Here is a 144,179-nt window from a genome sequence, read left to right as displayed (position 1 = left end):
GAGGTTGCAGAAAGGTTCCTGTTGAACTCCACAAGTTAGTATCCAGTCAGTAATATGTCTAAGCTAGAAAGAAGCTTCTGTCATAGATGATGAATATGCTGATGTAATGGGGACATGCTTGCATTAGTGGTAACTAACTTATGCCATGTTTTTCAAATGCTGGTGACATGTACATTGTGTAGGTGATTTTGCACTTTGCAGTTTCTATTAGCCACTGCTTTGGAAGCCTGCTTTGAAAAAGCAAGGTGCAGCCAATCTGAAAAAAATTAGACTGAGACCAAAACAAGTGGTCCCAAGCAGGTTTTTTTAAGATTTTTGCTTGGCTTTTATAATCTTCAAAGGCAAACCGGGCATCTGTGAAAAAAAGTTGGAACTGCCTCTTCATAGCAAAGATGTATCCTCAGCTCTGCCAGCGCTCACGTTTGGAGCAGCAGAAGCAGGTCGGAGAAATGTGTGCCTGGAGTTCTGATACACCAGTGAGGTTTCTAAAACCATGAGCAGGAGAAACCTGCCGTCTCCTCCATATGCATGAATAAAACCAAAAGCCCAACACCACTCACCTCCCCTGGGAATTTCACCTATTTGCACAGACTTTTAGGTCATCTCACTTACAAAGGTGCACATCTCACCACGGGAAACAAAATAAGCAGCTAGTTTTCAAAGAGACCAATTGGAAGTAAAACTTGTTAACCAGGGTGATGATTTCTCATCCACTTAGAGTATTTTTGACAAGAGGAAAAGACCCATCTTCCCTGGGTCCTGGGTGCTGCTTCCTTAGAAATCTGCCCTGGCAGTCTCAATCTGCCTCTCAAACACTCGGTGTTTTGAATCCAAGCAAAGCTTTGGCAGCTGTAAACTTAGCACGGTCTCATTTTAAATGATGAGAGGAAACAGGCTGACAGTGAGCTGATTAGAAAGCTCTTAGAGCTCTCTCGGCTGAGTGGGGAAAACAGGACAACTTTCTTCATCTGTTGCCAGAGAGGGCCAGAGGGGCTGCCAGAGCCTGGCTTGCTGTCCGCACAAGATGGTGAGGATGTGGGAAAAGTCCGTTTTGGGGAGGCTGAGCTGCCCTCGCCAGCCTGCCCCTTCCTGACAGACTCTGCTCTGGAGATAACGAGGGAGGAAAGAGCAAAACACTGTGGTGGAGACTAGATGAATTTGCAGAGACAACTGCAAGCTGTTTCCTGGCCCCAGCCTTATCTGAAGTCCCAGAAAATAACCCTTTCTCTGTGGCCAATAAATAACCCATTATGATTGGGGTGAAGTATCTGGTTAAATTTCTGCTGCTGAGGACAGCAGAATGTGCTTTCCAGAAAGAGCAGGGCCAACTCTATTTGTAGCCATGCTCTGGAGCAGAGAGGGAAGACTGCAGAATTCTCTCCCCAGGGGCATGTGGGTTAAGTCAATGCTGTTTAAAATTGTAAATTTAAAAAATTTACATTGTAAAAATTAAAATTGTAAAAAATGAAGACACAGAGACTAGATGGGAAGAATGGGTTAAAATAATGCACTTGAAAAGCAATGCAGAGGTTACTGAATGGACAAAGCAGCAAGCATTAAAATAATTCAGCCAAAAAATAAAAATAAATACAGAAGGAAATTACTTCATCACAGCACACACTGTGTTATCAGTACGAAAGCTCTGAGAGCTGCTTTTCAAAATGGCAGCTGACAGCTGATCTAAACATAAAGTCATGAGGACAGGGAGAGGACAGGAGGGAGGCTCAGGAAGGGGATGGACAGAAAATGCACCAGACCAACAAGGGTTTAAGGCCCACAGGCAAGCACAGGCAGCAGCAAACACATGGACAGGTAGCCCTTTTCAGCACTCTGCCATGAGCTCCTAATATCTATCTGAGCTGAAGAAGATGTATTCTAGCTCAAAACATCTCTGTCCTGTTGTCCTACAGTGCCTCTGCTCATCACATGTCCAACTTCAGGGCCTAGCCCCTATATTTCACCAGAAAACTGCCACTGGCTGTTCTGCTCCAACAGCCCCACCACAGGGCGAGGGCAGCAGTTCCCCATGATAGTTCCCCAAGGCTGTGTTCGCACAAACAGGTCAGCAGAGGCTTGGTTCTCACTGAAAATTTCACACAATTTGGGTTGTTTCTTTCATTTTCATTACAATTTTTATCTAGCTGTAAGAATACAGTGCAATTTGTGTGAGTGTCCACCATGCTAAATCCATACCTGCCTTAAAGGACCACCCCTAGGAATATCCTCAAATTTACTAGCTACAGCTCCACTCTGCCTTTGCAAGAAAATGACCTATGTGAAGCAATCAAATTTTTGCTGGTCCCCTGAGCAGACAAGAAGGCAATTTACGCTGCAGTTCATTCCTGCTACCTTCAGAAAGAAATGGAAAAAAATAAAAAAAAATTTAAAAAATTTTAAAAATAATTAAAAAAAAAAAAAACAACCACTGCTCAGTGAGGCAAAATGCAGTTCAGCCATATGGTGGTGCCTATAAAACCAACCATCTTAGACGTAAATTTGGTTTGGGGTTGAGATTTTTTTCCTTTATAGTAAAATAACTGGGAATAATAGTCATAAATTCTTTCATTGAATTTCCTGGGGTCTGAAAGACGTCTGGGAGGATTAAGGGAGGAATACATTGTGCTGTAGCTGTGCTTGAGGCAGCCTCGGTTTATGGCTCCGTCTGTAACTGCTGCAGCTCCCCTGAAGCAGACACTGAAACTCTCCCTGGAACTGGGCACTGGGACAGGCCATGGTCTGATTTATCTTTCCCTCCCTTTGAACAAGCCCACTTTATCATCCCCTAACGCAGTGGGATGCCAGCCCCCATGCCCTCTGTCACCTCCGTGGGACCTGTGGCTCAGTCACACTCAGAAGCAAAGGTGCTGCTAGCAGAGCAGTGGGCTGCCCTTTCCAAGACAAGAAGAAGCACCACCAGTCCCTGCTGGAAACTGTGACAGGGAGGGCGAGTAAAGAGGACACAGCAACACAGCTGTGCCTTTTAGCAGTGATGGGCTTTCTTATCCCTTCTCCTAATTTGGGTCTTTCCATGTTGCAGCCTTATGATGCTATCAGAGAAATCTTATCAGAATTTTGTTGAAAAAACAGTCCTAAATCAAGAAGAGATCCTTGAAAAATTGAAGAGAAGGATTCATCAGCACAGACAGACACATTTTTGCAGAGGCAGATGGCCTGTTCTCCACAAAGTGTCCAGAGCTTTCACAGTATTCCAAACCAGCCTACGTGCCTCCAGCTGACTTCCCATAAAAATGCTGAAGGGTCTTTGATCTCAGGATACATGTCCTTATGAGAAGGGGAGGGGTAAAATCACAGGGGTCAGGCAAACACTTGACAGTAGTTACTGCAACTCCTCAGACCCCAGCCAGCCTTTGTGGTCTGTGCCAGAGATTGCAGATTTGGTTTGATCAGTCACGAGTTGAAAAGGCAGAGCAAAGCTGCTCAGGTCAAATCAGATGCTTAACTCTGCTTGCTTTAGTGATGGGTGGGGAAGTTCAGGAAAAATTAGTATGATAAGAAAGAGCAACAGCAAAAAAACAGGCTAATGGCAAATGACATACTGAAAGCATCAACCTCCCTGCAACACATCATCTCAGTTTGGATATCAATTAATGGCTCAGCCAGTTTCCCAACTCAGCCTCCTCAAATTCTCCAGAAGCAGCAAAATATTTAGAAGTTAAGTGTTTCTTTGGAACACACTGTATCCCCAACTTTGTAGCCAACACATATAGCACAGATTTCATATGTTACAATCTATTATTTTTTCTGATGCTAGAACAGAGCTCTGACCCTGGAGGGGATAAAATTAGTCCAAAGGATAGCAGCTTAAATTTCACTAAAAATAAAAAAAATAGTCTTTACTTACGTCTCTGACAGAAATTCCTCTGTGAGGAAAGAATTTCAGGCTGTAACAGAGCAGTTAGATCTTTACTTGTTCCTGTCTTCCCACTGATTCAATGCTTATGGAGTACACATATAATGGTTTTTCCCCTGAGAAATCAAATTTATCCTTAAATGCCATGGAATTAAAGGGATGGACTCCCCTCCTGCTTACCTCTGCCAGAACACCCTTCACATTAACAGCTTTGTACAGCAAAAGTTAAACAGGCTGTCCACTATCATCCTGACTGTATGAAAGAGAAAGGGTTCTTATGTGCATTGGGTCTTGTTGCTATCTAAAGCACCGCAGTTATTCTGGAAAAAGAAATCAGCCATTGAGAATCTAAGCTAAGGCCTGAATAAATAATTTGAGGCTGATATAAAGGCAGGGCATGTAAACTGAGAAATGTAAAGCTGAAAAAGCAGTGGTTTGGTTCCCCTCCACCAACCCACCCCTTGGGAAGTGATACATGCCAAAATACTGACACCAGGTACTTAGGAGCAAAAGGAGCACGCTGCAAATGGAAACCCGTAGGCAGCAGACAGTTCACAGTAGACCTTATTGTCTATTAGCCAGGAGCCAGAAGAATAAAATGTATAAACAGAAGCAATAACCTGGTGATGGGCAACACCCCAGAAGTTCAGTCTAGAGAAAATATCCCAGGTTATTTGAAAAATCTTCCCTAAACCTGGGGTGATAATATCTTCTAAGGAACCATTTCTAGTAAACACACACCTTCCTGGGCTAGATCCACAGGAGCCCTGCCAGGGAGAGCACTCCTGTGTGTCTCAGTGTATCTCCTTCCATAAGGAGTGAGGTCCAGGGACTGATGTTCAGCTCTCTGCAGAGCCCACCCCACGTGAAGATGATCCACTGACTCGATCTTCTCGAGTGTGGCCCGGCTAGCTCAGTGATGAGGTTTCTCTTCACTCGAGTTTCGAGCCAGCATATGTTTGTGGGGTTCACTGATTTTCTTCAAGAATCCAAGTCTATAGAGCGAGTAAAGAAATCAGGGGGGGACTCTCTCTCTGGTTTGCATTCCACAGTTTATTTCTGTGAAGGGGAATCCAAAGGACGAGAGACAAAGGATTTGGGGTCTGGGGGGGTCTCTTTTAACAGGGTTTCTCGGAGGGAGGGAACATCAGAGAGGGAACCAATTATTTTTCTCAGTTAGTACATCTTACAAACTTTCTACAAATCAAGGTTACACACGCCAAGATAAAAAATAACAGACACCAACTTCTTCAAATGCCCACAAAGGTGTGGGAGTATTCTATACAGAGGGGCAGAGGGGAGAGAGGGGGGGCCTGGTTTCCTGGCAACACAGGGGGGAAAGAAAGGGAAGGCAAGGTAAGCATGCCCTCTCAGCTTCCATAGCTCAGAGGCATTCTGGGACAGGAAAAAGTTACAAACTTCCGTGTTGGAAAGAAGAGTTCTCTTCTCCCAACCCCGTGCTTTCCTGGGCTAAAGAAACTTCAAGCAGCTGGAAATGCCAGCGGGGTCCTCTCTTTACTCTATCCGGCCTCTCGCCGTGGGGCTGAGGAGAGAAACTTCAGTAACCATGGTAACTTGACGCCAGGTAAACAGGAGAAAGAGAAGCTGGGGGTGGGGGGAGAATCACAACTAAAAGATGGGAAAAGATGCATTTCAGGCTATCAATTACAACAATCCACTGTGTGACTAACTGGTAGTTCAGATGAATATGGAAGACAGAGAAATTATACTGAATCCCAGTAAATCGACTGATCTGCAGAAAGGACAAGTAACTACTGGCCCCTTTGCTTGAAAGAGGAAAATAAGTGGAAAACTGAAGTAGCTGGGGGCTGCGATGAAGGGGTGCAACAGAAAATTGCTAAATATTATATTCCCAGGTGTCTCTGGTTTATGTGTCCCTGTGCTGTGAGTGTGGAAATCCTGGGGCCATTTGCATGGCAGGAGGAAGAAGAGGCAAATAGAAAGCTGCCAAGTTTACTAGATGTGTCTCAAAACCAGTTTGTCAAATAAGCTTCACATATACATTTAGTCACCGAATAAAGGAAGTAATTCATTCACCAGTTCCTGTGGTGAAAATTACTTCAAGATTTATTCCATGCCCATGTGCCAACACTACTGATACAAGCCCTACAGCTGCACACCCATACACATTCATGGGCAGACATGCCCCCCACAGGTGGAGGCATCCCATCAGTGGCACTAAATAACTATGAAAATGGTTAATTATGTTTTATCTGGAGCAAAACTAAATCTGGATGTGAAAAGACAATCAAAACATCCATAATGTTGAGACTCCAGAAATAGGAAACATCTGTCTGGGGCAGGGGTGTGGCCTGCTCTGACTCTGAGCCGTGGTGTGAAGAGGTGTGTGCCCAAACTGTGATTCTCTGCAGAGGGATGGGGACACATGATGCCACTTGACTTTTTATTTCCTCATGCTTATCACCCCAGAATATTATACATGCATGGCTATTTGCACAGTGCTATGCATACTCCACCAGGACTGTCATGCCCAACAGAATCAGAAAGACAGCTGAAATGAAAAGGCTCAAGGCAGTTATTTTGGAGCTCCGAGAATAAAATCATTATTCAGCAGGGGAAGTGGTTATGGTGTTTGGCTGTGGTGACACAATTGAGCTGGTGAGACCTGGGGCTTTCAGGTAGGCTTCAAAGAAATCTGGTCAACAATTAATGTATCTTCAGTTTTTCATAGAGAATGGGAGAAATTATTCATCTGAAATCTATAAGGTTTGGAAGGCCTCCAGCTGAAACCAAGGCTTGTCAGAGTCTATTTTTCAGAGGTCCAAAGAACATAAGACAAACAAGCAAACAAGCAAAAACACATACGGAATAAGCAAAGGAACAAGAACATGATAGAGAGGAGGGGGGAAAGCTTGTGCTGCAGAAAAGGGGCAAGTTGTGTTTTTGGCTATATGTTTCATGGTAGAAATCAAACACAGCATGATGGACACACTAGTGCTCCAAAAACCACATCTCAGAGATACCATTAGCTCAAGCTTTCACAGCATATATAAGCTGAAAAAGACAAATATATACTTTGTGTAATCACGGTCCAAGTAAAGACTGCAGAGACCATTACCACACCAGAAGGATAACCCAGCCAACCACAGTCTCATAGGTTATAAAAAACTGCATTCAAGAAAGTCAAATAGGCTCCACAGAGCTCTTGAAATGACAGGAATGGCAGGAAAGCAAAAGCATTTCTGAACTGAAGGGACAAACCCTGCCCCACCAGTCACACAGCACAGTGTGAGTGTGCATAATTATCTGAGGACAGAGACATAAAGAAAAAGAAAATAATTCTCTTTAAAGCCAATAATTGTTTCCTATGGTTTCACAAAGCTGTGCTGAATAAAATGCATTTGTTATATTGTGACCGTGGGTCACGGAAACCACAGTGAGGGAGGAAAATGCAGGAAGATTATATGTTGCAAGGAGACATAGCTGCACTAAAGATGAACATAAAAAGCAAAACTGAATAGAGATCTAGAATTTCTAAATTACCCTTGGCCCAAATATCTGGCTTACCACTGAAATAGTATAATTATAAAGCTGGCATAAAAAACAGGACATGGATCTAGTTACTAATTTCTTACTAGCAATAGCAGCAAAACAGTTTCTGCCAGTAGCGGGTCTCTTGACAAAAACCTTGTGTCTTCTACATGATACGACCTATAGGGAAAACTGTTTTTAATCAGGCAAATCTATAAATGGTATGCAGTTGTGGTTGGTCCTCTCAGATGTCAAAAGGAACAGAGGAGAAAGTGGGGGAAAGGGAGGGGGGATATTCACTATAAATTCTGTTTTAACACTTCACTTTCTCCAAAATACACACTGGTATTTTGTAGGTTTAGGAGGCTGCCTTTGTCATGCAGGCCAGTGATGGCAAGACTGTCACCTCAAAAGCTAGGTGAAAAAAGTAGATTAAATAAAAACCCAGCCTCTTCCTAGTAGTATTGTTTTAGCCCAGTGTTCCACTTCAGCTTTGACTGCAAATACAGGGGGCTTTTCATTGTTGCAGTTCTGAACTCAGTGACTCTAATCTCTTGTTTTCCAGCACACACTTAAGCCTAAGCACATGAGCTACACCACTAAAGTCAATGGCATTGCTCCAGTGCCAAGAAGTTAAGCATGTGTTCAGGTGTCTCGCTGGGCCTGTCCAAAGAGCTTGGACAGAAAGTAATTCTAAATAGTTTTCTTTATGTGTGGTAGGTGTTCATGAAACAGCAATCAGTAGAGTGGTGTCAGTGAAATAGTAACATTTAAGTATCTTACACCATATCATAGCCCATACATAGTGTATGTTGTGTGGAGATTTTTGTCTAGCCTTTTTACTAATGAAAAATTGTTTTCAACAAAACTGGACTTTTTTTGCCATGTTTCTGCTTTTTGCTGAGGTGTTTGAGGCCTTGACAAAAACCTGAACTCATGAAAACCTAATAGCTTGGCTGCACTGAAAAATGCAGAGTTTATGGCTAAGAAAACCTTTTAATCTTCTGATGGAAAGACAAAATTTTGTGCAGAGCCAAATCCAAGTAATTCAGCTATTGAGCTGAACATTTTTGCTCAGGCAACACATGGCAATTAGATTAATATTAGGCATAGCCCCTTTCACATCAACCATCTGAGTTCTAACCCCAGCTTTGCAAACCTGTGATCCATACTTGGTACTTAAAATGTTGCTTATTTATGTGTGTGTGCGTATTTTATATATATATATAATTCCCTGTTATTTTGCCTTGAGTATGTTGGGGGCCTCCCAATGCCCAGGAGCTGCCAGGGTGCTTAAGCATTTATGACCTGTGAATCAGAGTGGGTCTGAAGGTCATTAAAGGCTGGGTGAGGAAGCGGGTTCATGCGACAGCCAGTTTACCATGGTTGATTCCTGTGCTGTAAAATATTATTAAACCTCCCCATTAGCTCTTTTTCCCTGCAGAGGGCCTACAAGCCCTGGTGAAATCCATGAGGAGCAGCTGTGTCAGAGTACGGGCACAGGCAGCACTTGTCCCCTCGGCTCTTCCGAATGGTTTTCTGAGTAACGCCACAACTCTGCTGCAATGCTGAAAAACAGGTCACCAAGGCTGGCAAATAATGATTTTCAAAAGCAAACAAAACCCATGAGTTGAATAAATGCTTTTGCTCTTAAAAAAAGTCCACATGCACCTCCCCAGCCAGGCAATAAAAGGGTTCATTGAACTGTGCTATGCTAGATGATGTTATCTTGCCAGGCTCATGGACAAAGGTGATCCAGGAGTTCCTCCTTCCTCCTGCAGGGAACAAAACAGACACAACAGCATTGCAGGGGTTTAACAATGATCACCCATGCTGCATGTCTCATCCCACTCTGGATAATAATTTTCTTAGGACAGATTTATTAATTCCTTCCAGGTATTATTAGCAGAGCCTTGTTGCAGTGCTGTCCATGTGCCTTCAGCCTGGGATTGTCCTTTTATGCTGCAGCAAGGCCACAGCCCACTCCATATCATCCTTTCTTCCAAAAACCCTGAGCCTGTAATAGACATGCATCAAACAGCAAAACCAAAAAGCAGGTATCTCCCTGCACTCAATACGTGTGAGAGAGAGCCCCTTGCTTCCATGCCTCAGCACATGTCCAGACACAGTGTCCCCAGCAACAGGACTTCACACATAACCTATTGCTGATGCATATTCTAACCATAAGAGCAGATGTGCACTGTATTGGTGACATGGTAAACACAGCTGTTTGCATGACCAGGGCATGAAAAAGGGCTCTGGAATAAGTCTTTTCCAAAAGAGAAAACCCTGATCAGCTGTTCCTCTCTCACATCTACCCCAAAACAGAAAAATAAGCAACTTCACATTAACTCCCAAACTGGAGCACAAACAACAGATCAAGTACTTGTTTTCCTTAGATGTCATTGATCCCTTAGCTCTTACTAATGTTCTGTCACTAAACCCTGCCACACACCTGCAGGAGCAGCAGCCTAACACTGGCGTGTTCCCACTGCAGTTTACAGTCCACTATCAGGCACAGGCCCAAAGAAATCAGCAGGATCACCCAAAGAACAGGACCGTTTGTGAATAAAAGCAGCAGAATCCAATCTTTAATACAAAACCCCCAGATGTCATCTGCTCCCTCTCTTGTTCTCAGTTCTCAAGTTTGCAGTCTGTAGAAAAAAAGTGTCTTGTTTGCCCAGAGATGTCATTCACATCATCTCAAAGATCGGGCTTGGAGTCTTCAAAGGAAAAGGTTTGTTTAAGCAAAAAGACATCTTTTTTTTGTCCCATGCTTTCAGATAAGGTGATTGATATTTTTGGCTTCTGCTTAAAGCGGAACTTCAAATCAGGGGAAAAATATTATAGAAAACAAACTCCAAACAGTCAGTTTTTAAAAGGTCATCTTTTTATTTATAAAACAAAAGTAACTTTTTACTTTTACCCAAACCTAGTATGGAATCATTCTGTGCACCAGTAAAACCAATCAGAAAAAAACTTTCTCTGACAGAGCTAGAAAGTAAATTCAGCTCAACAAGAAATGTTTGTTTCCACAGGCTTTGAGCCTTTTATAAGTTACATTTAACCATCCCTCTCCAATTATTATAGACATAAATTACAAGGTGAGCTAAAACATGTAGTCCTTTTTTTAGAGCAAAATTCTGGGGTTAGTTCTCTTGGTTTCTCTGAAGAATAAATTGTGTCATTATAGCCTTCTTCTGGGTCTTGTTATTCTGACTTTTTGACTCTCACTAGCTGCAGTCTATACAATGCACAACTGTATTTGTTCACAAGGAATGCTTTCGTTCCTTTTGACTTTTTCTTTTCCACTTCCTAATGGTTTACATGTAGCAGCAGAGCTTTTGAAAAATTGCCTAACACATACTATGTTTAATGAGTACATTTAAACATACTTTAGCTACAAATCTTATCAGCTGATTATTTAACCTTTGTGAATAGGCTAAATATTTTCTTCAACGCTTAAATAAATATGATACATGGTTCCCGTGGAAAGCCTAATGAGAAGGAAGTTGTTTTTAAACTTAAGTCAAGACTTCTCCTTTAATTTATTTTATCAGTATTTTTTTCCAAGTGATCAAAGCAAGCAGTTTGTATGGCAGACCTAAATTGCTAAAAGAAAAATTAAGTACTAAAATATTAATGCTGCTGGACTTTTTTGGGGGGATAGGAGTTGCATGCCATCTGGAAGGACAGTCAAGAGTTTTCTGCACACTATGAAGCACATGGTAGGAGGTGAGAAGTCAAAATCCTGCTGTCTGTCAAGGTGAATTTAAAGAATTAAAATCAAGATGTCTGCTAGTGTTTCACATTTCAATAAAGCTTGTCTATAAAATGCCTGGCTCTACCAAATGCCTTATGAACCAAGGCTCTCTCAAGAGCATGAGTCTCCCTGCAGCAGCCCAAGTGACTGGGACTGGGCACCCATAAGTGAAGCTGTGGTCACTCAGGAGACATGGGCTGCGGCCCTTTCAGACCCCTCAGGCACAGCAGGATCCAGAGCATCCTTCCTGGTCTTCTGCCCCAGCCTGGAGCAGGGCACCGGTGCTCCACAGACCCCTGAGATGCAGCTGCTGCAAGGTGAGGGGCTGGCTCAGAGCTTTCCCTGTCCCACATCTGAGACCTGTGTGTATGACAGCTGTGCTCACACGTGTACAACACCACATACCTCCACACAGTGCATATGGGATGGCACTCACTGCTGCAGGAGAGTGGTGGCCCAGGGCTAACCAGAGCAGGAGGCTCCTTTGGGGCACTGGCCCTGCGATGGGGACTCCCAGCCCTGCTCCCCAGTGCATCTGCATGAACTATTAAAACCATCCATGACATGGATCTCCTTTCCTTCTTGAAACCAAAACAGGACACACACACACATACACACACACAGGAAATCACTCAGAAAACATGCAGGAGAACTTGGGCTTTATTCTGAGACAGACTGAAGGAGAATGTTAAAATGCACTGGCACTGACGTCATGAAAGAAAGAAGTTGAATAGGTCAAGAAGCAGAGATGTGAGCTTAAGGAAATGGCAAGGCACACAAGAAAAGATAAGGGAGATTGTATAAATAAATAAGCACACAGAAAGGAGCTGAGAGCTCTGTGAACAAAGCCTTACTCTTGAGCTAGAGTTCACAGTCCCTTTTCAGCCTGAGAGCCCCTAGAAGGTTTTAGGGGAGGAGCAGAACCTTTCAGAAATTTCACATAGGGACATCACTGTGTAGCACCCACAAACTTGTTTTCCTTTGTAGCCCTTTTAGATCGAGCAGGAGGGACCTGCAGGCATCCCCACTCTCTCCCCAGGTTCAGAGAGCCTAGGCTGGAAGGAATCTTACTTTCATAATTAAAAATGAAAAGAAGCAAGACAGCAAAGGGAAAATAAACACTACAAGGGAAACTGACTTAGCACGCCTTTTGTACGCTGATCTCTTCAGAAGAGAGAAAACAGAGAGGTAACTGAAGTAGTATTAGTTTAGTCATTATTGGCAGCACATATCTCCTCAGCTCAGAAACTGAAAAATAATGAGCATACTTACAGAGTTTTAATTAGTGTTCTTAACTCCTGAGTGTAAACTTCATCTACCCACAGGGAATCCTCTCTTCATTGCTGGAGATAGCTGTTAGAGGCATGTAATAATCATGGAATGGGTTTGCATCTTTTCCACTGTGGTTGCTTTAATTTGCAGTGACATTTGTTAGATCACGTTTTTTGAACCACAATAATTTTTACACCCTTCATGCCAAAAGCAGATAGATACATTGTCTCTGAAATTAGGATAGTGGTGCAGGCAGACATATCCCACCAAACCCATGTACTCCCTGTGCTTTGTCATTAAACTGAACTTGATCCAAAGAAATAAATTGGAAGCCAGTTCATGGTTACTTCTGCTGATCATCTGAAAGATGTGGCCATAGAAAGTGTGGCACAGGTTCTAGAAACTCACCAGTGTCAGGTTGTGCTGGTGGCTTGCTGGCACATGTGTGCCTCCCCATCTCCCTGAATTAGCTGAGGTCTGCTCCACGGACAGGCCAAGAGAAAATACAAATACTGACAGTCTAATTTGCTCTGCCTAACTTAGAAAGTCTAATGAGGTGCAGAAGTGATTAGTGGGTTGTATTCTGGGCCTCCCACCACTAGTTCTTGATGTTCACTCAGGACAACAAGCTCTTCATATGTCCCTGGGAAGAATTGTCAAGCTAGAAACACAGACCAAAATTCATTCTGTAATGAGCTTGCAAGTTGAATAGAAGTAATGAGATATATTTCAGGTATATGGAAATCAATATCCTGGCCTTAGCAGTGCTGAGGTGGGACTTGAGCAGCAGATTTTCATTGCCTCCAATTCAAGACAACCTGTGTTGAAAAGCTGTCCTCTTGCAGGCCAAAAAAAACAGGTTATGTGTGCTATAAATATATTCTAGCCTCTATGGAGTAAATCCCTGGTTTAGAAATTTTTCGAGGGAAGGAACTTAAAACATAAAAACAAACTAGAACTGGAAGAAAATGCAACATAACCCTTACAAAGGCAGCTTCTGCCTGCCTACCATAATGCTCTTATCTGATTTTACAGACAAAGGAACTATGGGAAGATGTCATTTATATGGACTAGAACAAAACATTTGGTACACTGCCAGATGGAAACTATTAGTCCAGTAGAAAAAGTGAGGATTAAGATAAGAATTTGCAAAGTAGTTAAGGAATTGGCTAAAAGCGAGGTGACAATGGGTTGAACTGAAAGGAAGAAAATCACTAGCAGAGTTTCAAAAGAGTCAGTATCAATGCTTTTTCTATCTTTAACAATTTCGACACAAAAGAGTGCCTAATGAAACTTTCTGGTACTGAGGTTGGGCATCCTTGTCTATAGTGACAAGCAGCAGAATTTTACCTAACAAGAGCCAAGTAGTCTTCAGAAACAATAGAGTTGGAGGGAAATTTTACTATTCAAGGTAAAACGGTGTGCACTTAAGAAATCATGAGTAGGAACTTGTGTTAGCCATACATCCAGCAGTGTGGCTTGACCACTTGAAAGGTAAATGTCACCTAGAATTAAGTATTTCCACTACAAGATGGAAAGTATTCCTGACATCAATAAATGCCAGGCACTGGCTGGACCTCATCAAAGAAGACCCTGACCAGTTTTGGCCACCAAGGCTCTGTGTGTGCTACTAAAAGAAAACATGCTGGGGGTTATTCCCTCCTGGCTTGTAGGCCATGCAGCACAGCACAGAGCTTGTCTAAACCTCTAAACTCTTCCACCTTGTCAAAAGAGCCAAGCTCAAACAGCCTTTTAGGAATGGTCCTCAGCCTTTACTGGTTCCAAAACCAAGTCCAAATATTGCTTGGGAGAGTGATAATTAATACAGGCAAAAGCCACGAGGACAGTAAATCATGTGTGGATATCTTTGGCATAATCCCTTGCTCTGTTTAGTCTTCTGGGGTAGCCATAGCCCAGTGTAGCCAGGACCTGTGCTGGATTACTGGAGGAATCCAGTAATCTAAAACTGGAGGAAGTAATCTAAAACTGGAGGAGGAGGACTACTAGAATGAGAGGAAAATTAGAATATCTTTCAAGAGGGGATGAGAAGCACTTGTACCATTTAGCAAAGGCTGAGAAAGAAGATGAGTGGCATAAGTAAGAACTAGGGAAGAAATACTTTAATTAAAAGACAGCACTTGTCATGAGGAGATTAAGAGACAAGTACCTCCATTTATCCAGCAGAGTTTATATCCCAAATGTGTTCTCTCTCTTCAGACCTCTTCTCTGATGAGAAACTATGTATATAAATCCAGCATGGAATGGAAACACTTTTTGGTTTTGGTTTTTTTTTCAGAAGAATCACTGAACACAGTATATTCTCATTAAAGTAAAATGGTTTAAAAAAAAAAAATTAAACCAAAAAACATCATCTAGCTGCCGGGTTCTTTTTTTTTTTTCCATTGACCTATAAAACCCATTAGGAAAAAGAAGTTGCTATTTGACATTTAAGTAAGAACTCTTTCCTTGTGATGCACTGTGGCACAGTACAAGGGCGTAGTCAGACATTTGCTAAGCACACTGTAGTTCTAATTTTTAATTTCCTAGAGGCAACATTCCCCTTCACCTCCCCCAAACCCAAGTCTCCTATATGGCAATATCATGGGCTTGTTGCCATGCCACCAGCCAGCCACTGATCTTTTTTGAGAACAAATGTGTACTTATTATGAAGATTAAACTGGTGACACAATTTACCCACATGCACTGAGGGTATAGCATCCCCTTGCTGCTTTTGCATGACATTAATCTGACCTCGCCTGACCACACTCTTCACAACGGCACAGTTTCTCCTTGGCCAGAACCAAAGCTCAAATGAATTGCACTTTATTCTCTATAAAGCCCTGACCCTTCATCTCTCTGCACAGAACTTTCTGAATATTTCCTCTAAGTTTACTAAACATTTCTTTGTTTTCAAGGCACAGAGAAGTTACTGGGGAGTGAGAAAGGGTATGAGGGAAGCCCTGTGGCAGCAGCTTTCATCACTCTTGTAAGGATGATTTCTCACACTCCATAAATCTTACCAAAAATGTTTTCAGTCTGGGAGGTCTTCCTCAAGACAATGGATTTTGTACCTGCACCTCAGAATGTTAACTGTGGAAGAGGAAAACACTGATTGACTAACAGAAATAAGTGAAGCACCGAAAGTGCTCTAACATCAGAAAAACATCACCCATATGAGACCTCAGGAGCAGTCTGTGTGATGGAGCAGAGCAATGGTTTTGAGCACGATGAAGTTTTGGGGGTGGGGAGAAAACTGTGTTTGGAAGGGAGAAAGGACAACAAATCTGATGACTTTCAGTAGCCCTTCTTGTATGTGTTCAGCCCTGTTGTCAGGTGTGCCGGTTCTCTGCTCCAGAAGGGTAAGCACAAAATCAGAAGTGATGTTTTGCTCTCTTCCCCGCCTTCCTGCTGGCTACTGTCCTTCCCCTCCCCAGAATCCAATATATTTCACTTTGCTGGCACAGATTTTGCTAGCACCAGAACACAACCTGCACTGGCCTTAGTGACCTTTTCCTCCTTTGTTAGAAGAATTCCCAGTCATGCCATCTCTTTCTCACCCGCTTTTACTGCAACCCATGGGAGATGGAGCAACAGGAAAAGGGAAGAGGTGACAAGCCAAGTTTTTGTAACGCTTAGATGCTGTTTCACATCCAGGAAATGTGAGATCCTCCAGCTACAGGGCTGACAGCATTACAGCAGAAGCCACTCATCCTAATACAAATGTTAAACAATGTGGTTCTCTGACCTAACTTTCCTTCAGTCTTCCCACAAAACCACAAAAAGTAGGAGGGGAAGAGTTAACACATTCTCTTCTAGGTTTTATTTAACAAATGTGACAGCCTGTCACCAAAGGATAGGCAATTAAAAGTGTGATGGATTGCTTCAAGAAAGGCAAGTCCTGCATCTGTCCTGTCTCTCTAGGTCTGACAGGGTCTCTCCCATACTAAAAGCTGTATGGAGAGGCATTTATCTGCCACAGCATCAGTCAGGATCCGGCTGGGTGAATTGGACCTAAAAGCAGCAACAGCGTCCCCAAACCTGATACTATGTCTGCACAAGAAATCACGGGCTGGTCCTCCTGCACCAGAGTGGAAAGGAGAGGAGATGTCTATCAAAGCCCTGCAGAGAGGAACAATGCCCTCCCCTGGCTGCCCTCCGCTGCCCGTGTCTCTCTGGGGAAGCACGCTCGCTGCTGTCCGCACCAGTCACTGAGGGAAGGGACAAGCCAGCCCATGAGGTCCAGCCTTGCGTGCAGTATCAACCCCAAGAGTTATTTATTGTCTCTTGGGAAGTGGCAGGGGATGTGGATGTGAATGGGAGAGAGATTCAGACCAGATGTCCACGGGCCCTTTCCAAGGAAGCCCAATGTGCGGCACAGCTCGCCATCGGAGCTGCGTTGTGTCAAACCGCTGTGGTTACCCAAGGACCAGTGTGATAGCGCCGAGCCGGCACTGGAGCAGGGGAAAGGATTCTTGCTCACTAATTGAATAGAGTCCTCCACCAAGGAGAACAATGCGTGTCGCTGGGGCGGCGGGGCTGCATTGTGAGATCCTCTGCGAGGAGCGGCCGCCGCTGCCAGTCGCATTGTTCGGCGCTATCTCCGTCTGCTCGTGGGCCAGAGCTCCTCGCCCTCGCCCGGGCCAGACACATGTCTGCATCCCACAGCTCCACCACCCACCCACGAGGGCAAGGAGTCCTCACCAGCAGCTCTGCTGGACCTGGGTGCTGATGGAGATAGAGAGCTCCTTGGAGCACAGGATGTGCTTCTTGTGCTTTCAATATTGCCAGTGACCCCCAAGCTCTCACCACAGCCTTATTGTTGCTGTTACTATGAGACCAAATCCACAATAACCGCATTTTTCCGATGATGGTTCAACAGATGCACTTTGCCAGGAAGGGGTTTTGTTTAAAAAAAAAAAAAAGAAGGAAACCAGCTTTGCATGTGTTAGCTTTTGCTCAATGGAATTAGAGGGAGGTCCTCAGATGTTGAAATCAGAGAAATGCCACTGAAGTCAACAGAGTTCACACTCTATGCAGCTGAACCCTGGACTATAGTTTCACCAATGGGTGGCTGATGACTATACTATTAAACCAATCCTAAACTTAAAACCAGGAAATAGTTCCTTCTTTACTAAAGGAAAAGGAGCAGCAAAAATTAAAACAGGGAAAGTGGAGGGAGCCAAAGGAGGGAAAAGGAGAAGCCTGCTGAAATAGGAGAGCCTGAAATGACTTTCCCAAAACAACCCACAAACAGTGCTAAAGAAACTCTCCTGACATTCACCTCTGTCACTAAACTCCCTGGATTTTTCAGTAAATCCTTATCCCTGAGCAGTTTCAGCTGCTGAGCATGGGCTCCTTGGCTGTCTGGGACGGCATGAGGTGAGGCACAGGGTGAAGAGCAATTGTTCATCTGAGCTGGCTCAAGACGATGAAGGACTTTCCACACCATTCAGTAACTCAAAGCCAGGATCCTGGAGCCTTTCTGAAGACACGGCATTTTGCCCATCTGTCACAGTTTCACGACCTACTGGAAAGCACAGGACCATAATGAGAGACTCTTAAGATAAAATAAAACATTTAGAAAAAAAACCATGGCGTTCAGAAAAACTTAACTGAAAATTCAATAGAATAGGAAATGTTGCAGAGGTTTGGAAAGTTTCATCTGCTTCATGGTCTTTTCATGCAGCTCTGCATTGCCCCATTAGCCAGATTTAGAAGCAGAAAAACTTCCCTAAAAAGGATGGTTATTCACCTTCCAAAGAAATCTGTTATTTACCAGCCAGTTTCAGGTAGTAAAATTTAATTTCTAAATTTAGTTAGAAATTCATCTAAATTTATTGAGAGCTAAGCCTAGTTTTGCTTCCCCTTAGAGCAAAATTATTTCCTTCCTCTAGAGTAGGCCTTGCCTGTACCCAGGATGGGACAGATAGTCCTTTTTCCTGACTGCCTGTTACAGCAGCTGCAAACCTAACTTGGGAAGGAGCACTCTCCACTGAGCTTCAGCCTAAAGCAGAGATGTCACAGACCTGGATCTTTGCTCCAGCCAGCTTTTGCAGCCTCCTGGGGAACAAGGCTGAAGTGAATGGAGGGCTGGGGCAGAATGGCCCATTCCACACCAGCTTTTCATTTGGGGACAGCTGGTTGAGATGAGCAAGCACTATACATTTAAAAATGCTGTAAGGGGAACATTTCATCCCAGAGTCCTGTTTACCCGTGGTTTGCTTCAATCTTTTTCCAGCATGATCTCTCCTTTACCCAGCAAATCAAATAATAAATGGATCTTTCCTGTGTGTAGACCCATCAGCTCAGTACACAGCATATTGCCCAGTTATGTTTATCCAACTTTTTGTTCCGGTCCCATTTGTACTGATACTTTCGTTCTTGGAATAACAATTATTAAACCACTTGGTGCCTTTCATGGTTAATTATTTCCTTTCCTTAACATTGTCTGCCTCCAACTGTAGGCTAGGTCTTGAACACACCTCAGCATTCCCATTTTCACTTCCTATGAGAAATCATGTTGTAAAATCCTTGTTAGTGAACTATGGAATTTTGTCACATACATTTCTTCCTAAAGTTTCATCATCTAGCAATTTTTAATGAACACTATAAGAATACTTTGTCTTTTGAACCTGATGAAGATAAATTTCCTTGGTTTTAGTATGTTTCTCACATACAAAAGTAGCAGGTCACTGGACTGACTTTCCTGTCATATGACCAATGCAGTAATAATAATATTAAATAAATAACTGCTATGAAACATACAAAATTTGAATGTGTTCTTTGGCCTATATTTCATTATTTTTATATATCTAGTACCATTAAAATCTAACTTGGATTTACTATTCCTGCAAGAAAACCCCATATGACTCTTTCAAAAATTTTATAGAGTCTTTTTCTACTTCAGCTCTAAATGTTACAAAGAAAGAACCAAATCCTGTCTTAAATTATCTCTGTGTGATACATGGCAGAAGCACATGCCTTAATTTAATAGAATAATATTGGTAAGTACTGAGATGATGTACCTGTTTTGCAAAATTATGCCTTGGGCTTTGTTCCTTTTTAGTTAAAGTGTGTCACATTAATGTGCTTAAACCAACAGACCCTGTTCACATTTCCAAGCTGTTGGCAGTAGTGCAGAGCATATTGCTACAGCTGCAGTCTTACAGAGGTACACATAATAATTGAACTAATTCAGAAACTTGTGCAGATGTGACCCACATTATCACTACTACACAAATTAGGTGTTCCTTAATTGTGATGGGAATAACAGGCCAGTCTCCTGGGCAATGAGAGGCTGGAGAGCAGTGGCACAGGAAGGGACCTGGGGGTCCTGCTCCATGGCAAGTTGCACATGAGCCAGCAGTGCCCTGGCAGCCAGGAGGGCCAGCCCTGTCCTGGGGGCATCCGGCACAGCCGGGCAAGGGAGGGGATTGTCCTGCTCTGCTCTGAGCTGGGACAGCCTCACCTCGAGTGCTGGGGCACTTCTGGGTGCCACAGTGTAGGGAGGATGTAAAGCTGTGAGAGAGCATCCAAAGGAGGACAGCAAAGATGGTGAAGGGATGGGAGAAGAAGCCATGTGAGGAGAGGCCGAAGTAATTTGGTCTGTTCAGTCTGGAGGAGCCTGAGGGAAGATCTCATTGCAGCCAACATCTTCCTTATGAGGGGAAGCCTGATCTCTTCTCTGTGGTGCCCAGTGACAGAACCCAAGGGAATGGCCTGTAGTTGTGTTAGTGGAGGTTTAGGCCGGATATCAGGGAAAGGTTTTTCACCCAGACTGTGGCTGGACACTGTAACAGGCTCTCCAGGGAAGTGGTCACAGCACCAAACCCGACAGAATTCAGGAAGAATTTGACAGTGCTCTCAGGCACATGGTGTGACTCTTGGGGTTGTCCTGTGCAGGGCTAAAAGATGGACTTGATGATCAGTATGGGTCCCTTCCAATATAGAACATTCTGTGATTCTGTGATTATCCACTGGCCAATGTGTAGTCTACAATGAGAAATGAAGACACACTTGACAACCCATTATAGTGCAAATGTCACTATAGAAAAGGAAAATTTGGGATGAGTTTTCCAGCATTTGGTAATAACTCTAGATTCTGCCCTAAATTGGCAAGAATTATGTGTATATGTTTGCTTGCTGCTCTTCATCTGTTACCTCTTCCCCTACTAAATGCCAATATTAGACTTTCTTCTGTAGGAGTTTCATTTATCTCATAAATCAACATGTAATAAGAGAAGAAAAAAAATACATGTCAATAGGTTTTACAGCCTTTTCTGCAAGATTTCAAGAGCCGCTACTCTGCATTACCTTTACAAAGAGGAACTTAATGGTATGCTTTATCCTTCCCAGGGTACAATCCCATGCCAAGGGCAAAGCTGAAGGCCACAGAACATCACACCCACCTCTGTTTCTCTGAGCAGCAACCACTGTCTACTAGTACTTTTCAAAAGGAACTGCCTGATAAATGCACTTATCACCATTGAATTTCTACAGCTTCCTCATATCAGAACTTCCATACAAACATCAGCTAAATACTTTCCCAATTGGCTTCATCACTTGTCCATCACTTGGCTTCAGGCATTCATTTAGAAGGTGCTTGGCACCTTTTGGACACAGAATCTTTCTGACAATAGAGTCTTTTCAATTTTATTTTAAAGACCTTCTCATCAAAATCATTGGGAAAAGCTCAAAATGGGGAAAATCAACACAGAAAATTTAGCTTTTTTTTTTTTTTTCTGAGAGCAGCCATCTCAAAGAGGTGCCACGTTTTGGAGAGGTCACAGAAAAGGAAGGATAAATTCGATTGCCAGGGCTTGCAGTTACTCTTCACAGGCAAGGGGATGTCTGCCCTTCAAAGGAGGGAGTTGTTTGTAAAGAATCCTGCTAATGACACCTAGGATAATCAGTGCAAACAGGTCTTTCTGCTTCTGGGCTCCATGCCATCTACTCATTCAAAGGTCGGATAGCTGAAGGCAGGGCACTCGAGGGCTTTGCTGCTTTGGGAAGTTCAGGTGGGAATATACCTCGGGGATGGGAGGGATTACGATTAGAGAAAGTGATACAACCTTTCATTTGAAAAGTGTGAATGTAGTAAACCTGGTCTCTTTGTGGTGCTGTATGTTAAGTAATTATTGACTCCAACCCTGAATTTCTTAGGAAGTTTCCCTTCATATCTCTCTATATGAGAGTTTGCCTGAGTGATAACGAGGTGCAAACTGGATGATGGTCCACTTCTACTGCTGAGTTGGTAAAGGCTCAGTGCAATGGGGTCCTGACCGGCTTGGTTGGTGTTTCCACCTTTCTGTATGTTCCCAAAAGCAGACTCCCTTGTCCATGTCCAGTGAGCTTGGTGCTCTAGGGACTGGTCACACCGCGCTCAGCAGCACTGCACACCCTGTTTCCAGGACAGTATCTCCTAGGGATGTTCCGAGCCAGGGACTGCTCTCCTCTGTCCCTTCATTGCCACTCATTTGGCACTGTTTGCTGTTAAATGGCGAGCCTGTGCTGCTGAATTCAAGTGCTGTGGGTGATCTCACATCAAAGAACTGTATCTGCACACCCAAATAATGCCTTAGAAGACTGACCAGGAACACAGGTTGTGGGACTCTTGAATCCTTGATTTCATGCTCTTAAGGCCAAAGAAATTTCTTTAAAAGTCAGCAAATAACTTTTGAGCAAACAGAAGATGGAGAAAATTCCCAATAGTGGAGTATAAAGCATCCAAGATACAGTGATGTCCAGAAAGACAGAAGAATAACTTGCTAACATTGGGGTTTAAGGTCGGAATACCAAAACCCATGGTGGAAAAAAAATTAAAGTAAAAAAAATAAAAAGCAGCATAGATGCTCTTTGGCCCTTCTGGAAGTGTTTTACTGGTAAGAGCAATTCCAGACTCCAGGCTACACCAGAAAATCCTGGCCCTTCACCTAAACTAATTGACTTAGTATTTTGGCAGCGTGTTTACTCCCCACTGCCCCTCCTTCTTTTACTACCTTTTCTATTTTAATGCTGTAAAATTCAACTTCTAAAAAAAATTCACTTTTTTTTTCCAGCGTTTGTTAAACCTTCTCTACCTAGTTAATGACTGGCTGGAACAGCAGCAAGGCCAGGAATGCTTCATGCTCTGGGCACTCACTAATTGGGTTGTTAGCAGACTAGAGAGACAGGAGGAGATGAGGAAAAGCACTGCTATTATAAGCCACTGAGTGTAAAGAAAAAGAAAGTGAAATAAATATGGAATTGTTGTGTTAGGGAAATTACGGTACTTAACGCCCTATTTTTCTAAAAAAAATAGCTCCCTCAGGACATCTCGCAAGCACTAAAAACAAAATAGACCAGAAATATAACTGGCTTTATTTTTTTATAGCAAACTCAGGGGGGAAAAAAAAAGAAAGAAAAAAGGTATATTTCCTTTTCTAAAACAAACCATCAGCCCCAACCCTCCCTCTGCTTGGCGATGGCTGAGGCTGTGAAGAACCACTGGCAGCATCCAGGCTCCTTGTGGGTTAGCTGGGAATGAGGAGTCCTGACAGACACAGCACCAACACCGTGCTGCTTGTACACTCTCACCTGTAGTTCTTGCAGGCTGAGTGACACCATGCAGGGTCCAGCCTGTTATTTTTGTATTCCTAAGGCTCAGTGACCTCTTCGATCAAGCAGCTATGCCCCTGCACATCACCCACGGTGACGGCAGCACCTGCACGTCCCATTGCAGCAGCAGAGGGTTAAGCTCTTGGGAGAAGGGGCCACAAAAGGCTGCAGTGCAGGGGATGGGTGAGATGGGTGAAGATCTGCTCACAAGCTGCCTGCAGTCACTGTGAAAGTGCTGCAGCCACGAGCAGGTGCTATGGGTTCCCCACTGGCACTGACACCAGACAGGACACACGTAAAACTTCAGGAGCATGACAGAGTAACAGATTGGTTCATGCCACAAGAAGCTCACACAGCACCACGGTGCTGCAAGGTGCAGCCAGAGCCACTAAATCCCTTTGCCCACTGCATGCTGGAGCTGTGGTCATAGAATCCTAAAATGGTTTGGATTGGAAGGGACCTTAAAGATCATCTAGCTCCAAACCCCCTGCAATGAGCAGAGAGCCTTCCACTACACAAAGTTGCTCATAGCCCCTTGGAACACCTTCAGGATGGGGAGTCCACAGTCTCCAGCCCTTCACAGCAAGAGAGCCAGCCCTGGGACAAGCCACACATGGCCAGCCAAGCAAAGCCCCATCCACTCCCCATCCTTCCTCATCACCCAGCAGCAGGAGGGCAGCAGGAGTCGGGGCTCACCCAGTCTTATTCTTTCACCCCAGACTTCCCAAAATTGCTGCACACTGGGCTTTGTGCATGGGTGTCCGTGGGGTTGTGTGTCTATAGGTGTGTCTATAGGAGTGTTTCCATAGGCTCCTGTGTCTATAGGGTGTGTGTAAAGGCACTCGTGTTTACTGCCAGCCCTCCCTGGCCCCCTCTACAAGGTGTGAATTTCACCTCAGGTGAATTATTTCTCCGGGGATTACATAACAAAGTGATTGTGAAAATACCATCATCTGTGTTATAGAAACTTAACAGAGCCCCTGGAGTCTTTAAATTAAAACATTGCACTCAAGTGCTTTTTTGCCATGTATCTCCTCCTACACACGGCTCATTCGAGTCTGAAAAATAAAAAGGCAGGACAGCTTCCTACAGGCTTTCAAAGAGAAGATCCTACCCTAATTAACTATAATCTTGTTCAGACGGCATTTTCCTTCAAGATTCAAAGACTAGCAGGGGGCTGGGGCAAGGCAGAAAAGGAGATTATTAAAACTTTAATAACATGAGCCTTTGAACCTTTCAAATTCTTTACAATTTTCTCACATCTCTAACCCAGATGTCTGCATTTAAAAACTGTGCCAACAAACATGAACTTTTTGTTTATGCTTTTATATCTTTCAATGAACAGCCTCTTTTAAAATGATAGGAAACATCACGCCTGCAGTTCACAAAGCTGGATGACAGGGCTGAAGATTAAAAAAAAAAAGAAGAAGAAAAAGGAGGGTTCCACAGGCACTGTTTCCAGAAGGTGAACTTGTTCCAGGAGGCACAAGCAATGCCTCCACAGAGCTCCAGGCAGAGTTGGAACTGGGTAAGAAATGGTTTTCCTGTTCAGTAAACAATTCTAAGAGCTCAATAATGTTCTCATGGAGCATCAGAGCATAGCTGAGACCTTGGGAATTCTTTTTAAAGGGAAGAAACCAAACTAAAACAAAACAACAACAACAACAACAAACAAAAAAAACCCCAAAAAAACCCAAAAAACAAAAAAAAGACAACAGAAACCAAACTTCTATGCATGCCTGTAAAAAAGGTGCTCATAGAAGTTAGCCCAGTACAACAAGAGCTGCAGTGACTGAGATGTTTCTCCAGAGTCATGATAAGCTCTGAGATGTGATATGAGCAAGTGTCCTTTCCTGGGAGACTTTTATTGCCCGCCAAGGGAAGAGCAGCCTCAATAGCAAAGCCATGGAAAGGCACCTCCAGCAGCCCTGGCAAGAAGGACCAGGGCTGCAGCCCTGTCCCACCAGGATATCAGAGCCACCCCATCAGCAGCATTTCTGTAGCATGACTTTTGGCATGCTACCATCCAAAAGCCTATGATAAAAGGAATAAAAAGGCTCTTCTGTCCAATGCTCCCTGACAGCTCCAATTGCAGTTCAAGGAAAGCTCACTAGCTATAAGTTCCTAAACCTGACCTAACCCTGCAAGATCTCACCAAACCTTATAATAGGAGAATAAAAATGGCAGCTATCCTGACACGCACTGCCAGCTTTTCCAGAAGCCTAAAAGGGAAAAAAAACCCCTTTCCTTTCTACAATGACTGCCCTGGGATCCGCTAGTCAACAACTTCAAATCATCACAATTGCTCCAGCTTTTGAAAATGAGTGGTTGTTCAAACACAGGTATTTGTTATGACTTGCTTCCTGATCCCTCAGAAAGAGCAAGGGAATGAGCTATTCACCAGACAAAAACTCAAGTAAGCCTCTTAACACTGCTAGAGCCCTGCTGTTAGTACCAGCTGCTGGGCTGGCTCCAGGAGGCCAGGGTCTGCTGAGGGCTTTGCTGAAAATGTAACCAACAACCTCAGACCCAGAAAGTGCCTTTTCTTTGGGCCAGGGATGGGACATTCAAGTGAGGGTCCTGAAACAGGCTCTTAGAGCGCATCAGGCTGTAAATCCATCCTGCTTCTCCAGGTCTGCAATGGGTGGGGCACAGACAGGCACCCTCCAAACTCCCAACTGGTCACCATGCTGTTTCTGGCAGAAACATTTATTACTTCACATTTGACTGCTGTTTCTTGTTGTTTAAGGAACAATCTTTTTAAAATTCAACTGGTCCTTCAGAAAAGGGCTCCTTGGCCAAGCACACAGGCCTGTAATCACAGGACAATTTGGAAACTGCCGGGGAGAGATGGAAATGGCAGAAGTCACCAATGTTCCAAAGGAAAAAAATCTCCAAATAGGCTTCAAAAATACACTGTCCACATCCAGACAAACTGTTCATGTGTCTCCAGTTTGATGGTATTTAATCTTTCCTCCCTAGAGATCATTTTCCAGTTGTGTCTCTAAGCTTAAACAGAAAAGTAAAGATTATTTATTTAACTGTTTCTTCCAGAATATGATTGGTAAAATATATTGGCCAGTTATGTGGAAAAAATACTCTTTAGTGGTTTCTGTGCAGATAAACCAAACATGCTCAGGTTAACCAATGAACACAAGCAGACTGAAATGGGGCTGAGGCGTGTGCTCTTTCAGAGCTTCCTAAGCAAGTGCTCTTAAAGTTCACAAATACCAGCATCCAGCACTGCAGCAGGGTTTGAAAAAAATGTGTTGTGACTTATATCTCTATGTTTGGAGTGTTCTGAGGTTGGATCCCAACATGCAATGCAGTATCACCCACTCCACAGCTCCACCAAAGCCAAAGGGAGGAGAAAATACCTCTTTGCCTGGATCAGGGATTCCTGGTCCTGCTGTCAATGAGAGAGGTGAAGGGCAGGGAAAGTCACAAGAAGATGTGACTGAGAGCTGGAGCAGAGTGATGCAGCAGCCCCTTATGAAACCCATCTGGAGACACTTCATGGCTGACCCAGCAGCCCAGGAACCTGGGAGCACCCTCCAGACCCTCATCCCACAGGGCAGGACAGACAGAACTGGGAAAAACCCTGCAGAGGAGTAAGGGCTTCTCATGCACCCATTCAGACTGCAGAAGCACTGACAGGCCTTGAAGTATGTGGATTTTATTCTGGATTTACTGAAAACAAGCAGCTGCCCAGAAAGCATTGCTCAGAACATGTGACTTGGCTCCTGAGCCAGGTTCTTCACCCAGAGGGTGGCCAAATGCTGGAACAGGCTCCCCAGGGAAGTGTTCAAAGCACCAAGCCTGACAGCATTCACGAAGTCTTTGGACAGTGCTCTCAGGCACAAGGTGTGATTCTTGGGGTTGTCCTGTGCCAGGCCAGGAGCTGGACTTGGCAGTCCTTGTGGGTCTCTTCCAACTCGGGATATTCATGGCTGATGGAGAAAGAAAAGCAGGGAGGAGTTGGAGGTTTCTTGGTGTTTTTTTAATATGTTGCTATTGGATATTACATATCTCGGTCTTGAATTCCTTACCTCAGGCTTTCACTTTAAGTGTCTCTTTCAGCAACCTCCCAGAAAAAGGAAAGCTCATTTCTCAGATAAAATGCATGACACGCTCACACCAGCCTACCCCATTTCGTACCATAACCCCCTTAGTGCGAGACATTAAGGCAGGGACAGGCAATCCAGTCCAAGATTTATTCTGCTCTAATCAGCTCAGGCTTTGAGAATCTCCTTGTGGATTTGAGCCTGTGTTCAGTAGCTCGTTGACTGCTGTTTTAATACTGAAGCCTTTCCAAGCCAGCTGCAGTAATTACCCCCACGGAGAATGAGGAATCTCAGTTATAAACTAGCTGGCAATCTTGCAAGAATATGTCTCCGAGAGGACTTCAGGATATTTCTCTCCAAAGTTAACCCTGTTAAATCATTCGTAAGCTGTCTTCAAATAAAGAATGAACCTTCAGAATACCCCTTGCTTTGATTTTAAATACTCTTCTTTAAATACTTTTCCCTTTGTAAGTCAGCTGATCTTCAGAGCCTTCAAATCCATCAAGGCTATTTCAGTTAAATAATCCCTATTTCTTCTGAAACGGTGCAAACATTCAACAGGAAAGCTTAGGAGAGACATTAAGAGATGTTAGACTCTTAAGTCAAAGCTTAACACAGCTTGTGCAGAGAACATAGCCAGTTAGCCAGACAGGATACTTTCAGTCAGTTTATATCAGAGGAGTTTTTTTGCAGAGCAAAGATTACATCAAAGCCTTGGCCAGGAGATCCAAATTCAGCTCTTGGCATTCATGTTCAGCTAAACTTTGTGCAGATCTGAGTAGAAATGGCACTGAGCTGTGGAGCTTCTCTGCTTCACCCGCATAACTCCAGTCTGGCTGAGAAGTGACTGTGACCCATTTGATGACACTGCCAAAGTAGCCATGGAAAAGTGTGATGCCTGAAGAGCAAGCAGCCAAGGGACTAAAGCCATGGTAATGCTAAAGCATTTCTTGCCGCTCAGAGCGGAGAAGAGACGGGTGAGGAGCACAGACCTGTGATAATCTGAGTCCTGCTGTCCTAGAGGCAGCTCTGTTCAAGTAAGCACTGAAGCCTCCCTGGCTAGCAAGAGGTGATGCCACCCAAATCCATATTGTGCTTGCTCTGCAGAAGCAGGGCTCTTGGAGGCAGACATTATGCAGAAATGTTCACCTGGCCAACTTGCTGGGGAGATGCAGGCCATAAAAGCCAGCTGGTGCAGGCATTCCTTCTGCATACCTACTAATAACTTTTTAAAGCCTTTTTTGTTTTGAACAAGTAACTGAAAGTTAAACTGTGTGTCACCTAATCCCCTTGCTGGGTCCTTGCGTATATAAACTTGACTAGGCTGGGAAAGACCCCTAAACACTCTGGGCAGCCTTCACCTGGAGACAGTGGGAGCTCCAGAGATACCCAAGGAGAGGGAGGCTGCAAGGCGGAGGGTTTCACTACCACAGACCCCCGTTAAGAAAGAACTGGAGATAAAACGCCTTCTTATTACTCAGGCTGCTTTTAAATCCAGTCATGGTGAGTTTGATCATTGATGTTTTCAGATTGCCATACAAAGAAATAGAAGCAATTTTAAATTTCCCTTTTCATATTTCTCTGAGTGAAAAAAACCAACTTTCAAAACATATAATTTAGTCACTGCTAGAGCAAATTCACTAATATTTAGGGCAATATTTATTTTAATTTTACTGTGTAATGGGGAGGTAATGTTATTGTCTTTCCCAATTTACTTTGTCAAACTCAGTCCCACAGCATCCTCCACAGCTGCCCTCTCTGAATTTGGGCACTCTTGTATAGACTAGTTTGTTTTTCCCACTGGTGGACTCCAGGGAGGCAATGATGGGATGAGCAAGCAATTGGGGCATTAGCACCACTTGTGGGGCAGCTGAGGGATGAGGGGCCTCAGGGCCACCCATGCTTCTCATAGACCAAATTCAGACCTGTCAGGAAGTCTGAAGACTTTTCCAAAGCAACAGAACTTATCAAACTGCAGAGAAGTAGTTGATAGAAAAGCTTCCTGGAAGACAATTAAACTGTTGCTCTGTGGGGTGTCCAGCAGCAGTTATCAAAGCTCTGTTGCAGGCAGTGCTGCTGAGGCTGAACCAGGTAGATAAGTCACCAAATCAGCCCGTTAATTATCTTGGCCCTGCAGTCACTCTTTGCCAAAGTCAAGAAGGTTAAATTCAACATACCAAAAAACCCCTTCTATGTCAAACAACATCTATCTTGACCTGAAGGGGTGGTGGGAAAAGAAAGATATTCTTCAGTTTAAAAATAGTGATAATAAAAAAGATTCATATACACAAAGCAAAACGCCTTCTGTATGAATTAAGCAGTTCCTAAGAGACATCTTGGAGCTGCAAAGGAGCTGGTCAAACTTTAATAAGGGAATTCTTCAGAGACTTTGCTTTAGTTGCTGGCTGCCTCCTGAGGAGAGAAAACACCATGGAAATGAAATATGACCTTGCACTATTGTGGCAGAGCATTTCCAGTTCTTTCCCTTGCCCATGTGAGTAACCCTTCCTTGTGTAAGGAGTTGCATTTAATGGCTACCTGCATGGCAGTGCTTCACCACAGGTGACATTGCTGCACTCTTATGTGGCACACCACCACAAACTCTAACCAAACTACTCACTTTTACCTAAGATTTGAAGGATGTAAATAACTTGTAGCACTTGCTCATGGCATTAGAATTTTCATGTAAGCCTGAATTTTGAGATGAGGCTCTGCACCCTCTCCCTGCTCACACATGTGCTTTGCAGCCACTCCTGCATGGCATGTCCTCCCAGAGCCAGCATGCAGCAGGAGAAGAGTGTCACCCCAGCCAGCCCATGCCCATGCAGAGCTCCTCCACCAGTGCAGCCTGTTCCTGTCTGTCCCCTGCCAGGGAAGAGCTGGGACCAAAGCACTCAGCCCCAAGGAACAGCTCGGTTCACTTCTATCTGTGGATAGAAATCCCCACCAGCCCATCTCCCCCAGCCTTCCTCCTGATACAGTAATCTCCAGCAACCTGGCTTTCTTTTTTACTTTTTTAATCATTTTGTCTAAAATAATTAAAAGAGAAAAGAATTCTCCAAATAAAAATATTGACATCCCCACTTTAATCTGCACTCCTCTGACAGCTGAGACCCTCCTATTAGCACTGTGCCAGTGTGTGATTTCGTTACCTGAGTAGCTGATTATAGAGTAATTACAACCTTCCCTGGGCTGATGATTCTTTCTGTTTGTTTCAATTTCAGCTTCCACAAATGGTGGGAAGTCCCTTCTTTGTTCCTGCCGTACTCTGCTGTAGTCTGTATGTTCCCAATTCTGGATTTTTTCCCCCTGGTGAAAGGAGGGCTGGATAACACTTAGGCGTAGTTCCTGCCCCTGTCACGTGTAATTTTGTACTGAATGAGTAAATGTTCCTGTAATTTCACCGAGCAGCTGTCTCCCGTCTGGATGGCGGCACCGTGATACCGTTACCTGTTTATCTCCTGGAGGTAGAAGCACTGCTGGCAAGCCCCTGCCCATCGCTGTTTATGTGCAAGGAGTTAATACCCCAGCATTACAGTGCCCCTTGGTGAAACTATAATTAGGCAACGGTTTTATTTTACTGCCTGTGAACACTCCCTGACAGCACAGCCACTGGGTGCTTTCCAAACTGCTGCAGTTTCAGGTCCCAACCTGAAATTCTCATTTAGAGGAGGACTTTACTGCAGCTAATCCCTCAAGTACCTCTCTGAGGCCCTAAATTGCATGGGGGTGCTGGGGCATGGGGCTGGCTGGCGGCAGGATGAGCCTGCCTGCTCTGTGCCGTGTGATGGCAGATCAAAGCCCTGGAGGGACAAGGTGATGCTGCTGGGCTGAGCAGGCAGGGCAGGGGCTGCAGTGCCCCAGCAGCAGAGGTGTGAGCAGGCTGCTGGCCTGGGAGCCAAAGGCTGCTCGTGAGTGTTGATATGGGCACAGCAGCCCCACGACTGGCAGTGCTGGTGCCCACTGGAGGAAAGGAGGAGCGGCTGAGCAGCAATGCTCTTTTTGTCAGGGGAGCTATTTTAAATCACTGCTTTGTGGGTAGCCCTGTTGGCTCCCAAGTCTGTCTGAGGTAGAGGTGCAGAACATGTTAGAGGGCAGAACATCAGAGTAGCACTACAGGAGGACAAAGACAGTCTGTCTGCTGGAGCACAGGCTTGCACAGGACTGAGAGGAACACTTGCTCATCTGGGACTAAGGGAACATACCCAAAGCTTCTGTAGTCATCTCAGAGCTACTGTTATTAAGGCATCTATTTGGGGTTTTCTTATCCTTCCAACACCAAATACCCTCTTCTTCCACTACAGTCTCCATGCCAACCACAGAAACATGCATGGCCTGGGAGGACACCAGCTCACAAGAACCTAATAAAACAAAAACTTCTTCAAACCACTGCTTTTAGGACTACTCAGACGGTAGACAAAGGGGCAGAGTATAAGCAACTGGGGCAAAGATTTATTGGCAAGAAGAGTCACTAAATCTTTTGTCTACAGTGATAGGGAAGAGGAAAGCCAAGGCAGGGACAGACCGTGGAACTGCAGGCAGCCCTGTAGTCACAAGGGTTGCCTAACCTTGTTGAAGTAGCTCTGCCTCCCTGGTGGGACTCTTCACCAGCTGGGTACCTACCAGCACCTGGCCAGGGCCTGGAAATCTCTTATGGTAAGGAACAAGGGCTGGGAAGTTTGAGGGGAAGGGCAGACCTGAGCCCTTGAGTGCTGGATGGCTGCCATGCCACAACACTGCTGGAGGAGCCCCGTACCCCTCTGCCGGGGGACACCCACGCTGTGGGACATCTGCTTTCTCTGGCTCACTGGGCACTGTAAGCCCTGGCACAGAACTAGATGATCCTTAAAGTCCTTTCCCAAACCATTCTACAATTCTGTTGCAGTCCAGCTTCAGATACATTAAGCAATTAGAGAGTGCAAAGGAGGGAACAAGGATGGTGAAGGGCCTTGAGGGGAAGCCGTGTGAGGAGAGCCTGAAGTCACTTGGTCTGTTCCATTTGGAGGAGACTAAGCAGACACCTCATTGCAGTCTACAACTTCTTTGTGAGGGGAAGAGGAGGGGCAGCCACCGATCTCTTTCTGGTGACCAGTGACAGGACATGAGGGAATGGCCTGAAGTTGTGTCAGAGAAGATTTAGGCTGGATATTAGGAAAAGGACCTTCACCAGTTAGAGGGTGATTGGTAACTCTAACAGGTTCTCCAGGGAGGAGGTCACAGCACCAAACCTGAGTTTGGCAAAAACTGACGGAGTTTAAGAAGCTTTTGGACAATGCACTCAGGCACAGGGTGTGACTCCTGGGGCTGTCCCATGCAGGGCCAGGATTTGAACTCGATAATCATTGTGGGTCCCTTATAACTCAGCTTATTCTGTGATTCTGTGGCCTCATACTAAGCCAATTCCCAGCTTTCAAAAGCCTGACAGATTGTATTTCCTTCACACATTCACTCATAGCAGTGACTTACATTTCTGACATATGGACAACATGCTTGGCTGTCCCAGTAAAGTATGTCTATGCCTTCCCATCTTCAGCAGAGACTGCAGGCACTTCCAGTGCAAGGCAGAGCTGCAGCAACTTCTGCCTAAAGTAACATTTCATTTCCTTGCTACAGCTCACATCTATTGTCATCACTTTCATGCCTCTAATTAACTTGCATCTGTTTCATGTTTGAAGTTTGTAACACTTGCCCACTTTGGCTACAGTAGTTTATAACCCAACACTAAACATATGTTTATGTTTACTGCGCACTAGCTCTGAATCCTTTGACTTAGCATTGTATCAGTTCATTATACCACTAATGGAGAACCTCTGAGACAGGGCTGAAGCCTAAGTGGCAATAAATTGGGGAATCATGTGGAGGTGGTTGGAGAGAGGTGGCCAGTAAGGACACGCCTGGCCTGACATTCAGAAATGCTGAGCATTTGCCACCCACCCTGTAACCACTGGGATTTTTAGCACCTCTAAACATGAAACCACAACAGCTTTCAGCAAAACTGTCATCTGGATCTTAAAGAAAGGACAAAAATCCTTTTCCATCTTTGTTCCAGAGGCCTTCAGCACATCTCACCTACCTATAATCTAAGTGCCCATTGTCCTTGTAATAGGGCTAATGAGATCTTCAAAAGGATTCCAGGAGGCCAGAGGGAGAAGGGGCTGTATAATGTACCATATTGCACATATAATATATAGCATATTGCTAAGTAGTACTTAACACCTGCCCTAGCTGTTAGGTGACAGGCTGGTGTTCTGGCACCAGCTGAAGTGCATATTAAGGTCCAGTTGTCCATTCAGACCAGTTTTACATCCATTAGCATCAGTGAAGCTTCTTCTGTTTTCCACCAGACATGATAATGATGCCAACATCTGGGTGAAGTAAGCACACTGCCTCTTCATAGCCAGAGCCATTAAGGTGGTGCCTAGATAAATGTGTTTATTTTTCATACAGATAACAGGATGCTTCTTAGAGCTAATAAGTATTTGCTTTCCCTTGCATTGCTATTATCTCCCTCATTGAGAACTGTAATTAACATCATTGATCATTTGTGTAGTTTGCCTTCTAATCTCTTTTGTGCTATGGTGGACTGAAACTGCAATGTGCATTATGTCAATACAGGAAAAGTCACATTTGATCTCTGCCTTTACACTGGTCTGATCTACCCTGAGCTGCACTACTGGGAGTTCCTGTGACACACCACCTTCAATTTAAAAGGGACTGCCATATATTTTCCATGCAGCTAAAGTATCCTTGCTCATAACACCATCACCAAACACTTGAATTAGTTGTTTCCACTTTTCTCATCGCTTCTTGATGGGGATAGACAGCCAAACCCTGAGGTTCTTCTTGGAGCAAGTTTCTATTGCCAAAATGTAGGGCACATGGCATGCAAATAGTGCTGGGGACCCAGAGGGCAAAGGACCTTCCCCTCTCTCTCTGCACAGGCACCACTCTCAAGAGGTTGTTTCAGACAGGACATTTTCCACAAGAATGTGATCCCCATCTGACAATTGAAAATGTCAAGAGTCTTCCTGTTATTGACAGCATACAGTGAGGAATAAATAAAGCCATGGCCATGATGTATCAGGACACGCTCTCTCATAGAACCTGAGATGCAGAAATCAGTGCTGTCTTGCTGGTCAATGCCACAAAGCTGGTTTGCAGCAACAGATACCTGCCCAAGCATCTCCAGGGCTGCTGTTCTTCCTGTTCAGGAGAAAGCATCAGTTGACAGCCAACTATGGTCATTTGTTTTATTCAGACAGCAAAAGCTACACAAGTAATAGATTAACAATAATAAAATTTGCATAGTAAATTGGCCTGGAAAGTAAAATCTTCTGCATGGCTTTTCTTTTCTGACTTATACTATTATACCATTTCTATACTTATATACTCACATAAGTGTGAGCACACACTGAAAGGCACACTGTGAAGAACCTCTGCTTTCCAAAGAGTCTCTGAGGAGAAAAGCCATGCCTGGCATGAGAGCCATTGCAGGACCCCAGCAACCTGGAAGAGTGGCTGGAAGGAGTGTCAGCTCCCTCAACATCCCCCTGGAGAAAGGGCCATCATTAGAGTCCAGCCAAGCCAGTCACAGCATCACCTAATCAAGGACAATCCATTCCAAGGCCACTAAGCCTTGCTTCCCTCTGCACCTGGCAGCATGTGCCTTACACCTGGGCTATTTTCCAGTAAGAAGCAAGCTGGAAGAGAGTCACCTCAGTTTCTGTTACATCTACCTGCATTGCTTCCTAACCTATTAGAAATCTGGAATAGGAAAAACTTTTTTTTTGTTTTGTTTGCTTTTCTCTGGTCTTGTTAGCTAGGAAATGCTCCGACTCTTCCCTAATTTGGCATGAATTCAATGCACCTATTCTCAAACCTTAAGAGCAGTGAAGAATCCATTAAGCTTATTTCCATTTGTTCCAGCAACAAATCAGTATATGGAGACATGAAGAAAATAATTTTGAACTACTTTTTCCATTATCTAGTTCTCACTTCCTGCCATTTCCCTTTTGCCTAGCCTGGCTTCTTTATTCTCCTTGCATCTAGCCCATAGCAATAATCTCAATATCTAGGAAAAAGCATTAGGTTTTAAGATCTCAGGCTCCCTTTTGACAAAGGCTTTGCAATCCCGAGACACTAAGGGGAGAGGATTAAACTTCCATCTGTTTGCCTTGAGGGGGCAAAGCAGAGAAATCAGAGAGAGGTTTCAAGAGATGCATGTGTGATAACATTGCACACTCACTAGGCAGGAAAGTCTCAGGTAAAAGGTGTTTGCTTGGGAGTCATCCCAGTCACCAACTGGAACAGGTTCTTAAAAATTTGCTTTATGCACAGCAGACTAGAAGGATTCCTTCAGGTCCCTTTCTCCAGAGTATCTGATTGCCTCTCTAAATCTGTGCCATCCCTGCAATTTTTCGGACAGCAGGGAGGAAGTGGCTCAATCCTGCACTCTGCTGAAGCTGGAACAGAAACAGCAGTGTGGCTACACCCAGAGGGAGCAGAGAAATCCCACAGAGGAGCAGTCCTGTCCCTTTGCAGGTGTGATCATCCCTGGCACAGACAGGGCAGCAGGTCGTAGGACCAACACCTGCCCCTGCAGCACCCCAACCCTGGGGTCACTGTCCCCAAGGAGAGGGGGTGCAGGAGCCATTGCAGTCTGGCTCCTCCACCCTGAGCTGGCACTGAACTTTCTGGGGCCAGAGCTGAATGTGGCTGTGATTCAGCAGCCTCCTCTCCCTCACCAGTGGCTGGTGACTAATTGTATTTAGTCCCATTCTTCATTCTTGTTTTGGGGAGAACAAACATAAACAGACTCAGCAGTAATTGTTTCTACGTCTCTACTGTTTCCTCCTCTGACCAAGTAGGGGTTTTCCCACACACTCATCATTTTAGAGCAGCATTTTAAGTACTTTTTTCTTATTTTTAAGAAATAACGTTAGCATTTCTTGACTGGTGGGAAAAGCAGGAAGGAAACCTCAAAGAATAATTTCTGATTTTGTGCAGACTCTTGGGGAGAAGTTTCTCTAACCTGTCTATAGAAGAGGGCTGGTCTGCTCTGGACAGAGTTTTGCCACAACACAAATCAGATGGCTTACCAGCACCCTGGAGAAGTCCACATCAGCCCTGGAAAGATCAGTTGTAAGGATGACTTCTCAAAGGACATGGCCCAGAAACATGTCCCTGGAAACAGGTCTCCTGGGAGGAACATCGATCATCTCAAAGGCTGATCTGGAGACCTGTGGCTGCTGCCACACATCCTGGCCAGGGAAGTACATACCTACAGACCTATAGCTTCTCACACATGCTTGTGCATATACAGGTATCACTGCACATAGTGATCCTCTATTACGGATCCCATTCCCACATCCATGTTTACTGAGAATCTGCAGCTCATATCTAGAATGGACCTGAAAAGTTCTTGAGAGTTGAAGTCTTCTTCCTAGCTGGAGAACATATAGATTGGCCAGAGGAAGAAGAGAGAGGAGCAAAGAATGAGTGTGTGGTCAGCTGGACAGGGCACTCCACTCAGGTTCTATTTGATATGTTGTTAATTATACAAAAACTTTAAACAATTATAAAATAATTTATTTACTACCAATATAAAAATTAATTACATAATCCTCACCCTCAGCCAGAAGGCTAAGACAATTTTATTTATAAATTTTATAAACACATATTTTTAATGTATTTTAGAATATGTTTAACCCAAAGCTCGCCAAGTCAGATGCTTTCCTGAGAGACAGGAGACTTTTGATCCAGCTTTCACTTATGCAATACCAAGAGGACTGTTTAGAGGACAGCAGTGGCAGTGACAGTGATGGTGCCCCTGCAAGGCAATCTAGCCCCAAGAACAGTCTGCCAGCCTTTGCACCCCACAGTTAGGTGTAAAATTCAAGGTACGGGGTTACCTCTCTGCTCTCACTGCAAGCTGATACCCGCTGCCAGACACCTGCCTCTGCTGTGCACCCAGCAGCTCCCACTGCTGCTGGCTCTGGTGAAGGAATTGCCCCTCTCTGGGAGTTGTGAGCTTTAGGGGTGATGCCTGGTGCAGAGCCCATGAAACACAGCACCACAAGGCCCAAACTCACCTGACCCACGTGCTGTGTAATACAGCATCAGCAAAGAGCTGCATGCAATTGGGTTCAGCCCCATATGCTTCCTCCTGCTGGCTGCAGCCATCCCATCAGATCCTTGCCCAGTGCTGTCATCCACAGGCTGCAACAAAAGCCTCCATATGCTGTGGAAGCACCGAAGGCTAAAAGACAACTCATCTACATTGTATTACAGTGCAGGGATAAGTCCATCTGTTGCTATTTCTGTGAATTTTGTATAGCGTACAAAATGGATATTTTCAGGGGAGAAAATAGATTTTTGCATGATCTGATCTTCCCTTTGTGCCAAATTCTTCCACCTTGATCTGGGAAAAAACTCCCAGTGACTTCTTCTGTCTGTACTCCACTATCCTGCTCCAAAACTCCATATTTCACTGCTGCTACTGCTGTTCAACAAACAGACTTTTAGAAAGCTCTTGGCAAAACACAAGCAAAAATAAAGGAAAAATGGATTTAGTATCTATGAGTCCAGGTGGGCAACTGAAGAAAATGTCTGGCTGTGGAGGAAACCAGTGAGATAAGATACTCAAGTGAAGACTGGAAATTACTCCTGTATATTGTATTTCTGATTTATTTTCACTCAATAACATATGTAGCAGATCCCTGTAATCTTGCTATTGGGTGTTTTTATCCACTGTGACAAAAAAAATATCATCCCCAGCTGTGATCAAGCAGATACCAGTCCATCTGTCCTGCAGCAGCACTTTCCTCAGGAGCAGACAACTCAGGAATCCCAATACTGGCAATTACTTACAAAATTGTCAAATGTAATGAAATACTCTGGAAACTATTTGTGAACAAACAGTTCCCAGGATATTTCATTACTCACTACAAATTTGCAAATTGCTCATGAACAATCAAATATTAATATGTGGACAGGGTGCAGCCCCAGAAGGGATCCACTGCTTTGATAAGAGGTTGGCCGTGTTCAGCAGGCACCCGCTCACTGCTGTACTCAGCACTCCTGCAGACTCATCGATTGCCACTGTAAAACAGGGAATGTCACTGAATGTTTGGCCATGTACTGAAGGTTGCTGGGGCACTATAACCTGCTTGCTCATAGGAGAAAGTCGAATGCTTCCCACGTGCGGAGATGCTCCGTACAAGGGGCCGCTGGAGCCCGCGGGGCGGCGGCTGCGCTGCCTCCAGCACGTGTGCAGCCCCAAGGTGGAGCAGACTGTTTTTCTGATACCATGTACATAGCACTCCACCCAAGCCTCCCTGTGTAAATAAAAAATAAAGTCAAATTATGCCAGTAAAGAGTGGATTACACTGGTCACTGGGAGTGCTTGTGTATGTTCAGCCATAACCTATGATAAGGTGCTTGTCATAAAATTCCTCCTGGAGCCTGCAGCTCTCCTGGAAGCTGCAAGATGCCAGCAGAACCAGCAGCGTTTTGCTTCACACAGTGGGGGCAGCAAGGGGGGCACTGAGGAATGGGGCAGAGACCCAGAAGGCTGCACAAGTCCCTGGGGCCATGGGGGTCCCTCTCCCTTGCAGGAGAAAGACAGGAGTGCCAGTTGCCACCAGCAGATATAAGGAGACAAAGTCCAGTTCAAAGAGATAAAGGGTGACAACCTTTCTACAGACAAAATTATCCTGCAGTCAGTAAAGTACAGCAGCAATCGGGACAGATAACAGAGCGAGTAATGAAGGAGATTACAAAACTCCACAACCAATCCATCCCATAGCAAAAAGTTGCTATAAAGCAATTTTAACCCAGCCTATAAACACAATTAGGAACGTTATGCTTTGGTACAAGAGGTTTTTTAAAACAAAAACATGTGGCAAGTTTCATTTGCATTATGATAAATGAATGTGTGAGCAGGTCCCAAATTTGGTGCATTTTTTACAAACAACAACAACAAAAAAACCCCTTATTTCTGTCATCTATTGATGCAGAAAAAGAAAGTGTTTCCAGCTTCTGATATAAAAGCTTCACAAAAAAATCACTTAAAAGAGAGTGCTTTGTACTTTTACTTTATGAAGAGGAAGACCCCCAAGTTTGGGCCTATCCCATCCTGAGAGGTGACTGCTAGTCCATGGGAGCTGGCAGAGCCTGGCTCTGCTCGCCCACCTGAGAGTCCAACATGAGGGAACCACTCTCCCATCTGCTCTCCGACTACCAACAGCCAGGTGGAATTGGGTTGGAAGAAACATAATTGTGGCTGTCCCCTAGAGTCCCCCAGGGGAAAAAAAAAATCAAATAAGGGAAAGGTTATTGTGGACTGATAACAGCTAGGGAGGCTGGGAACCGTACCTGTTGCCAGGGAGAGTTTGCCCCAGAGCAGGCAGGGCGCCCTGCACCTCCAGCCCTGCAGAAGGGCAGAGAAAGGCATCCAGGGGAGGGAGAGACAGAGCAAGGACGTGAGATGAAGAGCTGCAGAGAGATTGCAGCCAGCCAGCCCAGGACCCAGATGGTTGTGGGGAGATTCAATAAGGAGGTTTTGTGGAAACACCATTGCATGCATTCATGTAATTAAAACCCTGACCGTCACGTACTGTGTGTGACAGAGGGGGATGATGGCTGAGAGCACAGCTTTGGGCACCGGGTAGATTTACAGAGCTGGTCTTCTGCAGGCTTAGCAGCCATGTGATTTCCTATGTGCAAAAGCATAAAAGGTTTTAGGTGATGGAAACTGTCAGGGTGCTCCTCCCTACACCGCCTGCAGAAAGGGCCAGCTGCAGCCAAGGACAAGGCTCTAGAGCCAGGTGAGATGCTGCCCTGATAAACACACATCCACACTAATTTGGCTCCTGAATTGTGTCCAGCATGGGCTTTTGCTCCTCCATCAGCAGCCACAGCCAGGGCAGCCGGGTCACTGCTCAAGGGAAAACACCGGCTCGGCGGCCACCAGTGGTGAGACTGTGACTGAACGCTGGCATTAACCCTCAATTCCCCTCCACCCTTTAGCAAAGCAAATGCCATGGCCAGGAGAGACTCCCCCAGAGCCCGCTGCAAGAGCAGCCCAGAGCTCAGCAAAGCCCTGCCAGCAGCAGGGACAAAACAGCCCCTGGGACCGGAATGAATTATGCACAACCTTAAGTATTTGCAGGATAGAGGCCTTAGCTCACTGGGTTAAAATACCAGAACAATATAAAACACCTCTACCTCTGGAACCCACTGCACTTCATAAAAATGCCTGGGACTCTGCTGGAGCTAAGCCATTGTCGATAGCCATAAAAAATTGGTTAATAAATCTTCTTCCTCTGATGAAATAGCTACTTCACAGCCAGAACTCAGCAAATTGAGCATTTCAAAGCAACCTGCTTGACACAAGCCCTGATTTGCACACCAATACAAGCATCCCCAGCCTGGGCAGGACCCTGAGCCTGTACTGTTCCTCCCTCCCCATTGTCACAGCCAAGTGCCAGGAGGAGATTTAGTGCACCAATATTTTCCTCCCGAGTGACAAGAAGGGAATTTACATCTGCAACCGCAGGCCTTTGGAGTGAAAAGATCCCAAAATTAGAGACTAGCCTGGCACTTAGCGGCCACTCTGGCTACACCAGTGGCACTGCCGGGATGACAGTCCCCTGCCCCCCGGAGCCTTCCCCAGACAGATGCTAGTTCATCATAGTGCCACTTCTACCTTTTTCCTTGATTTGAAAACAGGTAAAAATTAATGTTAAGAGAAAGGCAAGTGCTCATCACCTTGCCCCTCCACAGACACTGTCCTGAATCTTTAATCCAATAGCTTACAAAGCAATTACAGAAGAGGCTCCATTCTTTACACACTGTCGCAAGTCAGTATTTTTTAGATGCAGCCAATAGCCAAGGGGAGCGAAATAATGTGTTTCACTCACTTTTCCCAACTGTATGGCCTTTGATATATTTAAGTAGTGTGATAACTAGAAAGAGAAAAATACTCAAAAATTTCAGTTTTGATAAAAACTTTAAAAATGGAGTCACCCTATATTCGTGCCAGTGCGGTTATTTTATGAAGTCAGGGCTGACTTGTTCTCTTCCTTTCTGCCTACAAGGAAAAGAGCACGGCTCGGCTGGGAGGCAGGACCTGCTTCCAGGCAGAAATATTTATTCAGTGAAAAGTCACATTTAAATATTGATGTTTCAACAGAAGTTACTATTTGTTTAACCAAATGTTATAGATTTGCCTAGACAATCAAAATGGGGAATAAAAAGCATGGTTTTAGGCCCTTTTAGCAACACTGAATGACTTAGAAACTGTGATGAGCAAATTCTAAATTTTTCAAATCCACGTGATTTGTGGCTCAGATTTCAAGATAAATTATTAGGATTTGACTTTGCAAGACAGGTGTTTGGCAGCTCTACCTCCCTGCTCCCTCTAGGAGACATCAAACCAAGCATTAAACTCCTGCGGTCTTGAAAGTTCAAGTCAAGGTGGTTTTTGTTTTGCTTTTCCCCCTGAAGGTCAGTTCAGGATTGAATCCTTTTGTCAAGGTTGGCTGGAGAGCAGAAGGCTCTGTTAATCTGCAGGCACTGCGTCTCCCTCCTGGCTGCCTTCCCTTGCAGTTTGTTTTACTTCAGGATTCACCCCCTGGGATTGTAAAGGCTGCAGATGAGGGTTAGAGGTGAAACAAAGAAAATGAGGTTGGGTGTTTATTTAGAGGGAGCCAGAATTCATAATGTTGGAGACACTTGGCCCCTCCCAAGAGATAATCATAATTTACCAGCACCTCTACAGCACTTGTTTTTACCCAGAAATAAAACACAGTGACAGATCCAAAATACTTCTTCCCCAAGTAGCTCCTAGAACCAAAACAAGAACTTTTTTTCTGCGAAGTGACCAGTCACTGGAACAATACAAATATGCTTCCAGTGATCTCCATGTGGGAAAGTATCTGAAAAAAGAAATAAAGGCAACTTTGCCTCCTTCAGAGACTTCATTTTTATATTCACTCAACTTGTGCCTAATTATTGTGGGGAGTTTTTGATAGTAGATGTTTTTTTCTTGGTAGATTGCCTTCTTATCCCTCCCCCTTTTTGAGGAGGAGGCCAAATTTTGCTTTCATTTATTCACTGTGGAACCCCACTGACTGGTAGCTAACAGGCACATCCCATCTCACAAGGCAGCCTGGTGATATATTTTCCCTTCTTCAAACCTTGTTTTAATTATTACAAGAGCAGCAAGAGAAGGTGCAGACGCATCCATTACACGTAAGAAAAAACCTTGCCCTTTCCCCAGGCTTTTTTTGGTGTTTGGCCTCTAGGGCATCATCCATTTGCAATGAGATCCCTGGATTTACAACAGAGCAAGTGGTTGTACAACAAAAACTGGATTCCGGGGTCCTGATAAGAGAAGACAAGTGTCCTGCGACCAGAGCCTGACCAGTCACCCCACCGCTAATCCGGCTGAACCAGCTGACATCGGTGGTTTTATGCTAAACACACCGGGGTGAAAAATGAGAGTGGCGCTCAGCTCCGGCAGCCCAGCTCCAGCGCTCTGCTACCAGAAGTGGCTGCTTACTTTCAAACTCTCTGCACAGGCTGTAATCACTCAATATTGAAACCAGATTTACAAGCTCTTTAGAGGAGAAGTTTGTGATTTCCAAAGCAGACGCATTTGGTATTTCAGAAAAAGGTCAAGCCCCCTGTGGAGTAAGGGGTTTTTAATAGAATCAGTTCAGCAGGAGTTAAGAAGAGACATACCAACCCAGCGGCTCGCAAAGCCAGGAGCGGCAGAGACATAAGAAAAGCTACAACCATTATTGTTTGGAAGAAAGAATCAGTGAAAGAGGCACGGGGTATGCTAAATTAAATCTTGGACATTTGATTTCATTTATTCCAAACCGAGAGACTTTCTCAGTTGGAAACAGAGGACTGTCCTTCTTATGCTCCCAGGCATGCAGGGGTTTCAAAGAAAGGAGTGTTTGTTATTGTCTGCGGGGGAAACCTGAGAGTGCTTAGCACAATGGCAAATCCAGGCTCTTAACTGAAATGCATTAAAAAGGATAGCCTTCGATTACTCTCACCTCTTCAGCCTCTGGCCAGGCTCTTCAGCCATTAATATTTGTCGCCTGCCTCACTAGGCTGGGTGAAGTGGCTGTCTAGGACTGCTTTGTTGCGTGCTGGTACAGCAGCCAGGGGCCGGGAAGCCCAGGGAACATCACTGAGGACTCTCCTTGCCACAGGAGGGCAAGGTTTCTAATTCCCACAAGTGCTGAGGCCTGCAGGCTATATAAGCAGCCACTACAGAAATGTCAATGATGAAGCCAGCTACTGCTTACTCCAACGCCCTTTGGACTCTGCAGTCAGTGGTTTCAGTGAAAAGATTTGGGGCTCATTCCGTAACTCACATAGCTGCTGCCAGACAGACATCAGAGCTCATAACACAATTTCCTGAATGTAAAGGCTTGAAAATATATTGGAAATCCAGATTTCATATTGTCCTGGTTTTGGCTGGGATAGAGTTAATTTTCTTCCTAGAAGAAAGCTGAGAAGACTCATAGCCCAGAAACTCCCAGGCCTATCATCCACCACACCCAAACTCCAAGTACCACACCAGGTAACAGAACCCCAGGAGATGGCAGCTGCTAACCCAAGCCCCAGCCCCAGCGCTCTGTGGCCCTGCTGCCATGACTGCAGGGGATGGCAAACAAGCTCTTTTCTTCTTTAAAGCATCTCCACTCCACAGCAAGGGGCCAATTAGAGCATCCTGGACTTACTAGTCTTTTAATGGCAAGCATAAATAGGCCCTTACGTATTCAAATCAGCGGCAAATGAGTGGTGAAGGTCACAGGACGCTTAAATGACTATACAACATGCTCCCTCTGATTGCTGGAGAAGGCACGTAAAAGGTTTAGCCATCAGATTTTCTAACTTGTCTAGTCACAGAAACTACTGGTGCAGCTACAGACAGTATTTCAGGTTTGTCTCTTTCAGCATCAAGCTCCCAGTCAGACATTCCCAAAAAGCAATACACTTGGCAGAGCAAACAACTGCCCTAGATTTTCAGATCAGTGCAAAGGAAGGTCAGAGCTCTTATAGGAAAGCAGCACTTTGAAAGGTCAGCCAGAAGACCACAGGCCAGATTCCAAGAGAGTTGTGGCCACGTAATTTCTTAAACTTCAGCAGTAGAAAGAGGTAGAAGAAATCAGACCTAATTCTCTGCATGAAAAGCAACTCTCCAGGCACGTTGAAATAGTAAGAAGGGTCAGCAGATTGAGGTACACAGATGAAACTTAATCCTTCTAAACTGCACTTTAATATTGCAAACATGGGCACAGTGAGACCTTGGCATTCCCAAGGCTCTCACTGCACTTGGCCCACATGAGTGTTTAACTGTAGGGTTAAATTTGCAATTTCAGTTCCTCTGTTTGCACAGCCAAGTGACCGACTTATCTCCAACAACAACCCTGCCACATCGTTTAAGTGTGCTTTCAGGAACACGAGCCTGTGACTTAGAGGGGCAGGTTTTCTTTGCTTACATCCCTTTGCATTTCAGCCTGCACATCCCAAAACAATCTACCACAGCACACAGGATCAGAGCATTGCTGCAAGGTTGCTGTAACCCTGTGTGTGCTGTCCCCTTCTCACTGCTGGCAACAGTAGGACTTCAACTTCACAGCCAGAACAGGAGGCAAAAGCATTTCTAAAGCTTCTTAAAACACAGATGAATACTACATTCTTGGCAGGTTCTGTCTTCTGAAGCAGCATTTTGGATGCTTCTTTCAGCATGATGTGGTTTCAGCCTTTTAAGTAAGTATACTTTCATTATGGTAGAAGTCTAATATAGCAAGAAAAATAAATACAATAAATTCCTTGACTAATCCAGAGGTTGTTTGTTTTTTAGCAACTAAGCATTGAATTAATGAAACTATCAAGTGCAGCCAACTAGCAGAAGGAGTAAGAAACAACTAAGTGCACAAATATTGGCCAGAAAGAAAAGCCACCTATGCAAGAATAGCATAAAGGAGGAGCCAAAGATTAAAGTACAGTGTTGTTTCTTCAGTCCCACACAAAACTAGGAGCATATGATACTTAGTTACATGATAGAAGAGTAAGGCAGATGCTTTCCACTGTGCCCAGAGGTGTTATAAACAGAAAAAAACCCAACCAAACCTAATAGGCAGTGTGGTTTTGGGGTTTCCCTCTCCTCCCCCAAAAAAAAGTTTGGGTGTAAAAGGTACAAGAAGAAAACAGATCATAGAAATAAGAATTGTGAAACAAGGGAAGACAGCCAGCTATAAAGAATTAGGAGTCTCTTTCTGACACATTTTGCACAGAGGAAGTCTTTCTTCATTAACAGAGGAAGAAAAAGTTATCACACAAAGCTTTGTAAGAATTCACTGAGGTTATGAACAAAGTGCAACAGCCGAGAATCGAGGATGTGGGTTCACAGCTACTTGAAGTATAACACAAATCTGCCACCTTCCTTCTCAAAACTACATGAATTCCTTTGCAGAGTAGGAAAATCGTCTGCTTTCAGAATCTAATTGTTATGCATGGCATTACATACACACCTTGATTTGTTTCCCACTATCGCCCACTAGAAAACCCATTTTCCAAAACAAAAGTCACAAGCAAGTTTCAGACAAAATATATATATTTTTAAAAAATCTTTACAATAAGTCAGGAAACACAGGAGCTTGCATACAGTTTATTATAATAAATCAGTTCTCAGCTCCCTACAGTTCAGATAACCCTGGTGACAGTGTTTACAACTTCTAACTTTTGCTTTCACAACTCTGAAGCAAACAATACATTTGAGTGTATTTTACTCTGTGCAAATAAGACAACTTTTGGAATCCTTCAGAAGAAATATCCAAGATTCTGTTTGCAGAGGTCCTTTGTTTCTCAAAGATGATTTATGAGAGTTTTTGTTTTAAGATAAAGTGCTCCTGTCCAGCAGAACCCAAAGGCCTTCAAGAGTTCAGAGAGTAAGTTTAGCCCAGATTAAAAAATAATTGGTCATACAAATTCCAGCTTCCCATGTCCGCTGTACATTCCCCAGTGGACCAGGGAAAGAATTTTATCATTGCTGAGGTCTGAATGTCTCATTTTATCACAGGTCATGCAGCAGTTCTCGTGACCAGTCACAGGCACCATGCATTCCAAGTCCAATTTTGCCACCTGCCCTTTTTTTGAATGATGTCCATGAAAACTGTAGTGCAAACGAGACAGCATTTGCTGTCGCTGATCCTGCAGTCTCTTGTTTTCACTCCTGAGCATCCTCAAGGCCAGCATGATAAGGAGCACCAAGATTAGCCCTCCAGCTATTGGAACAGCAATTACAGCTGCCCTGAACCATAATTCTTTTGAAGAAGTCAATTCTTGCACCTTGGTGATGAGATTCCTGCTGCTGTCGTGTTGATATCTGCTCCCTTGTCCTGCAAAGGGGAAAAATGTGAAGCTTGTTTCAGGATTTATATATCCACTATATATTTATATATATATATATAATCAAGTCCCTTAAATCCCACACTGACAAGTTAAAGGAGCAAATGCTACACCCTGCAGTATCTACAGAAAATACCCTGTAAAGAAAAAAACCAGTTTCCAAATCTGCTTATAATATGAAATTTCTTATCCCAATAGCCAGTTTAACTAGGAACACCATTGCCATTGGTTCTTAGAAGTCATGTCAAGATGGCAAGAGAAACTTCCAATATTAATGCAGACAAGAAAGTTAATTGGCTGAGATGTTCCTCTGCATCCAGCCACCTGCTTCTCCCTCAGGTGTCTCTACTTATATTAACAACTAAATAAAAGAAGATGCACAAGGTTTTGACTGTTGCTGGCCTGATGGCCAGAAGAGGGGTTTCACTGAAACTTTATTGCCCTACCTGAAGCATCGCCTCTGGACGGAGACAAAACATCGTGTAGTCCTCTGTAATTGCACATATCTTCATGACAGCATTCCAATGTGGACATGGTGGTGGTGGCAGAGTGGTTTTGTGCTTGTTTGGCTTGGCAGATCTCAGCTGTGCTTGCAATAGAGTCCAAGCAGCCATGAGTAAGTGGGGAATGTGTATTCTGAGGATCAAGCAGTCTGGAGAAGCAGGCGCTAAGCTCAGATTTGCACATATAGCCAGTTGCAACACAGTGTGCAGCATCACAGTAGCATCTGATTTCACCTAAAAAACAAAAATCATGCAAGAAAGGTAAGAATTTGATCCTCTAAGGACACCTCATATCCTTATTAGCCACACACATCTTACACCCAAACTCAGTGCCAGTTTTGAGGTACTTCTCCAGACTGTAGATCCACAAGAGCTGGGGCTGTTCCCATCACTGTACAGCGCCTACCTCCTTGTAACCTTAATCCCTGTAAAAGCCTTGGGGCACTTGCTTAAATGACTAGTACTGCAGTCCTTTGAATTAAAGCAAGAGCATTTCACTAAAACAGGGACTGGGGGAGGAAGGTCACAGTGGCTTTTTTTTCTCCAAGGTAAATAACTAACAAGAGCATTTTATAGCTACTTCCACTCGCTGTCAGCCGTTGCATTTAACCACATTTAAAGTGAAATACCAGTTCTAAAAGCAACACACACTCTCAGTCCTAGAAGAAAGTCACATCTATGTTTTAACCATTACTCCAGGAACAGCATCCTATTTTTATAAAAGTAACATTTCTTTTAACTGGGCATAAGCACACAACAAAAATACCAGGTTCAAGTATTTATGGGACAAATGAAAGAAAAATAAAATCGGAACTGCTGAATTGTTTATTACCTCTCAGTAGTGCGCCAAAATTTAAAAGGTTTAACTAACACCTTATAAAGCTATTAGCTAGAACCATTACCGTCTAAGTCTCTCAGTCAGGAAGATTTTACTGTGTGAAACTGAGCAACTATTTGTAATTTCTCCAGAAAATCTTTAAATAGTTATTCATGCAAAAAGACTTTTTCATCACTATTATAAAACAAAAAAAGTTGCAGTTAAGAGTTGCTCTGTTCACCAAAGACAGTGACTCCCAATTCAAATTTAATGTTTTTTAATGGAGTGAAACTGCAAGGCTAAAGGCTCCCCCCTTGCCTCTCCCCAATCTCACATGCAATCCAACATGCAGTAGAAAAGAGGAAACACTTAAGATTGAAAATCCTCTACCAGCTCTATGAAAAATCTCAGGAAACCTCAAAAATTCCTGAAGGAAGCGATAAAAAAGTTCCCTTCATAAAATTCTTCATTTTGTGCTCTCCAAACTGCTCTGGTATGAATTAAACACGTCCTGTGCTGTAGCAAAAACGTACTCTTTCTAGGCAAGTTGCAATTCAAATGTAATTCAATGTGCCATCGAGCCAAGGTTTAAGAGGAAGCCAGATTTTGGAGACATCCTTGGAAGAATGGACTTAAAACTACTTCTGGTGTGCCTACTGTACTAGCCACCATAGTAGCACCAAGGCTTTCAAAGTTGACTAAATAGTCAGATATCTTCCTCCTACAGTCTGAACTTCAAAAATCAAGTTACAGGCTTTCCTGCTGCCACCCCTTCTCATGATGTTACCTACCAATAATATCTTAAAAGAACTGTTCTGCAAGATGTTAAAAATCATCCTGACCAAGTTCGCTTCCCCTCATCGGGCTACCTTAATACTTTCCCCAAAATGCTACTGCAGGCTCCAGGCCTTGAAGTTCCCGCTGCTCTTTAATAACTCAGCTTAATAGAAGCCAAATGATGGACTGTCTCACTGTCTCCACTACAATTCCCTTGGGCTTTCAGACCAAGTAATCTAATTTTTCATGAATTCACACTCACTGTCATCCAGCATGTTACAGAAAAAGACTCAATCATTTTCTAAGCATTCTATATGAGGTCTCCCCCCTACCCCTCTGAAAAAAATAGTTTTCATAATTTTTGCACTGTTAAATCTAAGATACAAACATGGCATAGTACCAGAACTGGCAGTTCTTTCATGAGTCTCAACACAGTATGGGAATAAAGTGAAACAATACACATATTTTCATTGTAACCGTTTATACAATCACGTTCAAAAATCTAAATTTTAATGTCCTAAGACAATGTTACAAACAAAATCTGACAGGCTAGTCATCAGGTTAATTCAACTGCTTTTTAATTAAAGCCACGTTTTCAGTGGAACAGAACGGACTTTGTATTACTGTATTTCTGTCAATTCATAAAATTTCTTCCTGTGCTATGCAAAAGGCCAGAAAGGGTATTTAGTATTTTGAAACAGTGAACAATGCCCTTCTGTTCCCTCCTCTTTCTTGTTACTGTATGTAGCTATTAAAGAAAAATGTCTGCTTTTAGTCAAGATGGCTACAGGAGAGACTGCAGGCTTCTTTTAAAGCTTTTGAAGTCAACAGCAGCCAGGAGTCTGTGATCCCCTAATTATATCATTATCAGGCACATAGTTTCAGTATCTGCGACTTCACATCATTCAGTCACTCCCTGTTCAGCCTGCTTTGATGGGGCCAGCAGGCTCCCCCCTGCACGCTGCAAGGCTGTTATTTAGGGCTAATTACAGCCTTCCTTCCAAAATAAATAAATACCGTCGCACATCACCACCACGCTAACTTATCCTTTACCCTCCTCCCGGGAGCACGACGATTACCGGCAGCCAGCGGGTCGCCTCTGCCCCGGAACGTGCTCCCCGGGCGGCCAGACCACAAACCACGGAGCCCCGAGCCCCCACGGAGCCCCCTGTTTCCAGCGGGCGCGGCCGCCCCGCCGGGACACCCGCGGGGCCGTGACTGCCCGGCACCGGCGGCCAGGTGTGAGGGGAGGGACGGAGGGGCGGGAGGCACAGCCCGGGGGGCGCGGCCGCCCGCCCCGCCCGCCGCGGGGCCGCGAGACGGCGCCGGGCCCGGCGGCCCCGGGCACCCCGCTCCCTCCGCCGCGGACCACGAGCCCCGCAGGCGTCCCCGGGTGCCCCGCCGCGGCCCCTCACCTCTGGTGAGCAGGACGGCCATGGCGCACAGCTCCAGTTGCAGCCAGATGAAGATGTAGCTGGAATGGCGATCCATTTACCCGGCGCCGCTCGCCACAGCCCGCGGCGCAGGCACGGCAGAGCCGCCGCCGCCCGCCCGCCCCTGCCCCGCCGGAGCGCCCAAGCGCCGCTCGCCTGCGGGCAGAGCCGTGGTGCGGCCTCCGCTGCGGGCCGAGGGGACGGCCGCGGCTCTCTGCCTTCCCCTCGCTGCTCCGCCGCGGCCGCAGGAGCAGCAGCAGGAGCGGCGGCGCGGTCGCGGTGCCCGGCGGGCGCTGCCTCACTGGCACGGCGGCAGCGCCCCCGCCCCCCAAAAACGGCCGGCGCCGGGCGCGGACTGGGCCGCGCCGCCCCGCCCCCTGCACCGCCCCCGCCTCGCCATTGGCTGCGCCTGCCGGGAGTGGGCGGGGACTCGCTCCGCCCCGCCCCCCCCGGCCCCCGGCGCGACCCGAGCCCCACCCGCGGCGCCCCCGGGCGGCGGCGGCGGCGCCGGGCGGGCTGGGGGCGCCGGGATCGGCCGGGAGCGCCGGGATCGGCCGGGGGCTCAGCGCCGGGAGCCACGCAGCGCTGCCGAACAGCGGCCGCTGGCGGCACCGGGCGCCCTCGCTCGCCGCCTTAGGTTCGGAGCTCTCCGGGAGCGGGGGAACGGGCTCCGCCGGGTCCCCGAGATAATTCCCTACGGAGGCAGCAGCGCGGGGTTCCACTGAAAAACATCATGTTCTGACTGCGAGTTCAGCAGAGCCGCGATGGATGGATGGATGGATGGATGGATGGATGGATGGATGGATGGATGGATGGATGGATGGATGGATGGATGCGGAGCGAGGCGGCGGCCAAGCCCTCCTGCCCACGGTCCCAGCGCTGCCACCGGCATGGTCCCTGCCTGTCCGCCCCCGACCCGCAGGGCTGCACGAGGGTGCAGAGATGTTCCCCGAACAGTTCACTGCAACCGGGGCTTTTTTCCCGACGTTATGGAAATCCTGCGCTTGGCCTTGGCGCCGCGTGGAGCCGACAGCCATGGCTGGAACCGCGGTGCAGCTGGGGTGCCCATCCCGCCCCCCCTGCTGCTCGGGGGCTCCTGCACCTCTCACTCAGCCCAGTACGGTCTCACCCGCTGCTGGCACTAACACGCAGCAAGAGCAGGCCCGTGGTGCAGAGCTATTAGCGAATATACCCTGCAGTAGCTATTCTTCCAGCGTTTCCTTTCCAAGAACAGCTGTTGGGGATGGAAGCATGAGCTGGTGTTCTACCACTGAGCTTCAATACAGCTCCTGTGGGTCCCGTTTAGCTTGGACAGTTTTCCTTCACGTGTTGGTCTTGAAAAAAATGTGCCCCTTAATTAAAATAACTTTGCTAACTTACTTTTCTTCTCTATTTCTTTCTTTTTTTCTTCTTTCTTTCTTTCTTTGCTCATTATATTTTGTAAACCTTGATTTCTACAGCACAGACTGTTACCCATTTATGGGCAAAATGCTTCATATATTTGGGTCCACTACTAATATTAAAGCTGTTGGAGGATGTGTAGATAATAATAAAAAAATTACTTGAGAATTTTAATTTGAAATTTTTTGTGAGTCTTTAAAAACATTTTCAATAGGGGACATAATACCTCATGTTGGAGACATTCCTCTCTGAAAGAGAAAGGAGGAAATATGAAATCTGAGACTGAGATAACTCCAGTTTACTTTGGCAGAGAGGAACAGGCTGGATCTCTGACTAATTAGTGCTGATGCCATCACATGTTATAATGGTTTTACTGTGAGTCTTGTGATTTGCATATGTATAAGATAGATACACGTGTGCTGTGCCGCAGTCTTTCCACTTATGCTAGACATATTTGTACTCCACCACAAAGTAATTTTCTAATTCTTGTTTGAATTTAGAAATTACAAAAACAGCAGGAACAGCCAAGCCATATCTCCCAGTCTGGCACCAGCTATCAGACACTCATTTGCAAACATACAAAATATCATTCATTATAACTTAGAATCATTACAGCAACATGTGCAATTCTGCTTCTCCTGTTCCTATCAATGGTGACAAGCGCATTTAACAGATCTCATTTGTTACATGCAGTACCGACAGACTGGAAATGGCTTTTATTCATGGAGCCACATTACTGCACTAAGTAACATGAGAGACTCCCTGAGTATTATAAACATCCTGGCCAAGGGAGCAGAGACAGACTAACCAGAGGGCAATGTGCTTAAGATCAGTTTTGAACAGCAAATTTCATTGACAGCTGTCAAGTTTGAGTTGAGAGGTACAATTTACTGTAAAAAAATTTCTAGTTCTGTATGCTACAAGCGTGCATAAAATACCAAAACTGAGGGAGGGACAGCAGGGATCACTGACCAGCCTTAGATTCCCCAAAGCAACTAAAGACCCTTTTGGAAACCTGTGGATTGGGTCAGAGTGCCAGGAGGGTTTGACCGACTTACCGTGTCTCTTCACTCTCTGGCACACTGCTCAGAGAGACATGCAAGGATTGTGTGGGGTCCCCTGACATACTATAACGTAAACAAGATAATTCAGCTTCTGCAGTGCTAATTTGCTTTTGTTTTAGAGACAAGAGCTAATAGGGCTGGATTGGCCTGTAAAAAAGGGACAGGAGACAGACCCAGCACAAAGCAATAATAACAACATGTTCTGCAACCAGAAGGAATGTGGGATAATGACTATAACGAACCATCAAGGAAAGCGTCAGGAGCCTGAGGCCGCATTACATGTCTCCAGCAGCCATGGGAGAGCAGCCTAAAGCCTCCACTTGAATGGACTACAGAGCCTGTAGTCAGAGCCTGCAAAGCACAGGGCTGCTCCCTCCCACCAGATAGATACGTGAAGGCCTTTGAAGCCAACATGAACAGAAGGACCTGGTCGCAAAATCAGCCTCTGGGCATCTCACGGAAAGGGACTGCTTTGGGCAGCATCTCACAGGAGCACATTCTCTGCATCAGCTCAAAGCTCTGTAGCAGATGTGAAATCTTGTCTCTAAGAAGAAATTGCCAACTAAAACAAGTGATCCATCCAACGAGTCTTTGCAGGCCACACAAATGATGGTTTGATTCTTTTACTTCGTTTCAGAAGCCAACAGTTGCAGTGCCAAGTTTCTGGAAGGACTGATGAATCCTTCTAAAAGACCGATTCAGGTGAGCACCTAGTGTCCTGAACTATTCCAGAACAGGATTTCTCCTGACAGGCCAGCAAAAACTCAGGACAACACCTGCTCTTCTCTACAGTCACATTCCAGAAGAGGCTCAGGAGCATATGAGCAGTGCAGCCATGCAAGAGACTGCTTCCAAATGTCAGAGTCCCTCCAGTGAAGTGCCAAATCACATCCATCACCTTCTCCAGAATCTCCATGTGCCTGAGAGTCCCAGCATGGGCATGAGAGGATGGCCACCATGAGGGGTTTAGGCCTTTCCTGCATCAAGGAGGAAAATAAGACAAGTCAAGACAGAGATCAACCTTGCAGCATTTTCTAAGTACAGAACTTTGAACAAGAGAAAAGCTCTTCTCTGGCTATGGGAACCCAGCTTTAGAAAATTCAACTTCCTCACATTGTTTTACTTCTTTCATATATTCTCTTTCTCTTTTTCACATGGATTGTCACTAATGCCTGTCCCTGCTGCTACTACCTACTGTTTATGTGCCACCACAGTAGTCTGTCTAGCCTGTCTGCAAAACAAAGTCACAACTTCAGCCTGCAGGTGCCCCTGATTTCAGTGACTTACCCAGAAAAACAGTTTGGAATCAAAAGTAATTCTTTCATCTGACAGCTTTGAACACTATCATGAATTCCTCACCTTCCTGTAAATTTTCATGGCATGCTGGCAACTTACCACCATTTCTTCCAAATCATTGGATGTAACCCTTCTGACAATTTCTAGCAAAAACCCCCATGTTTTTACACTATTATTCGCTTGTTTGAACCTTTCAACAATGAACATCCTCTCCCCCCAAAAAAAAAAAATTTAGGCAAAAATAAAAATTGATTAGAGCTGCAATTTGGAAATCCTTTTTAAATCACCTCTCTAGTCAAGGCATCACTGCAGCCCTGTCCTGGCGAGACCCACATTCCTCAGGGAGATGAGGATTTGCATACTGCTGGATCTGCATGCACATACCAGCATTTGTCAGTACTGCCACATCAGATGCTCATTGCACTAGCAAGGAAAGGCTAGTACTGCTGCTTTGGAGTCATTTCAAATCGGTGTCAAAAGCAACATTTGCACACCATATCCATTCCTTTTTGCACCTTGCAATTATGATTCAGCTGGGAATTTCTCATTTGGAAATGATGTGAAGTTAAAAGCATTGGGACTGTTTAAAGCATCTTTGGAGCAACATTAATCAGTAGTTTGGCATTTTTTTGTTAACTGCTTAACACTGGGCAACAAACAATAATTGTTTTTTGAGTTACTTTGCTAGCATTTGGGATATGACACACAAGCTAATTCCACTTCATTACATTTATTTATGCTGATTATTGCCTTAAAAAAATAATTAAGGCTTAAGCTAGCTTAGTTTGGCATAAAGCTCAGGGGGCAGGGAACATACCGTGACTGTGCAATTCTTTTGGCTTTCTACTTCTGAGTCTGGCCATGGATTTACTGAAGCAAGTAGCCATTTCAGGATCCAAGGCTATGCAGAGCCCACAGGCTGGCTCCTCCAGCCGCTCCCCTGTGACAGACAGGCTGCTGAGCAGGTTCCCTCAAGGTTAATAACTCCCAAGGAGCCTTACCCCTGTAACTGGGCAGTTCAAGGAGGTGGATAGAGGCCTGCACATTACTCCCTGCTCATTTTCAGCAGCAATTAGCGTGTCCCCAGTGAAACCCAGTCACCTTCAAACTGGAGGAGGGGAGCTGCGTTCCAGAAATGATCAGTGATACATGTTCACCTAAAATAAGTAGGAAACCAGACTAGTGTCTGTGTCGCGGGATCCACCTCTCCATGCATGTAATATATTATCCAGATGGCACCAATCTACATCCCCCTCAGACACAGGACATGATAAAGAGACACTACTTAAGAGGCCCAGAAAGTGAAGCATTTCCTGTCATGCTCATCACTTTTTTTCTTCATTTAAAACGAATCCTCCCTCCCCCAAACGAGCTGCACTCCTACTCCTCCCAATCAATAGGGCGATTTGCATTTATCCTCCTGGAGGCATCGCTCCTAGAATCGGGGCCAGAGCGATCCAATCGATAGGAGAAAGCTGGAGCAAGACTGGAAAAGAAGCAGCAGAGAGATTTCCCCCAGGGAGAAATGCAAAACACTGGAGAGAGGCAACAATTACTGTAATTGAAGGTAATGAGGCCGAGGCGCCAGCTCCAGCTCTGCTTAACATCATTCAATACAAAGTGAGACACACATGAAGGAGATGGCCCGAGCCCGGCCGGCCCCGCGGCGGCGCAGCCAGGCTCCGCTCCCATCCCCGCTCCCATCCCCGCTCCCAGCCCCGCTCCCAGCCCCGCTCCCATCCCCGCTCCCATCCCCGCTCCCAGCCCCGCTCCCAGCCCCGCTCCCATCCCCGCTCCCGGCCCCGCTCCCATCCCCGCTCCCGGCCCCGCTCCCATCCCCGCTCCCGGCCCCGCTCCCATCCCCGCTCCCATCCCCGCTCCCATCCCCGCTCCCATCCCCGCTCCCGGCCCCGCTCCCAGCCCCGCTCCCGGCCCCGCAGCCGCCGCCCGGCCGGCTCCCTCCGGCAGCAGCACTGGTGCTCCCGGGACAGGCCTGGCTGCTGTGCCAGTGCATTTGGGAGAACCACTCTGGGTCTGACTGCTGCCAGGCTCCCAGAGAGTTTCCCAGGGAGACCGTAAAATTCCCAGTGCGTTTATTGTCACTGTGCCCTGAAAGTCACGCGCTGAGCCCCAAATCCCTCGGCCAGGGCCAAACGCGGTCCTGTCCCGAGGCAGGACAAGCTCAGCCCCAACCCCTTAACCTTCATCCCTTCCCTGCAGACACCCTCTCTGCCACCGCAGCCTCTTCCCCACAGCTCCCCGGTGTGGCGTGCGACTCCCCGGGAGGAGAAAGGGAATGCCGGAGAGGAGCCCTGCGGCTCTCCCTGAGCTCTGCCGGGGCACGGTGCAGGTGGCTCGGTATCCCTGTCCCTGTGCCCGGCCGGCACCTTGGCTGATCTCGGAGCAGAGCTCACACCGGCTTGAGGCGAGGGGTCTGCACTGGACACAGCTGCGCCTTAGCCTTGGATTCCTTGGGAGCAGAGCCCGCTCGCAGCCTCGGCCGCCACCAACACCAGGGCAGGCTTATTGAACCTCCGTGAGAGCAGGGCAGCGGGGGCCGGTGCGGGGCGAGGGCGGCGGAGGCGGGCGGCGCTCCCGGCCGCGCTCCCCGGGCTGGCGGCGGCTCAGAGCGGGCACCTCTTGCCCTCTGCCGGCAGAGCCGGCCCTAGCAGTGACAGCCGGCCCTCTGCTAGGTCAGAGCGAACGGGCGCCGGGTGGAGGTACGGGAGGATGCGGCTGCCTGCAGGCGTAGAGATGAGTAATCCCACCGCCAAAAGTACACCGGGTACACCGGGGCTTACATGAGCATCTCCCCCCAGCCACATCCTGCACACAGGAGTTAACATCCAGTATTCAGCCATCACCTTCTGAAACATCCATGTAAAGGTGTTACATGTCAGAATTTATAAACGGTACCGAAAAAGTCAAGCACCACCTATCAGATCTGAGTTATCAGGTGTCTAGAGATAAGGTATGGCAAATATTAGAAATTTTCTTTAGATCCCAAGCATGAGAAACCATTAGTTACATCTTGTCACAGCATAATGTGCGTGTGGGGGAGGAGAGCTGACGCTGGACATGGCCAGAAAACCCTGGAAATCGAGCATCACTGTAGCAGGAGAGAATATACACTTCAAGTAACATTTCTTACAGAAATTTGGGATATTGGACGTGTAGCAACAGAGTCATGTTTGCCAGTGAAACCAGAGCTTCTTTTGGATACAAGCTTATTTCCTAAGCAAGAGTCTCAGGCATATATTGACACATGCTAGCTAGACTGTCCATGAGTCTGACACAAGCACCAGTTCCTTGGAGGACTTATCCTAACCCTTGCAAAACTTACACCCAGCAGTCAAACCCTGGGTGTTCTGCAGGGCCTGAGGGCTATGTGAGACTGTTCTACACTTGCAAATCTATTGTCAGCAACCCTTTCACAACAGCAGCTCTGAAAGTTTTTGATTCAGATGAAGAAACTCTCCAGAGATACATTACTTCATATTAGTCAATATCTATTGCTCAAGCTCTGTTTTCTGAGTATTTCAGAGCCAAGTGCCAGAGCCAAGGCAGTCAATGGAAGTCAGGAAAGCCCATACACATTGTAACAGACGGGAGTCTCCCCTACTTAAATAGACAGCACTTGGCCAGTTACACCGAGCTCCAGTTCTGACAGACATTTGCAAATACAATAGAAAAAAATGAAGGCTGAGCTAGATCTCAGAGCAAGAACCAGCAGTTTAAAGAAGATGGATCTTAATAAGATTTTAATAGTTCAGCCCCACAAAGCTGCTGTTTGAAATAGAATGCAGCAGGACATCTAAGCACAGATGTGCAATAAGAATAAAACCTTTATTCTCACTTTACCATGAAAAGGAGAAGGGAAAGAAGTATTTGTGAGAGGGGACATGAAGTCAGTAAAGCTCACTTAAATTCTAGCAGCATATGATGGTGTTCTCCAAAGGGAGAGTGTGGACAATTCCCTGCCCTGGCTCTAGGACAGGATCAGTAAGTACATCAGAGACACTTTGTAATTCTGATAACTCTGAGTCAAAATAATCGTAAAAAGGACAAATAACAGGGCAAGGGGAGCTGCAGTGAGCTTTGGCAAATATGTAAGAAGCTGAAGGCATTCAATACTTGGGATGCCAGGCAGGGCAGCATCTGAAGACCCAAGCCCACCAACTCTGGTGGGTTTAAGCAGGAAGGGTGAAGGTAGCGCTCAGCTTTCTGCTAGCCGTCCTTGAGGGACTCCTACCCTTGTGACAGGGACTGCAGATGGGATGAGCCATCCTTATCGTCTGCAGCCTGGAGCTGAAGCACCCAAGGAACAGGTTTGAGCAGCCTCTGACTGAGAGGATGATCTCAGGCAGAGGAGGAGAATATGAAGCTTGTTGCCAGTAACACCTCAAGAAGCCAGAAGGGTTCATCTGTAGGAGCACTGTGAGATCAAAGGCAGATCAGGCAGAGGAAAGGATGGGTGGAGAGAGCAGTGTTGGCAGAAAGTGATACCAAGTGCAACAGAAATTCAGATTCTTCACAGTCCAGGCCTCAGAGGCACCAAGGGTGCAAGGGAGCTGAGTTCAGAGAGCTGAGAGTCCTGGAAGGGGGGAGAAGGGTGGCCCCTATGTTTTCATAACTATGAGTACAAGACATTAAAGTTATCCAGGACTAAAACAAAATTAAGAAGCCTCAGAGACAGAAAGCAGTCCTGATTATTCTCAAAGCACCTTTTGTAACGAAGAGTATTATATAGCAGAGTAGGATATTAAACCAAGGTCTTCTCCACAGGTTGCAAGGCAGTAGTGAAACATGAGAGCTGAATACACTGGAGGTGGGGAGCAGGAGAGTGCTGCCCAGAGCCCCAGAGCCAGAGCTGCTGGGCAGCCACCCCCAAGCCTTGCTCCCAGCCCCCAGATTCACATCTCTGCACTGCAGAACAGAACTGGCTCTGCCTCCACCAGACTGCCATCCTCTTCCTCTGCCATACCTCCAACATGCTGCTCTTCTACTTTTGTGCTTTCAATGCTGTTACATTATTTATGGAGGAATATTTTTCCTTCACTTTGACAGAAAGAAGTTAAAAAAGGAGGTAGTGAGTGTTGCCATCTGAGACCCAAAAGGAGCTTCAGAGATGGAGTTCCAATGTACCAAAAGTAATTAAGAGACTAAATTATGGCCTTCAGCAAATATCCCAGCCTGCCATAGACTCTGAACAGGCTGGCCAACTGCTTTGTCTTATCTTTGTTGCCTTTGATGCTCATGGCAGCACTGTGTTGCCTGTGGCTGCTGCTGCCTGGTCTGGCACACCCCCCTCTCCCAGCAGCCCATCTATGACCACCTCCTTTTTCAATTAATTCAATAATAACCTAGTTTTTACTTTCATCTTCACTATCAAGTCCTAATGAAACAAAATTCTATCAATCTCTCTAAAGACACATTCAGACTGATATTAAATGTGTCTTTTTAGGTCCCCATGGAGAGCCTGGCAGGAAGGTTGATAAAGCACAGAATGTCCTTTTCCCTCCTCAGGGCAGATTTTAAACTCATCTTGTTCTAACTATGGGAGTAAGGTAAGGGCTGATATTAGGAGCCCAATTAAGGGAAACTGCTGCTGAACACTTAGCAACTGAATGGCTATTAGCATGATAGAAATCAGACGCAACAATCTGCATTAATTAGTATCCCTGTTGTTAACCCTAGATACATGCATTTCTAAATAAATACAGGTAATATTCATCTGAATTGCATTCCTGTGAATAAAGCTGGACTCAGGCTCTGTGCCAAAGGAAGGAGGACCCTGTGGGATGCTGTTTTCAGAGCAGGGCTGGCACAGGAGGACACTGGCAGCAACTCTGCCCCTGTGCTATGTCCAGCCTGGACCATTTCACTTAACCAAACCTCTTTGCCTTTCCAAAAACCTTCAGGGTAAAACAACATTGGCTAATTCATGACACAAATGCCAACTGAAACACATCTATTTCCAGTAGCAGGAGGTAACACTTGATTCATCTCTGAGGAGACTGGTGCAGGGTTTCTCTGCCTGTCCAAAGGGGGAGGAGTTGAGAATAACTACTCACCAGCTTTGTTGGGCTGCTGGGCACCCATGTACATCTCTGCTCTTCACATATGGTCAGAACCAAAGTTGCTCAAGATCATCCCTACTGACATGCTCTTCAAGCCTCTCCCCAAAACCCCAAACTTCCCTTTACCCCTGTTGCTCACACTTTTTTTTTCACTGTATTTACACATGAAGCTAGAAAGTAGCAACAGCAAGAAGAACTGAGCTGTTGAGCAAAGTGAAGTGGAGTGAAAACTGGCCAAAATGGAGAGGAGTCCAAAAAGCTAGCAGGGAAGAAGGATGAGGAATGAGCCACCCAAGTAAAAAGCAGTGAATGGATCTGAGCACAAACCCTGCAGTGAGGAAAGCTAGTCCTGGCACTCTGCTGAGGGAACAAGGAGTGATGTTCCAGGAAAAAGAGATGTGGTAATGAAGGCTAAGGACATAGTGACTGACAGGCACTGGCACTGCCAAACACCGATGTGTGAAAAATTGTCCTCCCTGTCCCCTCTACTGGTTTGCAACTTGACAAACACAGGAGCCCAGCTGGCACTGAGGAGGAGCTTGGAAGGACAAGGGAGAGCACAAAGCTGAGGTGCACCTGAAATCTGAGGAGCAGATATTTGGCAGGAGGACAGAAGCATTGAGGGACACTGTGTAGAACAGTGCTGTCAGGTTCCCTCTCTCAGCTGAGAGGGCCCCTCTACATCGCTCTTGGCAAATCTGCAACAGTACTCATACATTCATTCCTAAAATCTAGTACCATGCTCCAGAAACAGATCATTATTTCCATCATGCCAAGCTCAGAATTTTTCGCTGTGCCCAGAAAACAAGTCTCCCCATGGCCTACTCCATCCCTGATGGTGCTGCAGGAACACTTGGGTGAGGAATATCTCACTGTGGCTGACTGAGTTTTTCCTTTCTGATTTCAGTGACATAATTAGGAAAGCACAAATGACGTGGCTTTTTGAGAAGGCATGCGCCTTCCCTCTTTGCTGGCACATCTGTAGCAGTCCTTCTCACTACATTTGTGTCAGAGATTTACTTCATTTGTGTTGAAAGAAGGGGTTGTCAGAAACCTGAAAATAGAAACTGAGCCAGGGTCCTACCTTAATCCTTAAAACTACACAGCTGCCTCAGACTCCCTCACACAGATTGCTTAAAAATGTGGTGGTATGCAATGACTTACCATCATCAACCAGCAGGGACTGGCAGATAGTGTGTCAGGAGATACCTTCAGCTTATAAAGCATGTTTCTTCTAGAAGGTCCCTAAAGCCCAGTATTAAAAACAGCAAAAATGATTAATTCTCATGATATTCGATTAAAAGACCTGCATTTTCTCAACTGTGGTACAGGGGATGATCCTAAATAAAAATGCACATGCCAATTCTGAAGCAAGAGAAATAAATGTTAATTGATTCACTATAAATTGCGAAACACGTAATTCTGTCACCAGCCCCCATTGCTCTTATCACAATATTAAACTTTACTGGACCATTACCAAAACCAATCCTACAGCTGATTCAGAAAGCACAATAACTCATTCAAGAGCTTCTTATTTCCTCCAAGCTCAATGTTGAAGAGTGGGATCCTTCAGGGAAATTTGGTGGTGCTAAGCTCCCATTTGCCACAGAATATATTAGCATAGGGTGATGGTTACAAACCGGGCCTGAGCATGATGGACAAGGGAAGCAGAGCAAGTTGTCAGCAGCACCTACAGCCAGAATGAGTCAGTGAGTTTGCACACCCAGCAGCAAACACCCATTCAAGTATCCCCACTGGAAAACATCACACTTACTTCAACAGGTGGTTTTCCCTCAGCAGAAGGCAGTGTCCTGTGGACAGTGCTCCACTGCAGGGGTCCAGTCAACCTCCATACAAAAGCCCTTCTCTTCACTTGGCTTTCTCTTGAACAGAACCCTTACAGAAAAACTTTAGGAAATAGTAGGCATATCCCTGCAGAAATCACCATCCTGTTTGACCCTTTAAAAACAGATGAAAGAAGCAGAAATGAACTGTGTTTCTCAATCAATCTGCAGAAATAATTCAATTACGCAAAGTGCTGCCCTACCCCACACTAGACTCTTGCTCCAGTACATAAAATAACGTGTGAGACTTGTTCAGCATCCAAAATTGAAGTCATCAAGTTCTACAGATGTTGAAAGTTCATCTACAATCATCCAGAAATTACAAGGAAAGAGCTGCAGACAGCTATAAAGTATCATGGCATACATAATCACTTCAGAACCAAAGAAAAATAAAAGTAACTGTTGACTAAAAAAAAAAACCAACTTAGGGCAGCCAGAGCTGCTTATTCCTTGTCCTACCTGCCAAGGACACAGAAAAACTTATGTTTCTTGCAACAACCCTCTATATATTTGAAGGTTTGCATATTGCATATGCAACCCCCTCTTTCACCCTTAGGCTGCCCCCAACTTAGCTACCCCTGTTTTTTCTGTCCTTCACATCATGTTTTGGAGATCATTGTCCTCATTCTTGCCCAGATTCTTTCCAAAGTGCAGTCTGCAAATACAGACCCCACCCTACACCTCAGACCCTCCTTGGTGGATTTTGCAGGCTGGAACATAGCATATACCTCTGAATTTGCTGCTTTTCTGCAACAGCAACACACTCAGACAAATCTTCCAAAGGGAAGAAATTAATCTCCCTGTTGCAAATTTTAAGGCTGCTCCAGAGGATATTCCTGAAGAGTTGTCTAGCTAAGGCAGTCCAAATTTCAGTACAGGAGGTAACTGCTCACTAGGAAGGGAGTTTGGGAAAGCTAGCGTCAGCCAAGGTGTGTTTTGTGTGACAGATACACTGCCAATACCACATTCAGCTTGTGGGACACGGATGGGACTCCCAGACACCTTCCAAAGGGCTGCTCCCCAGCAGCTGCTCCCCAGCCGTGTTCCTGTGGTGGGCTTTCCTCTGTGCACAGTTGTTCTTTTCACGAAGGAGTTTCATTCCATGTTTTTCAGGAAAAATACTTTTCACTTTCTGTACTCCCCTACCTTGTGAAAGAAGAGATCATATTGTAGCCAGTATCACCTCTTACTGCTTTTTCTTTCCTCGATCCATGTTGGAATAAATTCTTTTGGCATTCTTGGGACTCCTATTTTAATTATTATTTAAAGAAATTGCCAATTCTGCTCAACTCCTTTTTCCTTCAGGCTCCCTACCTGAAATTACCTACTAATTCTGATTTTACTCAAGACTTTTATCTATAGTTTGCTCTCCTCTCACTTTGTATTCTTGAATGGTAAATACATTGCCTTTTATCTTCACAGTCATCCTGTTTTATTTTACTGGTTAGACTCAAACCTAGAATTTACCTTTTTTAATTACTTATTAAATATATAAAGAAGGTGAAAAAAATAATTTTCCATCTCATTCATATAGGTAGGAATAGGCACATATATTTATGAAATACATTATGGCAACAAGTGCTGGAATTTCTTGCCAGTCTGCATCCCACTCATCCTTTCCCAGCAGATGTGCAGATGGCTATAGTCCTCCGTGACCACCCGCCACACTCTGTGCTCTGGATGACATTGCTGGATGCTGAAAGACAGCCTGGTCCAACTGATTTTCCTACTGCAGAAGCCTGCAGGAACATGTGCAGCCACAGTGCTCCCTCTTTCCCTGTCATCCTCACTGACAGAGCCAGTAACTCTTGTGAAAGCCTTCACCTCTTCTTTGGTGCAGCAGCCACAGCTCATGCAGCCACTGAGGCATGTGGTGTTCCCTTCTAACTGATGGTGTTCAATCCCCACTTGGTGTTTGGGCAAGGATCCAGTCAATCTTTCCTGCTGAGGAGCATGTTCTGACTTCCCTTTGCAGAACAGCGTTCCCTCTCTCATCAGCAATGCTGATGCAAACTCTCAGCTTCCCAGCTTTTGCATTTTCAGCATCCACTCTGTCTGGGCCTGTGGAATGATGATCCTTTCTTTACCTGACTTTTCCTCACCCAGCTCTTGCAGTCTGCTTCTGCAGAAGTTTCCCCAGAACTATTCTCCACACTGGAGGATGTTGGTCTTCGCACCCTCACCAGGAGAAAAATGTGGAGTTCAGTCCCTGGAACCCAGCCCAGGATCCAGCCTGAAACACAACGTGTTTGTGGTGACCATGTGGGCCTGGCCCTCAGAGAGTCAGGTCAAGGTAGGTCTGGGCTCCAGCAGCACTGTGTTCCACCATTCCTGCCTCTCAGGCTGTGTCCCAGTCCACCTCTTAACCATGTGAAATTCTCCTTTGTTACCCCTATTCACTCACAGATGCTGGGGCTGGGGGTTCACAGGCTGTCTCCCAGCCCAGCTGCCTCCTGCTCTCTTATTATGTTGCAAAAAGAGGGCAGAGATGCTACTTCTCATTAAACTGATGTAGCTGGGGAAGCTGCAGCAGATGGCTCTGGCTGGAGGGATTATGTGGCTGCGCTGGGATTCCCTATAAATTCATCTCAGTCAGAACCTGTTTTCTCATAATCTGAAAAGGCCAGATGAGAAAGTCTCTTAAAGCAGTTGAGGAGTAGGAGCACCATTAGAGCCACAACAAATCGCCCTCATTAGCTTCTGAACGAGGGTATTGCTTCTGGCTGCCAGTGCAGCTTGTCTCACAGCAGAATTTGGGCTGGTTGCACCAGTTCTAGACATCAGCTCTTCTCACTACCTTGTCAGAAGGAGAGCCCAGATTCACACAGGTGAGCTGGTGTCTCATTTAAGTAGGCACCTGCATTATGTAAGAGAAGCCAAACATATGAGAGAACTGTTTTTTCCTTAGTGTGCATAGGTACCATTGGTAGCATTAGGTACTTTGTCAGCACTTAGTACATGTGTTAGATGTTAAAACCCCTGATATTCAAAAGGAGTCAGGTATAAGTTTTCAGCTGTGTTATTTTAGCTATTTTTCTCACCATTTATCTTCAATATCTCTGAAAACATAATGAGGTTGGCTCTTTCTGTGTTGAACATTATGAAAGAGATGGTAACTATGTCCCCCTACTGTTTTAGTCTACTCTCCAGACAGGTTATGTTTTAACTTACTACAGTCCACCAAGTTTCTCCAGTCTCAAAAGGACTGGGTTCAAGATCAAGGTTATACCTCCCTAGCCCAAATGCAGACAGGTGGCTACCACAACAGGGCCATTTCCAAACTGTTCATGAACTAACGCCTTAAATTATTTTCCAAAGAATCAGGAATAAATAACTCAAGGTTGTGCCTCCTCTCAATGTTGAAAGAAGTGTTTCTGTGTATTTAAGTCAAGAGATTTCTTCAAGCCTACATATTTTTTGACACATCCAGAAACACCTAGGATTTCTAAGTGTTTGGATTTTTTTGTTTTTTTTTTTTTTAAACTTGTAACACTTTTCAGTGGGCATCTGCACCATGGTACCTCAACTACAGGACCTGGGAAAGGCTGAGCTCTCAGAGGCAAGGACTGCCGGGGAGTGGGGGTGTGATAGAAAAGGGAAGCAAGCTTGTAGAGTTGTCACTGATGGGTAACTTAGAAAAAACATGGGGGGATAATCATGTCTAGGTTAGAAAATCTACCCCAAAATTCATTACTTAGCTGCATGCAAGTGTTAGAGGGAATTTTGGACAAGCTAATTCACCCATTATACCAAATTGTTGCAGATCGGGGTTCAAAAGGATTAATAACCAAGCTAAGAATCGCAGTTTTCTGTTTCTTTTCTCAATACCGTTAGTGGCTGTCATTGCATCTTATTTTAAAATGTACTGGCTGTGCAGTGTGAGGGTTATTTCATTAAATGCTCCAAATCCTTTTTGGGACTCAGAAGCATCTATTTCCTATCCTCAACTGAAATGATGAGGGCCATTCCCATAATTTCTCCCAAATCTAGGCGAGTTTCCACTGAGCACTGATCAACTGTTGGCACAACCCAAACCCACAGAAGACATTGTGACCCTTTCAGCTGCAGGCCTTCATTTGACCCATGAATAAGCAAGTAAGGGACAGGATCTCCACCCAGGTCACTCCCAGGGAAATGCATTCTTAATTCAAGATATGGCTTTGTGGTACAGAGGAGGTATTTTGACTAAGAAACCAGCCTGTGTCCAAGCATATTTGGGAAGTCAAATATACAGGAGCCAAGTCTCAGTTCTCACATTAAAATCCATCAGTTAGGTTCTTAATCATCTCGTTGCAACATTCTGTTTATGCTGCCAAGCTGGGCTGGTCAACAGAATTTGTTTTGTCTCCAGTATACCCCAGGACGAACATAACAGACTAGAAAATCCCACATCTTGTGGGAGCTGCCAGGGCCTCTTCCTTTGTGAAAACAGAAAGATGACAAATCAGGGCAGAGAGCAGAGCAAAGAGAATGGGCAGTCACAGCATTCCCAGTCTCTTGTCCAAATTATCTGCCTCCCAGATTGCAGAAGCCAGAAATAAAATGAACTTACACAACCCTATAAGAAGCAAGGGACACTTAGGCAGAAATGCAGAGGAGAGCTGCTGTCACGGAGCAACAAGCTGTGCTAAAACAGAAGATGCATCCAGGAAAACAAAGCTGACTGGCAAGATCCAAGGTGACTTTCTTGCTTTGTACCCAGTATGGATATTCATCAAAAACACTTTCAAAAGCACATATTAACATTCCTTCAAGAAACAAGGAATCCCACATTACTGCTCTCCTCCATCAATAGAAGCACCTTGTGAAAATGTCTCCGGGAGACACAGCCTGCAGTCCCCCCCTCTCACCAGCTTTGCACTGGGAATGCACCTCCAGCAAATGCTAGAAGGAGCCAGAGCCTCCCCAGCAGAGGCTGAGCACTGCCACACTCTGCTTCCAAGGCCTTTTGTCAAGCCATAGCCTTAGTAAATGGAACTTTGATCAAAAACTATTCCTGTCTCTAGATACCCACAACCCCCTGGTATATTCTCTCATGGTCAGAAACTACTAGCTTCACATCACAGTTTTTTGGCATGGCACCTCTGTAAAGAAACAGGTTGCAGCTGTACCCAAGCATTTGGCTTAGCTCAGCACAGCAGGAGATGCTGGAAGCAGGGGGTTAACATGTTGGAGTAAAACCACAGCCCTTCAACTTCCCCTTGCAGCCAAACTCAGAACCTGCCAAGTGCTGCATTCCAATAAAACGCAACTCACACGATCTGTAAGTGCAATAAAATAGCTGTTAACAATTCTGTAACTCTCTCTCTTTTAGCTTGTAAAAGACTGAAGGTCAGCTGGAAGTCAAGCTCCATTTCTTTGGAAAGAGGGCAGGCCAATCCCGGGTGACCGGTTCCTGTCCTTCTGCCTCCTCCTCCGGGGTTTCTGAAGGGCAAGCACTGTGCCTGGAGGGGGTCTTCTGCCTCATTCCCACCACAGGGGAGCAAACAGAGCACAAGGGAGTGTGGCCTAAGGGGAGCAGGTACCAAAGGACCTTGCCATTCCAGGGCAGCTCAGCTCTGCCTTTCATCAGCAGCGACACTGAGTGAACTTCTCTGGTCATTTGGGGGAAGCAAGCTGATGTTTCCCCTCCTCTGGATTTGATACTGCAGACACTCAGGACCATGGAGTGGAAAGAGAAGCAATTTCAAACCATGTCCCTCTAGGAAGGAGCAAGTCTTAAAATAACCTGGTGACCTCCAGGCTAGCTGAGGTTTGGGGCTAGGTATGCACGCCCAAACACAGTGCATGTCATGTATGTTGCAGTCATGTATGTTGATTTTTAGGGTCAATCAAGGGACTGAAGCAGCTCTGCCACATATGAGAGTGGGGAAGTAGGATGGGTGCAGAGAGGAAGAACAAGGGTAATGGAGGCAGAAAAAATTCATCACCACTCCCTCCTCACAAGACACTTCATTTCTAGTTTGGCAAATCAAGTGAATTTACTTGTCATCTCCAGGGTCAAAAGCCTCCTCATTTAATCACTGAGATTTGGAGGGACAGAATGTGCCAACACTGAGTAAAAACACAGCATGAAAGCAATATTTTCCCCAGTAATTTCCCAGTTGTGTTCCCAAGGATATAAAATTCCTGAAAGAAAGAACATCCAGACAAGCCAGACAGAGGGCTGAGCCATACCACTGGAGCAGCCCTGGTAAAAGCTGCAGTCATTGCAAAATGGCATAATCCACTTCAGTTAATTAGCAGCTGAGAGAGCAAAGCCTTCATGGCTGGATCCTTTTATTGTTTTAGCAAATGCTATGTTATTATATTTATATTTTACATTAAAACTGATTATTTCAGCTAAGTAAGGAGGGACTCAAAGGGGAAAACCAAAGAAGTGCACTAACCTGCAAAACCAGTTCAAACACAGGCTTTGAAATCAAGCATTTTTCCAGGATGACATAGGAATACCCAAAACCCTGTTCTTCCTAAAAGGCTTTTGTTCACCATTACTTTATAGTAGCTTAGGCCAGGGTCTTCAGGGGCAGATTTGGATGAGCACTGTGAGGGAGGAGGAAAGGTGAGGCTGAACACCATCATGTATTGCCCTCTCCTGCAGGTGCTGCAAGCCCATATGCAGAGAGGAGAACCTAAAGTTTAGACAGAACTGCAACACTCACAACAGACCAAGTGCCAACCTTTTAAATGTTTGGATTTTATTAATTTAAGAGGTACCCTTTAGAAATTCAATTTGCCGTAACACCTTTGGCAGAAAGATACAATGGCAGCTTAGGTAACAGAAAGATGCACCAAAATAATGATAAAACACATTCAAATGTTTTTCACCCAGCCCTGTGTCTTCAGTCCATCTTTAATGTGGGAAAAACCTGTGTCCCTTGGGGGTTTGATTACAGGAAACCAGCTGTAGCACTGGAAGAAGACAGTTTTCCAGAGGGAGGTGGTGGGCTTTATGCCTGATGAAGTGCTACAAAAGTTTAAATTTGCCTCAAATTGAGTTCTGTTCTGCCCACACTTCTGGGAAACACCATGGAGATATGGTTAAGGTGTAAGTGGTCAAGAGCTGGGGAAACAGCACGAGTATGGAAAACAGCCTCAGGATGTGTCACACAAGGCTGGCATCCTGTCACCTTCATCCACCAGCCTGTGCCTCCCCTCTGCACTGCTGCTGCAGCCACTTTGGGGAAAACTGCCAGAGGAGGCGAATTTTGTCCTGAGCCCAGTGGATCCCCACAGCCCAATCTCACCAGGCTGGGGCAGCGGGTGGTGGAGGAAGGCAGGGGCGATGGAGGGGATGGATGCAGTGGAAGGCAGTGGAGGAGGAGGAGGAGGGAAGCAATGGATGCAATGGATGTGATGGAAGCAATGGATGCAGTGGATGCAGTGTATGCGATGGATGTGGAGGGAAGCAAAGGAGGTGACGGATGCAATGGAAACAATGGATGAAGTGGATGTGGTGGGTGCGGTGGATGCAGTGGGAAGTGACGGTTGCCATGGATGTGGTGGATGCAGAGGGAAGAGATGGTGTGGTGGGAAGCGATGGATGTGGAGGGAAGAGAGGGATGCGGTGGATGCGATGGATGCGGTGGATGTGGTGGATGTGGTGGGAAGAGATGGGTGTGGTGGACAGAGTAGATGCGGAGGAAAGCGATGGATGCGGAGGGAAGCGGTGGATGCGGTGGATGTGGTGGATGCGGTGGATGCGGTGGATGCGGTGGATGCGGTGGATGCGGAGGGAAGCGGTGGATGCGGAGGGAAGCGGTGGATGCGGTGGATGCGGTGGATGTGGAGGATGCGGAGGCAAGAGATGGATATGATGGATGCGGTGGATGCGGTGGATGCGGTGGATGCGGTGGATGCGGAGGGAAGCGGTGGATGCGGAGGGAAGCGGTGGATGCGGTGGATGCGGTGGATGTGGAGGATGCGGAGGCAAGAGATGGATATGATGGATGCGGTGGATGCGGTGGATGCGGTGGATGCGGAGGGAAGGGGTGGATGCGGTGGATGTGGTGGATGCGGAGGCAAGAGATGGATATGATGGATGCGGTGGATGCGGTGGATGCGGTGGATGCGGTGGATGCGGTGGATGCGGCCGAGCCGTCGCTGTCCCGCGCGAGCAGCGCCACCACGCGGCGGCCGGCGGCTCCCGGAGAACGAGGCTGTCCCGGTGGGAGCCGCAGCGCTCCTGGGAGACCGACTGACATCGGCAACCAAAGGCGCTCCCCATCCTCCCATGGATGCGGGGCGAAACACAGTGCCAAGGGATGAGGAAAAGGCTGAGGTAATTAAAGCCCTACTGGCGTAGGCTTCCACGGCGATCTCTGGGTACTCAGCCCCTAAGGTGGAAGACGAGGATAGGGAGCAGAATGAATCCCTCATAATCCAAGAGGAAATGGCCAGCGACCTGTCACACTATTTGGCCTAAAAGGCCACTGGCATTTTGGCTTGTAGCAGCACTAGCAGGGCCAGCAGGACCAGGGCAGTGATTGTCCCCCAGCACTCGGCACTGGTGAGGTTGCACCGTGAGTACCAGGCTCAGTTTTGGGCTCCCCAGCACAAGAACGACAGTGCTGGAGCAGGTCCAGAGAAGGACAATGAAGCTGGGGAAGGGTCAAGAGCATAAATCTTATGAGAAATGGCTGAAGGAGCTGGGGCAGTTCAGGCTGGAGTAAAGAGAGACCTTTTCACCACTCTACAACTGCCTGACAGGAGGCTGTAGCAAGGTGGAGGTTGGTCTCTTCTCACACATAGGAAGTGACAGGATGAGAGGAAATCATCTTAAGTTGCACCAGGAGAGGTTTAGCCTGGATATTAGGAAAAATTTCTTCATGAAAAGGGTGGTCAAGCACTGGAACAGACTGCCCAGTGAAATCACCATCCTGAAAGCGTTTAAAAGATGTGTAGATGGGGGCATGGTTTATAGTGGTGAACATGGCAGTGCCGAGTTAACAGTTGGATGCAGTGATCTTGGAGGTCTTTTCCCTTATGATTCTGTATTTCTACATGTGCTGTCCACTGAGAACTCTGTGGGAGGGGTAAGGGAATTGCCCTCTTACAGCAGAAGGAGACTGACAAAAGGAGGTGAAGGGCAGCAGGAAGACAAAACTAGGTGGAGGAAGATGAGCCCATGATAGTCAAAACTTCAGTATCAAGATCATAAAAATGCAATGGAAGATAAAAAACCTTCTACCTAGAAAAAGAGAAATTGCATGATTGAAATATCCCAGCAGGACATTTTGGTGCAGAAAGAAGAAGAGGGGACACAACCCCTGACCAAAGATTAAGATCACTGACAGGACATAACAAGCAATTTAAGAGACATAAAAGTGTGCTGAGAAGAAAAACAAGCCTCAAATAATTAAAAGGAAGAGTAACATTTCAAATAAAACGGTCCCGATGGCTCAAAATGGGAAAAATAATCAGGTTGATTTCTCAGTTCAGGGAAGTCTCTAAAGTCACTATAGCCTATTTCTGCATTGATTAAAATGTATTAATAATCTCTGCATTTTAGATTAATATTGAAAAGTAAATTCAGTTAAAAGTATTTCCCATAGTTCACAAAAGTCCTGTCACTCATCCTGGGAAATTCCACAAAATGTAAAAGCACACCAAAAAGACAGCATCTTTTAAGCATATTTAATGATATTGAACACAATTTCCCTGAAAATTTCCAATCTGTGCAGAACTCAAGTGTGTAACAAAATGAACAGGCAAATCTGATTTAACTTTTACCTTTTTCCTTCCCTCAGAAAAATACTAGACTCTCACAGTTTTTTTTAATTCAGGGGGTTTAGGGTTCACTGTTTATGCCAACACTCCTCATTTATGTACAGTTTGCCTGGGGAAAAAAAAAAAAAAAGAAGGTGGTATTAAAAAAGCGCATCAAAAGCATCACAACTGTGCTAGATTCCCAGGTAGAAATTCTGTCTCCTGAGTAATTCTGTGTAAGTGAATTAATGACTCCAGCTCTAAAGAGGAAATCTTATAAACTCTGCTATGAAGAGGTACAAAATATGAGGTTATTTCAATATTCCTATTTGTCAGCCTGGAATGCCATTGCTGAAAAAATGTGATTAACAAAATTTCCTTGAGAAAACTCTTGCAATAATCCAAATCCCACTGGAGCTGAATAAAGCAGTAAAAAGAACAGAACCTCATTAGATATATGAGATTTTTTTTTCTAAACAACAACGTAAAAGTTAACAGCAGTTTTCTTTTAGGTGGTCCCCATCAAAAACTATGTATCACCACGAAAGCCTGAGGCATTTCACACTATATCTTACACAATCTAGTGCCCATGGGTCGGCACACAGGATGTGAGCAGAAGTTAATCTCGTGATATAAGTAGTTTCCTAAAAATAGTAGCACCTATTTGAGTCAATGCATGATAATGAAGATTTGTTTTCAGACTACTAAATGTTGAATAATCAATCTATAACACGCCTGAAATAAAGTCTCTTACTAAATACTGTCCAGGGATGATGTGTACCACTCCCACTCCCAACTGCAAAAGGCAGATTCTTGTGTAACTCAGACCACTGTTACACTTTGCCAATGCCCTGAAGGGCAGTCATGTGAAAAATGCAAAAGCATGGAACACACTCTCATGAACCACCTATCAAAATGTTGCCTTATGACCTATTCTAAATTGAACCTTTAATCTCAAGTAGCTTGCAACAATTGCTGACATTTCAGATTAAAATAAATCAGTCACAAAACTACACCTAGCATATAAACTCCACTTAATCTTGTATTGATCAAGGACAATCAGTACTGACTCTGGGTACTAGAGAAGGTAAAAAATTCAAATATATTAACAATCAGGAGAGAAAGCCACGAATGTTATCTAGGAAAGAAGCACAGAGATTTAGGGGCTTATACCAAAGATTATTCTAGGTGGGGTATCAGAGCCCCAAAACTGGTGACGTTCATTTTTAAGCAAAAGGAATCCAGTTTCCATTGGAACATGGGTCTGGCCCAGCATTACCAAAATTAGATCTGAGTTGGCCATAATAGCACTGCCCAATGCAGCTCAGGTGAGTGCTGACCCTGATTGTGGTTTTCTGAATCCTCATTTTGGTGGTTCTCTTGCTCTGACCCTCCAGAGTTGGATGCCTTGCATGTGTGAGAGATTCCCGCACTTCAGAGTTTCCTCAGCTACTACTGCACTAAAAATTCCAATTAGGTAAAGAAGTGCCAGCTGAAGCAGAGACTTTTTATCAGGCCATGCACTAGGTCCGTCTCTGCTGAGCCAGGGGCAGCACTGGCCCAGCTCAAATACTGTATTCTGTGCACCCCCTCACACCCCAACCTGGCATCAAACAGTTTCAGCTGCCACAGAAGTGAGGCAGATTGTCTGGAGAGTGAGAGAAAGCGCATGCAGAGACAGAGCCTGTGTCTCTCCAAGTACCAGCACAAGGGCAGAGCTCTGCCAAGCACCCGAGCTGGCCCAGGAAGCATGGCAGATCCCCAGCCTGGCTCAGGACCTGCAGTCAGGGCACGTGTTTGCTCACAAGGCTCCTGCAGGGGAGTCTGCAAGATCCTCACACAACTAAGAAGTTCAGGAAATGCTCCAAACTCGTCAGATGGCAGATGAGGACAGCCAAGCAGATTTTCTTTCTCCTGAGAGAGGTTTGGTATCTGATGAAATAATCCAGGGCAAGAATAACACTTCAGTGTTTAATAAGGAGTAGTAGTTGAAGAGGAATAGCATTTCCTTGGAGACACTGGTTCATTTATATACCAAACCTATCAAAGATGCACCGTTTACTTTGGGATGGGTGCTTTGTTTAAAATCTATTAGGAACATGCTTGATAGTTAGACCTTGATTTATACTTAACTGAGAGCTCATGTAAATAGAGCTGTTTGATTGTTCGAATTCTGTTCAGAGGCACAGCAGGTACAAATTCAGAGATAAAATTTTCAGATGAAAGCATACACGCATCCAAACCCCAGAAAAACATGCTTGGAGCAGTCTCCATGTCCCAAGTCCCTGCTCTCTGCACATGTAGCTCAGAGTTTTAAGAGCATTTGCCATTTGAGCTTACAGCTGACCCAAGCGTTATTCTGACCTGCTCTTCAATGCCAAAAGGTGACAGCCCTGCCCTTGCTTGGCTCCTTGGTGTGAGTCCTGTCAGCCTCTGAAGTCAGTGACATATCTACCAGGCAGGTTTCTGCTGGGGCTTTACTCCCTGGACCACTTCAGGGCTGGCAAAGAGGACTGAGCAGGAGCACATCACCAGGAGCAGGGAAGCAGTTAGCATGGGTCTTTCTGCAGGGAGCTGGGAGTCAGATAAAAGCTGCATGAAGCCTCACCCTCACTGAGCAATTCTTGCAGTGAAACAACTTGTGAGGCAAACCAGACTCCTGTATGTATCCAATGTGATGCATATATTCCACTCTACACATGTGATACATGTATTCTACTCCACACATCCCCACACCCCCGTCTCTAATCGTTCAGGTAGGAGGTGCCAGGGGACATAAGAATAAAATACACAACAAATCAATCCTCTTCTTTTAATTAAATGAAATTCAGACACCACCCTAGGTAAAAGTGAACTCTGGGAATTTTTACCCTAAAACCAGAGCAGCATCAAGAGGTTCAGTTATCCATGTTTCTACTGGAAATGTTAATGCAAGCATAAAGGCAGTTTTATTTAGCAAGTGAAGACCCGGACATGCTGTCAGTGGTTTAATAGCTTTTTCATTTAAAAAAAAATAAAAATAGAAGACTTACTGTGAAATTGAATCTCCAACACAAAGTTTAACAAACCTTCCAAAATGTGGAAGAATGGAAAAGCCTTTACTCCGAGGATGCAGAGCAGCAGCTAAAAGAACCTGTGTGGAACTGATGGACATCAGAGCCCCTTGGCACCATCACGCAGTCCAGACTTGCTGACAACACATTCACCTTCTGTAGCACCATCTGCCATGGGCTTTGGTCATTCTACCAAGTAACTCTTCCCAGGACAAGTTTTCTGCTACTAAGGAGGATGCATCCAGCAGAACAGAAACCCCAGTCAAATTCTGACAGCATCCCAATTACTCTGAAAAAAGATCCAATCACAGATTTTTGCCAAGAGAAATATGTAAGACCTTGTCAGCCAATCTGCCTGGCCAGGCAGAAGAAAGCTGTCCAGGATGGTCAGAACTCTGAGGCAACACACTAACTGACCTCCAAGTGCCAACTTTAGGAATTTGGGAGAATTAGGAGAATCAATTCTTGACTTGCACTTAAATTCTAGCTCCTGATATAGAAGACTGTGTCAGTATTTTCCATGAATGATTTTCTTGAAATATACAATGAAAAGGAAGATGAGCCTAAATCAACATTTTGAGCATCACTGTATTAACATACTTTTACACAGCCCACAGATTCTGAGATTTCAAACTGGACCACAGAGATATATCTTTGAGCGTGGCGCTGCATGCAGGAGTAGGTAGGATCCCTTTGCAAACGCTCTCTGGCATGTGTGACTAACAGAAGGCGACAAAATACTGTCACACATATTGAATAACTGCTGTAAATATGAATTTGCTCAAGCCGTGTTTGCACATCTGCTGTGCTAACTCTGGTAAATGGAGCTGTGTAGTACAGCTTCACACAGCCCATCAGCTCCAGGTAGGACCCATCCAGGATGCAACAAGACTTCCTAGGATGCTCCTAGTTCCCATGGGAGACAAAACCTGACAGTTCATTCTCTACAAAGTCCTAGATCAGGTGGGTCAGTGCCTTTATTAGGGAGGAGGAAAGTGCTTTGTAACTTCCAGATTCTCAGCTAGCTGCAGCCCTGAGTGGTAGAGTCTACATCAGTCCTTTCCCCCAGACAGGTTCCCCAGACAAAAATGCCATAGTTGGAAAATACAGAAATCTGTATCAAGGAGCATCTAGGAAAGAGTTCCAGATGCATTAGTACAGCAGCAGCAACACAGGCATCCGTGGAGCTTAGGAGGATAAAGCTGACGCCTGCCTATAGCTATGCAAGACTGAATCTTTTTGAGCATCTGTTGTAGACCAGAGACAGAAACTTAACAGATACCTAAAAAGAGTGATGTGTAAGTGGAATCCAAAACTAACAATGCTGAAGATATTTTCTTTGCAGAAGTCAACATCTATGTGGATCTCAGTTGCAAATAAAAGCTTTTGCTTGACTAACAGTAAACAACCATCAAAAAAATGGAATCTTTTCCTTTTGCTAAGCAATGAAACATTCCTCCCACATCAGAAGCTCAGATTCTTAAGAAATAATATAAAACAAATAAGAAAACCAGAACAAAAGAAACTTCATGTATCATTAATCAACAGTGATGGGCAGAAAAGTAGTGCTGATGTCACTAAGATGGCACTTTAGCTCAGGACATCCTCTTCCGGAAACTTCTGAAAGCTGAGGCATTATTTTTAAAACATCCAGATTTGCCTTATTATCATCTTGCACCTCTAAATGAGATTGATTTGGTGAGGACAGAATAGTACTCCAGGATCAGCAGTAAGTATGACATATTCACAGAAACATCCAGCTAATTCCAAGGATGGATTTGATATTTAACTATATATAAAACAGTTGGGTGCTGATACAGAGTTGAAGTGCTTGCCCCTTACACACAGCAGACTCACGAGTACGCTGCTGAGGCACCACGGCAGTGACGCTCAGGGTACATCACTCCTTCCTTCCTTGCAGCAGAATATACAGTACTGGCCATGGCAGCCAAACCCACAGCAACAAAGGACTCTAAGTCCTCAGGTTGTCATCACAGGCAAGGTGGCACTGGAATAAAAGGGTGACAGACATGGCCTTTTTTGACCCACTGACTTAGGAGGCATGGCACAACTACCCAGTATTTTCTCATGTATCTTTGCGGATAGTCCTGCAATGAGGCTGCTCCAAAAAAGAATGGATATTTTTAAAATTCTTCCTGGCCTCAATTATACACTCTTTCTGAATATATTTTTAATTGCAACAGTAAAGACAGCACCAGTAACCAGCAAAAGATAAGATGGTCCTACCAAGAGATGTAATTAATAAAATGAGTCTGAAAAGAAAACTGTGTCGCTACAGAAGATCAGTGTAGGAAGGGAAAGTCGATGCAAACGGAGCAGTTGACCACAGCACCTTCATATCAGGGTCAGTGAAAATAATACATTCACCTGCAGAAGTACTAGAGTGCCTTAACAATAAAGTAAAAATAGGAATTCCTTGGATCAGTCATGCCATTTTATAATCATATTAAGCTGTTCCTGCTATAGTCCTTGAGCATGCCACAACATCTGATAAAGTACTACCCCGAAGCACTGCTTGCAGTATGACTGTACCAGCTCAATCTCCTCAGTGATTCTGAAGGCTGTTTCTCTATTATACTAAATATTTGCAAGAGCAACATATGCAACAATAGGTTCTTTCCCCAGTTTCTCATCACATTTCCATCACCACCTCTATTAAGTAATTAATACAGGAAACATCCCACAGCTCCAATCAACACCTTCTGAACATCTGCCTAAGAAAAATACAAGGTTTGACCCAGGGGAATTTCACTTGATTTGACTTAAAGGTGTAGAGCACTTCAATACAGCTCCTTTAATTAACCAGTGTGAAGGACAGCATCAGTTTCAGGATGGATAATTAATGAAAAGCTGGTAATCTAGTAACAGTGCACCTGCTCATTTTCATCCATCTTCAGATACAAGATTTGATAGGGAAAAGAAAAATCAGTATTTCTTCCCCAAGGAGTTTACAGAGTGCTGGCATTGGCACACCACTACAAAAGCTGAAGAGGGTCTCCAGATCACAAAGGCCAGAATGGTATTTGCATCTTAGTGAAGCCATTTTGAAGAACCTTAACATAACCAACTCTTGACTTCAAAGCAGCGCCTGCAATCCTCTTCCCCAACTTGTCTAATACTAGTCAAAGCTTGGCAGGCTCAGCTCCTCAGCTAACAACAGCTCCAGGTCTTGGAAGGGTGTGGAGGATGGGGAGGAAAGCTATTGTATGGTGAGCAAATATAAAACCCAACAAGGTGTGGACATGTCATCAGATGGTGACAAAGCAGCCACCTTTATTGCAGAGTAAGGGAGGGCATCACCTGACAAAAAAGCATGTCTCTGTGTGATGGGTGTTTATTCAGCTGGTTTGAGGGGTTAAAGTGGCACATTAATCCTTATAATAATCCCAAATTATCTGGAACCACTCGTACTTTATGAAAGTTTTCAAGTGATAAACAGACTACTCTTTTTTAGGCTGGAAAGGGTACTTTTCTGTGAAACTGTAAGATCAACAGGCAGTAGTTAAACATAAGAAAATGAATTCAAAACAGAGATTTAAAGAAAATTATCCAAAGTAATTTTCCACAGATAAAATTAACTTCTGAAGCTCATTGATACAGGATGTTACAGAGGGCACTATAACAAGCAAAAGGAAACAAAATAAGCTCATGGAAAATAGACCCAGCACATCTATTAAGACAGAAGTAATTTTCATCTCAGCAAGTAACTGAAGAGCAAAATGCCTAAACTAAGGACAGCCACTGGTTAGAGATCCCTTGCACACCCAAGCACTCCACATGCCATCTCCCTACACTTGGGCAACTTCCAAAAACAGGATGCAAGGCAAATATGAAAGTCTAAGGAAGAATTTTGTCACTTAGCTGTGGGTCTCTAAAAATGCAGAAACAATGTATGTTCAAATTAATTCATTCAAGATTACTCCCATTATCTGAGAAAAATCAAACATTTGCATGATAGGAAACACAACAGAACACAGTGGGTTAAAAAGTGAGGAATAATTACACGTTCATCTGTCCCAACTTCCCATTGTTGTTAGGTAGGTATTTCAACTTGCTCCATTTACCATGTTTTGTCAGAGCATTCAGCTTCCACTGATGAAAACCTGGTTTTAAGAGTCAGTCCAAGCTCACTCAACACAAAAATCGAGTACCTTTTCTGGTGCTGAAAGTATTTTTTAGGAACAAAACACAAAACATCACATGTTCACATGTCACCACCTGTATCATTAAGTTTTTTTTAATCTATCTCCTGGTATCCTTCCTACTTACCAGACTGCTGTGACATTATACACCTCTACAAAATTAAACTAGTACTGCCATCGCGATTTCTGTCACTTTTAAGCAAAGAAAAAGTCACGTTTATTTTGTAGTAGCAATAGTTTCTTTTTTATTTTTAATATACTTTAGGAAACAATATACAAAGCTGAGCTTTTCCACCATTTTCAAACGGTGAGTTGCTCCAATTACACAAATTCAGCCTTTTGTGATGGTTAAGAACAGCAGTCAGCACCAGACTTAAACAGTTAGCTACAACACAAACATCCTTCGAAATGAAATGTCATAATATCAAGACAGGTAAACCAGGAGTTAACATATGACAACTGTTGGGGAGGTGTCTTAAATCATCCTTGTTGAATTTTATATTTCCTTAAATATTTTATACATATTTTCCTGTTTACAAGTTTTAAACAAAACCTCCCTTGAGGAATTATTTAAGTACAAAAATGTTCAACAAGAACAGTTCTAATAAAGAATCCCCAAAAAGACCAAATTTTAATGTGTTGACCAAAGGAAATGAAAACCAGTGTTTCTTTGCTTTAACATGTTTATTACAACAGATACAATTCACATCTGACTAGCTTTTTTTTTCCTCTTTCCCCTCCCACAACCATGTTAACATGTTCATTGGGCTATTTCCTTATATTTGAGCAAGTAATGTACTTTCAGCACACATGCCCAGCAGTACTCTAAGTCCATTCTTACAGGGTGCAAATGGAAATACGTTTCAATAATTTATACAAACAAGTGGGTTATGCTCAATCACTGCAATTTTAAGCTACTGTACACAGGAATGAAAAGATTATAGAAAAAGTGCCATAGCAACAGTGCCTTAAGAAAAGAGAAAATTAGAAGCATTAAAAAGCTGATAAAATCAGATTTAGGATTTCACAGGGAAATGGAACACAGAAGATGAAAAACATTTCTCTGTAAAACAGAAATGGAGAAGCACTGCTCTCGACTCGGTGCAAGTGTGGAAACAGTTGTTTCGTGGTATTTTGTACATTGCCCAAACTGTTGCAGCCTTAGACACAAATCGCCTGGCGCTTGCATTGAATTTCAGGAAATGAAAAATTTCTGAATGATAAATTAACTAAAAAAAAAAAAAAGAAAAAAAAAAGAAAAAAAGAAAAAAAAAAAGGAAAAAAAAGAAAGCTAATTTTGCAGACAGGTTTACATGTAAGAGGCTAGGTATTTAGCCACCTCAGCATTGATTAGTTTTGGATGTCTAAGCTCTGATACACATGGCTTCCCATGGCTTCACTCTACAAAATATATTTACAACGTGAAGAATACATCTACAAGAAATCTACATTTCAAGGGTTTTACAAATCATTCTTGTATCTTTCCCCTGAATTTGACTCCCTCCTGTCCCCTTCCCCATGTCAACTTTTTTTTTCTGCCCAGCTCAACGGTCCAAAGTCTACTCAAATGCAGCTCAAAAGTGTTAAGACTGGGCATCAGTTTAATAGTTCTTGTACTCAAAACCATGTGCAATTGTTTACAACTTTTCACACCATGAAGGAATTCTGATTTTTTAGCTTTTCAAGTTCTTTAATTTGTTGCCTCAAAAATAGTATCCTGCAAGAGAAAAGAAACAAATTAGTATAAACATTTCCATATATTTCCATATATTAAATAAGTACAGAAGTACTTCTACAATTTCAGTGAAAGATACCAAGTTCCTTAGCCCCATAAAAAAATTCAGACATCAAGTTGATTCCTATTCTGTTTAATAATCTACAGCCAAATGCAGATGGCACAAAGGAGTGGTGCATTTGACACTTTAGTTCAAAAAACTAAGTTGCTCTATTTGTATTATGACTGATACACAGTTTTCTTTAAATCTGCTCTTCACTTGAATGTAGCTCCCAGAAAAAGCTGGCAAGTAAGCCAAGTAACTGAGTAATCTCGAGAATAGCATTATGTGTGTCATGCAGTTTTCCAGATTGTAAAACAACCTAAAGTGCTCATTTTCTTTTTTTTTTTTTAAAGTGAGTTTTCTTCTCATTTGCTTTTTTTTTAAGTATTTGACTCTGTGGCTAATGGTAGTCTCTAATCATGGCAAGCTCCAATTTCAGAAACATTAGGTGCATCATTAAAGGACATCTAAGAAAAAAAAGATGTAACTACACCTTGCTTAGAAATAAATTATATTGCTCACAACTTTTTATACCTTTTTTTCTTCTGACTGACATAAGGAATTACTGTGACTAACAAACATCTGGTTCACAGGACTGTTTCCCAGAATTTTTAATGAATATTTTGAAACCACTTTTCACAATGCTGAAGTGTAATGCAAACATGTCACTGAAATAAGAAAATACTCAGCAAGACTTTAGGTTTTATATAAATATTCTATGAAGTCTGAAGCAACTTTAATAAATGCAGAAAAACCTTTAATTCAGCACTTTTGTGAAACACTTTACAAATATGTGCTCAGTTCATTAAAAATTAATTTTCTATTGAAAAGTAGGTGGAAAATAATATATTAATACAGACACACCAAAAAGAGAACATTTAGCTTCAAGGCATGGGCATATAAAATATATCAGTCAATGAAAAGTGCCTTTTCACATGCTGTCAGCTATGATTCAAACAATGCATGTGCTTTGTCTAGAGATGAAGTTCCTTCTTAGAAGAAATTTAAGTAGTACTCTTCTGTGCAGAAGTAGAGAAATAGTATCATCATTTAAATGTATTGATTTTGATAATCCCATCCTTTGGGAAAGCCTCCCCCATCAACTTGGTTACTTATGCCTTGTATTCCACATCTTTGGGATTGCAGCAAAAATAAAAGATATATGTTACTATAGGCTCAAAGTCATAATAATAATTATCCATTGACAGTTTAAGGATACAAAGTGTACAAGAAAGGAGGTACTATTTAATGAGATGAACAACAATATTTGACATGTTATTTCAGATCAAATGTGCAGTCAGAGACAAATGACACCTTAGGAAATGAGAACTGTAAGAAACCAAACATTTCATTAAATATACTACAGAAATCATAACTCATGCAGTGAAGTTATGAAATAAAGCTTCAGAAAGAATGGGTATTTTCAATTCTTTATCAGGAAAGGTTTACAAATACAATATAGCCTGCTTATAAAGGATTGTTCCACTAACTGCCAAAATGCAAGAGCTTCTAGAATAAATGCAGCTATTTTAACAGCATGCAATGCTATTAAACTGGCTTCAAATAGTAAATCAGAAGCACTGTATTCAAACTGTAGTGTGACTTAATAGCTGGGATAACATCATTGAAAGAGGAAACTGATTATGAAAGCAGATACAAAATCATGACTACTGGTGAATATTTTGAGCATGTATTTTATGATTACAGTTTCCAATCTTGCACAAAAGTATTCAAAAGTGTGGCTGTGTATCACTTCAGTGATACACAAGACACCTGTTCTCACTGACTTAAGAAGCAAAATCTACTTTGCTATAAGAAAACATTAATTTTTCCTTAGCTTCTGACGTAAATTACACCTTTTCAAACTTGCTCTGGCTTCAGACCTATTGAATCTCTCATATAAACTGTAGTGCTTCAGATTAGGATAAACTGTGCAGATGTGTAACTATGTGGTCTATGCATTATGTATAGGCTGATACTCTAGAAGCATGCTGAAATACTATGAATTAATCAGGTTTTTGCAGAAACCTTAATGCATTACAAAGATATTTCTTTTCTGTGCAAGTAAAAATAGATACAGAAATTGCATATCTGGTTCTATTTAGTGGAGAGAAACAGGCAGAATGTACACAGGGAAGACAGCTTGCAAACATGGCAAGTACTGGTGCACTTACAAAGTCATCAGTAAACAAAACTAATGCAAAATAATGCCAGAATGGAAGTTCTAGTAACACCCTGAAAACTGAAGATAAGCAAAGGGCACACACTTACCTTTGCTCACGCAAAGTTGCTTGAATTTCACATACTCGAACTAAAGACCTTAAATTCTTTAATTCAGTACAAATTTCTGACATATGCACACTTCCCATGTTATGGGCTTCCTCACGTAATCTTGATGCCTGCAGTGGTTAAACATAAAGGTTAGAATTTTGAATCATGCACTGGAAACAACTGGCAGTAGCCAGAGAATTGCTGGATGAGTGTCTCTTGAAACAGCAAAGCACTCTAATTTCAAAAGGGATTATTAAATCAGAAGCACGTTAAGTTCTCTACAAAAGCCCACTCTGAATCACAAATAAACAAAACTGCTGTCCAGAAACTGTCTACCCACGCCTGTACTAAGGCAGGGATAGTTTAGACTTTCTTAATCCTAACAAATGCTTACCTGTTCATCTTGAAAGACAGTACATGACAAGGCTTGGAGTTTCTAAAATAATTTTTTCAAGTAGTTCAAAGCCTCCAACCATTATTCCAACGGCAGACTTCAATTTCCCAACTAATTAAGCCTTAGTGACAAAAATATCTGAATGCCATCTTCTTTCCAGCTACCTTCTACCTGACAAAAAACACTATGCAACTCTCTTCAGGTGTTCTCTAACAGACTGACTCCGTTACTTTAATATTCCCACTTAGTCAGCTGGAGACAAGCAGAAATGTAAATTCAAAGAGCATAACCTATCCAATTCCCAATTTGTGCATTTCTTGAAGTGTCATCTCTGAACTGGATATGACTCCAGAGAACTTCTCAAAAGTACCATGAAGACCAGTATAATTACTCTGAGGCCCTGTGCATTACACTGCAATAAGGAACAGGACTTCTTTCAAGTGGCACATGGAAAAATTGTTTCAAAATACAGCCTTCCCTGCGGCATTACTGTTTAGCAGTGTTATCCTCTGCTACACTGGGTCTGGGGTCTGGTTGGGATGGAAAGAATTCTCTTCACAGCAGTCCACGTGGTGCCATGTTTTGAATCTGTGACCAAGCCAGGACTGACAACACAATAGTTTTAGCTATTTCTAAGCAGACCCTACACAGCATCAAGGGTTTCCCCCTGTCTCTCTCTGACCCCCCCTCTCCACCCAGCAAATACGTTATGGGTGGACAATAGGCAGGGAAGAATCAAAGCTGGGACATCTGACCTGAACTGACCTCAGGGATATTCCATATCATACAAGGCGTCATGCTCAGCAGTAGAACTGGGGGACAGTGTTCCAGGGCTGCCATGGCTCAGGAACTGGCTGTGCACTGGCTGGCTGGTAGTGACTGCCTTTGCATCACTTTCCTCCACCATCTGACTCTTTAACCTGCTTTTACCTCAACTCCTGACTTCTCATTTTTGCCCAATTATTTCCCCCATCCAACTGGGACAGAGCAAGCAAGTGGCTGTGTGGTGCTTAGCTGCCTCCTGGGATTTATCCACATCTGCTTAGATACTTGTATGCTTAATCTTCCTTCCCAAAAATAATATTATTTAGCAAAGATCTTCATCAACTTTTGGTGTTTCTCCAGTTCAAAGCAGCATTTTGTGTTCTAATTCTCTACACTAGAAGTTTTATTTTCTGTAGTTTGTTAACATCCAGGAGTACCCTGGTCTCCAGTAGGATATAATTACCCATGTCTTCTCTGCACAACTCCAGTTACTGAATTGTTTTTCAGTTTTCCATGTTAAGTGCTTTTTATGAGTTCTGTGAGGTAACTGCTGTAATTCAAGAATGTTGTAGTTATTAACTACTGCACAGCACATTTGTTCAAGTCTAACTGCTTTAGCACATACCTGAGTATGTGACTAATAGAAGAGTCCTGACTCTTCTAATTTATTTACTTATTAATTTTTCAGTTTACTCTGGCATGTGCACTTCTGCCCTAAGTTCAAATTACACTATATATCTGGCTGCTATCTGAAGAAACCAAGCACCACATTTTTAGTCTTTCCACTTTGATGTGTTTTATCTTCTTCACTACATACTGCATCTATCCTCTCATTCACTTTTATATCAAATATCTCAAGTGCCTCAAGTGTTACTATTCAAAACTGGTCTATAAACAACACTACCACGTGAAATCATCTGAAATAGCAGACAGGATAACACAGCATGTAGCACGTAGCACAAAGGAGAAATACCCAACTGAGTACATGACTGCCTAGCATTAGCTGAGTTTTGTGATCTCTTTTATTACCAACAAGGAAAAAAGACCCCAAAACCTATGCACTGCATAAATCTGTTTTCTATATTAAGATACTTGTGAATTCAACACACTGAAAATAATACTTTCAAAACCACGGATCAAGGCCATAGATAAGCGCCTGTGCTACATCATTTCCTTAAAGACACTCCATAGCAATGGCTCAGTGTTGGACTCAGTACAGGTTGGTAATGTTTTAAAACTGATTTTAGAAAAATCAGTGAAAAGAAGCAAGAATCCTAACAGGGTCTCAGTTTAGACTGTACTTGTAAGAGTCATCTTGCAAGTTACTACTCCAAAGTCTCCAATGCAGACTTGTGCCAGCATGCAACAACTCTTCAAAAGACCAAAGTAAAGTGGGCTAAGTAAGATTATTACTCTAGAGTGCATCAGATAGGGCTGCCTGTGGAAAGAACTGAACTAGATTCAATAACCTTTGAGTTTCTTTGAGTAATACATTCCAAGCAGCTGACATGCATCCAGTTTCCTTGTATAACTACAACAGAGCAGGTTTCATGCTATTATCTATAATATATGGATGGCAGTTCTACTGGATTTCTCATTAAAAATAGCCCAAAATTCAGTCTGAGTACTCTGTATCAATTTACAAACAAGGCAGTTTCTTTTTCACTGAGTAGAACTAACAAGTCAGTAACTAAAACTGTGGAGTAGTCTCAAATAGTTTAACTCTACCTAATTTGCAACATTTTACACATAATCAAAATATTGTTATGAAAAAATATGTTGAACTTTATGTTCTCTGCAAATTTCAACAGAACTTCACAAGTAAGAAAACAGTTATGAGGATAGCTACTCATCTGAGGGAATTTCAAAAGTACTGACACTTCAAGTAAGACTAAAATATTCAACCACTGAAAGGCAAACACACATAAAACCTGCAGTTCTGGCGTAATTTCTCTTCCCTCTGCTCTCTTCTGGCTAAGGACAAGCATAAGGGTTTTAATACTTTTAATTCCTAGAAAAAGCAACCTGAGTAAGAAACACAAATTTTAAGATACACATTATGCACTCTTAAAGGTAACAATGCAAAGTACTCACCTGCTTTTCTGCATGATCTGCAGGCCAGCCTTGAACATGCTTTATAAGGTTTTCATTGAAGTGTGCTGCTAGCGTAGGTGTTAATGAACATGTGGGTCGTACAGATGTATTCTGTGGTGCAGGTGTTGAGTTTGATGCACTACTGCTAGAGGTATGATTTGGACCTGGTGATGGACTTCTTTGACTACTAGAAGAAAGAATTTAAAAAAGAAAGTGAGCATTTAAAAACATATGTGAACCTATAGAGAAATGAACACTGAAAATTCATTGCTTCCAGGCACAAAAATACATAGTGTTCAAACCACAAAGCAATACTTCTGGTAGACCAAACCTGTGCCACCTTTCTATAACCCTCTAACTTTTATTGGAAATGTCTGAGTGCTACAATGTAACAGGAGGTTTTTGTGTTTCGTAGGGTTTTGTGTTTGTCTGGATTTTAACTATGAGAGCTGTTTAAGAGATGTAAGCTATGTCTAAATGCTGCCGGGTAGAAATTATGTAAATGTATGATCTTCCTTCAAACAGGTGCAAATCTAAGATTTTCAGTAATGATGTATCAGATAGGAGTCAGACAGGTTTATTCAACAGAGGTTTGCCACAACAATCACTAACAACAATGCCCCATGTCCTAATCTGAAAATACAGACATATGGGATTTGAGGAGTTTACTACTCATGTCAAAACACAACCTACATGGTTTTGTGACACTATGCATCCTCACTTACTGCACTCAGGGGAACAGAACTATCACAGGAGCAGTGTATTTGTAGCTACCAAACTTGGCTGCTTTACTGGAACATACTCAGCATCAACAGTGATGATAACTCAGTTAAACGTTCTCTGGCGCTACATATGCTAAGAAATAGTAGCACTAATTGTTTAAGTACAACTCTCCCACTGGCAGAAACTTTTCAAAACAGGCCATAATTTCAGTCTACTTCTTAAAACTTTATATCATTTGCAGGCAAGAAGAAGTATTATGAAGGAAAACCAAATTTTAAAAGACTTTTGCTTCATCACCTAACCTGTCAGTCCCCTTGAAGACTGAAAACATCCTTACAAAATGCAACTATCTTTCTAGTCCAATGCCCAGATATTTACCCTAATCAACTCACACTTGCCCAGAATTACAGCATTAAGAATTACAGCCAACAAACTGGATGTCTGACATGGACCTGCTGGAACAAAGCCAGAGAGTCACCAAGTTGACAAGAGGGATGAAGCACTTCCCCTATAAAAAAAGCAATTCCTCCTCTCTTTTCAGAGCTTATGAGATTCACAGTGTCTGGAGCACTGTGTAGTGGGAAGCCTAAAACCGGACAAGAATTAAACTGCTATAGCAAAGGAATGTGGCAGAGGACCACACAGATGTCTAAAGGGCTGAAGCACACACTGTATCAGGAGAAGCTTCAAGTTTATTCAGTCAGAAAAACAGAAGGCTGAGGGTAACGGGATTGAGGGATCTTTTTACACATTTTTACTCCTTTTGGGGAGAACAGACTCTTTTCAGAGATGCACAGTGAGAGCACAAGAGGCAGAGAGACAAGTTGCAACAAGGGAAATTCTAATTAGACATGAGATAAAAAAAGATCAACCTAAGGGCAGTCAAACATTGGAAGATATTCTGAGATATTAAAAAAAAAAATCACCTAAATAATGCCCTTAGTATTTCAACTTTGCCATTCCTACTGTAAGTTGAGACCAAAGTAAAACGTAACTAGAATTCTGTTCCAAAGTAAATTATGCTAAGTTTCAATGTATTCACTTAGCATCAGCACGGTGATCATGAAGAGAAAGGCTACTTTTATTAACTTAAGTAGAATTCAGGCATAACCTTATTTACTCTTTAGTTCTACTAGAATTAAAGTTCCCCCTATGACTTGCCAACTCTTCAGTTATCAGCCTGTCTTCTGCTTCTATTTCATCAGTAAAAATAACTCTAACACATCAGAAATGTTTCAAGAAAATAAATAAATAAAATCTGTGGGCTTCTCAAAAATAAAGTTGTATCTTAATTACGACTAAAACATACTGCCACAAAATATCCTAGGCATTGCTATGTTAGCAGCAGGGGGAGCTACGAATGCAGCAATGACTGTTTTAAACTACCACAGTATTTTTAAATGCTTCACTAAAGGCAAATACTTGCATTAGCTGAGTTAAAGACTGACTATGCCACAAGTAACTGAAGTAAGAGAGTCAAAAATATCTGTAACAAGGGTACAAGAATGGTTCTGAAATACACTACTACAAACATCAGAATTTTATAACCTACAAAAAATGAAATACCTCCCTTCACAGCACTATCCCAAGGTAAAGGAAAAATTGTCTCAGTCCTTTCTGAAAATAAAAAGAAACTACCAACCTGATTAAACTATTAATTATGGAAGCACTCATTTAGTATCATTTTTAAAGCAGCCAAAATTCATGGTGCATCTTTGGAACAATCTGTAACAGACAAACTCACTATATGCCTGCATTGTGTTAACTTCCCAATTTAAAAGGCTGAAATGTTCACTTCTTTAAAGTTAGCAATAGCTATTCAGTTCTTCTTACACAGTGTTTCCACCCCCACAAGTCAAAAGTAATTTTACCTCCATTCACTTAAAACTTTTAATGAGACAAGGAAATGTAGTCGTGATTAACTTCTGCTCAATTAATCTATATTTGAGCTGGAGAAAAATGCAACCTTAATTCATAGAGCTAAAAAGATTTTGGACCATCTGTCCACAGCTCAGTTTTCTAAATTGTTGTTCACTCCTATAAAAGTAAAGGACATTAGCTCCCAAGAGCAATTCCCAATCCAACCAATAGCTTTCACCTACAAAGGAATTATCTGTTCCATGTCAATTCAGACATACTGCCTGGACGCAGCAAATCTCTTGCAGGTAAGTAGATCAGTATCTGAGCTGGTCCACTTTCATTCAACTCCACTGCACTCCAAAGAAGAAAATACCAGTCACACAGGTTTTTCCAAGTCACCTATTCCTTAATCTTCCACTTGTTGCAAATGAGACATTTCCAAAGCAAACTGAATCACATGAACTCACAACACACAGTACAGCAGAGTCACAAATGAGTATTAATGTAAGAGATACAGGATACTGAACAATACTAACACTGCCTCAGGATCTCTCATCCTGGCCGGCACACTGCCTCCCTGTGCTGCCTCCCCCTCAGCCATGGGACTGTGCTACCTGCACAACTCCCCTGCTTCAGCACTGATGGGGAAAATTCAGCCTCCTCCAGCAAAACGCTGATGCCAAATGGAGCAATGGTTTGCAGAGGGACAGCAGATCCCTAAATTCATTGCAGGTAAGGGTCATGCTGGAGTACAAAGCCATGTAACCCAAAGGGAGGGTGAGGTAGGGACCAGCAGCAAATGCCCATCAGCATCAACTCACACAGGCTCCAAGCCATGGTAAAGGTTTCCAAGAATAAGACTATCTTTCTTAAGATATTTTCCTGTGGGGAAAAGCCCACAGGAAAGAACAAAAGGGCCTGTGACTGAGAGCTGTCCCCCAAAACCTCACCACTCCTCATAAAAAAGCTTAGCCTGCTGCAAAGTGTAATTAAATCTTTGGCACTGTAATTCAAAAATATTTAAATAGCACCATTCATAATTACTAGGGATGGAGCTGGACATTTTGCCTTTATTCCCCTAGAAGAGATAAATGAGTTATAGGCTTGTAATCAGACAAAGATTAGAATCAAGTGTCTTTAAAAGAGCTTACATTAAAAACTCAAAACTTGTGACTTGGTTGTGTCTGTAACCTCAAACTGGTCAATAATGCAGGGTCTCCAGTGAAGCCAGCTTCTGGGACAGGACTGCCAAGCACACAACAGATAACCCAGTCTCCCCAAAAACCTCAAAACACAAAATAAATCCCTTCTCCCCACAAAAACAGCCAAAACCAACAAAGAAAACAAAGGTCTCCATTGTTACTAGTCCTAGAAGGGCAGATAAAAAGACTTCACTATTTTATGATCTGGAAAGCAGCACCAAATGTAGCTTCAGGTATGCTGACAAATCAAGAGTATTGGGTTTTGGTTTTTTGTTTGTTTTTTTAATGCCATACCACACCACCCACCTTATTCAATCACTCTAAAAATCCAGCTATTAAGAATTGTAGATTTACAGAACCTCTAAAAAAGTCAACCTCTTCCTGCCACAGTTCTATGTGTACCATGACTCCATCACAAAAGGATCTCAAGACACATCCTTTGGTTACAGCCCCTGGAACCAATGTGACAAAATGCAGAGCATCTGACACTATGAAGAGTCCATCTTCCCGAAAGAAAAATTTAAACAAGATACAGATTCTAAACCTACCTTGTAAATCAATGGTTAAATGTTGGCATCATGCAACATCTGAGTAAGTTGCAATGTTGACAAAATAGTCTGGCCAAGGAAAGGTATTTGTGAAACTTATTTAATTTTTTATGTTTTTCATTAGAGCAGCAAAATCACCTGACAAACCAAAAAATCACGCTAATTTCAAAATCAAATTACACTATGGCAAGACAAACATCTAACACTAAGCAAATCACAGATTCCATAACTGCACAGAGACACAAACTCCAAACTCTGAAATACAAGGAATCACTTGAAAAATTGACACTAAAGTGACAGAACACAACTATGACTTCCATTTTGCTTCTGTGAGAATGGTCTAATGATTAGCCCAAAAATGGAGAATCTACTACATTAACTATGTAACAAAGGTACTCAGCTGCACCATCTCAGTAGCAGCAGGTAAATCTCATGTTCAATGAACAGGCCAAAGAAGAGTCCATTAACTGCAACATACACAACACACACTGAATGCAGATAAAAAACTAATGACAGAACAGAGAAGCACTTCAATATACCTTGAACGCTGAAGACTTCGTGGAGAGGCCGGTTCATGACCTGCCTGCTTGTCAGCTATTACTGGCTGCTGAGGTGCTGCCTGGGAAGCTGGTCCTTGTTTAACACCTGGAGTAGCAACCTGGAAAGTTCAAAATTTCATTAGCATTCCTCCACAGTAAAGAGCAAGTGTAAGAAACCAAGTGTAGAAAACCAAGGAGATTACAATCTCAACACCTGTGGGGTTTTTTGATAGAAGGCCTTTTGTTGACACAATTTTTATTCTCTTCACAAGGTGTTCTTTTAAAAAAAAAATCTAGTTCCACAGCCGTGACAGAAAGATTTTTTTTTACTAAGGAGTTATTAATAGACATAACAGAAGCAAATTTAGACTCATGTAACTTGTCAAAACAGTGCAAGCTTACTAGGCAAAACAGTTCAACTCAGTATGATTTTTGAATGTATCTTCCATCTGAGCACTGAGCTAATTTTCAACCTCAGAAGAGTTGTTCATTACCCTAATAAAATCTTCATGTACAAACTTCAGAGTTCCCTACTTGAAAATACATCACACAGTGTCAAGAACATAATTACATCACAAACATATTAAAAACATCTCTATCAGAAAGGGAAAAGAAAATTGGAAGCATATTTATCAGTTTGCTACTCCCTTTTCTCTAAGTTCTAAACTCATGAGTGGCTACAAAAATAGTTATCAGTACCTTCTTGCTTTTACTTTGTAGTACACATTCGACGTAAGCTATTAAGATACCAGCAGTAAGATACAGTCTTTTCTGCGAATTTCTGAACTATGTCAGGATGAGAAGTTTAGGAATATAGTAATGTCCAATTTACAGCAAATGAAATTCAAGATACTTCATCTTGCCCAATGCTTTGCATAACTCAGTCAATTTTGAAATATGTACAAGAGGGGTTCAGCTTCAAAATTTATCCTCCACTCGACAAAATCAAGCTAACAATTTTAAGAGAAAAGGGAGGGAGCAAAGGAAAAATGGCTTCTAGGGCTCCATAAATACAAAAAAACCCAAACTGTCCAGCCTGTCTGGAATTTGCTAACTTCACATTAATGTAGATTTCTAACTAGTGGTCACCTGGACCTCCAGAAATTCTCTATTTCAAAAACAGACTTCTGTGAGACAAACCACAGATGGTAAGTCATACACTATCTGCTAAAGTCAACACAAAACATAACCTGATTCATTTAAATACGCGGGGGGAAGTCTTAATGCAAATCCAAACTCTTGTATGTCTAAAAGGAAAACTCACCTTTTAAAATTATCATCAAAATGAAAATGTGTTCTGTTTTTTAGATTATTTTAGGCATATACTAAAAATTTCTGAGTAGAACACAAAAAGCACATGGTACTAAAAGGAAAAAAGAAGATAATTTTAAGATCACTCTGCTGTTGAAATAAATAGAACTATATAGTTGAGGGGGCTGAAACAATAGCAGTTCATAAACTGATTTATGAGAACAGACTACACAAGTACCTTTATAAAATATATGACATGAAGAACTTTGCTACTAATGCCTGCATTTTGCTCAGCGTGTGAGCAGACATTAAACCATCAAGGCTGTACAAACAGAACAATTTCAAAAGTGAAGTCCATCAGAAATAACTGATAAAGATATAGAATCATGCTGCAGATCCAAACTGGTAAAGTAACCAGCTCCTTGGCTGGTAAAAATAAGGACCGTGAAGAAAAAGTGGGATTTGTAAGATAAATGAACCACAAAACCTCTCAGCTATTCTATGTTTTCCAAGTGTTTCAAAGACTGTAAATACATATACCAGAAACAGAAAAATAGTAAGGGCTAAACAAATTCAAAACCAAACCAACCAACCAACCAACTGCACCATTCTCATTGAGCTTGACAAGTTTGTGTAAAGTGCTTTACAGAGCTTTTTGCAAAAATTCAGAACAGTTTCTGATCACACAATACAGGCACAGCTAAAAGGCAAAAAGTGACACCCAAGCTCCCACAGTCTGTGACCCCCAAGCTGTCACATGCACACAGCACTGCAGGCAGACACACTTTTTCAGTGTGGAAGCAGTACCAACATGTTCAAGCAGTCCTAAGCAACAGTACTGTGCCAATGACACTACTGTGGTCCCACAGCCAGCTCAAATACCTGTGCATCTGGCACTGGACTCCTCTTGCACAGGGAAGTTCAGCTTTGTCTGCCCTATGCCCATGTGCTCTAAAACCAAGTGTGTCCTGGCTCAGCACCACATCTTAATCAGACATAATTTACATCTAACTGTACAACTGGACAAGCTAGCCTGACTGACATATCCAACAGGCTACTAAAACAGACGTGCTCACACTGGAGCTATCACCACCCAAGTTCCCATCTCATGGAACTGAGTTACATAAATACAGGAACTATCAAGACAGTTCCTGCCCTACTGAACTGGCAAAGTATCTGCTGATGAACCAAAATTTGTTACTTCTGGGTCTAACAATCTCTGGGTTGTAGAGACCAGAAGAGATCAACTTCCAGTTATTGACAGTACACAAGAAGATTGTTCTTCGTATCTCGGAACTTGGAAGTGACAAATATCTCAACCCTGCTACCTGATAATTTCATTACTTGCCACCTAGCTATGGGATGTGAACGCAGATTGAGGATGCAATCCAGTGGCAGAAACCAAGGTAACAACCAGTACTGGTACACACATGAAGCTTTCACAATTCATTGCACCACTGGTCATCACAAGAAACTGGGAGAATCACTTGGTTTTCTTCATACCCATGAAAAAAATCTGATGAAAGAAAATGAGGCATTTTGAATATAATAAGGAATGCAGTGTGTTCTGAAGAGAAAGGTATTCCTCAAAGGCATCCAAGACATTAGAGGTTCACTTGTGAGCAGAAAATTGAAAAAAGACACCTTAGCTAAGCAGGGATGGTGATAAACAACACAGATTTTAGAAAGGTAGGGGTGTCTCATCCTGAAGTCTACAGTCATCCTTCTCAGGAAGAACCTCAGGAGCTTATATGTTAGCTTCAATTTCTATTTCCTAGTCACTGACCCAATGAAGGAATTCTGAATGAATAGAGGTGAGGGGGCAGGAAAGGGAAGGGACATTATGTTATTGATCTGTAAACACCTAGAACATTTCTAAAACAAATCTGAGACTACATCAAGTTAATTTCCCCAAGCTCTCTCCCATTCTGAACAGCTTTTATTGAGTAAGTCTAGAAAACTGTATCAGCTGTTGCCTTTGAAGTATGTTTTTGTTTCTATTTAAATATGCTCGAATACCAATGCCTTGGTAATATCGCCAGAGAGCATCTAAAGCCAGCATAAGAATTTCTTCAAGAAAAGTAAACTAGATTTCATGCTGGAGCTGCACTGCCAAAATACAATCAAGTTGTTGCTTCCAGTTGTTTGTTTCTATTGGGAGAGATAACGTACATATTTTATCATCCTGTATACAATTGTTAGCACATGGATATATAGGAGCAATACTTAATATTATGTATAATGGTTTCTTACTACATTATGGGATAAATTAAAAGAAGATTACCTTCTGCTGGGATGATACTGGTGGCGTAGTCATCAAAGGTTTAAGTGGAACAGTGTTAGTCTGTGGCGTGCTTATCCTTGGAGACACATATGATCTTGGTGATGAGGCATCAGATGTTAAAGACATTGGAGACTGATTAGATGGCTGAGCTGTAAAGGAAAAAAAAATTGCTTTTTAATAAAACCATGTCCTGTCTTGAATGTGAATTAGATTTTCTTTTGGTACTTTGGAGTATGCCACATTAGATGATATACAAACATGTTCACTGTGAACAACTAGAATAACAAAATGTTCAACAACAGCCTTAGCTAACGAATTGTATTTCCCCCAAACTTCCCACTTCTAAAATTTCAGGGGAGGGGGGAAAAGAAGAAGCTATTAGGAAATGCTTTTTACGCATGAAGAGACTTAAATCATTTGCAACTCCTACTTTAGAATACTCAAGTGGATTTAACCAAAAGAAAGCATGAACAGTTTATACAGAAACCTATTAACCCATTCTATGCATACACCAACAGTTCCTCACCCATGGTTAAAAATTGCCATTAGTACTGCTTACCTATTCAGTAAGATGACTTCATTCATTGTTTTGGTTTAAGTTTCTGAACTTAAGTTTTTTTTGATTACGTTACAAGCCAGAATATATTGAAAGTACCTGAAAGAGTATCTTGTCTGGAAAGTGAAAAAAAAAGTCCCCCACCAGACAGAGGAAACTTTCTTTTAAGAGGAAAAAAAAAAAGAAAGGATCCCCCCAGAGTCACAGCTGCACAGTACTAGAAAATGGGTGTTGAAGTAAGCAAGAGTTGTGTTTTATACTGCTAAAGGACACCTAATTCTGGTCCAGAATAAATTGAGAAGGTCTCATAGAATTTTCACATTACTCATATAGAATTATTTAACATACAAAGAAAATCCTAAAAGGTGAGAAGCAAGTTTACTTAGTTGTGTTGTCAGGTTCCTGCTCGTCAATAACAATTTTTTATCCTACCTTTGTAAAAAGAAGTCATTCAACATTTTCCACATCGTCTGGCCAAAGATATGACAAGAAACAGATTCTAAAATGGTATCAGCCTTTTTAAAACACTGTGTAACAAATTTATGTAAGTGAAAAAAAGACTCTGAATACCTTGCGTAGACAGCTGTGCAGCTTGAGAAATTAGGGAGGTGATATTGAAAGCAGATGGTCCAGCAGTAAGAATTTTATGGAGAATAGACTGCAGAGAGGCTTGTGTCACAGCTGCTGTTAGAACTGAAAACAAACATTCTGTTTTACTGACAATTCTAGAACACCACTTTAAACTGTTCAAATGGGCTAATTACATTTAAGGTACATTTTCTTTCAGATTTATTTCCCATATCTAGTATGACCAAAGATCCACCTGAATTGTTTTTCAGTTACTTGATTTCAAGCTGACTCGGAATGTCTAGCAACTCCTTTCTTTAGTAGTTTGAACTTTAAGATGTACACTTACCAAAAATGTTCTAAAAAATAACTTTAACGTTTCCACTTGACCTTATGGATCAGTAATAATTCTTATGAACAGCAAGAGAAAATTTGTTCAATTTGCTACTGCATAAGCAGAATGCGTGTGAAGGTTTCTTACACTACAGTAATTTTCTTAAAAAAGCAAAAAGCAGAATCACTTTAACTCACTAAGAGATGGGGGGCAGACTTCACGTTCAAGAAGAAAACAAATATTTTTCAAGTTAAAAATCTGTGTTTCTTCTTACTAATAAAAACCACTTTTCTGGGTTTAACTGTCCCATGTCATCCCCCTACAGTAAAAAAACCCAATTGCTTTAACCATTTTAAAACTGCACAATACAGGAAGAGCATCTTGCAGTATGAAATGACAAGACCCTGAACTATGAGCTTCTGAACTGACCTTTCCAAAAAGGTCTACAGGCTCTGTTGGATACTTCCTGAACATGCATGCCACTCAAACACTCCTGAAAAAACTGACTCACCAGCATAAGGACAGAATAACTCTGAATTGTGTGCACTGTAAGGGCAGCCCTGCTGTGCAAGGTGAAATCACTCTGCCCACGTGGACACTGCCAGGCCCTCATGCCATCAGAACAATTCTGAACACTTTTGTTCCAAGATATAAAAACCTGCTGCTCAAACATGGCAAGAGATAATTTCACTAGGCAGCTTTTCAATAAAATACAATTGGAGTTGAGTGGACCTTTCATTTTTCAACATAATCGTAATACTCCTTTTTTTAGCACAACCTAGTGCACTACAGTTTTAAAGGCTTCTCCCTGCACAGGAAAAAGAAACCAGTGACCTACTCACCTATTAGTACTGAATGAAGGCAGAATATTTGCTGATAAAAGGAAGGAATTCACAGCCTTTTCTGATAAATAATTGCAAGATACTGAGTATTTTGTACATACTTTCACTTACATCATTGCACTTCCAGAAAGTTAAAGACAACTCCTGGCATTACATGTAAATATTTTACTTTCTGTTTAAATTGGTGATCCATGCACAAGAAGCAAACAAAAAATCCTACACCATTTTATCAGTAACCTGTCACATGCAGATACACTAGATAAAACTGTATACAAAATGCATCAACTATACCCACTCTTGCAGCAAAAGGCACTATAGGTAAGTGATAAACTGGCTTCTAACAAACTAAGCCAAAGTGACAAAAATCTAAGGGACACGCCGATTAATTGCACAAAATTTCACTGGCTAGCAAAGTTACTGATATGCTACCTGTATTCAGAGAGGCTAACTTGGTATGCTAAAGAAAAAAGCTGTTAGGCAACAAGATTTAAGAACCCCTAGAAGTTTCACTATTTGCAACACACATTAATGGAATAGCAGAGCAAACTACAGAAAACAAAGAGCAGTGCACGAAACAAAAGAACAAAGAGCTCTAATGAAATTTTGTGCAACAGACAAATGCTGATACAGTGATCAAGTCACCAGTCTCAAATAGACTGCTCATGTACATCAACATTTATTAATCTGAAGACCTTAAATATTGAGAAGGTGTAACGGAAAAAAACCCTACAAAAATCTCCACTTTACCTAGGGATTCTTTTATTCACTTTTCATTTAAAATAAGGCTTTCATTTACTACAGCCTGGTATCCAATAATATACTAATGTATGTATATGAGAGATTATTTGAACTTTAAAGAATCCTTACCTTCATTGATTTTGGATATATCTACGCTAGAATTATTAAGCTGCAAGGTGGCTTGCAGAGCAGGCAGCAGCTGTCGAAGGAGATTTGGGTCCTGAAGTAATGGAGGAATTGGTGATTGTGGGACAGGTGAAACAGGAACTGTAGGAGCAGATGAAGCAGGCGCAGAAGTTGGATTCAGTCCAGAAGCAGAAGATGTAGAAGGAGTTGTGCAAGAATGGGATACAGACTTGTCCACAGATGCAGACTCTGAACAGAAGACAGAGAGTATTTTTCATTTTCCCCAATATAACCTGACAACTCACTAGTATAATACTTATTAAATTCAGATCAAATGCCTAACTACCATTTTAAGAAAAAAACTCATAGCATTAATAGAACAAAAATTGAAGATAGCTGATTTCTAATGCAATTCACCCTAACTGAACCTAGTATTTATTATGAGCACATACACGCAACTTTTCCACTTCAAAAATTCCAAGATACTGGATGAAAAGCAGCCAGTATTAAAAATGGGACATTTTTTTCCATAGCTTTTATAGCAAATGTGGGCCAAAAATGCCTTACTGATCTTTTCTTTTACTGTGCCTACACTGATATTCTACACCTTTACTTATGATTTCAATCTTCCTTTTGAAAATATACTATGAACAAAAATCTTAAAGCCCATGGATTTCACATACAGGCTACCATGTCAATTTTGAGGTGAGGGTAAAAGCCACGCTTCATTTATGAAGTGACCAGTACGAGAAGCCTATCATACAAAATCCAGCTACACTGCTGAGGATTTAGAAAGGATAATGAGCTGTACTAGAAATGTAAAAACAGTGCTGTTAACATCTCCACAGCAGAGTGGAAAAACATCTAAAAATTTATCTGCCCACAATTAATTTTTAACTTGTCAGCTTCTTCTGAAGCATTAAGATCTATACTCTTCATTTTACTAATACCATTTTAGTAAATATTACTACTTATTGTCCACAGAAATACAGAGTACTTAAGTTCAATTATACTGGATGGCAATTTGTTCTGATTAATATCAGTTATTTAATTTATTTTAAATATGACTTCCACTGAACAGAAAGTTGCTCCTCCATTCTATTACCATGAGAAATCTCTCAAATGAAAGCATTTCAACTTACTATAGGTGTACCATCAGTCACTTCAAATATCCTTCCTTTAAGAAACCTGGACCATCATACTTTAATCTTAGCTCCCCCTTCTCTCATCCTCATTAAATGCTCAGAAACCACTGCCCCCAAATTCCGTCAAGACTAATGCCTCTAGAACACCAAAGAAATCGTTCGCAGAATGTAAAGTTATGGATCCAAGATCTCATGCAGCATGTTTGCCCACAGTAATGAAGACCTGGGTTTTAAAACCACCTCAAACTGGTCAAAACCTGGATATTTTACATTTCAGGCAAAATTCTAAATCAATTTGGAAAATGGGCTGAGAAGTTCTTTTACTTTAAGGGTGTGTTTGGTTTTTTTTATTTGGATAAATGGTCAAAGTAAAATGATGCTGACTTTATTAGTAAAGAAGTGAAAAGGTATTGTTTTCTTTAAATAAAATGTTACAGAATTTCTAACAGCTTTCCTGTTCCAATAACCTTAACTGCAACTTCCAAGACTAATTTGGAAAAGAACTCTAAAAAAATAAACATAAAAAATTATGGAAGTGAGTAACGATGTGTAAATCTTTTTACTAAGATTTCTAATCTCACTGGGAAGAGGATTTCTGCTTCCATGCTGTTACAGTACAAATAGCTTATAAAGGTCACAAATACTCTAGAAAACTTTTTCCAGACAAGTAGCTGAGAAATCTGAATCAAAAAAGCTGCTGAAAAATCCAAATTTGAAAGCTTGCAAGGATGCAACAGCCTGGACATAAAGATGTATTTTGGAGTTTCAGGCGAACTTCTGAAAAAGATGTGCCCATATCAAGTTACAGTCTCCTCAGGGTTGGTTGCAATGTATCTGTGAAGGGACCTGGTCATTTGACCAGGAGCTTTCCTAAAGAACAACTTTAAACTGGACAAAAAGGGTTACAAAGACTGAAGATAAGGAAAAAAAGAAAAACCAGTTACAAAATTTCTGTATGGTTTTCAGTAACACGTGAACTAGGACAGCTGATTACGTATTAGTTACCATTAAAACACCAAGTCATTAGTAAGAGTTGTTACAAAGCACTGTGTATAAAATCTTATAGTGTTCAAAGTAAACATTAAGACAACTGCAGGTCAAGACACATCTAAGAAACAAGAATCTTATCATACTAAACAAAAACATGTGAAGTTTAAATTGAACTTGGATCTGTCATAGTCCAAATAAGATCAAGATACACTGGCAGACAAAAGCAAGGGAAATAAGCACAACGGGGCATGTTAGTACTTATATGTACAAGCCTGCTACCTACAGTTTTGAGAACCTTACCAGAAAAACAGCCGTTTAAAAAAATCCCAAAACACAAAACACCCTTATTTCAAAATGAAATAAGAATACTGAGCAACTGCCAGCACTAAATCTCAAAACATATTTAATGTATTTAGGTTTGTCTTCACAGTTAAATATTAAGTTATTTTAAGTAAAGAAGCAATTCAATACTGTATTATTTATTCATATAAGCAAATACCTGACCCTCAAACCACACCACCAATATCAAATAGCTGGCAGTGCTTTTCACCCATGCTGCAGTTCTGAAAAGAAAACGTACTGAACCAAAGCTAACAATGCATTTAAAATAAACCTTATACCCACCCAGTCCTGGGTATTCAATTATTTCTTGAATAACACAAGTCAAAACATGTCACTCAAAACCACTGAATTCCATGAGGTCTGTAAAACTACTTTAGCTTGAGTTTTTATGCTCTAAAAATGCACACTGAATTGCATTGACACAATACAGCCAAGTTATTTCTTTCAGACAATATGGAGACACAATTTCATAGTTGTATTACTGCAGGTATTTTAAGTATGTGTTAAAATGTATCTGTGAAAGTATTTTTGTACAATCACTCTATTAAACCTAGAGAAAGGATACAAAGCAAGAATAATGCCTAATGCTAACATTCCAATCTTCTGAGATGTTCAACAACTCAAAAGCAAAACACAAAATGTCATGAAAGAATACATCTCTATGATTATGACATGTACATCACATTAGAACTGGTATTTAACAGCATAGAGGATGCAGAGTAAAATGCCTGTTCAGAGCATCACTGCATTACGCAAATTAATTTAAGTTACTACTACTGGAATTCAAGCTACAAACCTGTTTTTGAAAAAAAAAAAAAAAATTAAACCTAAACCTGTAAAAGTATTAGTATTAGTAGAAATTCAAGTATTTCTTGTTTCTATTAAGTAGCTGTGCTAGTTCTGGCCAGGACAAGGTTAATTTTTGGAGTAGCCAGAAGGGTTGATTATTCTATACCACCTGACTTAATATCCAGGGGCAGGGGTAATTTTATCAATTAAATATTAATAAATATTAATAAAAGAGTGTACAAGAGAGACAAATTGTCTCTCTTGTACACCCTTTAATTTAATATTGTTGCTGTTAGTGTTCACTTGTTTCATTGCTGCTCCAGTAAATTTTTCTTATCTCAACCTGCAATCTTTTCCTTTTGTGCCTCCAATTCTCCTCTCCAGCCTGTCACAGGGGAAAGGAAAGAAGCAGTGAATGAACATGGGGAACACCGATCATAAAGCCTCAATAGCCTTATCTGGCACCCTAAGGGGTACAAAGGGTTGAGATAATCAGATCTGACCAGAGCACTTTGAAACAAATTTGTTTTAAGCATTTGTTGCACTAGGCAGGGAGGCAGTGATACAGTGTTGCTTGGTCTGTTCTTGTGGATGTGGCACCTACCCCTGTATATATTCCTGTATATGCTCTGTGTGCGCACCACAGTATTTTCTTCAGAACAGGGAGAGAGGGATCAGGATTGCTGTGTAGCTGTATTGTGGGAGATCAGTTTATGATATTTAGGGCACACATCATTTGGGATGTGTGTTCACATCCCTTTTACCCTCTGGGGACTGCCTCTTGGAGTCCATTAAATTGTACCTAATCTATGGGGAAACAGGGGCAGATGATTTTCCCCAGCTTTTTATGCCCTTTGTCTCTTTCAGGCCTGTTAAAACAACTTTTTAGAGTTCTGGATTTCCTTTGGTTGTTAAAAAAAGTGCAGTCTTGTTGCTACGTCTCTTGAGTACAGCCTCTGCCAAGTTCAGAATCAGTGTGGTCCACACCATGTTTAGAGTCAGGAGAGACTTCTAAGGTTTGTCCCACAGGTGGATTGTCACGAGTAACACAGAATGTGGGAGAAAATGGGCCAGTTTTGGGGGAAATTCTCTGCTTCAGTGGTTTGGAAGTTCACCCCTGAACAATTACAGGACCCCAGTAAAGCAACAGAGTATTTTCAAGGAGGATGGTGTGACATCTCCAGAGGGGAGAAAAATCATTGCAGTGTATCGGGCACTGGCTAGTCTTTACCCCACATATTTCAACAGTAGACAGTCCCTCAGGGAGAACAGGAGAATAACACACAGGCACTGACATAACTCAAACAGCAGCTGAACCAGAGGAAGAACCTGTGCCAGTAGCAGTCACCCCCATACAGAAGAAGAAATCCAAGATCAAATCAGTTCAGTTAGTGAGGGATGAAGAGGAAGGAGAACCCTCACAACAGAAGAAGAGGAAAGGCCAATGAAAATCATCCAGTCCCTGAGTTGTGAGATATGCAGAAAGATTTCAGCTGCCAGTCAAATGAACCCATGGTGACCTAGCTGCTCCAATGCTGGGGTATCATGGCCCATGATATGAAACTAGATGGTAGTGAAGCCAAGCAACTGGGATCTCTGTCCTGGGACATGGGCATGCAGGAGGGAAGGTGTTATCTCAAGGACAACCTAGTAGGGCACCCCAGCAGGTAGAATGCAATGGAAAAAAGGTATCCAGTACATGAATCAGATGCGCTGGAGGTAATCTACAGAGATTCAAATAAAGAGCAGTCTCCTGTAGATTCATATCAGGTCCAGTGCACACAATCCATGTGGCAGAAGTTTGTACAGAGCATGCCACTGTCATACGCCAAGTCACTGGCATTAATGTCAATCAACAGTGCTTCATGTGACTACCCAACTCCAGCAAAATGAAGATCATCTTGACCCACACCTCAGCTGTGGTGACTGTCCAAGACTATGGACAGACTTGAAAAAGTCAGTGAGGGAATGTCCCATGCCCTGCAAGTAAGGACCAGAGTCTCTGCTATTGGGAGCAAGCACCCCCCTGCTCCATAGAGAAGACACACGCAACAAAGTAACCTGTTTTTTTCTGTGGGAAAAACAGAGGACATAAGAACTGGGGTGGAAAATCCACCTCTGCCCTAGCAGTACAAATATGTGAGCTGAACTACCACAACAGGACAAATGCCACTCCAGTTATCAGTGGGCAAGTCCTCAGACAGAAGAGCTGATGTTACTTCTGATGCTCTAGAAGGGACCTCCAGTTCATATTCACAAGGAGTGAGCAATGACTAGTCCCATGACTAGGAGTAAAGGGGTCCTGCCCCCAGCCCCCATTCCTCCAGATGGGGGAAAGGGACAACCAGATCTATTGGATTTTGTGGATCCAATGCCACATCAGACCCACAAGAGTACAAGGCTTTAGCTGACACCAGCACACAATGGGCCCTGATGCCATCAAGATACGTAGGGGCAGAATCCATCTGTATTTCTGGGGTGACAGGGGGATCCCAACAACTGACTATACTGGAAGCTAAGTGAATCTAACTGGGAATGAATGGCATAACCACCCACTGTGACTGACCCAGAAGCACCATGCATCTTTGGCATAGATTACTTGAGGAACGGGTATTTCAAGGACCCAAAAGGGCATTGTTGGACATTTGGGATAGATGCTCTAGAGCGAGAGGAAATTAGGCAGCTGAATACCTTGCCTGGTCTGTCAGAGGACCATTCTGTTCTGGGATTTATGAGAGCTGACTGAAGAACAACAGGTACCAAATTGCTACCACAATGGTCACTGTCGACAATACCACACCAACTGGGACTCTGAGACCCCCATCCATGAGATGATTTGTGGAGAGCCAGGGAACGTCAGCAAGACTCAACTCATACTTTAATAGCTCATTTGGCCAGTGTCTAAGTTCAATTGAGAGTGAAGACTGACAGTGGACTGTTATGGCCTGAATGAAGTCACACCAACACTGAGTGCTGCGGTGCAAGACATTCTTGAGCTTCAGTAAGAACTGGAGTCCAACGCAGGGAAGTCATGCCACCACTGACATTGCCAATACATTTTTCTCCATTCCTCTGGCAGGAGAGTGCAGACCAGAGTTTGCTTTCACCTGAGGAGCATGCAGTACACTTGGAACCAACTGTCCCAAGGGTGCAAACACACCTCCATCATTTGCCATGGACTGATCCAGAATGCACTGGTAAAGGGTGAGGCTCCAGAACACTTGCAGTACATTGATCACATCATTGTATGGGGGAACACAGCAGAGGAAGTTTTTGAGAAAAGGGAGAAGATAATTCAAATCCTCCAAAAGGCCAATTTTGCCATAAGGCAAAGTAGGGTCAAGGGACTTATCCAGAAAATTCAGTTTTAGGAGTAAAATGGCAATATGGACATCATCAGAGGCCAATGGATGTGGTCAATAAAATAGCAGCTATGTCCCCACCAATGAGCAACTAGTAAGCATAAGCTTTCCTGGGTGCTGTGGGTTTTTGGAGAATGCATATTCCAGATCATAGTCAGATTGTCAGGCCTCTCTAACATACGTCACAGAGGAATGATTTCAAGTGGAGTCCTGAACAACAAGCTTTTAAACAAAACAGGATCATGCAGTAGCCCTTGGGCCAGTCAAGACAGAATATGTGAAAAATGTGCTCTACTCTGCAGTCAGGGAGAATGGTCCTTCCTGGAGTCTCTTCTAAAAAGCATCTGGGGAGACTCAAGGACAACCCCTGGAGCTGTGAAGTCAGGATACGGAAGATCTGAGGCCTGCTATGTCCCAACTGAAAAAAATATATTGTCAACTTATGAAGGGGTTTGAGCTCTTCAGAATTGATTGGCACCAAAGTACAGCTACTCCTGGCATCTCGACTGCCACTGCTGGGCTGGATGTACAAGGGAGAAGTCCCATCCACATGTGATGCCACTGATGTTGTGTGGATCAAGTGGGTCATGCTGGTTACACAGCAAACTCAAACAGGAAACCCAAATCGCCCTTGGATCTTGAAAGTCATCACAAACTGGCCCAAATATGAAAATTTTGAACTATCATCATCAGAGGAGGAAAAGATGACGTGCTGAGGAGACCATACCACATTATCAGCTAATACCAAATGAAAACTGACAGCCTCTTCACTAATGGTTTCTGCTGTATTGTAGGGACACACTGAAAATGGAAAGCCACTGCAGGGAGTCCTATGAGGCAAGCCACAGAAGCTATTGAGGGATAAGGTGGGTTAAGTCAGGTTGTACAAGCTGAAGGCCATCCAGCTGGGTTTAGATATCACTGAATGAGACAAAATGGCTAAACACTCTACCTCTACAATGAGTCACAGACAGTAGCAATTGCTCTGTGGGGGTGGCTGGACTAATGGAAAAAAACCAGTTGGCACTGGAGAGGGAAAACCATCTGGGCTGCTCTATTGTGGCAAGATATCACTGCTCGGGTAGGGAAGTTGACTGTGAAAGTCTGTCATGCAGGTGCTCTCTGTACCTGAGAGTTGGGCTACTGAAAAACTGCAACAATGGATGGGTGGTCCAAGCTGTCGAGATTGAAGTGTCTCAGATGCATCTGGACTGGCAACATAAAGGTGAATTATTTCTGGCTCAGTGGGCTCATGGCACCTCACATCATCAGCAAAAAGATGCAGAATAGTGACGGGCTCATGAGTGAGGGCTGGATTTAACCATGGACAATATCCTCACAGGTTATCCAGAGTCGTGAAACACACACCGCAATCAAGCAGACCAAGTGGGTAAAGCCAGTGTGTACATGTTATCCACTCTTGTGCAGTGGACAATGGTGAAAACAAGTATAGGGAAGCCTGGCAGATTGATTATATCACACTTCCACAAACCCATCATGGCAAGCTCTACATGCCTGATGATAGGAACAACCACTGGATGGCTGGAGACACACCCTGTGCCTCACACCACTGCCTAGAACACCACCTTGGGCCTTGAAAAGCAAGTCCTGTAGTGACACAGTATCCTGAAAGAACTGAATCAGACAATGGGATTCATTTCAGCAACAGCCTCATAAGACACCTGGGCCACAATATTAAGTGGGTATATAATACTCCCTTATCCCACACCAGCCTCTGGGAAAACTGAACTGTACAATGGATTGTTAAAAACCACATTGAAAACTAATTGGTAGGATCTTCAAACATTGGGAGATGTTTGTTGTTTGAACAAACATTTAGCAAAGGCCATCTAGTTAGTTAACACCAAAAGCTCTACCAAGCAAGCTGGCCCTGTCCAAAAAAAATTTTCATGTATTGCAGAAGGGGATTAAGTCCCTGTGGTGCATATGAAGAATGTGTCAGGGAAGAGTGTTTAGATTAGTCTTTCCTCAAGCAAAGACAAAACACATCCATGCTTTAGCTCAAGCACTGGGTGCACTTGGTATAAAGCAGAGGGACAGAGAAACACTATGTATACCTCAATGGGATTTGATTCTTATGTGAGAACAGTCTGTAATGTTGAATTTTAAAACACTAGCTGCTCAATGACACTGTATGCTGTAACTACCATGGACAGTGAGTATGGACTGCTTCAGGTATACCAATCAGGAGTTCCTGATATATCTTGCAATTAGCCAGGAGCACACCAGTTGGAAGGTGTAGGATCTGGGCATGATGTAGGCGGTTTAGAATAAGGGATGGGTAACACCCCAATTCTGGCCAGCACAAGGGTTAATTTCTGCAGCAGCCAGAAAGGGCAGTTATTTTGTACCACCTCACTTCACTGCCTTGTACACCCTTCTAATAACATTGTTGCTTTTACTGCTCATATCTAATTTCATTACTGTTTCCAGTAAATTGTTCTTATCACAACCCATAATCTCTACCTCTTCTCCACAAGGAGAGAATCACTCTGTGATGGAAACTCACATACGAAAAATACAGACTACAAATTAGTTGTATATAATCACAACCTTCTTTAGCTTAATTTAAACCCATCTATCGTACTTCATGGCTCAGACAGGAAACTAAATCCTAGAAATACTGCCAACGAAACAAAGCTTCCAAATACTTTCAAATCCATTTTTGAAAAATGTAACTACCAAGGTTTAATTTATGATACTGTACAGAGCCTACAAGTTTTGCCTTTTGAAGTTAATTTGTCAGAACTCAAGATAAAATATTTGTCTGACAAAAACCCTCAGATATCACTCACTGGGGTGTATGCATTCCCCCTGCTTTTTCCACAAATAGAAGTAGAAACTCCTCACTCCTTTCTTTTCCTTCCCAATTCCCTGTTTTTGAGAGACTGTTTCACTATTTTGCCACAAAATTAAGTTTCCTTTCCAACATCTAAACACAATTTTCTAGGTTATTAGAGTTCTAAAAAATGCTTATTAATAATACAATCCTGTAGTTCTTAAGTGCACTTGAAGCCCTCAAACATCATGAAACAGTCAGGATGTACATAACATGCTGAGAAAAGTTAAATATCTCCACAAATTTAAATCCTGTAGTTTTACAATTCTGATACACCGGTCCCTACACCTGTGTCAACATCAATTCATGTTCCTTAACAAGCAATCTACAGTACTGCAGAATAAGTAATTCTGGTTTATGATATGGCAGTCATTCATAAACCTAATCTGAACCATTAAACATCAGACTAATTTGGAAATGACAACTGAAATTTTACCAACAGAAAATGCAAATTAATCTGCATATTCTAAAAAATAATTTTTTAACAATTTAAGATTTTTGCACGCTTTCCAGCACAGACTATGGCTGAAGAAGTGGAATAGGGCAAGGCTGCAGTCTCTTCATTGTCAACATCAATTACAAAACAAATGCTACGCAAGTGACTCCAACCTCACCTAAAACTTCAGCTTTTATCATGGAAGGCCCAAGGAAAGCTTTTTAAATAATAAAAAAAAGGAAATAAAAACTAAACCTAGAACATAGCATTCTGCGATCTCTTCAAGTTTTAAAACTTCATTAAATAAAATGTATCTCTCCCTCTGAGTAACTAAAAAAAAAAATTATTTTTAAAATGACCTGTGATTTTTAAAATATGATTTTGCAACAATTTTTCCATTATAAGCTATGCACAATAAAGTCTCAATATCTGGAGCTTTTAAAAAAAACTTTAAAAATCCATTCACTTTGTGGCAATGAAACTTGTACATGAAAGTAGTTTGCTTTCTGACAATTATGCAAACAAGTTTATTAGATACACCCTACATACAAAACCGTATTATAGAGCTAAACAACTTTCTGGACCATCAGCGTTTTTCACATGAGGAAAAAAAAGACCAAAAAATAAAGCCACCCAAAACAAAACAAAACAAAACAAAAAAAAACAAAAAAAAAAAAAAACAAAAAAAAAGGAGGAAAACCAAGTAAGTGAATGGCAAAAAGAAACACCATTAAATGTGGAGATTAACTTAATAGGAAGAACTATTAATTGGTTTAACATTAAAATGGAGCAGGAAAAAACCTTTTTATAATGAAAGTAATTTTTGAAGACCACATTTATTAGGGAAGGGCTTTCTATTAATAACCCTCTCTGCTGGGAGTGTGACCTACAATCACCTCTTGTGGACAAAACAGAAAGAAATCCAAGTTACCTGTCAGAATTTCATATGGCAAGAACCTGTATGACACAAGATGCAGTTTAAGCTTTTGCTGAAGTAGAAACACCAGGTCAAGTCAGAATGGGAACTTTCTGGTGTGATGCTTCCAAACAGTGGGAATTTTTTAATAACATGGCCAAATTTTTTTCTTTCAGAAAAAAATAACCCATCTCAGCAGTTGTGCCAAAACAATCTTCAGTTTTTTCTAAGCGCCCTTAGCTTCTCAGTTTGAGTCAGAACACAAACGTGCTACTGAATCTTGCCATCACCTATCTCTGCCCCTTATGACAAGAATTTTTGCTCCTAAGCAAACAGCTGATATGCCAGGACTGACCTTCTGAAAGGGAACCCTGAGCCTACAAACTTGAATGCAAGGGGGTGGAAATTCAAACCTTCTCACAGTTCAGCTACTCTGCCTCAATGAAGAGGTTTGACACTGACAGTCCCACACCTCTGCTGTGCCTCTGCCACCCTGCTCTGTCTGCTGAAGTCCTGTGAGCACTTTTAACTTGCTCACTCTCCTCTTGACAAGGGTGTGCTGAGCACCTCAGGCACATCAGTGGGACAGAGAAGTGCAAGTGGAAAAAAGAACAAAACTGGGAAATACCTTTTTTGGTATCCTCTTTCTGACAGCTAACATACTAGTACTCCCTGCATGACTAGCTTTAAATTAATGCTATATATTAGCTTGCTCTTATTCTGATTTATACCAACACAGATTTATTTCTAATGACATGGAAATTACTGACTGGTGTTGACTAGATGATTCCTAAATTATTAAAATTACCCTTTGAGCTTTTACTACTAATGTAGTTTTTATCCCATTTAAAACAAAACAAATGCAACCAAAGTCCTTTGGAGTCAACACTATATTATTACCCAACCACTCTACTGTGAGCTTGAGCTGTTATCTTTGCACTGCTAGCAACTACTAGGCTCGTGCTCTCACAGTGTGCTCTCTGTGGGAGGAAAACTGCATTACAAAATTTTCAGAAATCTGTATCTTGTTGCCCTATCAACCTCATCTCTGCTTCACTGATTAAAAAACTACTACCCAGAACAGCTAACAGAATTGCTTTATTTACTGCTGATGATTAAGAATCATAACACATTTTCTGTGCTGAAGCACCTGGAGCGTACAGTCTACCAGTTAAGCTCTCTGAACACTGACAGTCACATTTATCTGTTTTACATAGTTCAGTTTTTCTCTACCAGGGACCGTAAGCCACAACAAAAATACCTAAATATTTAAAAGCAACTTTAAATAAATATTTAATAATAATTTAAATAAATATTTAAAAGAAATGCATTTTATAAATGCTTTTGGCCAAATGAAACTATAGTAACAATAGCAACTAGATTTTCAAAAATACTCGAATTATCTGAAGTACAAAAAAATCCCTATTTCTCACATTTGGATTACCCCAGTCTTAAAACTGATTTTTTTGTATTTTACCTCTGCTGTCAAAATAAATGTAACAACAATGTTCAGCAAACAAGTATAAAATATTGGAAGAAACTAACAGTCTCATGTGTTAACTTTTTCTAACTGACATATGAATTGAGTAATATACTTGAAACTGCAAAACTCAGCCAAAGAAGATGCAACAATACCAGAAGCAATGTTAATAACTGACCACTAAAGACTAGCGAGTGTTACAAGAAAACCACAAGGGTGAGAAAAGGAAAAAAAAGCACCAGAGTCACAACCCACCCAGAACTGCACTGGCCAGCTTGCTGTGTTCTCAAAGAAGTTTTAGAGTACTGCTACACTAGAAACAGAAGTGCTGCCTGATGGGACTTGGAGGAAAGGTGTGAGAAGCAGTATCCTACAGACAGACATACTGTTAAGATACGGACAATACAACATTTCATTCTGAATTAGAAATAGGAAAATGTGATGTGCCCTACACATAAAGCAGCCAAAAAGTAGGAAAAGCAACCCCACACTTTACCTGCATAAAGCACTCACAGTGAGCACAAACAGAAGCAGCAGATTCTGACTGGAACATTCAAACCAAAGGGTAGAGGTCAAATAGTTCCCCAGGAACTCTCCACTACTGCCAGCCATTGAGGGCAGAGGACTACTGCTAACAGCTGAGCTATAGTTCAGCCAGGGATTTTATTCAATCTCCTTGTGGGACTACAACATACCCCTGCAGCAAAAGAGATTGAGCTGAAAAAAGCATTGTTGTTGGGTTTTGTGTTTTTCTGTTGTTCTGCTGTTCAAAACTATTACTGCTTAAAAAAATACACACTGAAATCAGAACTATTAAAACAGTGGTACATATATGCTGGCATAAGGCAGCCAGAAACACATTCACAAGAAACAAGAATTCATTTAAGGAAGGACTACTGCACATATTATTCAGTCATTTGGACCAACCTATTTTTATACGCAAAAAAATCCAGTTTTACCTCTTTTTAGTAAGAGAGAGGGATAGCAGTCAGTGAACAGAAGATCAAAGGCTATTGCTTTACTACTGTAAACATAAACCTCTAAAACTATTTTTCAGTTCTGCGAAGACACTTTTAGAAGAGTGTTTGAACCAAGTGTCTCAGGACAATTACTGTATTTTCAATTTGTGTAACAGCTACCAAAAATACTTTATAAACTGCATACTTCTAGTACTGCAAGTTCACAGTCACCTCTCAGAGAATGAGTAACAGTAAATCATTCAAAGCATTGCTTCTTGCCTTTTTAAAAATTCAAATATGCAAAATGCTACAGAAAATTTACTGGTTTAATTTCCTTAAAAAGACAGATCAACATTCCCCAGAAAAAGAAAAGTCAACTGAATGTACTTTTTGATGACCTTTTATCATGACAGCACGTGCACTGAATTCTTCTGTTTCTGTACAAGAGGTAAAGCAACATGTAAAAACTCAGATTTTCTAGAGTAAGAATTTCAAGCCAAACATTCACCTATTCTAAATCTTTAATTATCTACTAACTTTCTGTAATCCACTCTTTTCTGAAGCTTGGTAAGTACAATATTTGCTCACAATCAATTGCTATGAAATAGACCAATGAGGCATAATTATTACAGAGAGTCTATTAATTTAACCCATATAAAATTAAAGAAACACCTATCTAAGAATACAGAAATTCAGTGATTTTTTTTAATATACAACCATCCCTGGTAATATGGATTCTAAAGTAAGATTTACAGTATCAAGACTGCCCTGTGTGATTATTTTCAATATTACACCATGCTGTAATGTTCTCAAATTAACGTTGCATGTATGAAGTATCAGAACTCTCCCAACATCTGTAGCAGTTGTCAGAATGCAGGTACCTTCAATTGCTATAAGAGTCAGCTGTTCAATTAATAAAGATGTGCAGTAAAGCAACCAAAGAATATGTATGAAAATCTGGTCACACACCAAACAGGAATCAAGAACATGTCAGAATAGAGTAATAATAAGAGGGGTTTTAAGTGTATTTTAAATATAGAAATGGAAATGGAGTAGAAACACTAAAGGAAGGAACACTTCCTTTACATGGATGTTTTGCACTGTAATGCGTACAAATGCATCAATCTGCGATCAGAAAATAAGAGGCTTAACTGAAGCAGGTAACTGCTGCACTCTGTACAAGAACCATGTCTGAACTAGAACACCTTACTTCATGCTTTACTGCGTTGAACAGGAAAAGGCTCGCTGAAAATAACCTGTTCCTCTGTAGTTTATAGTCAGTATTTATAACCCAGGACATCAAAAAATTGCACAAAGTGTCAAGAAAAAAACATAAAAAAAGTTCTTTGCATGCACAATTGTCTAACAGTATTTGTCAGTGTATGCTATTGTTTGAATATTTTGGATGGCCGGCTGTTCTTAAGCCTGTGTAGAAGTTGGAACTCTTAAATATACAAAACTGGAAGACGTAAAAACAAACACAGAGTACAAAACCAGTGTCAGGCCAGAGTCTGTTTTGGTCTTCTTATTGAAACTATTTAACTAGGCCAACTTGCAAGTATGGAAAGGGCAACAAGCTGTCCTTCAAGAAAGAATTCAATTACATATTAATTATGCAATATTTTAAACCAAAACACATGATTATCAAAAATTACTCTTCTCCCTCCCGAAGCCCTCAAAATGGAATTTTCTTACACAATACCACTCTCTAAAATTCAGCTACACCAAAGTAACAAGGTATCATTAATGAAACACATCTCATCCTCACAGTTTTCTTGAGCTCTTCATCCCTAATAATGAAGTATGTCTTAACTAAAAGACAGATGTCTGAAAGGTCACAAACAATGCACAGTGAAGTCCTGATTTTCAGTTGACTCTAACTGTATCCAACAGGTATTACCAGGTAACAGAAACACATACTATCAGCAGATTTAGAACTGAAGATCTGGTATTTCTCAAGATACAGATCAAAGCAGATTAGCTCTTACAAACATGTAGAAAACTCTCGCTTTCTGTAGGAATTGTGCTTGTATTGATTGAAAGATTTGACACTGTCATTCTGAACAGTAACAGCAGTACATAAAACATAATGGTCCAAAATGACTTTCAAATAGTGTAACTGCATAACTCAAGTAAATGGCAAAAATGCAAAACAAAAGAGAAGACAAGAATTAAAATATGTCCTACAAAAATACATCTTTCAAATCATCATTTGAAATGTTAATCTGCAGAATAAGCCAGTAAATAGTAAGTATCACAGTGTCAATTTGAAGTTGTAGAAGATATAGCAAATGGGGTTTAAGGGAAAGTAAACACATCAAAACAGTAACCAGGTTCTAAGCACATACAATCAAACAGGAAAAAAAGTCTTTAAATTCTAGTACTAACATACTTAAAACAAGCAATGTAATGCAATGCATCATCTTGAATACTAGAGGAAACTTCATTAGACATACCTTTTCTCTCTGTTTTCTGTGCAGGGATGGAAGATGAGGATGTAGACAGTTTTGATAAAGTAGATGCTCCATTAGCATCAAAGGATTTCTTTGGCTGGTGATCCGATTGTAGAGAAAACGGACTAGGAGGAACAGTGCTTGGGGTAGCAGTTGGATGAACCACTGGTTTGATGGGATGCTGTACTGGAGTAGAACTACTGTGAGTCTCTGCTCTTGGCAGTCTGTAGTCTCTGTCATTGTGCCTGCTTGTTTGAGATAAAATATTCTGTGGGAGCATACTGCTGGTGTCACTGGAATGCTTGTCTTCCACTTTTTTTCAGGATTCCCCAAGTAACGTTGCAATAAGAAAAAAAAAGATTAAATTAGAAACAAGTCTAAGACTGCAGTGACTGATTAACACAGCTGCACACCAACAACTAGAGCTGATTGAACTTCTTATGATTAAAAAAGCCTCAAGTAGATCAGCGTCAAAAAAGGCAAAATTTAATTCTACTCACTGACAAAATGCATCTTCTCTGACCTTTGCCTGATTTAGAGTTCCGGTTAAGCACTGTGTTTTGATGAAAGGCTGCTTTATAATGAGTGTTACAGTCAAGTTAACTTTTGAAGTCTCCTAAAAAGATCTAAATCAAGATCTATTATTTCCATCTTGTATTAAGTGTGAAGAAATAATTTGTGCCGTTTTCCTTTTGTTCATCAAAAACCCTGAACATCAAGTATAATTTCATAGTTTCACAGTCTAGCCTTCAAAGAACTCCTCTTCATGTCACTTGAGTATTACTACAACAAACTTACAGTTAATTCAAGACATTTATATATATTAAATTAATGACTAATCTACACTGGTCACATGATCACAGATCTTAAAATATGCTAGTCACTGAACATACCAAGTAAACACAGAGTAATTATTATAGATTCTTACATTCTCACCTGTCACAAAACAAATGCTCATTGCATTATGCATGGCTGCTATCTTTTTGCAGCATCCAGTATACTTTAGAATATGCATTAAGTTTCAGCGTACACAGAAAAATACCCCATTATACATCTCTACCTTGTCAAATCCAAAGAGCACGGGTGAAGAATAATACTTTGGCTTCTACTTTTAAACCACCCTGAGAACCATGCTACAAATTTATCCAAACTGCATCAGCATGCAGACAGAATCTCACAGTACAACTATTTTCCAGAAGAAAACTAATAAAGATTAAAGCTAGGTATCAGAACAAAAATCTCCGAGTTACAGAAATTTATAGTCCAGGAAAGATTTTGCTGAGACTACTGGTGAGGTCAAAATATGCTCTCAATAACATACACAAGCCTCTAAAAACCCTGATACCAAAATCCATTGAATTAAGTTATTATTTTTAGTTGTGAAAGCTTTATTTTTAAGGTCAGAATATGACATTAGCAGGTCTCAATGATCATGACAGCCCAACTGAACTAAAGATTATGCAAGCTGTTTAAGTAACTAACCATGAAGATAATTAAACTGGACAGTAAAAGCCACAAGAAGGAGGAGCATCATGAAGCAAGTGTTGCACTAGTAAAGTTATTTAAAGAAACAACACTTGGGAGAGTTAATTGTGCTATCCACTTTCGCTTTTATATATGAAAAAGTGAGAAAAAGAGCAAAGAAAAGGGATTTTTAAAAAATTTTTGAAGTTTGGAAAAGAAAACAGAAATGTAAACAAGGCAAGAATATAGTACTATAAAAAATCCACATACTTCCACTGGCAAACCCACTGGCAGCTGTTGCCTGCATCACCTCTCTTCTGTAATCCCTATCTTTTGGAAAACTGTTAACTGACATTTTGCTTGCTTCTTTTTGTCTCTGCTCTCTGAAGAAAAGAAAACAAAAGTTAGGTAAGAACTTACATTATCTAATTAAACAGCTTCCACAAGTTTCATGAGATGCATTAAACAGTTAAGAGCTTGCTGCTACAGGTGGGGTTAGCGAACTCCAGCCACTGCTTCCTTATATCTGTGCTTGCTGAAGCCCACAATACACCAGTTCAGCTCACTAATCTTGTCAAAAACAACCCAAAAAAAACCCAAAAAACCCCACCCCAAAATGAAACACTAAAAGCAACACTCAGCAAAAAAACCAAAACAAAACCCCAACCAAAACAAACAAATAAACCCCAGAACAAAACAAAAACCAAACCAAACCAAACCAACCAACAACCACCTCCCCCCTGCAACAACACCACCCAATAAAATCACCCCACACAAACCAACCATACTCCCCTCTCAGGTTCTGGATTGTCAAGGGTTGAAAGAGGTGCCAGAGGTCATGGTAAGGGCAGGAACACAGCAGACTTAGAGCACAATCTTTTATAGCAGTAATCTATTAGATAAGTTCAACTGCTCTGAAATGTGTTAAAGAATATTTGTTTTTTATACAATTAAAACAAATAAAAATATATACCTTTCCAGCCACTCTTTTGGTTTTTCCCATTGTGAAACTTCTGTTCGGCAGTTGTAGTAATATTTTTTGCCTGAAGAGCTGATGTGTTCAGACCAATCATCCGCAGAATCGTAAGCCTTTAAAATACAAACATTGTACAGTATTGTACAAAGCACTACTTTTGAGTGGTTTTAATTATTAAACAGATTTCACTGTTCACTGTTTTTAAAACTACATGGCACCCTTTTATGTACCCATATTGTTACTTTCCACCACTTCTAAATGCCTATTTCACTGATAGCTTGAACACACGGCCAGTTATCCTCCTGTTGAATTCTGCAATAGTTTTCTTTGATTTATTCCCATCAAATGCTGTAACAAAATCTAATAGTACATTTAGTGGGATACAATAAGGTCAACACTGATAACATTAGTTTCCTTCACCTTACAACACCCTCAAAATTATTATCTTCCAAAATTTTTCTACCGATCACCAATTTACCAATTTTGATTTTGGGCAATTTTTTACGAACACCACTCTTAACTACTAAAACTCTGATACCGGAGTGACTAAAATTCACAATATGTAAAGTACTTCAAATAAGTAAAATCATACTGTCTACTCTAGATTTACCACAAAGTTAATGGAAAATACTTCTGTATGTATGTCATTTAAATAATCAAGTATTTTAAAATTATTGACCAGTAACTACATGACAACTGCAAGTTGGGTTTACAGAGTGTTTATATAACAAAGACTGATGTTGGAAAACTCAAGCACAATGTACATGCTGTGTGTCTTAGGCAAAATTATAAAAATATGGTGAGTATGAACAGGGCAACACACAGATGAAAATCAATCACAAATACTCACTGCATCAGAAGTTTTGCTTGGATTATTGCTGGGATTAGAAGAATGTGAATTTGAACTATGAAGAGCACTGTGGTTGTGTGAATTTTCTTGTGGAGAGTAACTGGTCCCTGAAAGAAAAGAGAGAGGCTATTCACCATGTATGCTTTCAAAGAAATCAACCATCTTGCATTCTAAGGAGGTGGAAGGGGAAAGAAGAGGGAAGGGGAGAAGGCAAGTTGTGCAAAACTTGGATCACAGCATAGTTCAGATGCAGAAGTATTTCAAGAGACCACAGGCATGTTTCTTTTTCACATAGCATAAAATTCACTTTGATTTTATAATTGAGTAATGTAGTATGTCCCTTCACTGGTCTAACTCTCAAACTTTATTCCATTACTAGCAAACAAATAGCCTGTATAATTTTCACGCTTTTAAGAGTCCTAACATGCCAGTGCAGAAATTAACAGATATTTTCCCTCAACATCAGATCAGAAAACTTAAATAGGCTTATCAACAGCCCACATGGTTAGATGAATAAAATCAGGTTTTAAGTTTACTGAAGCAATGCTGTTTGCTTAAAACTGCTGTTTTCTTTTGAGACTATTTGTTATTAGTTCTAGGTAACTATTTCTGTTTATGCATACTAAGCAGACTAAATTTTCTTGCACCTCAGTCTTTGCAATAAAGATACTGGCATCTAGAACACCAAAAGTAAGCTGCCAACCACCATCCGCTTCTGGCTTCCCTACCAACTACTCTTCATGGCAACTTGGTTTTCCTCAATGTGAAAACACCTGAACAGCTGAAACAAGAAAGGAGATAATTCTCAACATCTTTTAGATCTGTATTTGTGTCTAAGCTGTCACCAGTTCCACCTACAATTAAACAAGAACACTTATTCCACTCTGCAATCTTCTTCTAAATTTCCTGCTCTTAAGGCCCCCCATTTCTCTAAAATGTCTAAGCAAGTAAAAACTCTTCCATTGTTCTTGATGGGAATTTTAAAAAAATTTTAAATTTTCACAGAAATCACACCAAACTAAGAAAAATAACTTTCTTACGCATTTCAGAGAAAAACCTAGATGTTGCAAATGTAAGACTCTCCCAGCTTTTATTTTTCCTTTCCCTACTGAGAAATACCTCAATACCCAGGGGTATTACATGAAGTACCACTAGCTTCCCAAGCTGTACAGGAATCTAAATATTTGAAAATGGCAAAGACTTTATCTTATGGGCATTTCCATTACATTACATTTATCTTATGGGCATTTACAGCAAAGAACAGTAAAGGACTGATAGGTAGGAGTGAATGGAGTAATAAAAAAATAAAATAATAGTTTCAAAGTCTTCCAAGAGCTACACACAGAGAACATGACTAAATGACCCAGTATGGTGCAAAATGAGAGCCATTATAATGCAAATTCTGCATTCTGAACCTTCTAACTACACAAGCAGCGACAAAATTACTATTTCAAACATTTTCTCCCCACCTTTAACCCTGCAGATTAGAAAAACAGCCCAGCACAAAAGCAAAGAGGTACACCACCGCCAAACTGTTTAGTACCCTACAAAGGTTAAAGGTCAATTTGCACACACGTGAGTTAGTGCAACCTGAACCAGCACTACCTCAAAACCTTTCCCTACACTATGCTGGCTAAAACTGTACATTATTCTCTGTAAAGATATAAGGGGAAAAAATAAGGGAAACAGAATAAGTCTCGTACTCAAATACAGTCTTTCAAAAGCTAGACCATAATCCTACACCATAAGTATTATGCATGCTCAGAGCCAGGCAGAATGACTTAGCATGGGGATAAGTTAGGCTTGTCAAAGCAATACTTAAAGCCATCACACAGTTGTGATATGCATGTCTAACAACAACAAAAAACCATTTATAGATGCATTTGATTCCCCTAGATATAAGCAGCATATCATAATTACAAGACTGTACTCCTCAGTTACACCAACAGTATCAATTTTTTTAGGTATCAATTATGCAATGAAACAGCTGTTTATTATTTTTGTATTAACCATTTTTTCAGTTTTTATTTACTATGTCCTTCTACTAGGATAAAAATTGTTACAATTTCTTAATGTACTTTTATAGGTTGTTAAACACAGACATATTTTAATTCATTTCTGCTATGAGGTAAAATCATCTCCCTTTTTCAAGGAAAAAAAAATGAGATGAAAATTTACCAGATGGCTTTGTTTGAACAGTCCCTTCAAAACATCAGAAAGCACCAATGCATTTATTTTACTGTAATCCTGTACCATGGATGCAGTATCACTACATTTTGTTCAGCAAGCTCAAAATGTACATGGTGATTTTTGAATAGTGGCCTAAATACACCACCACCATGAATCTAATCTAACAGGCATTTTCCAAACATGAGAAAGAGCCAACGACATGGCTATTATATAAATAAAGTATCAGAAAGCAAATTCTATCCAACCCATAAACAAACCCCTCAAATTCATTGCGCTGACTTTCAAACCTCACATTATCAGCTCAGCAGCATGCCCCCACTTCACAGCATGCCCAGCCCCAGTACTGCGTCACCAAGCACTCTGCAGGAGTATGGAAGCAGCTGCAGCAAGTCACACCCACCTCCAGCTGGCCCCGATAGGAGAACACCTACTATGCAGCAGTTTCCTCAGAAGGGGACCCTGGGCCTCTATGAGCTGCAGTCTTCCCAGACTGTCCACCCACACACTCCATCCATCAGGAATCCTGTCCTACCTGAGCTGGCCTCAGCTGCATAAAAACTGATCGTGGCTGCTCCAGCAATGCTGACTACCTCAGGTCACCAGGACAAGCGACGATGCCAGCATTTACAGAGCCGGCCATAAATTCATACTGACAGCACATGGGACAGCTACACAGGGTAATTACAGGTGTGGGTTCACCACCCATACCTCCATTCTGTTTTATACATAATACCACTTTATGTTTGGATCTGTACCCAAACTTCAGGAATGAGCATAGAAAAGGACTGCTTAACTGTTGTTTGCTGTTGGAAAGCTTACAAGACCAAAGCAGATGATACTTTGGAGAACAAGAATTTTAGGCATGTCAAACAAGTTAAGGGCTTAAACACTGTATGTAGACATGACAACCATATACCAAATTACCTTTTTATACTGAGGCAGCAGTGTTTTAGTATGTGGTTAAATCCATGCACAACAGTCATCTAGGAATCTGACAACCCAGCCAACCAAGCAGTGCCAGCTCAAGTTCTCTGGGAAAGTTGCTGAAGATGTTTAAAGAGCCAGAAAGCAACCCATAAACAGACGTCTACCTCTAAAAACAAGGGGGGTTCCCCTCACTTGAATGCTAATTAGCAAAGCCTATCCCCAAGCCATTTTAAGATGGCTGTGACTTGCCACCAGCTCTGCATCTCCCAGCTGCATGCCTGGCAAAGCAGATCATGAGAACAGGATTGCCAAGACTAGTCCATACCCCAGAAACAGGCTTGATAAGGTACAGAGCATACTACTGTCTGTCCCTTGAGACAGCTCCTCATGGCGCTTCTCACCATTTCTCCTTACAGTTAAGACCTTCCTTACTAGCTACACTTTCTTCAGGAAAGAGAAACTTGGTTTCGCACTCCTTATTAGCACATTTTCAGAATTAGCTATTGCTATTATATATCTTTGGTGCACCATAAAGAAATTCATATCGTATTATAAATACCCCAATTCAGTTTCAAAATTCCCCATGGAAATGTTTACTCCACTATCACAGTGAGTTTCCTTAGTTTAATCATTATTTTGAAAGCAGTTAAAGCTGGAAAGAGGTACTCCTAACTGGAAGATGGCCAACAAGGGCTACAGTTATATACAACTGTAGTGGTGCAACTGTGTAAGTTTTCCCTAGTGATGAACAAGTCACAGGGCAGGTCACAGTCAAGGTTAAAACATCACAGCTATGTCCTAGTCTTTCCAACAAAAATCACATCTTCCTTACTAATGCATGAAAATCCCCAGAAAGCACAAAGAACAAGGGTCTGAGAACCAATTCAAAATTCACTTAATGCCTACTATAGATTTGAGATTCTGTTACACAAGGATTCATTTTAATGCTTTTGTAAGTTGTTTCCATATCCCAACTGCTGAATCCAAGACATTTTGAACTGCAACAAGGGCTCAAAACTACGCTGGACTTGAAAAACTGATTTAACATAGGCTGAAATAAGAATACTCCATTTTGCAATACTGTCTACTTTCCCTAGCAATTATCACATTTAATTAGCATCTCCATTAACACCACTTCAATTCTGAAAGTATAAAAAGTTCAAATTTTGAGTTAGCTAAGGATCAGATTGCTGTAATAAAGCACCTGGTTTCCCACCCTTCTCCCCTGACATCTTTCAAGACCAAACCAAAAACCAAAACTCCTTCCTTTCCAAAACTTGTACACCTATACTGGCAATCAAAACACCACCTGAAACTACCTGAAATAAATTTTCTCGCCACTTGATTAGAAAAATCTAATACATGACTGTGCATTCCCCACCATCCTCTGTCATTCAAGTATCTTAGCCTAATTTACTGGTTTTCATTCATAACATTGTACAGTACTAAAATCACAAAATCTCCAACTGAAATGCACAAGATGGAACAGAGAGATGTTAAAGCTGCAATATATGCACAGCTGCAGCACATGACAGTTAGCCTTACACAGTTCACCACTGATAGAGCATTTATGCTTTCTTTTTAGCCACCAAAAATACGTTGTTAATATGCTAACTCTCAATTTGTCCATACTAAAAAGTGTCAGTGTATATATAAAATAAAGAAGTTTACAAGTGCTCACCAGTTGGAACTCAAGTGCTCCTTCAGTCCCTTCAGAGGGAACTGGGATTCAGGAAGGGCTTTAGGAGAGTCACCATTTCTGTGCCCACATACTACGGATGTGGAAAGATACACTGGGCAGCAGAAAAGCAAGGAAGGTCATTACATGACAACTCTGTTCATACTTTCTATGACTCCATGCTCCACCTCTCAGCTAACATACAAACAAATTCATTAAACTACAGACAATATCAGAATCTGAACTTCCTCAAAAGAACAAATACTACCAAGTGACAGATACTAATTGGTTGCTAACAGAGAAAACATCAGTTATGGTGGTGATACTATATGGGGATAACTAAGATGACTTCTTCAAATAGTAAAAATGATAGAAATTTATCTAGTATAAGCCTAAATTAAAATGTGAAAGTGTATTCCAACTGGCTTTGTTATTTCAGTGCAAATCTTTGTGCGGAACACTGCATATGGGAGGAAATAAAGTAACACAATAGGAACACAATACCCAACATGCCAGCAGTAACAGAACAGACTACCGTGGTCATTTTGACTTGCCAAATGTAAAAGTAGTAAGACAAAACAATTTTTCTTCACTGCATTTTTATGTGGCCTTGTGTATTGAAATAAACATGGCTGCCTTCCACATGCAACCAGAAGCATACAAACTTGCAGTGGCCTCAGAGAATACGCCAACTGTGCAGTAACATTTTCCAGAAATTCATAACCTACTAAGTTGAATGCACAATGCTCTGCCAAAAATAAAATAAAATAAAAAAAAAAAAAAAAGTCTTGCCTGATCACTGTACTACCCTACTACATACTCATTATGCCCCCCCAAATAAATGTTTTATACCAGTCAACAAGAAGCTCTATTGAGCAAAAAAACTTACAAAGTAGTATTTCATTCCCTACCCTTCTCTCCTACCACACTGCCAATCCAGGACAGCAAACTCTGTACTGTTTTGCAATATCCAATTCACAGGGTAATCATTCCAATGTAAAGGAATATTTTTCTCCAAGTTCCCATTCACACAGATTTTCACAGACATCAGCCAAAAACACTGCTATAAACTGACTAGGGGTCATACATATATGGAGTGGCACAAATGACCAACAGTGGATGAAAATGATACTGTAAACATATAGTTTTAATCATAGACAGATTATTAAAATTAATAGAATTTTTCTTCTAAAATGGTAGTAAGAAAGTGACACCTTGAGAAGGAAAAGTGAGGAGCAGTAAACTAATGGAAGTCAAGGACTCATTTTACTAATGCAATACTCAGCAAAAGCAAAGGTATAACTGATTATTAAAATGAAAAAGATAAAGCTAAATCTTACACATTGCATAATGTACAGTACATTTTATTTTGCTCTTTCCTTTGCTTTTTTATTTTTAATTAGTTATACTCAATTTATTTCAGAAATTGAAGCTTAATTTTAGGGCAAACAGACCAAACTGCTCTAGAAAGAGCATCAAGTTATTCCTCCCCACCAAAGAGGAAAGCAAAAGGTAATAAAACACCTCCAACTAAATTAAAACACTGAGTTTTCAAATAACAATTCAGGGATTCACTATGCCAGCAGCTAACTGTTTTCCTTGGGTTGTACTTTAGCCTAAATGAGTAACACAGCTTGGGTTCTCTCACTGACAGAGCAGATAAATTTATTTTTGACCAACCATCCCCTCATTTGCTCCTTCCTTGGTACAGCTACAGCTTAATAATTAAATAATTTTGGGGTTGTTTTCTTTCTCCCCTTAGGCCATCTGCCAGTAGCAATGAGAAGTCACTTTTCAACTTAAGACACAACTTTGAAAATTATCAGGTTCACCAACAAGGTTCACTGAATGCAATGAGTTCCTGTATGATCCAGTACTCAAATGTCACAAAATAATACGGCTGAAAATAGCCTAAGGGATGGGATGAAAAATGGATTTTCAGCACACTCCAGACAGAATTCCTACCATTTTTTTCTTCAAAGAAAATCAGTATATTGTCAGTTTCCTTGATACTTCAACTACTGAAATAACAATAAACGAAGACTAGACAAATAATTTTACCATCACCCATAAAGATGTTTATTCTTTACATTGAAGTGGGGTAAACAGTATCATTTGAAATAATTTGCCTGTTTCTCAATAACTAAGGTAAATTCCAACCAGCTACTAGACATTTCTGGTAAGACTCAAAGGTTACTAAACTAGATTAAACAAATTATAATCCACAAAATGGGTTTTGGTGAAATTAAAAACTATGGGTAGACAAATTCTTGAGATTAACATTTGACATTTCCTCCCTATAGGGAACTTTAGGTTTAGGTCATCTAATAAAACAAAACAATGCTACCAACATCCTCAAAACTGCTGAAGATGTAAGACACATACTTCATTTGAGATCAATCAACTTGAAAAAAGCAGCTTAAGCATTTTCACCCATAGAAAATGCGAGTAAGTACCATGAATTTCAGCAACACAAAGTCATATTCCTAACTCTCTGGCACATGACACCAGAAGATTTCAGTGTGTTGAATAAAAAACCAAAATCCTTGTTCAACATCACAAATGACAGTTTAAAGTATTTTTAAGCTTGCAACACTAATTAACATTACCACATGTGTATAAGGAGTGGGACACTGCCCTGTAAGAAAGGAGGCAGGATGAGAATAAAACCAAACTCTGCCTTCATTCTGGACTGCGGCTCATAAAACATTTACATCTCTAATACGGTGTCAGAGACTGCTCAAGAGAGGTTCTTCCAACCTCAAGTAACAGCTTCATACAGAGACTTTTTAATTATTATGATATGTAAAACCAGATGTGTTAAACTGACAAGCAGAATCCTTAACACAAACTAAAAAACACGTTATCTGAACTCCACATGGATCAGCACAGTAAATAGACAATGGGCTGAATCTCCTCCTTCCAAGCCCTCCTCAGCAACACACCATGAGACCTAAATGTGCCTCCCATGAATACACTGTAATACAGCACTCAAACCCAGTGATGTAAGTCTAACAGCACCACAACACACTCCTACTTCCAGCAACAACACTTCCACAAAACTGATCAACTAAGAGTAAGCAGAAGACTGAATCTCTATTTCTGATTCACATTAATTGTCAGTAGATAACTCCAAATTTAGAAGTTTTTCCCTCTCAAAATCTGAGAACAACTAGAGAACTCAAGACATTTCTAAAAAAATATATTAGTCATCTGAGGCAACAGGCACATACTCAGATGCTTCATGAAAATTAGACTCAAGGATATTGAAATGATAAAACAATTCCTTTAACACTGCAAGAGGGGGAGGAGGCAAAATCATAAATTTTGCTTTTCATTCAAAGAGCTTCTCAAAGAACATAAAACATTGGAAGAACCACTGATGTTTATCAACACACACCTCAGATGGGAGTGACTCAAATGCAGACACTTTCTAAAAACTGTGTATTTAAGTTTTTTTAAATTACAAACAGCAGAGTAAGACTGAAAAACTGACACACCATAACCCAGTCATCACATACTGTAGTTTGATTAAAATTAGGGGTCATGCAAAACAATTTCTGGTTACAAAGGAGAAAAAAAGCAGTTGACAAACACAGCTCTCAAATTATTTTCCCTATTTCTGTGTACCCACAGCACCTAATTAGCACTCCCATTCAGAAGTTCCAAACAGTAAGACAGGACAACCTAATCTCCCTAACAAAATCCACTGAGCAAAAATAAGGCTAATTAAGAACAAGGCCAGGTTGTTTAGCAACTCTCATATTTCTTTTGATGTTTTGAGGATAGCTTAAGGACAAGTTTAAACAGAAGACCCTGTAAATGCAATCTTACAAATGAGCTTGCATTGAATGTTTCCACTACTAAGCTTAGATAAGGAAGTAGAAGCTAGAAATTTTTATGCACAAAGGTAGTGCCATGCAACAACAAATGCTTGTGCACTTCATCCCATCTTAAGTTTCCTTCATCCCAACTGAGCATGCAGAATCAGCAAATTAACAAGTACATGGTGTTGTAGAAGTACTAGAAAAAAGGGAGCCTGTGTTATAAAACATTACTGCAATCTTGCAAAAAGGTTAGTTACACACGTAACACACTTATATCCTTAATCAGAAATCTGTGGCAGAATCAATGTCTAACCACATTAAAATAAAGCAAGAAAACAAAGGTACCATATATCTTCCTTCTTAAAAGTGTCTTAAAAATAGTAAGTCAGATCATCTCAAATTTGGATCTTAAGATACATCAAACACAACAGAACAATCTCCACTTCCATACCAGATCATTCCTTGAGTGCTACTAATATTTGCCATTTGAAGAGAACTTCCTTTTAAGACTACAGCAATGTCCACGTCTCAGTAAAACTGAGAAAGTGTTATTTCACTTGAACTTTAGATATTGACTGATCTGCCTATAAAGAATTCTGGGATATTTCTGTTTTCAGAAAGATTATTCTAATTTTCCTGGACACGTTATTTCTTCACCATAAATGAGCAACCTAACTTGAAAATATTTACTATTAAAAACAGCAATTGGTAAGTAAACTTTCATATAACTTGAGAAATTATTTGGTTTAGACAGAATGTATTTTCAGTTCTGGACATACTATGCCACATGTGTATTTATTACAGTATAGATATGCAACATGCATAATTTTAATTTCATGTTTGTTTAAATTTCAACTGGGAATTGTTTTTGAAAAGAAGAGATGCTAGTAATACTAACAAAAAAAAAAAAAGTCAAATTACTTTATTACTTTCTGTCACACTGAAGTTCTTCTCTAATAAAGGAATGCTGGCCCACAGCTCTGGGAGGAAGCAAAGATGGCAAGCAAGGATTGACCCAAGAATTAATATACATAGTGCTGTGGTTTTAAAAAAAAAGTATTCACGGCTTTATTTCAGGCTGGCCCAACTCATCTTAACAAAGCTTAGCTCAGCTTAACAAAGGCATTGTGCAACAGGGCTTTCAAGCATCTAAAGCACAATAGGTGACAAGACAATTCATCGCTCTTCCCATTAAGTAATTCTTAAATACATACACTAAATTCAACTGGTCTTTCCTGAAACTACCTTACTAGAGAAAAATAAGCCTCTCCACAAAAGCTGTAGTTATGTTTATGATCTCAAAATCTATTTTACAATTGTTTGACTGCCTAAATGTCTCATTTTATTTCTCTAGTTAAGTAAGCACTCTCAAAAGAACTATACAAAAACTGCAATCATTATTATCAGCAGTGTCTAGTCAGTATGAGGTGAACTTTATACTACTTGAATTTGAAGAGGATCATATTTCTTGTATTAAAGCAAGCAGAAATAGAATTCTTTCAAATGAACAGTTCTTAAAATTAAGTCTGTGTTAATCTGTCAGCAGCAGGTGTCTGAATGAGGAATCTACTCAAACGACTTAACTAGATGAGATCTAAACTCCTCCCTATGTTATTCAAGGGGCACAGCTGGCATGAACACACCAGCATCCAGAAGAACATAATTAGTGAAATAAACACAACAGAAAAAAAATAGGTAGAGCACATTACCTAACTTATATTGTGGCATTTATGCACAAATGTGCATTACTTACTGTATACATTAATAAATAAAAATTCTTTGTGGTTTTTCCACATTTAGGAGTGAACAGGTATGTTTGAAACAAAAATGAGATGAGCAGGACAGACCATAATTTCCTTTCCCTGTTTTTGCTACTGACAGACGTCGATAATTGAGAACTCCGCTGTGCCGACAAACTCAGTAAAAAGCCTAGAAAAACACTGAGGAAGACTGTTGCTTTGGAGGACATAAAAAAGCACAATATTTAAGAAATCTGATAAACCATTGCAGAGGAACTAATCTGTGTAGCTGGGATGGAACGGTAAATCTGTTGAATAAAAATATTTTCAGAAAGCCTGATATATATAGCAGGTCACAGAAATTATACTGACAGGTATCAGAAAGTAATGATAAAAGTTTAGACCAAAAGAAGACATTTTGAAGATTTCTGCTGCCCCCCAGACACAAGGGATTTAGCCCATTTATCTCATTGTTCATATTTCTGGCTGCCTTTTCCTTGTCATGAAGCACCTGAAAACTGTTTTACATCTCTTTTTTTGAGTGATGACAAAAGGAGGGTATCAGCATTTTTTATCATACCTCTACTGTAAAAACAAAACAAGTTACGTTTTAACATCGCAACAGAAAAAATTTCATTTAACTCTGACAGACTGCTCCTTTGCAACTCTCCTTTGCAATAACAGTCACATTAAGGAGCAGATGACTATTCCTAAGTACTACAGGGTCTAATCATAGGTCTCTAGGCCTCATTTTTCGTTAACTTCAAACACAATGTAACATTGCTGCATGCATGGAAAGGTAAGTCCAGGCCATGAAAGCTTAACAGACATCTCTTTAACACATCTGGTAAAGAGTGAAATCTCTCGTCAGTCATCTGCTCAAAAACATATCTCCCTTTTCAAGGGAAGGACAGATTTTCCAGCTGGACATACCAAGGGGGACCCTCATGACTGTCTACAAGTATCTGAATGGAGGGTGTCAGAGGATAGATCCAGGCACTTCTCAGCAGTGGCAAACAACAAGCCAAGAAACCATGGTCACAAGCTGTGGCACAGGAAGTTCCACCTGAATATGAGGAAGAATTTCTTTACTTGCATGAATGACCAAGCACTGGAGCGGGTTGCCCAGGGCGGTTGAGGAGTCTTCCTCACTGGAGAGATTCAATAACCATCTGGTCACAACACTGTGCCATGTGTTCAGGGATGAACCTGCTTGAGGAGGGAGTTTGGACCAGACCCACTGTGGCCCCTTCCAACCTGACCCACTGTGATTATTCTTGAACAGTATTCTATTCCATCAGTCTACTTTCAGTTAGCAGACAAGTACAATTTGTGCCTTAGAACACGCATCTCACTTCACAAGCTTTAAAGTAGGGAGAAAAAGGTAAACAATCCCTACTGAAGAGCTACATAGGAAATGATCTCTCTGTACAGCAAGAGGTTTTTCCCAGAAAATGCCCATGAAATTGCATAAAAGCCTAACTTTGTAAACAAATGCAGTTACTATTGCAAGTTAGGTGCCATTAAATTACGGTCATTCACAGTAAAGTTATACCCACATCACCTCCCCTCTCAGCCAAAACAGAGGCAGAGCATTCTCTTCCAAGTTCTATACAGCTTCAGTGATACTTGGCCTACTGGACACTTTACACTGAATATGCAGAAATGGCCAAGAAAACAAATGTAAACTGTCAATAAACAGTGTTGCTCTTAGAAAGCAGCCATGTCCCCAAACGTGGCTAAGGAATAATTCCAATTGGGGGCCATTGGGAATGCAGAGCAAAATGCTACATAATCTACAAGCTGCTATCTTGACTATGGCCTAGTAGCAGGCTGCTCACCAGAAACTAATAGTTTTCATCACTTCTTTTCGTCATCAGAAAAGCAACCCAAAAGTACAAGTTTTAGTAAACTAAAACTTATATTCCACTTCTGTAAAGTCAGAGGCAAGTAGCAGAATTTAAAGCATTATGCTAAGTAAAAATCATTCCCTTCTGCTTAGCTTACACACCAAAAACAACCAAATTCAACAAATCTTGTATTTCTCAGTTATTTTCTCTTTTCTAAAACATAAAATATGCTTATGTACAAAAGTTTACCAGATCTAGCAGGCAGACTGACTTGAACATACCACATTTACAATCCAATGAATTCTTAAAACGAAGATATATATTTGCTTAAACAGAACACCTATAAATTGAAACCTTCAGAGGACCTAATTACAGATCTTAATTCTATACTCTCACATATAAAAGAATGTAAAAACAGTAAGCTAAAATGGCCAGTGTCAAAGTCCTAATAGCAACAGTTTGGGAAGCAGCTGCATCAACAGGTTACAAACAAACAGCACTACTTATTAACATTTGATGCAGCCTCCATTTCAGATCAAGTCTCTCACTAATACATCTTTACTTTAGCAACCTACACCATACACGTGAACTTCATTAAGAGAAACAGAGGACTCCATCCACCTACATGAATAAAGACTTAGCACTTAATACCATCATATTAGTATCACAATTCTTACCTAACATCATCAATATAAAATTAGGGGGTTTTATCTTCCATTCTGTGCTAGTTAAAAGTAAGCTTTGCAGGTACTTTTTAAAAGCAACTTTCAATATTAACATTCTAAACCTCTAAATTTAAAAAGTACAAACTGAAGTCGTATCTTTTACTGTGGTTCTATGAGCACATACTTTTCAATTTCTTTTCTACTAGAGATCCTCAGAACAGAGTGACACAAAGAAATGGTTATACAACTGATCCTGCAAAAACTCACCCCAGAAGTATTGTCAAATCCACTGAGTAAATGGAAAGCTACTTTCTATCTGGAAGTTCTAAACTTGAAAGAAAACTTAAAATTAAAAGCCTGGCTGAAGGCAGTAGAACTAGTAACGCTTAAAAGAAAGCTTTTATAAATATCAGAAAACAGAAACTTAGTTTTCCCTTTTTTTAATCCAAAGAAAAGCTTCTAAAAGGTGAATGATCCTGGAAGCAATTCTGTTTTCTTAGAAAACAAACCAGCCACCAACCCCTACCTCCTTTAAAGCCATCCAAACAGCCAACATTCAAGGAACAGTAAAGTGAATCACTAAATCTACACTTGGCTGTTGGGGGAGTATACAAAGCATGTTTCATGGAGAAGCGACTCTCCTTTGTGATCAGACTTCTCTCATCTCAGCTTTGACCATATAGTTACAGTGAAGAAATAGTTTTCATAGTGATGAATAATTACTTTAACATTAACAGCAGTTAATAGTAACTACATAGATAGAATCTACTCCAGCTTCTTTCTGAAACCTTCACTATGTTCCATCACTCTCAGACTTGCCTATTTCCACCTACCCTGCAATTTCCTCTTTACAAGGCCCACTGCTTGAGCATCTTCATTCTCTTGTAGCTGCCCTAACACCCTGTTCATTGTTTGTTTCACTGGCCAATAATCACACTAATTTTATCAGCAGTTTCCTTCTACTGCCAGGGCTGCCAACACAGGAACCCAATACAGTTCTCTGTTTAGGTCTGTTTGCTATCCTTTTGCTATGAAGACTCTGAACTCCTTCAGAAACCAGTGGAAACAAAGGAAGCCAACAAAGAATCACAGAAACTCCCACCACCACTTTGATAAAAATAGGAACTTAATTTAAAATATTTAATTCAGCCTCTAATAGAAGGTGTTAATCTTAGAGCTGTATTAGTCAGTAACAGTGCCCATTGACAAATCTTCTTAATTGCCAATTAAAAAAAAACTCACGTGCAAAAGAAACAGTCACAAAGCTTCAAATATACTTTGTAATTTAAATATCGCAAGTTATAATCAAATTTCATTAAAAGAGCCTCCACTGCACACAATTCAGCAAAATATTTCATGCTATGTACATTTACACTCTCCAGTAGTTATTTTAAGCAATTCAGCAAGATCACAGCATGAAGTGAAGTTTCAAAGTCCCTTAAACATAAATGCAGTGAAACACACCATATTTTCTTAGCAAATACAGGTGACTTCACTGAACTAACCTTTTTTGCATAAAGTTCTACTGTGTATCTTAAAGCATCATTCTGCTCCATACAGCTAAGTAGAAATACCCTTTGCCCTTTTTTTAACAAGGGTTGCATCTGGTATTTTTACTCTTAAATTATACATACTTTTATCTATATATCTCCCTTTCATTATTCCCAAAGCCACCCTACTTATCTGACCTCTTTTTTTTCTTTTCTGTACACCAGTATCTCATCATTCATGCATTTTAAAAGACCTACAACAGCTTTCCATCCTCAAGTCTGAGAGCCCTCAGATCTTTGTATTTCCCTTTTTCTTCAATGGAAACATTTTTCCACAACTACAAGGTCCTTCATAGTTCTATTCCCCATAAACAATGCTGGCTTTAAGTCCCTATTTGTTACTGTTAAGAAACTTCACACTTGAGCTGGTCTCATAAGACCCCCTAATCTCTTCAAACCCCACACTTGCCTATAGCAGCTGACCTATAAATAAGAGATGCACTGAGGGGGGGAAGCTGTTCATTATGTTTTAAACACTTGTGTACAGAGACAATGCCCCCATGCACAGGGACCTGAAAGCAGGAACAAAGTTAAAGGCAGGTTTTTGATATGCTGGATGTACAAGTGCTCTTAGGTATCCAGGGATGTGACAAAAACTTGCAATTACTCCACTGTGTTTAGTCCAAGATAAACTTGGAAGTCTCTCTCCAGAGAATGACTGTCTCTGTACACAGTCTCTTTCCACAGAAACCATGCAGTAAGCAACTTTGAAAAATGCTTTGTTTGCACTGTATCAGTATGGAGGGCTTACCCGTAACACATTTTTAAACCTTAATTGAATTTCTCACCATGGATTACAATTCTACAGAAGATTCTGCCATGCATATTACAAAAATAAGCTGTTACAAAAAAATGCCTTTATATACATACTAAGGATATTAACAGGAGCTGGTTCTACCATTTTTGACTGATTAATTTTGAATCAATTCCTGCTCTTGTATTTTAAATGTGTACACTTAAATCTTGAAATGACATTTAAATGACATTCCGCATTTACCACAGAAACATGAACTAGTCATGACTGAATCAGCATGCTACACCACTGAATCTTCCTGTTTCTCTTCAGAGCTAAAATTACTAAGAGATGTTTGGGAGCTCTTTCTTAACACTGAGTTGAGAAGAAGAAATCAGGTTAAATCAGCTTTATGTCCAGTAGTAATACTTCGAATTTTTGTGCTATTTTGTTTTCTGAGGTATGAGAGAAGAAGAGATTGTTTGTTTGAGACTTCAATTCAATTTAGGAAAATAAATACTAGAGATGTTTTAATGAGATTTGCTTTGTTCAGTTCAGCTAAATCACAGGACACAGCAACACCTGTAGTAGTTTCAAATCGAGCAGCACCAATTTTAAAATAATGCACAGCAATTACAAAAAAAACCAAAACACTCAACTTCTTTCCTCCTCTATGAAGAATGCAAAAAGAAAACAAGACAGGCTATTATAGTAGTATCAAAGCAAATTAATACTCTTCGGTCATATAAAGGCTTAGATGAAAAATGTTAGCGCTTCTTTAATGTGTTTCTTTTTTCAATTGTTATGTCTCTAATTGCAAAACTAAGGGAATAGTACAACAGTAGCAGCCCTTCAGTGTAATTCAACTGACAGAGAAAGTGGTAAATTTTATTATGTCTTTTGCATATTAGCAATATGCAAATGTCCACTACCCTACAGCATTTCACCTATATTTTAACACCTACCTCCAATTCATACTGACAGAAATATTCAGTACATCAGGGACAAATTGACATCCTTCTACCCACATGTGCTCAGCTTTGGTTTACTACATACAGGATTTAACATAATTTTGGTTGTTTTGAATATATTTTACAAAGGTGAAACAGCAGCCAAACTAACCTTATTAATGACATACAAAAAATGTATCTGTTATTTACATTAAACAGTACAAATGTTCAACCTTTAAACTTTTAAAATCAGTAATTTGCCTGAGAAGAAGCAAGACTACTTCCTTCTTCCAGTCTGTTAACACATGATGTGAAAACACCTGCTTTCAGATCAGAATAAATGAAACTTTCCACTGTCTTAACAAGTAGGTACAGTGAAGGTACAGTGGGATGGTGGTTCCTTTCATTTACAAAACTACAAATAATTAATTTTCCTTCATCCTGACTGCATGCATACATGCTTCAGACCATTACCCAGCTATTAAATCCAGCTGGACCCTGTAAGAAGTTCTGAATGTCTTTCCTATCATACAACACCTCCAACAAACAGATAAGCAAATGCACTCCCCACAGAGCCTCATCCTCCAGATGTTTTCATATATGCATGATTCCACTAAATGCAGCTCTGTTCAAGCAGAAAACATTACTGACTGTAGCAAAACTACATAATATAGAATTGCAAGAGTATGTGGGACTAATATCTTTGGACAGCTGAACAGGAAATAAAAGAGGACACCTCTGTATCCTGAAAAGTAGCACAGAATAGCAGCATATGGGCATTGCATGTGCATTTAATTCTGAGATTACTAGTTTCAATTACTGTCAGATACAATGAAAATCAGTGTATTAACAAAAGAAGCATGTTTTTATAATCCATCTACACACTTCTATGACATTAACAGTGGTCTACAGAGCCTCAGCATTAAGTCAAATAAGGAAAAACAAATAGGATTTATAAGAACAATTGGGTAACATGAACACATTTGTGGTACGGAACTAGCATTTCCTAAAAAAGTACTTGAAAAATACTTCCTCTATTTTACTCTAAATAAGACTAGTGCAGCAATAAATGTGTATGTATATCAGAATTTGTTAGCTTTATACAGAATAAAGAAGCACTGATTTAAAGCTCCAAATTCTCCACCTGAATGCTTCACCTTGTACCTTAACACAAAGACCACTTAACAAAACAAAAGAACTTTTCCAAATTTAGACAGTAACAGCAATTTTCTTGACCCTTGTTGTTTATTACCTAACACTGTTCATTACCTGGAAAATTCTACTCTTTTCCTAGGAAGCAGGAATACAAAGTAAGATCAGTTAAAAAATACTGGTGCTATTACTAGTGCTTACAAACATGTAAAAACACAGGAGGCTGACTTGACTGTGAACACACTTCTTAAAGCTCCTGTCAAGAAAGGTTCTAATACATACTACCTTTGATCATCTATTAAGAGTTCTACATAGCAGCTTAATACAAAGAAGCTTTTTTCATTTCTGATGGGGCTTAGTCTATGGAGCATGTACCTACACAGTACAGCGCCACAATACACAAAGTTATTAAAAAGGATCCAAAACAGCCAATATTTATTGCAAATGAAAAATCCAGAAAACTATTTCATGTTATCAAACATTGCAGTATGCCCAAATAAAGAGACATACTAGTTAAAATAATAAAAAAAGGGGTTATTTAATCTTTGGGGCTAAAAAAAAAACTACCATACCTATAAAAACCAGAAAATTAATAGGTGTTACAATGCCTCAATGATTGCTTCCAATTAAATTCCCATTTTGGGTTCACTGCAGTCACCCTAGCTGAGTACAAGTCACATTTAGTGTAAGACATCACCTGAGTGGTAATGGCTACTTTTAGTGAGAAATTAATGACTGCTTAAGTAAAAATTTATTAAAGATAACTCACCACCATCCCTCTCTCTAACTCTGTGAGTATGCACACTTTTTGCTTTACTGTGCCCTGTGTTGTCACCATATTTGTTTTCAGGGCTGTCAGAGCGCCGCAGCATTTTATTTGGTGGTGAAGGATCTGTGGTGTCTCGCATCTTGTCATGACGGTGATCACCACCACTGGGGTGACTCTTGGATGAGTACTTAAGAGCCTGTAACAGATCACAAGAAAATAAGCATTCACATTAGATATGAAATGTTGGCATTTCTTTTCTTTTCTTTCAAATGTACTTTTAAAAGTAAACTAATTTTCATTTCCTATTTTAAAAAAAATCAGCATTAGTCTTCCTAGTTTTAATTACCTACATTAAAGCAACAAGTTCTGTAATTAGAACTCAAACCACTTTCTCCTACTATTACATCCAATGCAACACCTGCTGTTAAAAAGAACTTCATTTCTCTATCTTTTCACTGATGGACTACACACTTTCAGCAGTAAGTGGGCCACAGTTCTTCCACACTTTTGGGAGAAGAACTAGTCTCCACTTGTTCTTAGGAAAACAAAGTGTAAACTTTGAACATGTCCTCCATACTCTAGTCAAGACCATTTGGTTTCACCATTATCTTGAACTTCTGTGATGACTTTTTCAGTACTAATATCCCTGTAACAGATGTAAGTAAAAAAAATAATTCTAGCGGGGCAAAACATGTAATGCAATAATTAATTTTGGAGTCTTTACCAAAATTAACATGTTCTGCCTCAGTTTGACCTGCTTGGTTTTGCAGTCTTAACTCCTGAATGGCAAGTGTTTATATTTATGTAAACTGTCACTGACAGCTGCCTTTGACTGCCATACTGCACTTTAGTGATTCAAATGTACCAAAATGCAGTAAAACAGTTCAATTCAGGGCCTACAGAGAGCAATATCACAACATACAGCTTTCCACAGACTCAAACCTCAACAACTGGGTTTTTTCAGCAGACACAGCAAAGAAGTGCAGTACCCACCTTACAGAAACTGAGACTACTGTCAGTAATTCAAGGATCTGATAGTTTCTGAACATGCCTAGCAAGTGGTAACTGCAGAAATTAAGCCTCGCTTGCAACCCCAAGTTGGTCAGGGTCTAAATCCGTGCCCTGCTCGGGTTACAGCCCGCAGCACCAGTTTTGGGGAGAAAAAAGGACTTTAGGAAGGGGGTGGAAGAACAAGACTCCTTTTGTTTTTAGAAGAAAAACATTCACGTCTCCTGGGTCTCCACTCTACCGTAGGTGACCTCGGCTCCCTCTCCCGCCCCTCGCACCCTACCCGACTCCCAGGCCCGAGACCCGCACGGGTCGCACTAGGCCTCTCCTGCTCGCCCCGGCTCTGTAGGCCTCGGCCGAGCACCGGGGCCCCGTTCCCTGCGCCAGGGCCGCCGCCGCCTCTCCGCCCCCCGGCCCCGGGCCCAGAGCGCCGCCAGGGGCCGGGCCGGGGCGGGCGCGGCACCGCGGCCTGCGGCGCCCGCCGGAGCCTCCGCTGGAGTAGCACCCCCCCGCCTCCCCTGCTCCTCCTCCCCGCTCGGCGGTACCTGGTAGGGCTGCGAGTCCCCCCTGCGGTCGTGACAGCTGAGGAGAGAGCGAGAGAAAGAGAGAGAGGCGTTAGCGAGCGCCCGTTACCGGCCCCGCGGCCGGGCCGAACATGGCGGAGGGAGGGGGGGGCGGCCCCGCGGGGCCGGGGGGGTGAATTTACCCATCACTGAGTCTCTGCTGTTTCCTCGCATACATTACCATCAATGCCCGGCCTGTGTGTGTGAGGGTGAGGGGACCAGGAGGGCACGGCCGCAGCCGGGCCACAGGCGCCGAGGGGGGAGGCGGGGGCGGCAGCGCTCCGGGGGCAGGGGCGGGGGAAGGGGGCGGCTCGGGCAGCTCGGCTGGAGCGGGGCTCACGGGCCCATCGCCTCGAGAGGGGAGACGCCGGCAGCTCGGCCCCGCGCGCGCTGAGACACACCGGGAGCACCGACTCGGCCACCGCCTCCCCCCGCCGCGCCCGCCGCCGCCGCTCCAACTACATCCGGGGAACTCGGGCGACGCCGCGCTCGGTCAACGTCGGCTCTTTCCGGCTCTTTCCGACGCGCTCCGTCCCCTCTGTCCCCTTTGCTCCCGGGCGACTCTGCCTTCGGTAAACATCGGCTGCCTCCGCCGAGCCCGACGCCCCTCAGTCCCTCCCTTCGGCAAACATCGGCTGCCTCCGCCGAGCACAACGCCCTTCAGTCCCTCCCTTCGGCAAACATCGTCTCCTTCCGTAACGCTCGGCCCTCCCTTCCCCTCCCGCCTCGGCCCACTCTCCCGAGCACTACCTGTCTTCGGAAAACATCGCGCTTTTCCGGAGAGACGTTCCGCGCGGCCGTCAGGGCGGCGCCGCGTTCGGAAGCGTTCGGGTGTTTCCGTGACCCCTCACGGGCCAGCGCGGTCGTTGGCGGGCGGTTAGCCGAGGGCAGCGCGGCCTCGGTGGCAGAGCCGCTCTCCCGGTGGGGAGGAATCGCGATCCTGCCAGGCAGGTGGGGGCAACAAGGGGAATTGCGGGGGGGAGATAGGAATGGGAATGTCTCCTCTTACCTACCCCCTCCTCCCCTTCCGCCCGGGCACTCGATGTACAGGCAGGAGCCATTTTGTGCGCGGCGCGTGTTCCGCGGGGCCGCGCTCGGCGGCGAGGAGGGTGTTAAAATGTCCCTGGGACGGCGGCCGCGCGGGTCGGGCCTTATCCCCGGTGTGTCTCTGGGGGGTGTGAGCGGCGGGCGAGGGGCTCGTCGTGGCCGTGCACACGCGTTCCGGGTCGCCCCAGTGTTCGGGGAGCTCGGGGCGCTCACTGTCGGGAAGATTCCCTGCTGTTGTCAGTGCCTCCTGAGCCCCTCAGGGTGGTGCCCGGTGACAGGACAAGGAGTGATGGCCGTAAACTAAAACACAAGAAGTTTCACCTCAGCATGAGGAAGAACTTCCTCGAGTTGAGGGTGGAAGAGCACTGAAATAGGCTGGCCGGGAATGGCGTGGATTCTCCCTCTGCGGAGACATTCAAAACCCACTTGGATGCTCCAGGTGACTCTGTCTTTGCCAGGGGGTTGGACTGGATGATCTCCAGAAGTCCCTTCCAACCCTAACCATTATGTGATTCTGTAATTTTTTGCTTATTTCTGACCAGGCCCTCGAAGTTTGAGGTACAAAGCATCCTATATTCAAGATTCTACAAAGGTACTATAAAACATATAATAAATACTTTGATACCATTGCCGTGACAGTGGCATAGGAGTCGGCAGTTTTCAGTAAAGGTTTAAGAACATATGCCAAATTTTGTCCTGTCTCCCTCCTGGAAAGGGATGTGGCACATCTCAGAGTGGACATGTTAATCTTAAACAGAGAACCTTGCCCCGTGGCTCCACCTGTGCTAGTGAGGCATTATTCATGGCGACACTCTTACAGATTTTTTTCTGTTTCTTTGTTTGTTTTCCTTTAATTGGAGTGCAGAAGGCCGTTGCTGAAAGGGGACTTCAGGGAGTGAGTGCAGGATGACTCAGCAGGGAGCTGTTCTTCAGGGTTACAATAATGAACTAGTGAAATGCATTGAAGATTTATGTATGCAAAAAGAAGAACTGAACAAACAAATCCAGCAAGCAGAAGAGGAAAAGAATAAACTCCAGCATGAAATCCAAGTCCTCAGTGAACAGCTGGAGTGTGTATGTGAAAACCTGGCCCAAAAGGTGGCTTCACGGAATGAGCTTGATAAAATACTTGCTGAAACTGAAGCTGCTTACATGAAGATTTTGGATAGCTCTAGAACTTTACTTAATGTCCTGAAGAAGGAAGTGGGGACCTTAAAGCATTCACCAGATCTGAAAACCAATGTAACGTGAAACAGTCAAATGTTTGGACTCTGCAGTGCTAAAATTTCACTAGGTGAGAAACGTGGTCAGCCACGGGACCTTATAGCCACAGTATAAGCAGAGAGAGATTTTCTTCCAGTGTTTCTGTATGTTTTATTATTTTCAAATGCACTAGAAAATAGATGAAATAAAGTTGCTGTTTTGTTTTAAAAAATCTATTTAATTGAACACTACAAAAATTAGCGAATAGGTAGTTGAGGCAGATAGGAGACTGTCAGTTTTGACATCATGATGCTTCAAGGCTTAGAAAAAAGGCATGTTTTACTGCGTGACTTCAGATGGGTCGTGGTAAATTATTCTTTGAAAACTAGTTGGATGCAAGTCAATCAGCTACTACTTCATTTCACTTTACAAATGCTTAGGCTTTGCTATTGGGACCAAGTAGAAATGAGATGTTTAACTTCCTCTAGGAGCTCGGAGTTCTGTCTGATGCATGCACAAAGACAGTCCCGTTTACAATAATCACCTACTTGAATAATAGAGGGATAAGGTGAGAACTCTGGAGTAATGCAGGGCATGGTGGCTTAAAATTTAACACTGTATGTGGTTCATGCATATTCTGAAGCTATTCTTCAAAGCATTTCTTAGAAAGGAGATGTGCTGCAGTGAAAGTCAGGTTTGATGCATGTGCACAGACAGCTACACCATGAACACTTGGACCAGTAATTCACTTGGGGGTAAGAAAAACGTGTCAGTAGCAACTAGAAGTCCTGAAAAACAAGTGGGGTCCAGTTAAAATTACAGAGGTAGGAAGATAATCCTGGCTAAAAGCCAATAATAGAATTTCTGGAAGCCTTTTTAGTGCCTTTTAGCTCTATACTGATCTATTAAATAATTGTAATAAGATTGTGGAGAATAATGAACATCCTTAAATTATGTGAAAGAAGTACAAATGAAAGGTGAAAGAAGAAAATTGAGAAGTGGGTTGCAGCTATCAGCCATTCTTACAGAGGACATTAAAAGAACTTAGTTTAGATATAACAGCATGGCATAAATTTCAATGTACTGCTGTTTTCTGTTTCTGCTGAACTTCTTTGTTCAGCAGAAATCTCAGCAGCGTGTGTGTATGTACACGTGCATTTTGTCCCACTTATGCGTGTTACAACAGTAACTTTAAGCTGTGTCTTGTAGTAAAATCTTCATTCAATACCAATTAATTAAAAGGAAAGAAGTGTAATTGAAATCTCCTTACTTGATAGTGGTGTGTCTCTCAGGTGCACATATAGAGGGAATGGAGATGTGAATAGTTTTGGTAATAGCTCTTAATCAATAACAGGGAGTAAATTTTGTGTTCTTCTGGTTGCCAGGCTATATCAGGGATGAGTGTGAATGAGCTAATCGAAGTTCACTTGTATGCACTTCCAGGGGCTTCCCTCTGGGGAATTCCCAGTGGGTAATGCAGAGGTGATAAAATTACATCATCTCAGGGGTATTGCTGTTGAAGTACTGCAGCACTCAGGACCACCTTGTTTATGTTGAAGTGAATTTTTAGTAGCAAAAAAGTGATTTATATGGACACTTCATGACATTCTGACTGCCCTTAGAATGGTAGTAGTAACTGATGTACAGCAAAATAGGAAGACTCAGGAAAAGAGAGCAAGAACTTTCGAGTTGCAAATGTAAACTGCTGCACTGGAACTCAAAATTGTGAAAAACAATTTATATCACAGAAAGCTCACTTACAGAGAACTGTACAGTTAATTTCTAGTATTGGTCTCACACAATAATTACAGGTTTGTTTGCCTTAGAGTAATCTTAAATAATGCCTGTTCTACTGAAGCTGATAAAACTAAAGAAGCTTTAAGAGAAGCCTTATAAGTCTTTAAATAAATCTACTTCACAGCCATTATTATGTCTAGTTGTAGGTAACTAAGTAACTGGAGATGCTTCAATTTTTTTTTTTACAAAACTAAGGGAAAAATGTAACTGTTGTCTAGTACTTTTGCATATACTGGGGCCTCCCAACATTCAAATAAAAAGTTGAAATGTTGCTAGAATTTCATTCAGTGACCCCAGTCTAAAATTTCCATTTAAATTCACATTTAAAAGGGGAGAGACATAATATATCTCTAGGGATTGCCTGTTTTTGGAATAACTCCTAAGTGTGGCAGTCATTGTGCGCCTGTAGAATTGCTACTCAAAAAGAGTGTTTAGCATTATATTCTGTATTGACCCAGATCAACCCTTTTATTGAAGTGGTAACCTTTTTCACTGCTTTTTCAGACACTATAAATCTTGACATGAATAGCTTTTGTTAAACAACTTCACTTTGTTCAGAAAACATGCAGACTGAGTTGGTCCAAAGGATTGCTGGAAGAGAAATGATAATATGCAGATGGCAGCAGCTCTGCAGGAATAGCCTGAAACAAAAAGACTACCTGGAACAAGGCAGGTCATAAGTTTAAAGTATCTACTTATTCCTAACTTAATTTTTATATTGAATTTTTACAACTCTCTGGGTTTGACCCAAAGTGCTTACAGTTTAGGAGCCTTACTGACAAAAGTTGGGTTCCTAATCAAAACTGCTGTGTTGTGTGTTCTGTATCTTATTTAGTGTGTGAGAAGACACAGCTTTTGAAACTCCTACCTGTCCCTGATTCAGAGATTTAGTGAAATGCATCTAGAGCATTGGTTTAAAGTCCTGAATTTATGTAAAGGCACCTTTGCCTGATTTCCAAATAACAGAACATAACTGGAAGAGATCTGATGATTCCCTGCTTTTATAGCAATGCTTCTTGAAAATGTGCCTAGCACTTAAAACACTAGTGATCAACAGTTTTTTCAAAACACTTGACTGTTGACTCCTTGCAAGTAAACTGAAGAGAATTTGGCAGTTATCAAAGAAACTGCTTGTGGGTGGTATGTTGAAGTAGAAGTAATTTTCGGTGTGGAAGTGAGTGTAGGAACCACTGGGTGAAGTGTTTATGCCAGCAGCCATTCACACCCCATTACTGTCTCTTTTCAGAGGTGCTTACCCTGCAGTTCAGGTACCTCCCACATAAAGTTTCTGTTAATCACCTTACAGAAATGGGACTGGACTGGGGGCTCGCCCTAATATTAAGGGTAGGAAATAAAGAGAAGGTATGGATGGTTCAGGAAGACTGGGGCATGAGGTGGTATGATAGGGAGGTGGAGTTTCTCCTTATTTCTGTCTGCTCTAAGTCTACCTGTACTGAGCTACTGCCTACAGTTCATGCTACCCAATAAATCAAATTTTAGAAATCATCTGAGCTTCATCTGAACTCTGGACTTTTCCCCCCTTCCTTTAAGCCCACTGATAGTCAGCAAAAGAGGCAACCTGTGTTTTGTTTTTCTGTCTTTTATTTCTTCCTGTTAGGTAAGCATGCTGCAGGCTCACATAGGATGCAGTGCTGTTCTTTCCTGTCCTCATTGCTCTCCTATGAACAGACCTCAGTGAACTGCTTGGGTTTTATAAAGAACCTGAAATTCTGTGTGTACTTGACATACTGTGTACGTCAGATTGACCTCTGAGAGTTTAGGCAGAGGATTGGCAGGTCTTTGGCTGTTGGTGAATGCAAGAGATTTGTTTCCTTGGACTAGGAATTCTTCAGACCAGGCAGAAGACTAGACATCTTCAAATACCCAATGAATTGTCCATTCAAACAATGAAGCAAGCTTTAGTCTAAACCCAGGTGGCTGGATCTTGGATTGTTGTTTTTGAGAATCAGTCCCATCTAAGTCTTGGGGTACAAGTGTGTTCCACTCCAAATTGATTAAGTGGATTAAGCTAAACTGGAGCAAGGTACTGGTAATTCTATAACAAGAACATTCAGAAGTTTGTTAGCCAAAGGATCAAATGTCTACAGTTAATTCCTCAGACAGATGAGTCTTGTGCAGAAGACCAATATCTACTGCTCCTTAGATGATTTTGCTTCTTAGGAGTGATTTGAGTGATAAGGTGTAGCTTGTGGCAGTTGCCTTAACTTTGAGTAGACCCTAGATTCTTGGGGTTTGATGCAAGAAGTAGACAAAACAGTTATTTTTTATAATTTATTTCAGTTTTTAAAATTTCTTCCTTTTCAGGAATGAGCAAAGAAGTATTAATAAATACTTCAGTGTTGATTTATTTGTGTGTGTGTTGGTCATTTTCTTTACAGATGAATTGGCAAGTTTTCCTAAAATCAGAGTGCTCTTTTAGCTTTAATGTATGTGTATGTTTAAATATAGATGTAAATATTGTCTTTCTTCTCTTTTGGGTGAAGGACAGACTAGCCTTTGATTTAATTTGTGAACCAGTTGCTTTATCAATGTCTCTTGCTTTACTGGGCAGGAGTTAGGCACCATGGCCACTTCTTGGGTGTCTGTTCTATGCCTTTTTTAAACTTGGGATAGTTTTTTTGTTCTCTGTCCCTTAACTATGTCTATTAATAGATGTTCCAGGGTAGTCGTTGATGGTTGTCTGCCTCAGTTGGTTTCAGATGAAGTTTGGTTCACTAAGCTGTGAGTTTTGGTTCAAGCTGTAAAACCCAGCTACTTGCATGTTAGGTGTTGATAAAACATGGAGAGGTTCAGGGTTGCAGAACAGGGAGCTATATGGTCATTCATAGCTCTATCTTGTGGAGTTTGTGGGAAAAGTAGTTCAGTGTTGTAGTCTGTATTTACAAAAATAGTGTTAGAATTGGGGCTAGTAGAAGACTTTCATTTTGTAGTGGTTTCAAAAGTAGTTTCACTGAGATCTTGTGAGGTGGAACAATTTGCAGGGGTTTTTGTCTATTTGTGCAAGACTGTGGATATGCTGCAGTAATTACAACAGAAAATTAGCAAATTATAGTACAAACTTCGGTATTTTATTTAGCAGCACAATGGAAAATTAACAGTGTAAAATACATGCATTTTGATTATTGTGTACCTGTTGTTTGTGACCCAATGCAAAGCTGATAATATGTGTAAGTATGCCTAATCTGAATGTCACAAATGGGAAAATGTTACTTTTGGAATTCATTCTCATCTAGGATTCATCCATATTAGAGGAAAACAAGCACATACAGACAGAGATCATGTTCAGAAAAAGGCATTTGAAAAAAGTCCTGGCAATCATGCTCTGGAGGTGGGATTGATCATGATTCCACTGACTTTGATGGGAGCTTGTTTCTCTCACACCTCACTGTGATCAGGGCCTGTGAAGTTTCATGAGGTGGCTTCTCTCAGCCTTAGCAGCAGTTGTGTAGAGAGTGCATGTACTTGGTCCTGAAGGATTTAGAACACTGTTGGGTATTCTTGTTTACTATCTTGTGTGAAGTAGACATGCAGCTCCCTAGTCAGCCTAAATCAAGACCACAGGAGTGTTAGAGATTATGAAACAGAGAGGCTGAACAATTTTTAATACCTACTTGGAAATATGTTTGAAATTACAAAACCTAATAGACTGGTCACAGACCATTTTAAAGTTAAATCTTCACAGGTGTTATTTTTTGAGCTTCATATGCGTAGGTTCTCTTGCTTCAGTCAGAGCTCCCATAATTGGCTTGAGGTTTTCCATTGATATGGGACATATGGGAGCACTTCTAGGAAATTATTTACATCATAGTCTATGACAGATTTGTAATTTACTTTTTTTTTTAACTATATAATTAATTTAGTTGACTGTAATAAAAAGTATCATATTTCCTAAAGGCTTTTAAAGTACTATTTGTTGTTGTTGTATGATTATTAACAAGTTGATACAACTTGGATACTGATT

At 42.0% G+C, this 144,179-nt stretch overlaps 3 protein-coding genes across 8 annotated transcripts; 1 reads left to right on the top strand and 2 right to left on the bottom strand.

Moving 5' to 3' along the window:
- Positions 1–45,704: 45,704 nt before the first annotated feature.
- BAMBI (BMP and activin membrane bound inhibitor) lies at positions 45,705–50,208 on the bottom strand. Its single transcript, XM_005518705.3, has 3 exons — positions 50,029–50,208; positions 46,963–47,253; positions 45,705–46,506 (listed from the first exon to the last, which is right to left on the bottom strand). The coding sequence occupies exons 1-3, from the start codon at positions 50,102–50,104 to the stop codon at positions 46,088–46,090; spliced, it is 786 nt and encodes a 261-aa protein (XP_005518762.1). The 5' UTR covers positions 50,105–50,208; the 3' UTR covers positions 45,705–46,087.
- A 29,959-nt stretch (positions 50,209–80,167) lies between these two features.
- Positions 80,168–136,471, bottom strand: WAC (WW domain containing adaptor with coiled-coil). Of its 3 annotated transcripts, none has more exons than XM_088064376.1 (14): positions 136,332–136,471; positions 136,133–136,169; positions 134,580–134,775; positions 116,550–116,656; positions 115,697–115,812; positions 114,994–115,106; positions 113,263–113,571; positions 97,531–97,776; positions 95,491–95,613; positions 94,365–94,513; positions 90,830–90,948; positions 85,958–86,144; positions 82,705–82,832; positions 80,168–80,372 (listed from the first exon to the last, which is right to left on the bottom strand). In XM_088064376.1, the coding sequence occupies exons 3-14, from the start codon at positions 134,716–134,718 to the stop codon at positions 80,303–80,305; spliced, it is 1,806 nt and encodes a 601-aa protein (XP_087920502.1). In that variant the 5' UTR covers positions 134,719–134,775; positions 136,133–136,169; positions 136,332–136,471; the 3' UTR covers positions 80,168–80,302. The 3 variants fall into 3 exon arrangements, with proteins under 3 accessions (XP_087920502.1, XP_005518763.1, XP_014103994.1); XM_005518706.3 differs by having other exon boundaries at positions 136,294–136,463; XM_014248519.2 differs by lacking the exon at positions 97,531–97,776 and having other exon boundaries at positions 136,294–136,463.
- Positions 136,472–136,898: 427 nt separating this feature from the next.
- Positions 136,899–143,697, top strand: LOC102099129 (microtubule nucleation factor SSNA1). 4 transcript variants are annotated; one of them, XM_088064399.1, is made up of 3 exons: positions 136,899–137,101; positions 137,740–137,789; positions 138,063–143,697. In XM_088064399.1, the coding sequence occupies exon 3, from the start codon at positions 138,104–138,106 to the stop codon at positions 138,446–138,448; it is 345 nt and encodes a 114-aa protein (XP_087920525.1). In that variant the 5' UTR covers positions 136,899–137,101; positions 137,740–137,789; positions 138,063–138,103; the 3' UTR covers positions 138,449–143,697. The 4 variants fall into 4 exon arrangements, with proteins under 4 accessions (XP_087920525.1, XP_014103996.1, XP_014103995.1 ...); XM_088064394.1 differs by lacking the exon at positions 136,899–137,101 and adding an exon at positions 137,132–137,636; XM_014248521.2 differs by lacking the exon at positions 137,740–137,789 and having other exon boundaries at positions 136,899–137,097.
- Positions 143,698–144,179: the final 482 nt, after the last annotated feature.

The sequence above is a fragment of the Pseudopodoces humilis genome, chromosome 1 (genome assembly GCF_049639895.1).
Source record: "Pseudopodoces humilis isolate 2021_Gansu_Grassland_sample_001 chromosome 1, ASM4963989v1, whole genome shotgun sequence".
Lineage (NCBI taxonomy): Eukaryota > Metazoa > Chordata > Aves > Passeriformes > Paridae > Pseudopodoces > Pseudopodoces humilis.
Note: the sequence above shows the minus strand (reverse complement) of the source record. Positions and strands in the feature narration are given on the sequence as shown.

Bases quoted from the DNA above. Each gene is read 5' to 3' on its own strand.
- BAMBI (XM_005518705.3), bottom strand. From the start codon at position 50,104: ATGGATCGCCATTCCAGCTACATCTTCATCTGGCTGCAACTGGAGCTG. The intron at 47,254-50,028 runs GTGAGGGGCCGC...TTTGTTTTTTAG, and splicing joins GGCCGTCCTGCTCACCAGAG to GTGAAATCAGATGCTACTGT. The intron at 46,507-46,962 runs GTAGGGCAATAA...TCCCCTTTGCAG, and splicing joins GTCCAGAGGCGATGCTTCAG to GACAAGGGAGCAGATATCAA.
- WAC (XM_005518706.3), bottom strand. From the start codon at position 136,334: ATGGTAATGTATGCGAGGAAACAGCAGAGACTCAGTGATGG. The intron at 116,657-134,579 runs GTGAGTTATCTT...CTTTTCTTTCAG, and splicing joins AGTTAGAGAGAGGGATGGTG to GGACCAGTTACTCTCCACAA. The intron at 113,572-114,993 runs GTATGTGGATTT...CCTGAAAAAAAG, and splicing joins CAGTGGGTTTGCCAGTGGAA to TGGAAGACAAGCATTCCAGT.
- LOC102099129 (XM_014248521.2), top strand. From the start codon at position 138,104: ATGACTCAGCAGGGAGCTGTTCTTCAGGGTTACAATAATGAACTAGTG.